This window comes from Mizuhopecten yessoensis, unplaced genomic scaffold, assembly GCF_002113885.1.
Source record: "Mizuhopecten yessoensis strain PY_sf001 unplaced genomic scaffold, ASM211388v2 scaffold11017, whole genome shotgun sequence".
NCBI classification, from domain to species: Eukaryota; Metazoa; Mollusca; class Bivalvia; order Pectinida; family Pectinidae; genus Mizuhopecten; species Mizuhopecten yessoensis.
This window is the reverse complement of record NW_018408837.1, coordinates 251,206-393,141: the sequence shown is the minus strand read 5'-3', so window position 1 is coordinate 393,141 and position 141,936 is coordinate 251,206. Positions and strand designations below refer to the sequence as shown.

The 141,936-nt window shown below is 35.2% G+C and overlaps 5 protein-coding genes across 5 annotated transcripts; 1 reads left to right on the top strand and 4 right to left on the bottom strand.

The window, feature by feature from the left end:
• Window positions 1-9,266: 9,266 nt before the first annotated feature.
• Window positions 9,267-41,860, bottom strand: LOC110464653 (uncharacterized protein DDB_G0271670-like). Its single transcript, XM_021519990.1, has 2 exons — window positions 41,620-41,860; window positions 9,267-13,898 (listed from the first exon to the last, which is right to left on the bottom strand). The coding sequence occupies exon 2, from the start codon at window positions 13,814-13,816 to the stop codon at window positions 12,488-12,490; it is 1,329 nt and encodes a 442-aa protein (XP_021375665.1). The 5' UTR covers window positions 13,817-13,898; window positions 41,620-41,860; the 3' UTR covers window positions 9,267-12,487.
• Window positions 41,861-79,430: 37,570 nt separating this feature from the next.
• Window positions 79,431-93,137, top strand: LOC110464660 (transient receptor potential cation channel subfamily M member 5-like). Its single transcript, XM_021519997.1, has 16 exons — window positions 79,431-79,489; window positions 80,605-80,696; window positions 80,943-81,095; window positions 81,628-81,696; window positions 82,224-82,406; window positions 83,500-83,600; window positions 84,157-84,382; window positions 85,039-85,137; window positions 85,782-85,810; window positions 86,097-86,163; window positions 87,243-87,371; window positions 87,913-88,149; window positions 88,467-88,641; window positions 88,901-89,060; window positions 90,242-90,447; window positions 91,449-93,137. The coding sequence occupies exons 1-16, from the start codon at window positions 79,444-79,446 to the stop codon at window positions 91,550-91,552; spliced, it is 2,076 nt and encodes a 691-aa protein (XP_021375672.1). The 5' UTR covers window positions 79,431-79,443; the 3' UTR covers window positions 91,553-93,137.
• A 13,407-nt stretch (window positions 93,138-106,544) lies between these two features.
• Window positions 106,545-109,613, bottom strand: LOC110464659 (transient receptor potential cation channel subfamily M member 5-like). The gene is made up of 5 exons (XM_021519996.1): window positions 109,464-109,613; window positions 108,382-108,556; window positions 107,970-108,129; window positions 107,353-107,558; window positions 106,545-106,784 (listed from the first exon to the last, which is right to left on the bottom strand). Exons 1-5 carry the CDS (start codon window positions 109,563-109,565, stop codon window positions 106,693-106,695), a joined length of 735 nt encoding a protein of 244 aa, XP_021375671.1. The 5' UTR covers window positions 109,566-109,613; the 3' UTR covers window positions 106,545-106,692.
• A 3,952-nt stretch (window positions 109,614-113,565) lies between these two features.
• LOC110464633 (transient receptor potential cation channel subfamily M member 3-like) lies at window positions 113,566-115,741 on the bottom strand. Its single transcript, XM_021519962.1, has 3 exons — window positions 115,641-115,741; window positions 114,481-114,581; window positions 113,566-113,895 (listed from the first exon to the last, which is right to left on the bottom strand). The coding sequence occupies exons 1-3, from the start codon at window positions 115,668-115,670 to the stop codon at window positions 113,589-113,591; spliced, it is 438 nt and encodes a 145-aa protein (XP_021375637.1). The 5' UTR covers window positions 115,671-115,741; the 3' UTR covers window positions 113,566-113,588.
• A 740-nt stretch (window positions 115,742-116,481) lies between these two features.
• On the bottom strand, window positions 116,482-120,973 carry LOC110464628 (transient receptor potential cation channel subfamily M member 3-like). The gene is made up of 5 exons (XM_021519957.1): window positions 120,963-120,973; window positions 120,352-120,515; window positions 118,961-119,049; window positions 118,112-118,264; window positions 116,482-116,586 (listed from the first exon to the last, which is right to left on the bottom strand). Exons 1-5 carry the CDS (start codon window positions 120,971-120,973, stop codon window positions 116,482-116,484), a joined length of 522 nt encoding a protein of 173 aa, XP_021375632.1.
• Window positions 120,974-141,936: the final 20,963 nt, after the last annotated feature.

The window sequence follows — 141,936 nt, the reverse complement described above, 5'->3', positions numbered from 1 at the left end:
CCCCTCCCCCATCTTTATAATTTTTCAAAAAAAATCCGAAAGTTATTTATTGAAGCAATAGCTGTAAAGGCGAGAAAATTTCGCATTTAAAATACAGTTTTTAGCAGTGGTACGGCGATTCTTAATGATTTTTGATATACAAGTCGCCAATGGTAGAATTAAAAACAAAATGGCGGATTTCGTTTTGACATCTTCTACCGTATATCATATGAACAATGGAGACAGCTTTACCAGCAAACATGCTTTTGATTGATTGATTTATTTTTTAAACGCATATGATATATATGATATATATATATCATTCTACCACGTCTGTGATGTAACGACGGTTTTCATTGGTTAAAAAAGAGTGCATTATTGAACGATATACCATCCGTGTGCCAATAACCAATGCACGTGAAATATTGCACACGCATGCTGTTCCACCAACCTCCCCGTATTTTATCATGAATTAACAAAAATAGCATAACTGTCAGGCGGGATCAAAATATTTGACAGGCCTGCCATTCAAAAGATTATACGGATCTATAGACCTAAAGTATGTGGGTCCGTGCAGTGAAAATGGTTTATTAATTATTGACATTTAAAATGTACAGATCTGAAGACAAAATGGTAAATTGTAAATTACTTCTGTTTTTACTTCACTGGGTAGTGCCGTACATTTCACGATGTGTGCAGTGTGTGTATGTACTGTCAAGCGTTGATTTCATGTTTTGACGAACGATGTCGATAGCGTGCCAATGTTTGATTGATTGAAATAAACATCGTATCTGACGTCACACGTGTTCAGTTGTTTCTGGTCTGCAAAACGTCGTCTGCTTTCAAAAAATTCAAAGTGATGTCGAGCATTCGCCTACAGTGTACATACCGTGTGTGAAGAATAATGTTGCAAAAAGTAGCATCGGTCTGAACAGTGGTTGCAAAACACAGCTGTCCGGTGAAGTCGGTGAAGGTGAAGGTCGCGTCATGATCAGCCGGTCAGCGACTTTCCATCACGTCATGGCAACAAACTAAATATGCCAACTCAGGTCTATCGTACGATGTTGTATCACTGGCACTTCCAAGAAAATCCGCTTGATATCGGTACGATGATGATAGTTTTAAAAGTAAACGCAATCCGGGAATCCCAACCCTACGCACTGAGAAATGTTGGCGCGACATTGATCAAGTTAAACCAGGCAACACGATCACGTGATAAATCTTGCACGCGCAAAAGAACAGCGTCAAATTTGCATATCGAATGATCTAGGTCATGTCGCCTTATAAGACAGCAAACCTTTACAATTAGTTACATTTGACGTGGTAAAATAAAAATAATCAACTTATGTGCGTGCATTACGGTGGAATATATAACGAGGGTGAGAAAATGTTGGTAAAAATAATTAACGAAGGCGGCTTCGGATTAAGAAATAATAAACATATGTGCGTACATATGTTGATTATTTCTTAAATAACCAATTATATATAAGCTGAGCTGATATAATGTAAAGTTACTTTATTCTAAAACAACATGCACGAATCCATTAAATTTGCAAAGAGACACAATCGCAAAAATAATCTTAAGCTAATATATAATCTTAAGGATAATTGCTCCAAGTATGAAAACAGTATCTTCTCGTCAACAAGTTCATGAATTCGCGAATGAAATCCACATACAACAAATTATACACAAAAACAAGTGACTTCCAGTACATTTCATATACGGTATGGTAATACATTAAGCTCATTTTATGATTTATAAAACCATATTATATTTGGTCACAAGTTTTACGGGAACTTCTTTTCCTGATCAATGTTTGTAACAATATATCTTTGAAATCAAATTACCCTCTCGATTTACATATCTGCCCTGCAACCCTTGTATTTATCATGACAGAACTAAAAGCCTATTGTTAGCTATTTGACTGGCTAAAGACACAAACAAAAACAATTGCAAAGCTGGGCCTGTATTCAGGAAACCGTTCTCATGCTCAAGCATGGATTATGATGTGCTTGTAACTCACTAAAAGCATGTCAAACGATCAAAATGTCAAATGTTAACATTGAAAACAGTATTCGGCTTTCAGTCTCTTCAATTTTCCCCAAAAATAATTGATAAAATATGATATTATTATTGATTGATAACCGGATCTAGATATAAGGCTTGAGCACAAAAACTATGCTTGAGCTTGAGAACGGTGTCATGAATACGGGCCCTGATAGCTGTACTTTGATGATTATCAAAATGCTAGTCTTAAACAAAACGTGTCAATTTTACCGTTCGGCTGCAGCGCAATTCAAATTTATCAAATAATTACTCTGAGATCTAAGATATGCAAAACTGGTTTACAGTCCCTAGACTAGCCAGCTCGTATTACCCACAAGAAAACGTGTACATGGGCAATGATTCTGTCATGAAAGAATCCAGATGTACGAAGAAAATATTTGATAACGGGAGCGGGACCCCGATGAATTCGAGAATGACCTTAGTACATGCAAGTAATAAAAACTTTCATTTTGGAATGAATGTTTTATAGAGCTCATGAAAAGCGAAAGCTGATGCAAACCTATAATATAAAGTCAGCGGTAAAAAGAATGAATACAGTGTCATCCAAACGGTCGGTGAAAGTATTTTCATTGTTTCCATTCGGGTTTGTTGAAGAGAGTGAGCAATGATAAATCCGTCTATTGCCCAGCAACCGAAGTTGGTAATTGTCATGAAAAGACAAAGACTCGCAATTCCCGCGCATTTAGCGTAAGACACTTTCCTCTGACACTTCACGACGTGCAGTAGAAACACTGTTTGGAGATAGTCTTGTGCAAAACTCAAACAATTGCAGACCAATATAGCATCAGCCGATCTGTTTTCTGACATGTATCCTGCCAGCATCTCGAAGCAGTGAGAAACGAACATGCAGAAAACTGACACGAGGAATATCCAGTCTTTGGTTTTGAACGGTTCCGTCCTCGATACTGTTGGAGGTGACATGACGTTTTCTGTAAAGTAGAAGCCCAATAATACCGCTAATATCATAAATAGTTTAATCGCAGCTTCATACCAACCCAGTAGCAGCGTAAGTGTTTCATTGTGTGTGAGCACTGTCGCTTGTAATAGATAGCCAACAAAATGCGGTAGGCACAAAAACACGCTTAATCCTATTATCAAGTAAAACGAAAAAGACGATCCCGATGTCACTCTATAAGATACAACTAACGAATCATCGATCACAATATTTGTGTTCGAATTAAGCCTATCTTCAATACCAACTGAAGAATACAGCTGACTCGTGTGTTGTTGATTTGGTGTAGAATCGTTCTGGTTTCTTGTCGGTAGCAATGGCGTTTCTTCCCCAATAACTTCCTCCTTTTCGTTTACTTTTCTGTGTTTATCTTCCTCTCCTTCTTTTTCTTTCTCGTCATTAATTTCCTGGTTTTTGAGTTCATTCTTGTCTTCATTTGTTCTTTGGTCATTTTTAGATTGGTCACGCTCGTGGTCGTAGTTGATGATGTTCGGGAAGTTTACTGAAATTATTTCTGCTAACAGGGTTACAGCCAACAAAGAAAACTCTACGAACGCTGGTGATAGAAACCTCCAGGACTTGCGGAATACTTTTCCAGACGTGGAATTTCGAACGCAGTTTATATAGGCGGGAATGATGTCGGAGCTATTCAAATAAGGTTTTGGATGGACCCCTGTATTTTCGCTAATAATAGCATTGAACCACATGGACAAATTAACGGCGATAAGAAACCGCATGGAGTATCGTATCAGAGGTAAAGGATGAATCCTATACGACGTTAAAACACTTATCAAAGCAGTTTCCCCAATCATGAAGACCACTAGGAGAGCATTTTCAGTTATTTTAACGGTGGACAATAAATCGTAGCAATCTATTTCAACAACTATGCTTAAACTGAAATGTATGGAGGCCAAACTCACAAAGAGCCATAGAAATAAAAGTTGAAGATTCTTTGATTTAATTCTTGGAGGCCGCCCTGTTGATGCTATTGACAGCAAACCATGTCTGCTGTGTAAGGTATAGCTAATCACCATGCAAGACACTATTCCAGCAATTACGATGATGATCAGGATCGCAATAATTGCCGTCAGACGCGAGATTAGGTCTTTCGAGATGGCCAGACTTCCGGTCAACACAACTATCACTGCCAAGAGTCCCGAGAGCATGACAACGGAAGAGGTGCTGCAATCGTAGAGTCGGAATGGACCGGAATGGCCCCCACGTGTTCCCGCAGTGAACGGAAGAACAATAACAGCTCGGAAGATCGCCAAAAGCACATTCTTCATTGTGAGATTTCGTTGAAAATCTAAAAAATAGATGTAAAAACGACTTGGTCTAATAAAAAATTGTTGTACATGAAAACAAGATACTTACAGTAAAACCATTTAAATCATGACTAAAATACATTTATTCCATCTGGTAAAATAAACAACTCACGAACTGACTTTGTTACTATCGAATCTGTTCAGTGTATGTACTACTCACCAAATACTGTAAAAGCGAAATGTTTAGAGAGTTTGAAATGTTCGCGATGTGGCTCTTTAAACTGATCATGGTTTGAAACGTCTCGCCATGGTAATGGTTTAAAAAAATAATATTCCTTATGTCTATAATTTATCGATAAATAGATATTTACATGTAGATACATTTCACTTATTTACTAAGCTCGAAAATTGGGAGCATTTTCTAATTTTAAGGTATGTGATGAAGAAAAGGGTCTGCTGAAGTTGCGACCTTTCCAACGAAGTGTCATGCTTAAAATGCCAACAAAGAAACCTGCATTTGTTTAACTTTTCCAATTCCTATTGCCCTGATTAGATGGATAAAGGAACCGAGGCGTGATCAAAGGATGTAACTGACAGGATAGCATACAACAAAGGCAAACAAGATACATATTGTATATATCATATCCAACCATTGATATGGTTCCTTATATCTTAATACGTCAACGATTGGGCTCTAGCATGATCACTCTTTGATCGAAAGTTGACTCGGAATTGATTTTGTTTTAAGTTTGTGTCTCGATATTCATACGTCCCGACTTTCCACTATGTCATATTAAGATTATTGTCTTGGAGCACAAGTGTGAACATAAAACCACAAAAGAAAATGCAAAAAATAAAAAATAAAAACGAAAATAAAAAAAACATAAATAAAAAAAATAAAATCAATAAAAAACATAAGGTATCCGGCAGCTAACGAGTTTTGATTTTTTACCAACTTCACATTTTTATCCTAAAACTACGTAAAAATGGTTTTGACTTGCGAACGCACCTACATGTAGCTATTAAAAAGCCTATATCTTATATAATTGTAGGAGGATGTTTGTACTATACAGCTCTACATGAAAATAAGCATAAATTTAAACTAAGCCAAAGAACGCTCTATAGCAATTTGTCTCTAAAAGCAATGCTTGTACATAGTGCTTTATACTAAAATCTTTAAATAAATATGATACAATTAATTATTTCGTAAACGAATATATACATGTATTACACGTATAAGAGGTACATTATATTTCATATTCATTTAGTAGTATATATGATAAAAGAACTTACCTTTGCTTATATAGTAGACTTTATATCATCAACTCAGCGTCGGACTGACCAGTGTATCAAAAACACGGGGAGTTATGTGTGTATTTGCCCTAACCGGACGAACTGTCAGGTCATCAACGCTATCATTTTAATAGTGACGCATGCGTCATTATCAAATATTTACATCTCCGTTGACATCTGATGTTAGATAATCTACCTATCAAAAATATCGTTATATTCCAATAACAAACAAGAACTATTGCACGTGAATCTTGTCCAATCAGAAGCCGTTCGGGTCATTCCGTCACACTGTTACAGTAACTGGGGTAAATCATGGCGTGACAAAAGAAAAATCAATTATGACGGAAGTTGCAGATCTGCGTTTTAAATTATTTGTGCGATTTATCTTATCACAATTTTAATTTCTTAGCAGCTTCAAACAGTATTAGAAATGCGACATTGCTTTGTTACCCAGAGATAATATGACAGGAACGTCTCTACAAACACAAGCTTTTCATCGGCGTTCCATAGAAACAGTGAAAGACACACTATGGTAACACTGGACCTGACAAATCAATCTCTATAAAACGTAAAATTATTGTGTCCGATTTCAATTTTCTAAAATACCCCTTAAAGTTTTTATATGCAATAAAATCTTTATTAATTATAAAACATCAAGTTAAGTATCAACTTTAGACACTACAATGTGACGTGTTTAGTGTTTGAACTATGGAAACACATATTTTATGTATTTATTATATCATTAAACTTTTTAAGCAAAAGTAACCAACTTTATTTTTGTGTCAATCGATCAAGTGCTTCGTTAACGGAAACGACCTCTTTTCGTAATGCACATGATCGATACGCATGCTCTTTGAAATATCTTGAATGACCGCCGAAATTCAAAAACAAAACAAAAACATGTAAAATGACGAGTATCTGATGTGCTCCAATTTATTTGAAATATTTTTGTAATACAGAAAGTAAAAAAATGTATAAACTGATGTTTTTTTTGTTAAAAGTGTTATTTTTTTGAACTACTAATCAAATGTATATGGAAACTTTAGTATCGTGCCGTATTTCGAAATCATTATTCGATATTTTCGCCATAGTTTGTTCTTTGCAACCAGGGCGAATTTATCATGACAACGAATTTAAGTACACAAAATCCAATATGTAGTAATTATATGCAAAGGGCGAAATTAACACTTGGCGAAAGTGGAATTTATCAGTGAAGACAGAATATTTGACAGGGCAAAGATTTCCCGGTAAACAGTATATATTAAGCTTTCGCTTCAGCACCGCAGCACTGTGTGTAACTCTCTTGCGTTTTATTGTATCCAAGTTTTCGGGAACAGTCGGCACATTCCGTAAACGAGAAAGTACGGAAAGTGCCGATGGTTACCGAGTGGTATTAAGTTCAATATACTTACGTAGGCTTAGCGACAACAGACTGTTCTTGTTTGAAAGGAGTTGTGACTACGCTTCATTTGACATTGTTGTTTATTTCTATTAACGGACTTTGTCAAATGCGTCATTAACTTGAACATCAAACTAACGGTCGCTTTATCATGCACAGGAAGTAACAAAATGACACCTTTGACATAATTACGGAAGTAATTTAGAAGACACGTGATGCAATGTGTCATCACCATTCACGATAGAGATAACCCGCTAAAATGCTATGTTTTGTTATGTTAATGATTTCGGGCTGTATTATTTATCGCTCAAGCGTTTACGCTGAAGTTTAATTTTATCAACCCGCGTTTTGATATTTTTGTTTCTACCCAGAGTTGTCTTTCCTGACACTCGTTATTTTCAACAGCTGAAGAAAAGACTATTTGCAAAGATAAATTTCAGTCACTTTTATCTCATCATGTAAGTATTGCAGCCTGGTTAAACGAACTTGGCTTTTGTATTTTTGTAGCAAAACAAAATCTCCAGAAATTTACATTTGAAAATAAATTTTACAATGGAAAATACTAGTGACATTGTTCTAATCGGCGCAATAATCCTTCCGCCAAATTATTTAATTTAAGGAAAATAAAAATTGTCAAAATGACGAAATTATTACTGAATTTTCGTTTTCCAAATAACAGTTGTGAAGTAAACAATTTTATGTTCTCTGTATTTCTTGCTTGTAGTTATAAAAATAAGTAAAGAGATCCCAGAGGTATATTACGACCAATCCCTCAATTCTCTAGGATCCTCAGTTCCCCTGGAATATGTCATAGAAAAATTGAAGGCACGTGACTACCTATTTGGGGTCAGGTAATAAAACCTGACCAATCGCTAAGGCTGACCCTTGTCCTTAAAAGATAATAGAGGAGCGACACCCCGATTTCAAAGCCAGTCAATTTTACCGTTACGCGACTGACAGATTCTTTTGATGTACATGAAATGATCTAACTAGTCTTTTCGTCTCATCTAGAAGGTGGTGCACATTGAGTCTTCGTTTTGCTATGACATATTCCAGGCTAGCAGAGAGCGTAACCCCTGTAGTATCGAGGACGCTTTGCGCCCACAATCGTCATACTCGACATCCAGGGGTTACGCTCACTATCGCTCTCTAAACCCCTTGAATACGTCATAGCAAAATTGAAAGCACGAAGATAGCTGTTTGATTTATCGCAGGTAAAAAAATCTGACCAATCGCTCAGGCTGATACCTGTCCTTTGAAGAATACAAAGGAGAGACGCCCGACTTAAAAACCTGTCAATTTTTACCGTTACATGACCGCGAGATTCTTTTGATGTACATCAAAGGATCGAACTAGCTTACTTGTCTCATCGACAAGGTGGCGCGCACGGAGCCTTCAATTTTGCCTTGACATACTCCAGAGCATGGTACAGAGCGAAAGCTAGCGTAACCCCTGGATATCGAGGATGACAATCGTAAGCTATTCATTGTATGTACGTTTGATCTCTCCTCTACGTCTTTTCCTCTATGTGCTCAATTGAGTCATGTAAACAGGCATTGCATCTTGTTGTGCCATTTGAATAAAAACTTCATGTGCTGCTATGTGTAACATTGTCTTTTCAAAGTTCAACATGCAAAACTAAAGATCAAGATGAACCTTCACATGAATATTAGAGAAGGCGTATTTTGTTTCAAAATTTGAATGCCTTAGGTATAGATTTAAATGTAGGGATTCTTTTGTTTGGCAATCCGGTTCGATCGGTAGACCTTTTACTCTTACGTTTCTAGACATGTGCATCACTTCATCAAATCCAGCAAAAGATTTTGAAAGGTGTTTTTTTTAAAGTTGTGTATTTGTACCTGGGGGGAAGGCCCAATAGGGACATTCGTATGAATTTTGAGAAATATCCGTTTAGTACTTCTTGAGAAATAGCGTTAGCAATTGACGGACGACACTACGACGGACGGACGGACCACCGAAGAAGGGAACACAAAACAGCCCAGCATGTGAGGATGGTGGGCCCAAAATAACGAAAAACGTGATACATTTTAAAAAATTTGTTTATTCAATAATTTATTACATGTGTAGCGACACCCATGAATGGGTGACGCTATGTATTGTCAATATATTTTTGTATTTTTAATACATTTTTTATTCTATCGAAAAAAACATCCATGTCACGTTAGGTCTTTAATAACATCGTACTATAAATATTAAATAAAATAAACACATTTTTTTTTTTTATCACAATTCACTTTCCTTGCGGAATTGCATATTTTAATATTCTCCTCCGGAAAGTGTATCTGACTAAAAAACAAAATCAAACAGCAACAAGATGTAAATGCGACCATTACACATTTAAACACACTTATCTCTGCGCATGCGTGAATACATTTGCACGTTCTATCTACAATGAGGTCATAAAACGGGGATTATCACTTGATCTGGCAGTCTTGATTTTATACACGCTTGAATTGGGGTAACAAAATGTTCAAAAATCGACTAAAATTGATTGAAATATATTCAACATAAAATGACAACTAAACTTTGCTGTAAGTACATCAGAATAACAGATGTAATATAGATTGCTATCTGCATTGTCATGATTTTTTTTTTGTTCAATCTGATATTTAAGTGATCTGTCATAATTATTTGCAAATTAAAATCCAGATGGGATATGTTACGTTATCTACAGTAGTTCAATATAATTTTCCATTTCAGATCCCGCACATAATTTAACATCGATTTATGGCGGAAATTAACGAGCAGTTCCGATGATTAACGAAAATTGCCGAAGACAGAATCTGTATAGATGCCAATCTATTTACAATATCCCCGGAAATGACCTCGAACCATTTTTACTTCAAAAACTAAATCAGTGAAATATTTTGCTAACATGCATAAACTTACATACAATACATCATCTACAAATAGACCAGGTCAACTTTCATTTTTCAATTAGAAATATATGGATTACAAACAAACAATTTAAGAAAATTCTTTTTTTTTTTTAGATGTAACTTACATAATGTAACATTCTTTTTCAAATACCGGTATAAAAAAAAAATTGTCTAGCATCTAATGCAAAATATGACCTTTTACTTACGTAACGACAATCTTACCTTTGGCATTTCAACTTATCATGTGACACATACTTTTCTTTCAGTGCACTTATCGACATTTAACAAAGACACCGTACATTCATTATGGAAAGACAGCGAAATTAATTTATCATTATCTACTCCCATGTTTACATTTAACTCATTAAAAAACAATCGTCACATTAGAAATAAGTTACGAGTATATATATCTTTATATAGATAATTTTTATATAATATATATGTTAAAATATATTAATGAAATGAAAATCCTTCTAAACAGGGATCACAAATATACGAACGATCATATTCGTCTATCTAACACACAGAGTTACCTCCCTTCCTTTTAGTTTAACACTTGAAACTTAGCAATTGTGAACATGCATGTACAAAATCTTATTATGCTATTATATATTTTTGAGTCAATTTAGAATGATTCTACTTAATCCTTAAAACTTTTCCAAAAATCCAAGGTGCAATATTTTATATTCAACAATTATTTTCTGAAGCTCTCTGCACCATGTACACCTAAAATCACAAATAAACCACTATATCTCATATCAGATAAGTATGAATATTCATCATGCTTTGATATTTTTGCATATTTATCTGTTTAACCGAACCTCGATTATGCGGAGACTTTTTTTCCACCACCCATCCGAAAGGCTGATATCTTTATTAACGAGATTACGCCTATGTTTCAAATAAAATAAAAATAGTGTTTTCCATTTTTTTCTTTTTCTTGAACGAGATTAAAGATGTTCGATGAAATTACAATAATACCTGAAATGGCATCTAAATTAGATTCCGCTTAATATCATAATTCATTTCATGTAATTAATTAATTGAAATATATCGAAAGATACTTTTTCATCACATTATTCTAATTTTATTTTTTGCTTATTGAAATATTTTATATCACCATCACAGAAGTTTAAACATAACAAAACAACTTATATACGAAAGACAGATTTTTGGGAAAAAAATAATTAAAAAAGGGGTAGGGGGATACTTCTGTTCGTACGATAATGGATTCAGATGTTACTAATAACACAGTAAAGCCATACAAATACCAACTATTGTCTCTCTCAAACTACTAATAACAATACAAATACAACAATATACCAAAAATCAACCACGCAGTTAAACAAATCAATACCCTAGTGTATATAAGGAACTTTCTATCGGGACTCTCATTGTCCATTAGAGTCTTTTAGCGGACATCCAAGAATTACCAATCTCCAGCCAGAGTTGTCTTTCCTTATATAAGGGTTCCTAGCTCCGTTTCAGAAAAACGAAATTGGGAACCGTATACGACCAATTCCATTATAATGCATGATGAACAGGAACTACGAGAAGAGGTAGCGACGTATCATATTGATTTGATCAAGTCCGATAACTCTGTATAATATATGGCTAGAGTTGTCACGTTTTATGTTAGCACTTATACCTAATGGTACTGTAATCGACATCCAAAGAACGAGCATGCGCACTGCAACACAAACTGAATAATCATCGTTTTCCATCGTCATACTGTCGAATGGCTTTTGAAAGTCATACTTAACAACTGATCAGTGCACTTTGGTAAGATTGAACAATCTACAAAATGTAGGTAACACATTTTCGATGTCGTCTGCAATTGTCTCTTCAGCACACTGTGTGATCAATACGAAAATAACACTGATTCATAACTTTTCTTTTCAAATTTGTACTCCAGTGCCTATTCAACGCACTTGGACGAATGCAGAACAGTTCCTGATTGTCTTATCGATACAGGTTACTTTTCATTGTCTGATTAGCGCGATTTTATGATTCTACATTCATAACTTTTTAACGGCATTCGCAAATATCTATTCAGCACACTTTGGAAACACTCTAGACTGATCGTACTCCATCGTTCTTCTGTCCAACTCGGAACACCTTGCCCCGATTCCAGTTCCTTTCATCAAAGATGACCGAATCGGCCGAGGTGTTCCGAATGTCTGCTGCCCGACAGATGTCCACTGTTGTACAGGTCAGTAAAGAGCGAGATTTTATCCTGAGGGTCGTGGATAGCTACCTTGATTAAATGAGACTTTTTTTCACTGTTAAAATATGTTTTGATAATGGTAAAGTAAAACCTGTCAAAACCGATCCCTTGAACATTTCGACCACCCGTCTTATTCATTTTTATTGAATTGACCATATAATACCTTCGTTTTTCCGAGTTGCTGTCCAATATGACCATAGGGTGTCGGGTAACACAGGTTCCACTGTATACAACATTCAACCATAGACACTTATTCATTAATATGCGGGTCACATTTATCTATAAGATCTATTTTTTTTAATCTATTTATCAGTCTCTACCTCAAACACACACACACAATGTAACGTATAGTATATATTGCGTAAGTCAATCTCTATCTACCCTCGATACAAGGGAGGTCACTCTCATGCTAATCCTATTTCCACTTGGAGCTCGACTATGTCCATTAAACACAATTTACCGGGTTTCTCTCCGCGTATGATTTGGTGTATATGGTGATTCCTCGCCTTATAAGGCCTGTCCTCCCGTTGTAACAGGGTTTTAGATATAAGATAATCTAGCGCTGTCATGCGCACTCCACCGGGATTTTCTGCAACTTCGTCTCGTAAATTCGTTTCACTGTGTTGCACTTTGGACTCGCTTGGTCTACTCTTTCCGTATCCTATATAAGTTGTCTTTTGCCGGCTAGGGCATCTTTCACGCTTTTCTGCTTCGTCAATTTCGCGTATCATGTCTGCTTTTAAAGAAGAAACATCGTAACTCGGTTTGACCTTCGGACGTGTTTCCTTGTCAACGGGCGAAACAGAGGGAGACGGAACGTCCATATTTTGTCCAGCATTTGACTGATTCCTGTCGTTTCCGGTTATGACGTCACATCCTGGACTACTGCTAGGCGAGTTCCTTGTGTCGGGGCTGACGGCTGCTGTGGTCTGTGATTGGTTGATATTAAATGAGCTGCTATTTGACGTATCCTGAGACAAAAGGCGACCCGCAACACGTTTCTTAGGTAAACGTTCCATATAACTTATTGTTTTGCTCCGTTCACGTTGGGCAACATTATTGTCATTTACTGCGGAGCTTTCCTCCGTCATACTGACATCATAGGGTTCGATTATGGCAGATGGTGAGACACGTTTTGGTGTTCTAAAACTGTCCTCGTCAGGTTGGACCTTTTTCTCAAAGCTGATGTTCGAAGGAGAATGCGATGACGACAATGATGATGTCGACGATGAAAGAGATGACGTAGGAGAAACTGACAACGACGACGATGAAGATGTCTCACCATTTTCCATTGGAAATCCTGGACGAAAGAAACGTGTCTTAGGCGACACAGATGATTTTGAGCTAGATGATTCATCACAAGGTGCTGATTTTGTCACAGTATGTCTACATTCCTCAACTTTTCTCCTTTTTGGATGAACCACCCCAGAATTTTGACTAGCATCATGAATCGGATTCCGTTTATTCAAATACAGTGAGCTTGGTTCCATACGCATTGCGTCAGTATAAAATCCAGGGAGGTATCCGAAAGGCGCACGCGCAATCGGCGCCATAACATTTCCAAGATGTCCGAAATGTCCGAAGTGCTGGGAAAGACGGATATCTATTGGTGGCACGTGCCTTAACGGGCACGCGCAGTTAACGTAGGGACATATGACGTCATCCGTTTCCATTTTATTAGCCGCAGGGCTGTCTGAATGTTCTCGTTGACTTAGATCTAATGGCTGCTCCATATTGAGATCTATATACCACCGTGTTTCGGAGTTGGATTAAAATGAATGGCTGTTGATGTTCCGAGTCTTTCAAATGAGCCGCCTAAAACATATAAAAATAACAAAATCATTTACAGAAACAACATCTTGCATCTTTTCCTAACGTTAGATTGTTCCCCTGAGTTAGGCTTACGTCCTCCCATTACGTAATTTGTAATTGATTACATTTTGTAATTTAACGTAAGATGTCCGTATCTCGAGAGATGTGCCGTGAATTTTTTTCGCCATGTCTTAAAGCCCATTGTGACGTCAGAATTCAGATAAAAGACATGACGTCATGATATTGTGACGCATTCTTGAAAACAATTTGCATGTCGTCATCATGATGTGATAAAAAGGATCTTGTATTTGTTTCTATTTCATGAGATTTATAAAATTCGTCCCCTCTCCTTGAAACATCGCTTAAATGAATAAATGAATAACATATATAAAAATAGCAATAACTCGTTTTGTGAATTAAATATGAAATTGAAACTCATTAAAGATTCTATATTAATCATATCATATGTTCATTATCAGTGTGGTAACACCAGCATGTATATAGATTTTCGATACGTTTGACGTCATCAATTATGACGTCACAAGACACAATTACGAATCATGAAGTCACAAAGTTACGGCAAATGCAAACTGATGGCGTTTTAATAGATTCGGTCAAAACTCAAATTTCCCTAGGGATGCGAAGATACATTTTGCGACGATATATCGCGATATTTTGAATACGGTACGATACACAATATTTTTGGGAGATTACGATACACCTACGATATTTTTCCGGATTTTGACGTTTCTGAATTTAGTCTACTCAAAATATTTTCAACATGGCGAGTGACAGCTCCCAATCGGTATGCACGTCGAAAGACGTGAATTATGTGAAACGTTTAAGTCACGCCCATTTTGCACCTAGTCTATTTCCAGTTGTGATAATGCAAATAAAACTATGCAACATAATTTTCTCTCTTTGCTTCTTCTGTTACTATATATATATATCGTGGTATGTATCGTATCGTCATGTTATTGTACAAGTCTAGCAGCGATAATAAGTTCGACGTTATTATACAAAGAAGAGTTTGACTTCACACACAAGATTTTCACGTGCGACACCAAATTATCAAATTAATTAACCTATTAGCACTTACAGATGTACGTATTTGACATTATGTACTTTTCTCCAATAACATTTCACTAAAGCACGCGGCGTTTTTCTTGTCAATATCGTTATCATTAACCGTTAAACCACGGATTTGAATATCAAAAGCATTGGATAAGCTTCTAAGAATTATGAAATAGTTTATGACGTAATAAACACATTTTGTCTCTTTATAATGGAGCATGATTTGTGAAAGTTAACAATGTGCATGTCTCCCTCATACAACGGCAAGGCGTGTTATTATTTGTCCAGTGGAAAACATGGTTCACAAAGGGGATAACCATCTGCGTCGCCTTCTACATGTGCAGTGCGTGTTCTTATATTATAAGAAGCGCATGGTTTATCGAGGGAAACAAATATGCATGTCTCCTTCAAACAGGTATGATAAAAACAAAGGGTTATCGAGGATGACAAATATCCATGTCTCCCTCCTACACGGTCAATCTGTGTTCAGCTGCCTAAACGCACGTGAATATCAAATTGTCTAACAGAAAAACAAACACAACACTGCTTGTTATACCACCAGTGCCCTACCTCTAGACCCACTCCACTCCTTAATGAATCCCAATCCAAAAAAGGGCTAGCTACCCCATGGTGTTACATATGTAATATTTGTATTGACGAATGATGGGTTTATCGACGGTGTCAAAAATTCAAGTCTTCCTTAACTAAGGGTATTACATGTTCCGTTATACATTGTACAAAATAAAAGAAGGATAACATAAGTAAAAGAATAGTTTATTTATGCCGAAATAAATGAATAAATAAATAAATAAAACATCAGGTATGATGACTTTTTTGGGCACGCATATATATTTCTGTCCCTTGCTCACAGGTTTCGCTCCGGAAAGTGAGCAAATACGTAACCTCCGAAGTATTGAAGTTGTTTGGCTCCTTACTTTACAAAACAAATGTAGCTCTAAGTAACAGGATTTTCAATATTTTAAAAAGGATCCAACAAAAAATTACTGTAACTAACTTTATTGTGGCATTTATGGAAATAATTGAATATCCTCAGGTCAAAAGTCGCGCGTTTTAAAAGCTGAATATTAAGAACTGTTGTATATTTCTGTCTGTCAGTCTGTCTGTTTAATCGGTAATGTACATGTATGCATGTCTGTTTCTCAGTTATACATTATCACAGATGCCAACATCCTTTTCAGAAAACATACAAAAGATTGCCCAGGAGAGCTATCACATGAATTTATCGGATTACTACACAAATAAAAATACATGTATCTCGATACCCGAGAGTTCCATCTCCTGATGTCAAATGAGGGGGGCCAACGGCATGATTTTCCGATCGATACAGAAAATTAAAAATAGGGGGATTTGTGGCGAACAGTTGGTGATGTTATTGAGTACGTGCTATACATGTGATAATGGCATCTGGTTCAACTGCACTTCGATACACAAAATTCTGTCATAAAGAGACATGTTTGTCGACTTTGTAATTCCTGTTTCCTGTGCGTGTTTTTCAAAAACAGCGGCAATTTTTCAAACGTACCTTCATTCTTTAACCCATATCGGAAGCTACATTTGATACGGACGTTTAGTTTAACATTTACATGTACTTTCACGAAGAATAGCCAGAAATAAATGATATTTTTATAAGGGGTCCAATGTAGCCGTCGACGATGGGATTCGAACTCGTGCCCACCATCACACCGGTGTGTGCCCGACATTTTATACCTCGCTGTCAACCAGTGCGAACAAAGACAAACGGTAAACACGTCATTCAACAAAAGACACAAATATTATAAGGCCAAAAATATGTATTTGTTTCAGGTAGCATGCCTTATAAATAGAGTAGGTCGGCAGGAAAATTATTTTAATTTAATGGGTTTTTTTTATTTTCGTGATTTGATATTACGCTTTATTTCAAATTTTACAATACATTTCCCCACATTACAATGGCTGTCAATTTGTCGAGAATAAGGTCAGACCCCCGGAATAGGAAGAAAGTACATTTTAATGAGCTGCGATGAACTTTTGCTGGCAAATGAATTAATCTTAGATACAAGTAGGTGATACAATATTTAGGGTCGGCAGTAAAATCTAGGGTAGGTCGGGATACTTGAAACACAAAATATTTTGTTGGACCTATTTTTTTTGGTGAAGCAGGGGAATGTATCAGAATATCGAGATCGCCTATTCAGATGAGCAATGCGTTAGTCCCCCCAAATTATCCCTTCACACTGCCTAATACCCTCCCTTACCTTATCAAAACCCCACGCCTTCCAGGAAATGAAATTTTTAAAAACTAACGTTCTCAGAGTACAATATTGTAATGATACAACATTTTGTAGTAAAAGTGCATAATCTGTTTGAAGAAAATGTTCAAAAACACAGTTACTCATGCATGATACATCTGTCTTATTTGCAAAACATGTTTCTAAAGTACACGCAATCTCTGCACCGGAAGCCAAGGTTACATCCACTATATGTCAAAGGAAGAAAAATAAGTATATACGCTAATGAAACGGCAAAAATAAACAAAATAAATTCCTGTTGACATATTGTAATTGAGCTTGTATGTTGTAACGTTACGAGCTAAAATATCTAATACACTTCGTTTCGTTTTTATTTCGTGTGCCGTATTTTTATTTATTTTTTAACGGCCAATGACAACCCGCGTTACATCTTCCATGATTTACCTGTTATTTATCAGAACATGATTTTAGCACACCGAGTATATCTCAATTAAGAGCAACGATAGACCAAAAAACAACCATTGGAAATTATTTTAGTCACAAAAGGTGTTCGGTTATCGTTTTGGTCCCTAGCAACACCGATTAGCCCTAGAAGGACGAAACAGCTATATGGTGCAGTGCGATTCAATTTTGAATCATTGTATCTACTGTAAAATCATAAATTTTCGTGGGACATTTAATTTCGTTAAATTCGTGGATAACAAAAATCCACGAAATGAAATCCCCAGGAAAACATTAATTTGGTATGATATAGATAGGGGAAAATCAGAAATCATCGAAATATAGTGTCATTGAAACAGGCAAATTCAAACAATAAGTTTTCCACGGCATGCGTCACACGTTGCCATGGTGAAGCGTGTAGCATGGATTTTCACGCAGAGAGCGAAGGTGAGCGTTACCCCTGGATATCGAGAGTGAGCAACCAATAGATCTTTGATATAATGGAGATTTAAAACGAGATACATGTATGTAAATTGTTACTTTCCTGTCTTGATAAAGGCGCGGATCGCCCTGAAAATTTGACATTTTTTGTGTCTGCGCTGTCATTATTACTTCTTTGCCCATAAATCTATTTAAGTAATACACATCCAACCAACATTTGTTTGTTCGGATCCAGTGCCGATATTGGACCATACTGTCGTTATTACTTATGAGAACTATACCTATATTACAGAGAGTCTGTCTTCGGCTAACGTTAGCCCCCTCTGCTATTGTTTTCAAAATATTTTAGCACTATCCTTTTATATTTCTAATATTGTTTTTATGTAATGAAAAAGTATAGCGGATTGCTCCGAAAATTTGACAACATATTGGTTGTCTAGGCTGTACGTGTGCAAGGACCCAGTGTTATTCGGGAAGCAACCGTTAATATTGCTTCTTTAATATAAACTTTATTTCATTTTTTTGTGTATTTTTACGGTATGATGTAAAGAAATAAACAAATGTTGACATCGGACTCGGAAACAAGTTTTACAACTTGTATAGACCCATCTCCAGTGGAAGAAATACATATGAGATTTGAGGACCACATAGTTTATGACTATAATATTTGAGAACGAAATATGCAGCAATGCGTTGAGTATGAGTATAAAACGGAAACATTACTTCTTTGACTCTAGCCTGAGTTTCCTCTGGCCTTAACACCAGACGTTTTGACAGATAGATTTATCGTTATATGTGAGGTACACGTTGTGTCAAAGTAGATTTTTGTTGTCAGCACCTCATAACTCTCCGATACCAAACGGTGTCGGAGAATTCCACGTTTTCATATAGCAGTGCGCTCTCGCCCCACACCAGACATCTATAAATGTTAAAACATTTAAGTCTGGTGTCGGGGCCAGTGGAAATTCGGGCTACTTTGACCCCAATATTACAAAGATACATATGGTAAGAGATAAATATGGTAAAAGTGTACAGCGCATATATTAATGGCAAATCATGCATATAAAATATATACATACATATATGGTAAGCCATATTTATGGGTCTCATAAGTAATAACGACAGTATGACCAATACTGGCACTGGATCCGAATTTCTTAAATAGATATATGGGCAAAGAAGTGAAAACGACAGTGCAGACCAAGGCATTTGTCAAATTTTCTGGGCGATCTGCCTCTTTATCAAGACAGGAACATGAAAATGTACAACAGAGAAAAACAGTCACCATGAAACAATAATACAACTCAAAATACATTGGCAAACAAAAGTTATTTATATGAAATATGCTGTTGTAATTGCATATATCCTTTCGGTTAGCTTCTATTTATATATATATACACTGTATAGCATAGATCATAAACAGTATATATATATCGATATATAATAAAAATGGATTAAATGTCCATGTGAAGGTAGTAAATATAGAAAAACTAAGATTAACGACCGACTAAAAAAATAGCTGCTTTCACCCTTCACACGGCTCTTCAGGTTTTCCTGAGAAATATCGATAAACCTGAAGAGCCATGTGAAGGGTGAAAGCAGCTAGTTTTTTAGTCGGTCGTTAATCGTATTTTTTCTATATTGATATATATATATATATATATGGGTCAAAGAAGTAACATAGACGGTAAAATCCCATATATATATATCGGCTAAGCATGTAACACACACATATCAGTAATTGACCTTTGATCAACCACGGACTTAGATAGCAATCGAATCTTATTCCGTGGATCAACTTACAGATGATTCGAATGTTTGAAAATAAAGAAACTTACTGACACGTTCAAATCACTGGAATAGCTTGCGTTCACACATATATATCCCGGTGTTGGTTGCCGTATGCAATAACCACTGTCGCCGAGCAATCTCGGTATAAGTTCACAAAGAATAGCCAGTGAATACGTCTGGCGGGTTCAATAAGTCTATTTTAGTACAAAACAATGTCGATCACACCTTTTTTAAGTGCTGGAATCTGCGCAGAGTATTGAATTATATCCTTTCCAGTCAGTGGTGAAGAAATGTCCAAACTAACAGTCCATTTTCAAATGACAAATGACAAATGGTCAATATGGCCAACATACGCTGCGCTATCCAGGAATAATTTTCAGATTTTTGATATCCCCGGAACTCCACCAGTGGTCAGTTTTAGGTCAGTGGTTTGACCAGTACGGAGGTAGACAAGGGTTATCGGAGTCTAACATTGATTACCTGCTATCGGAGTTATTTACAGCGTAATAAGGTGGTCACCTAGCTAAGAGCTCGCTACTACAGGTTATTGGGTCAAGCGGGCTAAACCAATCGGTCAGCTGTAAGTACCGGGTTTTATTTTCACACACTTCTGACCGGGGCTGACCTCCACTGACCAGGCCGCGACCGGAATTCAGAATTTCTACGTAGATCAACTAAGGTGTTGACCTCGGCTCTTTGTGTATATACCGACAGAACGGTCAGTACGCGTTATGTATATATACATATCATATATGCGTGTTTCATTGTATTTTTACTTTAATGCAATCTTTACCGACTTAAACTTTTTTAAACGTGAACATTAGCCCTTCATTTAAACGGGACTAATCCGAATTATTGCTATAAACAGGGCCAACGCCTTCAAGGCGAATGCTATTTTTACAGAAAATATTACCGTACTGAGAAATCTATAGATTTACATGCCGGATCCCGAGTACTTATGGCCTAAATTACACAAGGTTCCTTAATCGGTATATATGTACATAAATCATTGAACTGGCGCAGTGGCATTCTCAGGACGGCAGTGGAAAATGGCTAATTCAATTTTTGTTTTATACATGATGTAAAAAGATTTTGTATATGATATAACCATATGTTGAATTTCCGGAATTAACCGTTTCGTATATTAGTAGTTTTGTAAATCCGTCTCCGTCACTGAAGGATTTGAGTGAATAAAATGAATGTGTCAAGTTTAATTTTCTTTTGTATTCACGTCTTTGAATATTTATCCTATCGATAAATAAATATAGAAAACATGACTGTGTGTTTAAAGATGTGCTAGTTTCTGGAAAGTCGCGCGTGACCTTAACTGACCAGGGATTGACCCGTAAATTAACGAACCGAAACACGTCTTTTTAATAGAATGAATTGACATTATGACATGTATATAATATGGCTGTGTGTAGAATTCTGTTAAGGCTAATTACTCACGTTACGAGCAGTTACCGGAGTTCATCAAAAGCACCCGGTCACGTAGCAGTCATTAAGGTGTGCCGATTTTTTAACCAGTCATCTGTGTATAGAGTTAATTTGATTTTGGAAATTATTTCATCGCCACTTGTTTTAAATATTTTCCTTATATGACGGTGACGTCACAATTGTTGACGGCGCGACTATGGATACACGCTTAAAAAAAGGACATTGCTTGTCCGTATCAGGAAAACTGTGACGTCACAAATAATTTACGGCATATAATGAAATGTACATGTTTACTTATACAGTGACATTATGAGGATGAAAGAGTACTAATGAAACCTCTTTTTTCCCGATCGGGAAACCATTGCCTTGTCGTACCGTAAACAATTTGTGACGTCACCTTTAATTAATACCTATATTAATTAAAGGTGACGTCACAAATTGTTTACGGCAATATTAATTAAAGGTGACGTCACAAATTGTTTACGGTACGACAAGGCAATGGTTTCCCGATCGGGAAAAGTCTAAACTCTCTGTTAACGGGAACAGCCCTAACACACTGCGCTGTGGTTTTTCCTATATACAGTAACTTCCTCTTTACTTCCGTTTTGATATATAGTTTTCAACTAGCAATAACCCCGTCTCGGGAAATCCTCATCGCCTATGGTACATGTACCGCCACTGCGCAAAGATACATGTATGATTAGTATACGTCTACTTTATTTACTCTATATTAAAGTAATTGGTTAAATCGACTGTATCCCCACTTTTGCCTGACTGTGTTAGTCCTGTGTTAGAAGCAATGGTTTAACAAACTGAAGTACACGGTTCGAATCCTGGTCTAGCCGCGGTCTAACTTTATTATTGAAGGTTTCAGTACGAATTAGTATATGTTTTTGCGAGTTTTTGATGTGACACGTACGAAAATATTTATGCAGATTGATATAATAAAAGGAACTTTTTTATGTTTCTGTTCAAGGTGGCTGCTTTCGGTCATCGTATTTCACAAATGCACTTTATCATATAAAAATGTGATAATTAATCGGTATTTTACGTTGTGTAAACAACCAAGTTCTAGTAAAGTATGACGTAAGTACCATATTAGCAACATATAATGATGACACGTGCACTCAACCAGAGACCTTGACCTTAAAAAATTAATGTAGAATAGTTTGGCAAGTGAAATTCGGATAGTCAGGTATTTTTGTTTTAAACGTATTTTATTATAATTTATATACAATGGGAGTTGGGCCCAAGTTTAACAACTTATATTGGAGAGAGAGAAAGTAATCCTGAGAATAACAGTCTAGTCAAAAGTATGATAATATAACAAATTTAAAGCTGACTTCCGTAATGTATTGAAGCTTACCAGGTAGCTCAGTCGGTCAGAGCAATAATATAACACTCTGGGGTCTAGGGTTCGAGTCCTGGTCATGTCACATTGGTTTTGTTTATACTCAGAGACTGGTGTTCATTATATTTTGTTTAATTTATCTCTATAGCTTTTCATAAAAAATCCCTCACGGTATCTATTTCTTTTCAGAAATGATTTATAAAAGCTATAGGCATACCAGAAAAGTCATTTCAACTGCATAGTTACAGGTTATGGCAGTAGTGCGGGCGTCCTTAAAAGGTCAGCATATTCTGTACACTATTTCATTGATGGGCGAAATCAAGGCCAGCGTGTAGATATCTGTGTTCGAAATCTACACCGTAATGTATGTTTCACTGTACTTAAGTACACACAGCACGCGAGTGTCGACCACTTGTTGTCAAAAGCAGACGGGTCGATTAATTGTTACTTAGCGTAGATCTCTATTCGTAAAGGGTCAATCGTTCAAAGAAATCTATATTTGACCTTAGCACGCTAACATTACACCACTTATCTATGAATTCACATCCAAACCGAGGTTATGATGGCGGACGAGAATTTCAAAATCTATATTAAGACATAAGTAATATTTCTCTTACATTTATACAGATTTTAATTTGCTTTTCTGTACAAGTCGATCAAATTGATGCTAGCATTCTCTTTCTCTCCCTATATGTAGTGGTATAGAGGTTCCCCAACGAGTGGTGGTTGGTTATCATTTTTTTTTAAATATACAAAGGAACGAGTTTTACCGTCTAGGGACGTTTTTTCCATCACAACGTTTATATATATATATTACATGTATAACAATGATATATGTTTCTCTTGAGAACAATTGCAATGAACTACGACGTCATAATGGAGGATGACGTCATCAGAATGAAGGATTTGATTATTATTTTTTGATATGTGACAGAAAACATCTTAAATGTGTAGAGTTTTAAATTTACATATCCACCATAACTTAATTACGTTCACATTTATCTCTATTTGGTTTTCCTTTTTTGAAAATTCATTTTGTCGTTTATTGATCTATTTATTTTCTTGTTTATTGATTATTTTTTTTTTGTCGTTTCTATGTAAACAAATCGATACATATCGTGTGTGTACATATTGTTAGTGCCCGCAGGTCAGCCGTCACGTGATCCAGTGAGGCCTTATCGGATTCCGGTCAGCTGTTTTTATTCGTGCTCTACTATTACATTTGAACACACATAGAATCTGGAAAGCTTACAAACATGACTCAATTCTTTGTTTTCCGGGCGGTAAATACTTAGCTTGCTTCAAATTTACGTCGTTACATGCTGGGAGGTAGTTGAAGGATCAATTCCCATCAATTGGATATTAATTAGTTTTCGTATAATATGACGAGGAAAGGAAAACAATATATGACCATCACAACGTTCAATCAATCAATCAATCAATCAATCAATCAATCAATTAATCAATCAATCAATAAATCAATGAAATTTTTGTTTCCTGCAAACAATCAATCAATCTAAAAGTATCATACATACTACTATCATTGATTGTTTTCTTTCCTAGACACAAACACAATTATTCAATCAATCAATCAATCAATCAACCAACCAATCAATCAATCAATATGTTTTATCAATCAATCCATCAATATGTTTTATCGATCAATCAATCAATATGTTTTATCAATCAATCAATCAATGATTGAGACGCAATGTTCTTGTATTTTCACAAGACTACAAGACCAGTACACGAAACAGAATTTGTCAAATCAACTTTAATATTTTCATGACCAAAATCTAACACAAATAAACTGCCGAACTAGCTATACTCTATGTTAAAATGCGTTCGAAAGGGTATTCCGTTTCGACACGTTCTATAGCTAGCTATACATACAACTCTGACGTATCAAAAGTACATTATATGAACACAACACAAGATCGTTCATGCGATCAGGGTCGTGTTAATGGCCGGCGTCTCGCATTACAGTAGGGTCAAGGCTAGGCCGGACACAATCTGTGGACCGAGTGATCGAATTAGAATCGTTCTCGGGTAACATACGGTACACACACACGTACACGTAACACATATGCTTGGGATTTAGGATTTAAAAAGTCCCATGTACTTCTAAAACGCGGTCGGTCTGTTTGTTTACAGGGTAATTCGTCCACTACCGCCTACAGTCGGCGGGGCGCACGAAAACGTTGTGACCCCGGAAACACGAGCTAGACACAGTACTTACCGTATTAAAATTGTCACTGTGCCACTAATGTAATCCTAAATGCGACGTAAAGAATCAAACGCCAAAAAGATTCCTCCCTATATATCAGTGATATCGGAATCAGTATATCAAGTGTATGTTTCAATAGAAAAATGACTAGGTGCGGTCATCGGGTCACGAGCAGGTGAAAGTTCAAACAGTTCTTATATATGGACAATAATATACATCAATATTATTCATTCACTTATATAAAATAATGCATTTCTTATAAAACTCTTTGCAAACTTTTGTCGCGCTATGCTGTCTTTATTTACATTAAATCATATTTGGTGGACAATTTTTTCAATCTTAATTCATTATTTTTTGCCTGTTTAATTTTAATTCCAAAGCATTTTCACGTTTTTTCAATTTTGATTCATTATCATTTGAACCTTTCATAATCGTTTAACCTTTCATAATCGTTTAACCTTTCATAATCGTTTAACCTTTCATATCTTTTAAACTGTGAAACCTCAGGGAATCTCGGAAATGCCACAAGATTGGTACATATATCTAGTGATCAGCCGTAGTACTACTAGACTTGCAGCTTGCCGCAGCTGTTCTGTACCGACATTCAAAATCAATAATCAACCTTGGAACTGTCGACAACAGATACACACGTATAGCTGTGCACTTTTTCTGCAAAACCATTTAATATTTCACAGTTAACAAAACTCTATGAAATTAAAGTAATGGCCGAGTGCTGCAATTCAAAGCGCATCGTGACATCCGCTTACTTACAGAGAAAAAGAGGTAATGTGTACAAATAGGTATCTTTACATTCATATGGGCCCTACGACAGATTGTATGTCGACATTTTGACAGATTGTGGTGGCAGTGGTGAGATAACGCGGATTGGAATGAAACCTTAACACTGTTTGCTGTGTCGCAATATTAAACTGTCAAAGAATGTTTTAAATTATCTCCCAAATAGAATATTTTCCGTTCTCGATAAGGAAACCGTCCGCAGAGAAATATGTATACGGATATCGAGAATTGTTTTTTTTTCAAAATGAAATTGAAAAAGTCCTATTAGAGTATTAAAACATCAACCATGTAATCAATGATTCTTGGAAAGAACACATAAGTAAGACAATTAATGTATATGTGTATATTTTCTCCCTATTTGCATTTAATTATTGAATCAATTTTCAGAAACAATTAAAATTGACCCGTCTAACTGAAGGACTAGTTAAACAAAAATGCTTGTTGCTATTTCTTGCTATTACAATAACGGTTCTAGTATTGGTCCGATCCATCCTGCCAGATTACGCATGGAATGTAATTATTATCTCTTCCACGAAAAATCTTTTCGATAGTCATATCTGTTCTTTTCCTAAAATACTGTTGCATGTAAGCATCTACCAGACGAAAATGCCTCCTAGACAGCCTTTCTTACCAACCCTTTACATGTACCAATGTATTGTTATATGGAGACCCTAACCTCTCACCAGCTCAAAATTTTGAAATATTCGAGAGAGTTCAAAGCTTCATTGTCTAAACGGGTTCTTAAAGTAATTCAAGCATTAATATGTTTATTAAATGAAACTGTGAAACCACTCAAATGTCTTTTGTACCGATATGATTACTTAATATTTCATGGAATAGCAATGTATCTTTCGTTACACATTCCTTACTACATGTTTTCATTCTTCGTTTGTTTACTTATTCCTGTAGGAATATCAATTGTTAATCATTCATAAGGCCACTAGTTTGTCAAAAAGATGAGAAGGGTTTATATAACTACAAAGTATCACGATACGGATTGCTTATATGATTTGTGACTATTCCTACCAAGTAGTTCTTAACTTGAACAAATGCAGTTTATACATGTACTAATGACCAATATAGATATATTTCAAAAAACAAATTCGTTGGTTTGTAGGATGGAGATATTTTCTATTTTCAACTAGAGAAATACAGTACTAGTTTGTAGGATGGGGATAATTTCTATCTTTAACTGGAGAAATACAGCACTCATTCATATAAAATTATTATTATCTTGGTTCATATGAGAGATACTCGTGTATCACATAGCTTGCTGTCTACGCCCACATGTGAACTCTGAATCATAGAAAAAGTATAAACAAGTATTATGAATCACATCGATATGTCCTAAAACAGGCACTGACCAGCGGCTGAACTCATTTAATTAGCTCACTATGTAAACAGACAGGGGTGGATGTGATATCAGGAATTATTATTATTGGGGTAAACCATAGTTCAGTTTCCCATGCTGTCCTTTCCTTTACCTTGTCTCCAATAACCCACTTTTCTATCCCATAATATCCGTTTACCTGATTTACAAAAAAACTTTCGTCACATCACGTTGTTCTTCATTTAATACCAATCTTCATCATCATTGCATTCCTTGTCACACAAAGCTGTATACCACATTCCCAACAACCCCTTCGATTCTCACCAACCATGTTACATCCTCCTCGCCATCATTTACCACATTCCCAACAACCGTCATCGCCCTCGTCATCTTGTAGATATGAACGTGAAAAAACATGAGATTAACCGGAACGAAGCACTATTTTGAAATCGATATTCACCGTAAAAGCCGGACTGCATGCGTATTTCTGAGAACGTGTCACGTTTACAGAATTCGGCCAACTGAATTGCGAGTTGGATCAAGTAGATGTAATTTACCACAGACCCAACAATCCCCTTCATCATTATACAGTGTCAAATACCTCATTCTCAACAACCCTCATCATCATCATCATCATCATCATCATAAAATATCATTTACCACACCTTCAGCAGCATTCTTCATCATTTACCACATTCTTGACAACCTAGTTCATCACCGCTAAATTCAATTTACCATATTCCCAACAATACCTCAAAGCGATCCCTTCATAATAAAGGAGGAAATAATTTCTCTCCAAGCAGCACCTTCATAAAAGAAAGAAGAAAAAGGAGAAGAAGGAAGGAAGAAGGAGGGAAGGAGGGAAGGAGAGAAGGAACGAAGGAACGAAAGAAGGAACGGAGGGACGGATAAAGAAATCAAGGATAAAGAAAAAATTAGGACAAGACACAAGGCTGAAAGTTTTTTTAAAATATGCAGAAACAATAATATTTTTAAAAGAAAATACTTATTTTTTTATTCGGGGACAACAATTTAAAGAAAATTTAAGCTTAGATTTAACGACGGAATAGGTCAGACAATTTTTTTCATAGTGCATGAAAATATCAAAATAAATAACCGAGACGCGAAGATGTGAAGGTGAGGCAAAATATTTGGAAAAAAAAATCTTTAAACACGAACTCTTGTTTTAAAATCAAGCCCTGAATAACATTGTGTCCAGACAAACTATACCTTTGAATTCGACGGAGCGGTAGCATGACAAACAGATCTAAAAATGTGCAATGGAACAAAAATACCTTTCCTCCGTGTACATTAGTCAATAGCACTTTTGAATCGTCACAGTACGATATTGTCGATCTATAATTTATGCAGATTTTATGACTTATATCTGCGTACGTTTGTTCCAACCCTTGATCGGATATGTCCCGAGAAAACAATAGTCATTAATCTGATGCGCGTATCAGCCTATGTCACAGCTGACCACTTACTGACCCCCTGTATTCAACAGTAAATTATTCAAAACAAAACGATTGAGTAGCCCCGGTAAATGTAAGGTTGAATGATATTATGGGACAAGATTATAATCTTTGATAGCTTGCACATCAATAATAATCAGAATTGACTTTACTGAATATTTTCAAAATATTTGAATTTCAAAACAAAATTTAGAAAAGACAGCTTCCGAATGATGAATCCTAAAAGTCTGGTCCTACCCCAACCACTCCTAAAAGCTATTTTTTTTCATTACAATATTCCGTCAAGCTGACAAAGTTTTTCTCAACAGTAATCCTTCATGCTTCATCACTACGATCTCCACAAAGCTTTGTTAACTTACATCGATTTTATCCTGATTCGTAAAACAGTCTATATATCATGTATGCTGGAAAAATATACCAATTCAACATATATTTCTACTGTCAATTTGATGTGGATCAGAGAAATAACTGACAATTCATTTCAGAAAGTAATTAAAATTGTTTCTAACCCTAGTTGTGATTCATTAACTAGTTGACCTAACTAGATACACTGTATATGTGAATAGAAAACACGTATACCCTTTAAAAGAGCGAATATTTACAAAGGAAAATGAGCGAGGAATCTTTAAAAGTCGAATTAAATTGTTCAAACTATCGTTGGCTTCAGTTAACGTACATGTAATTGAATTTATTTCTAATTCTACATGAAAAACTACACAAAACAAAACAAAAAGTAATAAGAATGGTGTTATTTATTAATTTCTCCATTTCTGACACATTAAATGAAAATCGATAGCTGGATTCAAACTGACCAATACAGATATAACACACTACCTAGCTTTGTGACAAACAACGTTATTTTAATAACCATATCGATTTTCGCGAGCCCGACTTTATCATCTAAGAAAACATGCAAAACTACGCTCTGCTGCTATAGTACCGAGCATAGGGAGTTTGAGGCTAGGCCTACAGTAATATAATGACTGGGGCTTAGCCGTGTCCTCGGGTTGACCCCGGTCCTACAAACACTTGAAACGCGAGTTCATATACCAAAGCGTATAATTGATCATGACGCACCGACATCAACTGTTTTATCAGCAGGCAAGCACGTCTAATATGAGGCAAACCGCACTCCCCCGTCTGCTCACGATTAATTATGGATCTGCTGATCAAAATCGTTGGGAGTGTTGTGGATTTGGAAGTTGAGGTCATAAAGGGGGGGCGTTGAACTTGAACCCGCGTTCTTGGCAGACACGTTTTCATTCGAAAACATTAAAACATATTTTATTACTCCATGCAAATTATTTACGTAGAATAAGTACAGGTAAATCTAAAACTCATTAAGAAACCTGTTTCAATTTTTTTTTTATAGTGTCCAAGCCTATTTAGTGAGTTAGAATATTTCAGTGATACCCCACAGGGACCTGAGAATTCGTTACAGTTTGTTTGTTTGTTTGTTTGATTTTGTTTAACGTCCTATTAACAGCTAAGATCATTTAAGGACGGCCTCCCCTGTGTGCAAGATGCATGCGTGTAGTGTATGTGTGTGTATTTTGGGAGGCTGCGATATGTTCGTGTTTGTCTTCTTGTAATAGCGCGGAACTGATGCCGACTTTATAGCTATATATGGACCTAAAGCGAGGTAATCAGAGTAATTTTACACGTTGTAGATATCATCACTGGGGGTTTATATTTTTACCGAAAATTGATCGGTTTAATATAAGCTCTAAGCTTGTTTTCATATCCTGTTTCTGTCACACTTGTGATTTTGCTCAAATTGTGTGTGAAATGAAAGAAACGAAATAAATTTACACAAATCCCCTAAAACGTGTAAAATTACTCTGAAACCTTAGCTTAGGTCCAAATATGGCTGCAAAAACCTATCAGGTCCCTGTGGATAAAACCATAACTGCCTAACAATATAAAAGACATTCTACGATGTTTTTGTAGAAAAAATGAAAGTGTAGGCCATATACGCGTATTTCTTTCGCAGAACTCTTAGCTGTAAAAAAAATGTGCATATTCCGAAAAAATTAGACCTCTTTTTCGTTGGAGACACAGTACAGAGCATCGGTTTAGTTTAGTTTGGGTTTAATGGGTTCTGCGTCCTATTAACATCTAAGGTCATTAAAGGATATGCCTCCATGTGTGTAATGTATGCGTATATGTGTATAATGTGTGTCGGTCTAGTGTAAACAGTTAGAATAACGCAACAAGGGTTCGTTTGTACTCTATCTAGCCCCTTACTCATAATCGAGTGCTTTACGGATCACGGCGAAGTCAAGTAGTTAAGAAATATTTACATGCACGTGCTGTGCGTAATGCACGTACAGTGGGGGCGACGTACTAGTAGCTACTCATGTAAAGATGAAGGGTCATATTGTTAATTACTCACACCCTGTGAACTGCGCAAGTCAGTGTCAGTGGTTTAGTTACGTTCTCTTAGTCCATTTGATTCCAGTTCATCCAGCGTACCATCCATCCATTCATCCATTCATCCATTCATCCATCCATTCATCCATTCATTCATTCATTCATTCATTCTTCCATCAATCCATCCATTCATCCACCCATCCATCCATCCATCCATCCATCCATCCATTCATCCATTCATTCATTCATTCTTCCACATTTATTCAACCATTCGTATTAATTCATCCATACCGATTCAGTCAGTCACACATGTACTAATTCACGTATTCAATCATTTATAAATATTCATACATTTATTCAAATTCATTCATATAAAGGGTTGAACGACATTTTCCTATTTCACATGCATATTCCATGCCCGCTAGTAAATATGTATGTAACTGATTTGCGTTACAAATTGGTTATTAATTTTTCAATGTTTTGATTTTCTTTTGCCGCCGACAGCAATTTGTTACTTAAGCATTGAACATAANTGCGCACGCCATTTTTGGTGCGTTGTGCGGTCCCACAACTGTACTTAAGCATTGAACATAACGCGCATTATGTTGTTTGCTTATATTTACGTTTTCTCTATCTCTTATGTTCTTTTTTAATTTATAATTTATATTTAAAATTAAAAATGCCCGCCTTATCGACAGTCCCCTCAATTTCGTTCAATAATTTTAACAGCGTATTGTCGCGTGCTGATTGGCAAACAAAGTAGTACTTTGAAATTTTAACAAACACTTCAATTTTATTCCACAATTCAGTATCAATACAATTGCGTATGATATGTCTATAGGGTGATTTAAGTTTATCAATAGAACTCTGAGCTGAAAGTTAGATTTGAAATTGTTTCGATTTTTCCCCGGAACAAATTTCGCGCATGGACAAATACAGTGAACACCGTAAATCCGACCTTGCCCTCCACGAGGGAGTTATTTTTGGAAGTTAATTCGAACTTTTCTCTTTGCTCATTTTGTGAAGAATCCAGGCGTGAATGTATTTGTTGATTGTATGGGAACCTGACAACAGTCGGTAGATTCTATAACAGCCTCGTTATTTGACATGTCGTCAGAAACTGAGGAACCGTGGATGCGAGACGCCTGAAACTGATAGCGTTTGAAGTGAGTGATCTTGCGACGGAGCACAGGTTCCTTACAAATGTCTGAAATGTTTGTGTGCTGTGACTCATATCAGTAGGTCTGTAACATATGTGTCAGTAGGTCTATAGAATATGTGTATTTCAGACATTTGTAACGAACCCCTGTTGATCAGTGCAGTGTAACAGACGATATTTCTGATAAATTGCATGAGCTTTAAAATTGTTTCCATTGCCGGCATTGATGATTTCAACCGATGTGCATTTTGTACGATATTGCAGACCTTGGTCTTGTTTTCGTTGTAATAAAAGTGCTTTTTATTTTATTTTTTACTTTACACATACATTTACAATCTCACAATGCCCAGCGATATTTCAGCAGCCGTCATGTTTATTTATATTGGTCCGGATATTGTAGTTCCGGTCAGTGTTGCATTGACACGCTAAGAATTGTGTCTCGTGATGCATGGTAATTAAAGTCCCATCAACGACACAGCTTTCAAAGAGGCTATAAAGTGACAATGCCATGCAAATGTAAATATATTAAATTATACACATACAGGTGGACAGTAAGTAAAATTTCGATTAATTTATGTTTGTAATTTAATATATAGATCTACGATACATCCTGTTTACTCACTATACGTTTATGCAGTAAACGAGTCTGTTGTCGTGTTATGTAAACAAGCGATCAAGGTCAAACATAAACACCACGACTACTTCTTATAATCTTAACCGAGATTCGTGAAAAGGAATTTTCATTTTAGCGAGCTGCTTCCAGGCCCGGATCCAAAATTTCGACCCCCCCCCCCCCCTCTTTTTCATTACACATAATTTGTGTGTATCACAATATATTATTTATGCATACCATGGATAAATAAATGAATGAATACCACAGTATTTAGTGATAAATACATGTAAAACTTTCATAAACTCGGAGCACGAAAGATCGACGTTCTACTATAATGATTTCTGAGACTTTCAAAACAGCACAATGCTACTTTGTAAACGGTGTGACGTCATATTGTCTTTCGGAAAAATGGGAGAGAAACAAAATAACGATATATGAAGGAAAAAATGTGAACTCTTGTGGTTAAGTTCTAAAGTATGAATATACCGAGTTTCAGCGATGTCATGACCCCAAGTATTGAGGTCTTTAAGAAGAAGTCGTTTGCAGATTTCTATACGCTTGACCTCACTGATTTTGAAATGTCAAGCAAGCACAAACAATAATGTCTGGTAGCTGGTAAAGAGTCGGTTATTTTGTTTCTCCCAGACACAAATTTAAATGTAAATATCGGTGTGACGTCACGTTGCTTGGAGTCAAGTCACAAACGTCATCATCCAACGCCAAAAACAAGAAAAGAACTGACCAGAAACGTACGCTGATGAAAATATTGACATCTAACAACTGAAAAATGGTGAAAATAAATATTATAATATTAAATGTGTGTATCGCAAGGGTTGTGACGATACGATGCGTATCACGATACATGGGTCACGATACGATACGTATTGCGATACTTGTCGCAACTTTCTGTACAAACCTGTTACATGTACCATACTTTTTGTATTCCATGCTAAATTGATTTAAGTGAACTATCTTATAAACTGTGTGTAATAATATAAACCACAACCCTTAGGAAACTAAATATATTCAACATATTCTTAACCCTGATTTTATGCAAATTATATGCAAATGAATTATATCATTATATGCCAATGAATTATATGTTTATGACTGTCACGTTTTCAAGTTCATCTTACGTATGCTACACCTGTCTAAATAAAGAACAAAAGAAAGAATATATATCACTCTTGCTTGACCTCCCCGTAACCTTTTCTTATCAGAAGAATGACAAGCGCTTCAAATGGAAATCGTGCCACAATAAATTTAGTTCCTTATGCTAAAACACCTCGGCTCAATGAATAGCGACATAATTTCTTTTACATTAACTATATATAATTTTGATCATGAAATTTTGTCTGAAATTCGTGAAAATCTAATTATTATCCTCACTGGATTCTTTACGGCTCAACAACACAAAAGAGCACATTGTGTTCAATAAAAGTATATAGAACATAATTATGACAGGAAATGCCATAAAAGGAACGAAAAAGTAAAAGACAAACGCTAACATGAAAAATATAATTGGCTATGATTAGTTATTTCTTTTTTAAACAGACCGACAGTTTTGAAGTAGTTTGAATTGTATAGATATATACTGTTTCTAAAAATGATGTGAGATCTGCTTTAATATAAAACTAGAAAATGCCTGTACTCTTTTAATACCCCCGCTCATGGATGGGACCGGATGCGACGGGACGGACATGGGGAACACTTTATGCCCCCCCCCCCCCATTTTATGGCGGGGGCATACACATTCTCGTATTGGCTGAATGTCAATGCAATCTAATAACAAGTGTTTTACTGTTTTACTGTAAATGATTCGTGTTATGCTATGCATTGAGGCTGGTCTTCGCTTTCAATAAATAAGAATGGGACAATATTTGTATGATAACTATGTATTTGGTACGGCAATGGGATAATACATCTAAGCAGGACGTTTTTATCACAGGCTCAAAATATTGAAAATATCTTTTTAAGTAAAACAAGAATTTTATCAATANGGGGGGGGGGGCGTGAGATGAATCAGTCTACACATTGTTAATTAACATAGCACAAAACATTCCTCCGTCGCGACGCACGAGGTAACGCATCATTGACCGTTCCGGTAGGTTACCTTCTATTTTGATGTCGATGCTACTTCGTTATGTGTATTACGTCTTCATACTGATAGGCTTAAGGGTTCATGTCCCACTGTACTGTAGACAAAACACTAAAGAGTTCCACTGAAGATTTTCGTACGTACAGTAAGTTCCCCTTATTTTCATTTTGGATATAACTATAGCGGGAAAAGGCTAGTAATCTATCGTTGACTAAGAAGCACTACCCAAAATGGTTAGAGCGACACGGGATAACGATCGGAGGTTTGAACCCCGGTCTCATGATTTCGTGACAATTTTACACTCGAAACTCTTTTGTTATTTTTCTGCGCTTCATCTTTAATATTTCCCGATAAATATTTCGCAAGGTATAGCAGTCATTCCAGGAAAACGTTTCTTATGTATCGCTACAATTGTGGGCAGTGGTGCGGTGATGCTTAAAACTCGGGGTAAATGAAAGCATCAATATTGAATGTAACAAACATCCGTTTAGATCCCGAACCTAGAATTTCACTTCCGCCGTCACGGATTGTCCTTCAACAGGGAGAGGGTATTTCTCACCTCCCCATCCTCATATCCATATTTGAATGAAAACCAGGAGGTCGGTCTGTATACAGACAGGAATTGTATCGTTTAAGTTACAGATGGGCAACAACTTCATGTTTGTGATTCAAATATGTGAAGTAGATAAAGAAAAACTGCGAAAGTCATCCACTCCTTCGTGAAGGCCAAAGACCCGGATGTACAATATACACACCGTTAGTATTGTTTACTGTCCCTGTATGAGCGGTTCTAGCAGACATAGCGTGTTCAACGGTAGCACATAAAATATAAAAACTATTAGGGTATTGAAGGAAAATAATTGTTAGGTTTTTTATTTTATTTATAAATGCATTTAAGCTTGTAGAACGCAAATCGATAACATCTATGTTACATGAAGCCAGGGATGTTTAGTGGACTACACCTCCCTGAATATGGATGCGGTTTATTGGCGCTCACACTATTCCTGGAACGACTTAGATCGTCACCTAAATGTTTGCTTCTTATGATGGCCACAATCTATTTCATGCGGAAGGAAAAGCGTCAAAAAGACACCGTTTCAATTGTATCTATAGCACAGAACAAGCTAATTTATTTTATATACATTTGTATCTGTCGAGTTTTAGGGACTTTCAGCAGAAAGTGACATACAATTTTATGGTTTCAAAACTGTCAAACTACAAAATCAATGTTTTCTCATTCAACATATATACATGTATAAGCTTAGCAATATAAATAAGCAGAGGGAATTTTTTCTTGCTAAGCAAAGTCTCTGGATGAGATAAGCAATGCATTTACAGACTAAATATTAATAGAGAGAACTCGACCTTAATATATACGATTTTAACCGTTTTGAATAAATTTCGCAAAATTTTCGTTGTGTGATCACAATCTTAAAATTGTTTAAGATGGGCAACATATATTCCAAGCCTTGAAGACAAGAAAAACTCGTAATTCACTCGAAGATAATTTCCGTTTTTTTTTGTTATTATGGAGCGAGTGTTGAGGTTTCAAACATTTTCGTTACAAAGAAAAGAGCCCGGATGTTGTAATGGATGGGTTACTCGGACGTTTTCCTAGAAAGGGAAGGCTATTCTGATTCCTAAATACCTATCTAGAGAGTTGGAAAATCTAAATTATAATAATATATGTCTGCATTAATTAGATGAAAATCATAATTTTGCCTTTATTTTTAAACTCTACATAAATGTTTTGTGTTCAGATTAAATAAATAAATTTGAGAACAATATGAACATCCTTGCTGTGGAAAGGTGTTTGAAAAGTAGGGCGAATAAATCTGTGTTAAGCGTAAGGATTGAAAGAAGAAAGGCGATAGGGAATTATTCTGAACCAATAGGATGTACAACTAGAACAGTCCATCCATTGGCAACCCACGGCTGACGTGTCTTAGAAATAAAATATATATAAATCTTAAAAAAACACCAAGATGCTTAAAGTATATGTGCTCACCTTGGGCTCCATCTATCTAATTCAAAACGAATAAAATGCGTACAACACTCCCTTGCCAACAGAACACGTAACGATTTTATTGTTATCGTAACGACAGGGACATGGATTGTTTTTTTACAGTAGCAAGTTTGGACCTATCCTAATATGAAGAGAGTACTCATTAACGTGTTAATAGTTCGGAGAATTTGTTACAGTACATGTACAAATGTAGGTATATTTAGGCCTATCCCATTCCGTCTTTTCGTATTGCGGGGTTATCTGATCTTGTGAGCAGGTATTGATTGTTACGTCATTAGTTTGTGTGAGAAAATTACGTTGTTTTCTCAAAAAATATGACGTTATGGTATATAAATAAATAAATGAATAAATAAATATCAACTTTTTTAATTTATAATAATTATGAAACAATGTATTTCATACTCGTATTAATCAATCTTGTGTGCCCGGATGTTAGCGCGCAGGTCTTGGTCACAGGGACCTGAGAATTGTAAAATTGCTCTGAACAACTTAGTTTAGGTCAATCTAATTAAAATTATATCTTCACATCGCTCCCGTTTACTGATATGTCGCGTTGAAGATCTAACAACATTCCATAGAGGGTCACGTCAGAGGTCAACATGAATGCATTATCGTATTTATAACAAGCCAATCAAAACGCGACATAACTCTTTCTTTCAACCAATCAGAAAGCAGGACCTGTAGCATTTAATGCAGACACCTCGTAGCCCAAAATCCCCTTTTTCGTCTGGTCCAGTGATAGTTTGAATATTGCGAAGCCTGTCATTGGTTAATTTTAGTTTCAGGTTGTTAAACTTTTTAACGACAACATCACCAGAAGAGGAAGTCTCTCTTATTTCAAAGCAAAATCCACAAATTGTACAAACGTTGTCTTGTAGATAGACACGGCGTGGTGTCATGGGCGCCGCCATTTTCGATGCTCATTTGACACCTCTCGGTCTTTTATCATAACAAGTGTGTTCCGAAATCATTACATCATCACTTACAGAAATGCGTAAGCTCTCATCTGATTGGTTAACGCAAAGGTCGCCTGAACATGACCCTCTACGGGATGTTGTTAGATCTTCAACGCGACATATCAGTAAACGGGAGCGATGTGAAGATATAATTTTAATTAGATTGAGTTTAGGTCCAAATATATATCTGTAACAAATTATCGGGTCCCTGTGGTCTTGGTGTTAGAGTATATATATATCTGAAGTACCCAGAAGAAAGCCAATGGCCACCATCGTGGGGGGTGGGGACTACCAAGTGCTAATCAAACAGTATTTCATTGCTTATAAGGATGGGTCCAAATACATCCACTGACAAAAATTCTCATGTACATGTGGTCGTAACCTACCATGGTTTGGTCATATATAATTCATAAATACAGACGAAAAATATTTCAAGGATGAAACATAAAACGGTTTCTAGATCTGCACTTGAATAACGTTACAGTTGCTTAGTTATTTTTCAGGCCGACTAAAACAAACATCTGTTTTCTGATATGTTTCACTGAAGTTGGACTCGTTCTGCTAATTTTAGACCAGTTCTAAGATTAAGGTCAAGATGTATTGCTCCATTGATACAATGCAAAATTCAAAATAAAAACGTGTAAAAAGTCAATATGGCATTTCCGTGTACTAGGTTTCGTTTTTCTGGCAGTCATCCTAAACAGATGTATTTTTGACCTATACAAAGCGTTTAAATGAACAATTATATCCTCGGAAATATATCTTCCGTGCCTGTTACACCTGGAAAAACACGCGTACCGAATATTTATGATCGTGAATTTGTTGACCTAAATATTGCGTTTTAAATTCGGAAACAACTGTCCGTCCTGGATTCTTATAGCATCATTTTTATCACATTTTGAAGATATTTTTTAGGATATGGATTGTATCTAATCTTCATTATTCTTGTATTCCGGTTTGATTAATCAATTCACATATTTTTGCATGCTTGCAGTTTTTTCCAATCCTTGCTTAACCTAACTATTTCACATCTGATATTTCGAAACACACCTGACTTTTCCCATTCGATACATATATGTATCTATATTACCGTAGCAACCGCACGCCGTCGGTACACATCTGGATTTTCCCATTCGATCTTACTGGGAACATGAGCAAATCATTAAAATATGTGACCCTTGGAACTAGGAACCATATTTCACGCGGAACTGAGGATATTTGCATTCGGTTATCGGGTCGATGACACACCCTTCCGGCAGATTATTTTATTAGATACACAATCCCAAAACTCGAACGTATATTTTACAACTCTATCAAATAAATGAAATCTCCAAGACTGCCAATGCAATTCAATCAATCAATAATCAATCAATCAATCAATAAAAATATATCAATCAATCTATCAAAATATATCAATCAATCAATCAAAATATATCAATCAATCTATCAAAATCAATCTATCAAAATCAATCTATCAAAATCAATCAGAATGAATGAATGAACCAATTAATCAAAATCAATCAATCTATCAAAATTTAATGAATCCAAATCAATCATTCAAGCAATCAATCAATAAGTCAAAATCAATCAATTAACATTTAATTAATCAAACTCCATCAATCAATTAAACTAAATCAAAATAAATGAAACTAAATCAATAATTCGAACACACTCAATCTACCTCGGTTAATCACACTGAATTTATCAAACTAAATCTAATCAACCAATTGGTGTAATTGATCTGGACCACAAAAAGTGCCTTTATACACTGTTTGCTATTGCTACAGTAACAAAAATACGTATATGTTTTATCCGACAAATCGCAGATACATTTTTAATTTATATAAATCACATCATCATGAACCCAGTTAAAATTCACCTCAATTCATAACAGAATTTGAACCGCAGTTCCCCATTTGAGTCAAAGGCCTTGCGCACTTGAATGTGTCCCTATTTCGATTGTACACTGTCGATACCCCTCCCTAACCGTATGACGCATCCCTCCCCAGAGGTACCGGGATCGTTGCCCGGATTCTCCACCATGTTGGGTCAACGTTCGGAGTTTGGGGAACTCGCCTGCAGTGATAATGAGGCGTTGATCCGTACGTTTATAATACAAAGAGTACGCTGACAAGAACATGTGTTTCCCTCCACTTTATTCACCGGAAACAACAACCTCGCAACTCATAAAATTGACAAAAGAAGCCGGTCTCCGGACAGGAGATCCGGAATTAAAAACAAAGCCGGATTCCGTACCAGTATTCCGGAATTACAGTGATAAATTAGAGCTACCTGACCAGTATACCTGTGTGTACACAACACCCGCCCCGCCCCCGTGCCAAACCCACCTCTGAATTCCGCTCATCTACTGATCCCAACATACCCACTAAACAAAACACCACACCTTTTCAAATACAAACACAAACAATGTGCATTTGTCACAGGCTTATGAATAAAATATTCCCATTTAGCATCCTCCTGCTCCCAATCCGAACATCTAAACTATATCCCGCGTATTACCGGCTAAATGATAAAAGTAAACAGAAAAAAACCCAAGACAAGAGTACAGACGGACATCATAAAACAAAAGTCTGTTCGCCCTACACACGCAACTCCGTACGGGTTGAAATGCACTTCACATGGACGTTTGATTTCATACAGAGACAAGTATTTACAAGACTTACTGGCACCATATACGTGTGTAAAGCTCATCGTATGAGAAAATATACCGCATAGGGGCCCGACAATATAAAATGTAAAATAGATGCGGCATGTGCAAGTCTACGAGTAGCAGTTTGACCCCCTAGACTTGCATAAGTTCCGACAACACTTCCGCGTATGACCATTTGACCTCAAATGACTTTTTCTCTACCTGACCACACCGATGAATGACCAGGTCAGTTGATCTGCTAATACGTGGTATTCAATTAATAAATCGATTACCATATTTTTTTAATCATTAAAACGATAAATCAAGCAATTTAACGCCACCAAAGAAAATAAATCAACAAATCTCCAAATTTTCTAAAATTACACCAATATTTGTCATAAATTAATGGACGATTTTTTTAAAAATCAAGATCGAGCATATCATTAAAAGGAGTGTGATACTTTTCTCATCGATCCTGACCAATATGATTTAATTATTTTTGGTATAACCCGAACACATAGAATCGTCCATAAAATCGACCAATATTTCCTATAAAATCGGGAGATTAACTTTCACACACATCATTGATAAATATTTATTAATCCTTATTTGGCTTAATTGACCAAGTTTATAGTTTTCCAATTATGAATATTTGTTCTCGAATGCAAAAACCTCTCCTTGATCACTGTTGACTAGACTCTACTAGAGTATATCTGATGTAATCCGTTTGCACTGTTTTCCGTTTTAATATCATTGTGATTAATAAATATCCAATATCCATCTTCTATTATTTCTCGACAATGAAATTGACGGTTGACATTCAATATAATGGAGTTATAATTCCCCATACATAATAGAGTGATGATTTAATAATTACAATAATATAATTATTTATATTTTGTTATTGTTTATAACACTGCATATACCTGATGTACATATATCGATACATATATATATACATACATTTGTATAAGTTAAGCAACTCAGCTTAGTGTTTCATTTAATCTTTCGACGTCTATTTATACAAATATGTTGGAATTATATATTGTCTGTATCATGTTTTTTAATATTTTCTTACAACTTGTTTATATAATTTTTCGTATATTTCACTAGGCTTTACTAAATATATACCTTCAAAATCTGTCAGTATATATATATACGCTAAACAATCACACATTATTTACCTTTTACGTATCATCCAGGAGAGTATTCAGAAAAAGTAAATGGCGACTTACCGTTTTTGTAATGCTGTCGTCTGCTTCGAGGTGTTCTGGACTGGCTGCTCAACCACCATTACCTAGAACAGTTAAATTGTCCGTGACCCCGAAGAAAATACAGAAACTGGTCTACGCATGTGCGGGAACAACGTTGGTTTCGTCTCCTCGGGTTCAACTCCCGGTCACGAACTCTAGTTGTCGAGTAAAAATGATTGTAATGGAGTTCCGCACAGACTGTATCCTCTTTAGTACAAGCTACGACCTTGGCCTTGTTCTGACAGCACGGTCTGTGTGTATACACATTCAGACAAGAGCTGTCATGCATTGTAACGTATTCCCACCGAGATAATAGATCGACTCAAAATGCATGTAGCTCAACTTGGTCACACATATGCCTTTATATGTGTGATATGTCTGTGTATATGTGGGTGTGTATGTGAAACTACTGGAGAATATTACATATATGTAATCTTTATATATATATATATATATATATTATATATATATAAAGAGAGAGAGACCAGTCTTGGGTGTTTCTCTCCCTTTCAACGTTAAAAGGATAAAATGCTAGTTTTTAAAAGCTTTCCTTCAGATCTTCGAATGGTCTGAAGGTTTCCTCGCCTTGACTGATGTTCTCCACAGCTTTGAATCTATCGCATCACGTAGACTTGTAGACAACAGAAGAAATTAGGGCAGATAAAGAGCGCTAGCCTAGACTATATTACATAATATACTGTCTGTCAGAATTCGAATAAACGTACAAACGCACACACACACATACATACAGCATCAGATATGTATTAAACACACCCTGTTTACCCAGTTGTGGCGCTGACTTGTACACAAAATCAATACACAAGAATTAGGCCGGCAGTGGAAAAGAGCCACGGTGTGCCCTATTTTACTTGACACGTCCAGAGACATGTAATATACGTCTCTGACACGTCTTAAGCAATTTTGACACAAATGCACTAAATAATTAAGGAAATGTTTGACATATGTGGGGGCAATATGGTTTAATGTTGTAACGGGGGTTATAATACGATGTCGCAAAATTGATTTACGAGTTCACTTTTGGCATTGATAAATTGTATTTCCAAAATTTTCTTATTCCTAGTAAAATGTTGTTCTACCATATCAAATATCTACAGATTTATATGTTGATTATTTCTGTTCGTCCTAGTAAATTGTAAGGAAACTACGTTTCTACATATTTCTACTTCAGTGTCCATTCGCCTATGTTATGCAATTACTTATCATAGTGCATTAGCCTATCTTACATAATGTATACAAATCTGCTCTTTCCCTGTATACCTCGTTCTACTCACTTTCTGTATTCCTTTCCCTTCCTAATGACTTTCTTCTTTCCCCCTTTTCTATATCTGATCAGTCGCTGCCTACTTGTGATTTTTTTAAAGTAGACATATATTTACATAAGTTTCAATTTATTTTCTGAATCATTGTTGTATAAAATGTATGTTATGAAATGCTATTGTGAAATAAAATAAAGTTTTAATCTATGTCACTTAAAAGCTGCACGAACATTATCTATTAATCCTGACGGTATTTTAACTGCTTATCCTTGATGTACTGTAAAAGTGGCCACTTTCGCGGTGTTAAAATACTCACGGTTTTCGTGTAACTGTTGTGCAAATAAGCGCGGAAGTATCCACACGCGAATATATATTTTTAGATTTTATAGATTATAGATACATAGAAAATTTAGGTTTCAGAAAATGACATTGGCTATCAGACTTTAAGTCCGTGTTTTATTCATTTTATTATTGCGATTGCCCGGCCGATCAAAGATTAACATATTGAGAGAAAAAGAACTACATCGATACTTGTCTGTACAAAAAGAAAAAAATTAGAAAAAAAGTAATTTTCTCACGTGATTTACTTTTTTTCTTTGTTTTATTCCTTATCATTTGAAATTATTGCGTAATTAAAAAAAACTCTATTTATTATTAAAATGAAATGAATTGGATTAAGTATACATTATCCTCTTAAAGAAAACATTGAAATATTTCTTATAAGGATTAGATATAATATAATCATAACTCTACTGACTGAGATGTATGTGTGTTTCCCACCACAGGTTTTGGATTGACCGCTCAGTGAAAAGGTCAGTCCTTCGATCTGACCAGTGGGAGGGGGTAAAGTGCGGATAGGTCAGACGGATCATAACGGTTCTATAGCTAGCGGTATCTCAAGTACGCGCGTACGCGTGCACCGTTTTCCGTGCGTGACCGACATCTGTCTGAACGGCAGGGGGGGGGATACGTGAAGTGGTAGAGGGAGCGACGTCTCACTGTCAGAGGAATTCAAATGAATAGAGATCAATTGCACTCCCTCCCAACTCCCCTTCCCCTTCCCCCTCCCCAATCCCCTCCCTACAAAAAGATATGATCTGATATCTGGTAACGTACCTCGTGCAAGGGAATTTTAACATTTAACATTTATGTAATATTCTGCCTATCTGGAATTCCTCTGAGCCACCTGCTGAAAATTTGGCTTTATCAAAGCAAAATGAGCTAACGATTATTAGAAATTATATTAACAATGGCAAAATTGCAGCCAACTGAGAACGGAATATTTGTTCAACAGTATAAAAAACAGTTCCGGAATAAAAGACAAAAAGTTACCAGCAAAGAAAGGCACACTGTGATAAAGAATATCCGTAAAAATGTCGCAGATTTTTTTGTGTCTCTCAATTTTAGGCGTTTCATCGGAAATTCACTTTTTCTTTCTTTTTACTCAAGTTAAGAAATATTTAAAATTTTGAATGAAAATTTGTTGTTTTTATACTTGCTTTTTCAACAAATGTTTCAATAGACGCACCATACAACAAATAAAAAAAAATAACATCTATACATTCATAAAACCTTTCAAATCCTAAGCATGTATATTTGTAGGGTGACGTACAGCCTAAAAAACTACGAGAGATCATGATCTGCATATATCATCTCGAGCGACCTTGCCCCAAAACGACCTTTGTAATTGCCGGCGGCTCTATCGTCTGGCCTAGTGGCTTGTATTTCATCCCATCGCCGCACATTCGTCCAATGCCCAGTCACGATCGGTCAAGCAGATGTGTATATATGTGTTTCTAAACGGACCTAGTCATGTAGTATTACTTGTATTGATTATTGAACATATGCCATCATTTTCAAGATAAAGTGCATTCATGTGTCGTATGCGGTTTCAGATATTGCTTTTAAGCTCCGGTCATCTTTTCGGCTACACAAAGATAGAATTAACACATCTGGCCAAGATCAATTTTGACCTCTTCACCCCTAAACGTTGTAATCGTATGCTCCGTATCAACTAACAAACGATACCAAAAATCTTAAAGGCCGGGATTCGGTATCCAGGCAAACTAGGGATGATAGTGATAACATTAAGGGTCAAGCTATCAATCCCTACAAACAAAAATAGAATAATCGATATGAATAAAACGGGCGATCTAATTATCACATCCTAGGGGTTAAAGGTTCATTCATAAAAGGCGAAGCACCAACAAATAAAATTCATGACACCACTTATTTCCGACAATGAAAACGATTTATAAAAAAAGATAAGATTGAAAATCGCTGCACACGTTCCCCTCAGGGAGTGACGGTCGATTACAGCTAGACACTGGACATTAATATTAAGTGGCGTTAGGCCGTGGACGTGGTGGACGCTGACCGAGTAGTATAGGTGATTATGTTGGGGTGGACAGCGGTCAGTGCCTACAGGTGTGAATATTACAGGTATCAGGTCAGAGCAGCACCCAGTGTCCAGTAATGTATAGTTAGCTTGACCATTCGTAACTTAAACACCTCGATGCGGTGTTGAATTTTTATTAAAGCATATCTTTTTTACAACTCTATGGCATTGTCACTATATGACCAAACCATATTCAAAAGGCGTTCATATCACCTATGAATGCCATTGCTCAGGTGTAGACGTCGTCATTATTCTGACGTCATATTTGTACCGTTTGATATCACTGACCCTACCTCGAAAAAACTTATTTGAATATTTTAGCAACAAAAAATAAAAAACGAAAATATTGAAAAAAAGTAGTAAATATAAGTACTGAACACTTTTGGTGCCAACTGAAAGCAGTTCAATTCTTAAGGACACCTGTCCCACTACACGGTGTTATTTTTTCTATGTGCAGTAATCTCCCCTTAATTTCCGTTTAGATATAACTATAGCACAGTGGGACTATAGGGCACTTCTATTTACCAGGTATCTCAGACGGTTAGACGGATAGTATGACAATCTGAATTCCAGGGTTCGAATCCCAGTTTAGCTTAGCTGGGGTTCATTTTACACCCAGAAGACAATGGTTACTAATATTTTGTTTATTTCATCCTTATTATTGCTCATAAAAGTCCCGGAAGGTATCGTTTTCTTTTTAGAAATGATATTTCAAAGCTGTTGTCATGACGCAAGAAGAAAACAAAATCCATTTTAATTCGGAGCTACATATAAATGAAAATAAAATAAACAACAAACAAATTCCACAAGGAAAAAAATATAAACTGTAAACACTTGTCACTTTCAGTCCCAATTTTTCAGTCTCCTGACCTTCCTCAAGGGCGAAGGTTAACGATGAATCTGAAGTACGTCCAGGTTTCTTCTACGGAAGATGAGGGGGCTCAATTCCATCTTACTTCTACGGAAGAGGAGGAATAATACATAATTACTCTCCCCCAACGTCTTCCTAAGAAGCAAGATGGACGTTTCGTTAATTCATTGTTAACTTTCGCCCATGAAAGAGGTCAGGAGGCCGAAATATTGTATAACAATATAGGTATTACTAGGAACTGCATAACTATGGAATGTTTTAGCCATCAGTTAGAAAGGGGCAACAGATTGTTAGATAGTTAGACTGATAACGGTAAACTGTATACGTGTGAATGTTTGATACATAGCTATTTGCTTTAAATATGATACGCAAGGTTACGCTAAATGAGAACGGCGGAGAACGACGGAGAACGGCGGAGAACGGCGGAGAACGACGGAGATCGGGGAGAATGGATCAGGACAGCTCTTAGGACGACTTACAGAGAACGACATCCTCGATATCAAGGAGTTACGCTCACTTTGGCTCTCTACACCCCTGGAATATGTCATAGCAAAATTGAAGGCACGAAGATAGCTGTTTGATTGGTGTCAGGTAAGAAAACTGACCAATCGCTAGGCTGAGTCCTGTCCTTTGAAGATTACAAAGGAGAGACGCTCGACTTCAAAGCCTGTCAACTTTTACCGTTACGTGACCGCGAGATTCTTCTGATGTATATCAAAGGATCGAACTATTCTTCTAGTCTCATCAACAAGGTGGCGCACACCGAGCCTTCAATTTTGCTATGACAAATTCCAGGGATGTAGAGAGCGAAAGTGAGCGTAACCCCTGGATATCGAGGGTGAACGAACGACAGCCACAGCAGCAAACACCTTGACACCAAGAAAATAAACTTCAACTTGACCTACACACATTGCTGACTCTTTTATTATATAACGATTTGCACTGAAAATGACAATTGATTTGTTGTTAAAAAAAGAAATCTTGACATACAACACTGTGTGACCAAGCTTTAAACTCGTAACGGTGGCCGCTTCACCGATTCTTATTGTCACCTTGGGGTGTTTCGCAGGAGCAGCTGCAAAAAGCACGAGCCTCTCCTAAAGTCACTGCCCTACAGCCACTGAGATGCCAAAGATTTAAAGGACACATCAAATACTATATAATTTTACATTTCTACTTGACATGGACTCAATATACCGACCAAAGAATATAAAGGTTATTTCTCGATAAACTTTCCAGATGCACAAGTCCAATATTATATACATTTTCAAGATAGTTTTCAAACTCGCAATGATATCAGTGTTTTAGCAAATGTTGATATGGTCCTATCACACACACCTTGTTTTTGACGACAAACTTGATAAAGCCCAGTATCTCCTATACCAACATTCTCGATGCTATAGTGGTAATGCTAACTCTCGCTCAGTGCAGAGAGGAGAAGTGAGCAGAACCCCTGGTTTTACTGAACATTATTTTAGAACTTACAAACAACTGTAGCGGTTTGTGTCTAGGTATTTGTTTCTTACCTACAGGCCATTATGATAGAGCATGCGCCGTTAAATTTATTTTGTAACAGATACAATATGCGAAAAAACAACAACACTTCATCATACAACCGTTTCGTCCATCTATGACTCATCGTTGAGGTTAGAGGCAAAACGTTGGAATTCCTGAATTAATACGTTAATGTAGGTTCTAGAAAATATATCATCATATGTTTAATTACATAATTCTATTGTCTGACATGAACACAGTAATAGCATACATTAGTTGCGACTTTTGTGAGAATCATCGAAGCCCCGAAAAAACCATCTCCGATACTCCGGAGATGACGCTCACTGACATTCTCTCTGCACCCATTGAATATGTCATTTAACACGATCACAAGCTTAGTGTTCTCAGTGTTCGATCTTTATATATTAACTTTATTTATTTTACAACAATTAGGAAACAAGTTATTCAATTAATATAAATCACTCTTGTTGGCCCGGATGTTAGCGCGCGGGGGGTCTTTGTGTGGGAGGAAACCGGAGTACCCGGAGAAAACCCACGTAGTCGGGCAGGTGACCCCATACCTTCTCGCGTCCGATCTGGGAATCGACTGCTATCCACTGCTCCACCCGAACACACGATCCTTCGATCATTTGATGTACGTTAACAGATTGATTGGCTTTGAAGTTGGGAGTCGCACCTCTGTAATCTTCAAAGGACTGTAGCTATTGGTCAGGTTGGTTTTTATCCAAGATCAATCAAAAAGCTAGCCGTGTACTTTTGATATTGCTATGAGAATATTCCAGGGGTGCAGAGAGCGTAAGTGAACGTAAATCCTGAAGTATCGAGTATGCGAAAAAAATAACAATAACCATCCTCGATTTTCCAGGGGTAACACTCACTTTCGCTCTCAGCAACACTGGAGTGTGGCATAGCAAAATTGAAGGCACGTGCACGTGGCTAGCTATTTGGTTGGTTCGGAGTAAAAACCAAACTGGACAATCGCTAATAGGCTGATACCAGTCCTATGCAGATTACAGATTTTCTTTGACGTTTCTTTCGATGTTCATCAAAGGACCAAACTAGTGTTCTCGTCTCATCCACCAGGTGATGCACACTGAGCCTTCTTTTTTGCTATGCCGTATTCCAGGGTCAAGAGAGCGAAAGTGAGCGTAATGCCTGGATCATCGAGGGTGACCAGTAACATAATTGGAGAGAATAGGTTTAAGGTACACACGAGTTATCGCCCTTTACTTGTTAGCCGTTGGTCAGTCGCTTTATCATTCGACTATTAAGGACATTTGAGAAACCAATAATGGTCTGTAACAGCGTAGCACACTAGTTGTAATGTTGAATAATTATCTTCCTCTTTCCCCGATGTTTGTTTTGACTTTTTTTTTTTAAAGTGGTATTTTTACTCGACGGCGCCATTGACACATTAAATATCATTAGAGGTTTAATTACAGAGGGTGAAAATATCCAACCAATGTGAGTTGTCCATGTCAGTACTTAAATAATAAATATAATAATAATCTTTATTTAACGGCGTGTACAATTGATAACAACAAACATAAGCTCTGTAGAGCTTTTATTACGACGCCGCTAAGGGAACAAATGGTGTTTTCGTGGTGGAGGAAAACCCACGGGGGGAAAACCACTGTGCCATCGGAGGGATAACAACTAACCCTATCAGACATCACTCTCTTTTTTCCACCACCGCTGGGGATCGAACCGAAATTCTTGGGAGAGCGAGTGGTCTGAAGCTCACAAAAAATGTTATGTTTGAGCCTTGGATTTAATATTTCACTAAGATGGTCAAAAGTTATATTCTAAAACGTAAAATAAAACCTGACTGACTAGAGTTCGTAATGAGATTCATTAGTTTGGCACGAATAATAAATTCTAAGTCTGTTTTGAATACAGACAGTTACTTAAAATATTCATTAAGGTTAGGAGATAAGGGGAATCGATAAACAGAGACGAGGGGGCCACCAATTGAGTCATCTTTTACACCTAATCTTATCATCCGCTAAGGGCAGAAATGGGCAAACCTATTACACTTCGCTCTCACTGACTGCAGTATTAGAGTATTATTTGGCGAACAACGCCGATGTTTTCCGACGGTTGACTTTACCGATGTTTTCCGACGGTTGACTTTACCGATGTTTTCAGAGCTTTAGAGTCGGGACACCGATTATTTGTATTCTTAGCACGATAAAAGAAACAGACGTTTCCGAAAGCTCGAAAAATACGATTTCGCTGTTTGTGTTAAAAAAACCTTAGCATTGCGACTGACTAGATTTATCTTTGCATTATCAGGAAAAGAGTTATAACCACTTCCAAATGTAATGAGTGAATGGTGTCAAATTTCACGTTGAGAAAGGAAATGGATTTTCATATATCCGTCAGGAAATTGGTGACATGTTTTATGACTTGTTCAAATGTAACGCGATATGTGTTCCAATGAACTAAAACCTGACAAATGCTCGAGTACAATGCCTTCAAGCGTACCAAATGTGCTGAAACAAAAATATCGCCATCTTGGTTATATCGAGAGGAGTTAAATAATGTTGAACTTTAGATGCATTTGTAAAGAATGGACTGTTGTGGTCTTTTTGTACTGTACTTCCTCATCATTTGTAGATAAAGAGGTTCGGCAACGTGTGATGGTTGGGTATCATGTTTATCGTCACTTTTATCTAACTCAAGTTAATAATGTTCAAACTGTATAAAGAAACAGTGTCTTCTACAATTTGAAAATTTAATAATAACGAGTGTTAGATAAACATGTTAATCAACCATCTCGAGATTTGGGGACCTTTTTTCTCCCACAATGTTCTGATCTTATATTTAGAAAACCATCATCATCATCATCCTTGCATTAAGGATGATGATGATGATGATGATGATGATCATCATCATCATCATCTATCATCATCATCATCATCATCATCATCATCATCATCTTACATCATCGGACATTGTCATCATCATCATCATCTTTCATCATCATCATCATCATCATCATCATCATCATCATCATCATCATCATCATCATCAGCTGTCATCATCATAATAATCATCATCATCCTCGTATTATTCTTAACATCATCATCATCATCATCATCATCATCATCATCATCATCATCATCATCATCATCATCATCTTACATCATCGGACATTGTCATCATAGAATATCATCATCATCATCATCATCATCATCATCATCATCATCATCATAATCATCATAATCATCATAACCATCATCATCATCTTACATCATCGGACATTGTCATCATATAACATCATCATCATCATCATCATCATCATCATCATCATCATCATCATCATCATCATCATCATCATCATCATCAGCTGTCATCATCATGATAATCATCATCATCCTCGCATTATTCTTAACATCATCATCATCATCATATGATGTTATTCTTAACATTATCATTTGACATCATCATCTTCATTATTGTCTTACATCATCCTCATCATCATCAGCCATCATCATCCTGTGTCATTATTTTCATCTGATATCATAAGCATGCACTCAATAAATTACCAATGCCATGTACATACCTAAAGACATATACACCGAAACACTGATGCAAAAACAATACATATAAACCTATGACATCAAACACACAAGAGCAAAACCAAATAAACTGTTACAAAGAAAACAACAGGAATCAAAGATCAAAGATTTGCTGTCGGTACCTTTCAATGTTGCCCATATCTTTGGGGATGCGAGGGACGTCTACTTGCCAAACGAGATACGTTTTAGTGAGGCTATTGAACCCTATCCTATAAAAAGGAAATGTCAAAGAAACTGAAGGTGTAATGCATGAATTGTGATCTCAAAGGAGCCATTCATTTCCAAATATTTCCCCTCAGACATCGGTAATAAAAATGTGAAGATCGCGTCGGAAAATATGAATACAAAAATGGAAATAAAATTGAAGAGACTAGCTGTAAACTTATGTTTCAAGCGGTAGTAAGTCAATGTTATTGCCTAGACTGTATATTTTTTGTTTTCGAAGAAGCGCGTGTATCGGATGTGAAAAAAACACACGTTACAAGAAAAACAATAAGAACTTTAAGAAAATCAGAAGATATCTGTAAAACAGTCAATGATTCGTAAATGTTGCAAAACTACAGTACCAATTTAGTATTTAAAGACGTGTCTGGTCACCGAATTCTGTTGTTTCTATTTAAGAAAATGTTGTTCTTTTATAAGGAATGTTTATTTTTATAACAATCAGTGAAGAGCATGCCAGTCAATACTTAAACCGTGTTAGTATCAAATATTCCCGAACCACTGCCAAAAACTGTAGGACGAATAACTATTCCGTCTTTGCGTATTGCAGAGTTATCTTCTCTTTGGAGCAGGTATTGATTGTTACGTCACTTGTTTGTGAGAGTAACGTCATCAATTTTTGGGAAAACGACGTAATTTTTTCACACAGACCAATGACGAAACAATCAATACCTGCTCCCAAGAGAAGATAACTCTGCAATACGCAAAGACGGATAATCATTTCTGAATATGAATTTCATTGCGGGAATTCTATGAAAAACGATAAGATAAAATAAACTAAAAATTAAACCAACAAAACTGTTTTGCATGTTGAAAAAATCAACGGGGCTAGACTGGAATTCGGGCACAGAACTTCAGACTGCTAATCTATCGCCTTATTATTAACCGATATCCAAACGGAAGTTAAGGGGAGGTCACTGCATGTATGTTGGGAAATGGGGCCTACGCACACCAGAAAAAATAGCTAGTTTGTATGCTACGGGAGGTTTCTAAGGTATCTAAGATGGTCATAATAAGCGAACAATTTGATGGCTTTTATTTTCCGTCCTTTCTCCAAGCTTTCAGCAGCCAGGGAGAAAGTTGTCAGGTTACCCTGATTGCAATGGCAGAGGGCGTTAGACAACGAAAGTGTTGCTAGCATAACAACGGACTGTGTTCTAACTGATTTTCTGTTGAATAAGCTAAAGGCATTTGGTCTGGAGAACGATGCAGCCCATGAAGCATTACTTCACTGATAGAAAAGAGTGCGTGAATTAGTTCTTAAATTGTGGTCAGAGGTGTTCGCCAAGTGTTTGTATTAGGGTCGATGCAATGTTATTGACAACATATTAACCGATGATATTTTTCTCACAAAAATGAATAAATAAAATGAAATAAAAACGTTTCAAATATATGGATGGTAACACCTTGTCCGTTGTACATGCACGAATGAATGTTATCAAGAAAATTTGATCGTATATCCTTGATTGATTGGTTCTCAAATAATTCAACTCGTATAAATTCAAAGTCATATATATATTGCAAAAGACGTTGAGGAAGGAAAATACTACATTGTTTTTTATATATATATCGGTTACATTGTTATCAAATGTGCAGGTGGAATAAAAATTGTTAGTAGTCGTGTTATATTCAATTTTAATTTGGATAGTCATGTGATAGTCATGTGATAGTCATGTGATAGCCATGTGAAAAGTGTTTGTGTTACAGATGCAAGGCAGGTAAATGTCTTCTAGCACACAGGAAAACACATGACTCTTGAAATGTGCATGTTAATATATACAATGCCTTTTTGAAGTGCAGTTTCGTTTCTTTTTTTTTGCTTAAAAGACAACACCCAAAAGTTATAGAGGATATCAGATCCCTGGTATGTGTCTTTTACATGTAGGATGAAAGTACTCTTTGTGAGGAACGTAGATGTAGTGCTAGCTATCCACATACTATCAGACACGTATCATCGGTCATCGAAACTTTTGTGATTGATGTGGAAATGGTCCGTGCTAGTTGAAGGATTTTCATTATGAGAAACCTTTGCTTCTTCTTTCAGACACAATAAAATTTCAGATGTATGGAGTAATAAAACAGTCAGATACGACACTGATTATCTTTTTTTTCCAGTCGCCAGTGTTTGAATTTTCTTGCCTGATCATAATGCATTGTACTTCTTTGGCCAATTCAAAGAAACTACACATCTATCATGTAGATCGTTGAGTGTAGTTTCAAGGATATGATCTGGCAGTGAAGTAGCGCTGCTTGCTTTTTGTGTGTGTGTTTTTGTGTGATATCTCAGGGTTTTTTTTGTTGTGTTTTTTTTTTTTTTAATTATTAGAAGTCTAAGTTGTTTTACCTGTATATTTAATTGCATGCCTAACTGATTATATTCCTCATCAAAATCGCATTTACGTTGTCTGGGTATTTAAAAAAAAAAAAAAACCCCTAAAAAACATGCTTGTAGTGTCGTTAAAAAAGCACAAACGGCATCAGCATTTAAAAACAGTATTTTTTTCAATTTTCGAAAAAGCAAGATAACATTATATTGAAGATACCGGGTATATATCATTTCACCCATTATCCCAATCTGGAACCGACAGCACTATCCGTAAACGAGAAAATACCTCGGGAGTAACTAGGTTGCCGCCATATTTGTTATCTCATTACCATATCCGGACCTAAATTGCGATAGTCTCGTTCAACCAGACACTTGATCACTTGTGATTCAAGAGTCTGGTCAAACACAGGACTTTAATATGTCAACGCATTAAACATTTCAATGAATAATGAAATAATGAAAAAAACTTACCTATGCATGCATTCCTGAAGTACCCGTGTATGCACTATTATCGAGAACAATGAAAGAAAATGTGTCAAATCTCCAGAATAGTGCCATATATTTCCACTGAATAAATTATAACTAAGCAAAAAGCCAACAAGGCTGACTGAAGTTGGAAAAAACCCATGCAAAGCAAGTGAGATTTTACACCATTCAAAACACCTTCAAGTTCTCACTCAGGTAATCTGGCTTGACTTGTATCAATAGCCTTGTTAGCTTCATGACTTATTGTGAAATATCCAATGAAAATACATGAAATCATTCTTTTTGAAGCATTTTTTTTTTTTACATTTTTCTTGTAAATACTGAAAACATGGATACTTCAGGAATGCATATACAGGTAATATTTTCATGAATTAAAATATTCAATGTAATTTTGGGCCACTCAAATTCTGACTTCAAAAGTTGAAAAGGGTGTGTCAACCTTTGACCAATGAAATCATTTACCAGAATCCTGGTAAGCCTCGTTATGATGTCACAATACGAAAGCAATGGGTTTGACCAGACTCTCTGTTCGGTGTAGCTTGCGCAGGCAACAAGAGTCTGGTTGAACGAGACTAACATTGCGAGGGCCCACTTTTGTAACCAAAGATGGCTGCCTCCGTGAACTAACATGTGGATATCCCGATTCGGTGTGAAAGGGATGGATTTTGAGTAAATCATTAGCGTTTATGAGTTTAAGATGTGCGTGTGTTTATTCAAATGGTATACTGTATTTATCTGATATACTGTATTCATTAGGGGATAGTACGATGATTTGAGTGGCTATACTGGCGATTAGAACATGCAATTTGGTTTGAACTCGATACCGATAGGTCGAGAGTTTTAGCAAAATTGCATGTTCTTATCGCCAGTATAGACACGAAAAACAACTTACTAACCCCATTCTAACACACCTGAACAAATATACTACGCTAATATGTTTAGAAACACTGTAGTTCCTTGTACCTTGCACATTGTACGTAGTAAAGTACTCTGTGACCTGAACTGGCGACGTGTCATTCTGCAGCGGACTGACCAATCAGTAAGAAGCTTTCAAAAGTCGGTCATTTGGCCCAGCCGATACTGGTGAGCGCCCGATCTGTATGTTGACGAGGCGGAATATTTAGATTGTTCGTGAACGACCTGTTACCAAAGTTTATACGACACATTTGGATTAATATTGACCAAATTCTTACATTTCCATGTCCGTATGCATGCCAATCTGTGCTTATCGACAAAATCGGTGATTATTTGTATAGATTTGTGAAGAGTTTTGTGTAAATATTCATACGACACATGTGAAATGTTTCATTTGATTTCGGATCTGACTAGATGCCTTCACACGGTTGGAATGAACGTTTCAGTAATAAATGGAGGTAAGAACAAGGAATGTTTACTTTTTACTTGATTCATTCAACAAATACATTTCATTGGTCGTTTCTGTTTTGTTGCCTACTAGCCTTATCAGCGGGATTTCGCTAAGAGGCGAGCTTGACGCCAAATTGTTTTGGTTAGAAACAAGGCGTGGCTTAAGTGCGATGGGAGGAGCTTTAACACGATTGATCATGATTCTATCGCAGATAAGAACATGGTCCGTATTCAATCAAAACACGCGTTGCAAACGAATCGTGTTAGAATGTTATTTAGACGGCATTATATGTAATTAGCTGATGGAGTTATGTTGGTAATCGCACAGCTGTTTGAAATTCTAAATGTATATAAACGATAGTGATATTTGATAGCTATAACCACGGACTTAGATCCTTGCTATAACAGAGGTAGTACTGCATCTATTTTTATTGTTCTAATTCTGTGTTTTATATAAATGTAGTGTTGTTAAACTTCTCTCTTTATTGTCAGAGCTCCAAATATCTGAAACTCATAAGTCTGGCCAAATAAAAGTATGTTTCCTATCCCATTATATTTTGACTGCTGGTAGGTTATCAAAAGATTATTTTTAAATTTATGGGAAAATTTAAGTTTTAACTTTTTTAAAATTATCAGTATTTTCTACGAATGCACAGATTCTGAATTAGTGTAATCTACTAATTGAATTTAGATAAATCCAATTTCTTATTTTGGCTACAAAATATTTTAGGCAAGGAGCTCGATGATTTTACTAGGTAGGTAGCTGAAAGGAAACACATATTTAGTTTAGCCTCATCACGGAATTAGACTATCTAAGTCTGTGGCCTCATCATGGATTATAGATATTGTTTGTTTTACAACATGTTGAAAATAAACATAGTATTTTACCAGGGTTACAGAAACAAATAAATGCAATTGATTTTCAAACTTTTAAATTACATTTGACCTTAATTTGTTCAAATGTATGGTTCTGTTTTAACTTTTGCAAAATGCTACAATACTAAGGGCGTAGTTTAGGTAATGTCCAGACTAAACAAGGTCCACATCTCTGTATTGTTGTTTTGGGGTAATCTTCAGACAAACTCACTATAGAATAGAGATATTATAAGTGTCAGAAAGAATGATACAAGATAAGCTGAATGGGGACAACGTTGACAATTAAGTCCGAACCAACGACATCGGATGACAAACATCATTTGTTTGCCACTGACCCAGTAGATCGTATTGACGTCGCAGGAGCATCATGTTGTCTGGATGACTGCTGAGCCTAAAGTGGATTGTAGGCAACGTTCTACCATCATCTGATGAACATGTGTGTTTCTAGAACAGCCTCACGTATACGTCGCAGGCAGAATGTAAATTCCGGAGGGTTTCAAATTTGTTTCTCCTTTTAATCATGTTGAAATTGTGATTTACACACACTCCGACATGACAGTTGTAGTACAACGGCGACTAACTTGTTGATCCTTACACCGGAAAGCCTTTTTGGACAAAATTTGTCTGTATTACTACGCCTTCTACACCCAATATACAAGTAAATTACGTTAGAATAACCTCACTTTATATAGATCATCTCACCCATTATATAGGTAAGTTACGTTAGAATTACCTCCCTTTATATATATATCATCTCACCCATTATATAGGTTAATTACGTTAGAATTACCTCCCTTTAGATACATCATCTCACCCACAAGTAAATTACGTTAGAATTACCTCTTTTTGTATATATCATTTTACCCATAATGAAAGAAAATTAAGTTAAATTTACCTACCTTTGTTACATTTAAAATTTGTAATTTAATATCAAGAAATGTTCATCAATATTTCATTTCGTTAAAAAAAAATCTTTTAGAAATGAGAAATATGCCACAGTACTGGAGCATTAATCCTGAATTAAATCCTGCTATACGTATTTGGTTTTTGCTGACGACCTTTTGTCTCGTCCACTGAAGGAACGAAATGAGAGCAACCGAGGCGGTCAATTCTAGATGCACCTGAAGTCTTTCAAACACAGTAAATGCCAGACGCAGTAATCGACGTTTAGTTATTACCGGACTTAATGCTTCTAGCGCTAATGGTATTTCATTAAAACGGTGTTTGAGGTCTGTAACGATAAAGTTCATCCAACCCTGATATTACAGTGGCTGTTAACGAGAGGAAACAATTTTTTCGCCGTTTTAAGGTTGTAATTCAAACACTCTATTTAACCAAGATATTCCATTTTTAAAAGCGGAGGGGTAATCATCCGGGAGTGATTTGGTTGGCGTCTGATAGAATTTATAAACAAAGCGTGATCTTAAAGCTTTTCACAGTGGTATACTCTGTAGTACGACTTTGTCATGACCCTGTTACTTCGTAGTGACGTCACGTGTTGATATTACCCACTGGAACACAATTCGCTGTTCATGTCTAAGCGTTGTATAGTGGCGGCCATCTTATATCCACACACCTTCTCAGTTATAGTAAGACAATGCATATGAGTCGTTAGGATAAACGTGTAACTGTTCTATAGAAAAGGGTTCATCTTTCCCCTAACATTCTTAACTTGCGGTTTCGACATTCAAATGTCTATATTGTTACTTTACTATATATATTCGATCGCTGTCATGTTAATTTCGCGAATTTATTGTAAAATTGGAAATTTTTGTTCAATTCTTTACACTGATCGCGGTGTGAAAATTTTTCGCTTTAGAAATGATGCTGAAACTCTTATATATTTTCATTTGTTGTTTCAATACCCTTCTATATTATTTTTTGTGATGCGTTTCATTAGGATGATTATTCTATTCATTTCAAATTTTAATCACTTTTCCTTATATTTTAAAACCCCAAATGAATCAGATATGATAGATTTTTTATCATTCGATTTGTTTGTGAAAATCAGCTGTTTATCTATTGCTGTTCTAGTTATTAACCTGCCCATGATAAAAATAACAACGGAAAAACGTTATTTTTGAAAGAGTAAACATTAAACATAATTCCATTTTTAAATACAAGAATGGAAATATTTGCGATTAACTGAATCATTCAGTTTGTCTGCATCCTTGATTCTCTAGGAGTTACGCTCAATTTCGCTCTCTTCATCCCTGGAATATGTCATAGCAAAATCGAACACTCAGTGTGCACCACCAAGTGAACTAAGTTGATCCTTTGATGTACATCAAAGGAATCTGTCAGTCGCGTAACGGTAAAATTGACTGGCTTTGAATTCGGGTGTTGCTTCTCTGCAATCTTCAAAAGGACAGGTATCAACCTAGCGATTGGTCAGGTATTGGCACCTGAGACCAATCAATGAGCTAGTTGTGTGCCTTTAATTTATTCAACGCGTTAAAAGCAGACATTTCCACACCGCACAGTATTTCACTTTTGCAATAACTAACTGCGAAAAATCGCAACATCTATCCTGCTGCAAACATTACCTTAATTTATTCTGACACAGTACTATGTTCTGACTTACAAGCACTGCTGTCAGTAATATTCTTGTTGGACGGGAAAGGATTATCTCGCCACCAGCAATCATCTGCAATTTTCATATTTGGGAACTTGACCTTTTTCTGCTTTCTTATTTAGTTTTTCCTTTGATTTTATGTAGTTGACTTGATACGTACCTGCTTTGTTATCTTATGTTTAAGATAATTAAACAAATGAGACTTGTGTGTGAAGAGATTCGTCATCGTGATGTACTAAGCTGTTAAATGAAAACATTCTTGTAGAACCAGACGGTAAAGAGATCAAAGGAAGATGTCATGAAAAAACCCATGATTAAGTCAAAGAGTACCGAGGTTAGAATACGGCATTTTAGTTTAAACAGTTTTGGCAAGGAATGGCACACTAATTAGGCTCTTTTCCTTGTTAACCCATATTGGTATTAATATATAAGAGAACAAAATCTTTATATTGTAGCTTAAATATAAACGAGTTGTCCTTATCTAGTGGTGCCTCATTTCTCCTCAAAAGTAACCAACGAATTATTGGACGGTTTCTCCTTTTATACATATTATGTAAGTACTTCTAATCATTTCAAAATAAAATGAACGTAAGAACCACACACACGTGATTGCAACAATATTATTTGGTTATTACATACGGTACGCTGGAAATGAATTGAATTGCACCACTCAGCTGTTTCGTCATTGAAGGACAGGGGCCGCAGTGGCCAAGTGGTTTAGGCGTTTGACTTTCTGCTACCACTAGCCATCCACCTACGTTGAACAGTCGCCAGGTACTAACCGTAGGTCGGTGGCTTTGTTCCCGTGAACTTCGACTTTCCTCCATCACCAAAACCTGACACGTCCTTACATGACCATAGCGGTTAATATGACGTTCAACACAAACAAACCCCAACTCATTGAAGGACTCACCGTTTCTGATGCTAGGGAACAAATGAGTGGAAATCCAAATTAGTCCAAACTGCTATAAGCACAGACAAAATTTGCATTTTCGGAAGGGTGTGTCCAGAATCACCTGCAAGACAGTTAAACAGCAGTATAAAATAACTAACTCAATTTATGTTATGTATTTCATGGTGACAATGCTTCTTCCAGAGCTGTCCCTGATGATCATACTGGGGTAGTCAACGAGAGTAAAGGATACAAACAAGTAAGACTCCATTATTACCAATGTCACTATCGAAATATTTGTTGAATTCATTTTCAAAAGAACTATTCTGCAGTTTTCGGAAATCGAATGTTTGCAATAGAAATAAAAACCAAAAAAAAAACAAAAACAAAATTGCAGGTGGTCAAGCACGACACGTTACCAATCCTGCCATACAGCAGCTATGGAACCACAAATTTGCGATGTGTGTCCAATTTATGACACGCAAATCATATGGAAACTTTGACAGGGGAAGTTACTCTTAGCCAGAAAAACGTTAACCTTATTCTAAATATAAGGGAGTAAACTTCAAGTCAAATACACTCCGAGTGGAACTCTTCTTAGAGTGGAACTCTTCTTTGAGGGGAACTATTTTTTGAGTGGAACTCTTCTTTGAGTGGAACTCTTCTTAGAGTGGAACTTTTCTTTGAGTGGAACTCTTTTTTGAGTGGAACTCTTCTTAGAGTAGAACTCATCTTAGAGAGGAACTCTTCTTAGAGTGACACTCTTCTTTGAGTGGGACTCTTCTAAGAGGGGAACTATTTTTTGAGTGGAACTCTTCTTTGAGTGGAACTCTTTTTAGAGTGGAACTTTTCTTTGAGTGGAACTCTTTTTTGAGTGGAACTCTTCTTAGAGTGGAACTCATCTTAGAGTGGAACTCTTCTTAGAGTGAAACTCTTCTTATAGTGAAACTCTTCTTTAAGTAGGACTCTTCTTAGAGTGGAACTCTTTTTCACAATTATAACTGATGCAGTGGTACTTTTAACCTTAACTATGGAACAATGGAATGTGGTGGTTGTTGTCGTCTAATTTAAACAGATAACGTTATTTAGTGAGATTGTTTTTAATTTATAATCCCTCTTTTGTCACTCACGGTGCCATGGACCGGAGGTACATAAAAGGACCGACAACATCGGAATTCACATAGATTCTATACGTTCCTTGTGTTTTCTGGCAATGCTCTGCCAGGGGACAACACAATCACGGAGTAATGTGTTTTAAGCATAATCCAAATTGAGATACAAGGTATTGAACATTTCTGTACCATTGCTGTCAATGGTAGTATACTTAGTATCATTAGGCCAACGAGAACAATTTACACGTCAATTGACATTACTATGCAATGGGGACGAAGTCTGTTTGAAGATATCGCTTCCTTTATTGTCAATAACATTAAACAACAGTACACTGCAGCGTCGCCACTTCATGTTAAACACATATCATTTCCGTGTCTTGGAAAGTCTCTGGTGTGTTATATACAGTAACAATGAGTGATCAAAACTCCTCGTAATGTTATTCCGCAGTAAGGGTATGCGCACGTACTGATTTGAGCTGTTACTATAATGTTGTAAACAGGTTATATATAGTGTATACTGGGGTATATATACTGTATATGAGCAAACATACGCCGGGTTATTTAATTAAGCAATTAATGTTTTAGCAAGTGTTGTTATGGTTCTATAACACACATTGCTATCGATGATAAAATCCGGAAAGGCTTTATGTATGTTTGTCAGCAATAGAAATGTGTGTTATATTTACATTTGAATAGAGTAGGTATGCTTTATTTAGTTATTGGGAGCAGTTTTCGAACAGTATATCAAGTGTAGACAACAATGAAATTAATGACGTCACAATAAAGATTGATGACGTTAAAATAGCAAATGTTGTTATAGTCTCATAACGGCGTTTGCCTTCGCAATGCATTACAATGGAAGGATGAAGAGGAAATGTAAATATAATATATAAATATAGGGTTGTGTTTACTGTATACAATGTAATATATATTGTAAACAGAGTAAAATATGCTGTATACAAGATTATGTTTACTGTAAACATGTTTATATATACTGTATACAGGATTAGATAAATTGTAAGGTTTATAAACGCTATATACAGGATTATATATACTGTATACAGGATTTAATAAATCATAAACAGGTTTATATATACTGTATACAGGATTATATATACTGTAGATTATCTACACTATAAGCATATTATATATACTGTATACAGTATTATGAACACTGTATACATGGTTGTATATACTGTATTCAGGTTAGTATATACTTTAAACTTGCTGATTTATACTGTATACAGTGTCAATATCGTATACGACATATGGTGCTATATAAGCTTTATGTAGGATACCACATGCTGCATGCATGTAAATGATCTTGTATAATGGAAAAAAAGATTATTTAAGCAAAGACTGTTTTAGTGAAACTTACATGAAGCCCTATTCATTATTTTCATGATACATTTTGATAGAGTAGTTATGCTTTATTTAGTTATTTCCAACAGTTCTTTGAACAACAAATTAAGTGTTGACAACAATGAAATTGATGACGTCATAAAATCCTTCCATTGCAATGCATTAAGACGGCACATGTTGTCATGTGACTACAAAAGCATTTGCTATTGTAACGTCATCAATCTGTGTTGTGGCGTCATCAATTTTAATGTTGTCAACACATCATTTGCTGTTCAATGAACTGTTCGAAATAATTATATTGTAAATAAAACACAGCTACTCTATCAAAATGTAAACACAGATAATGAATAATTTAGTAAATATTGTTGCAACAACATTTGCTGAAACATTCATTGCTTAAATGAAATGCACTTATTCACAACGCATTATCAAAAATTCGCATTCTATGTAAAAATGTATTATGAATGAATAATATCAAGATATATCAACTTATGTCACAAATAGACCTTTTTTGATATGTGTAGAGACCATATATTCTGTATACCGTAGCTACAGAAGCAGGATGTATGAAAGACGAAGAAGTCATCTCAAACGTCTTCCTGATTGACCAACCGTTCTCATTATAGTGTAATATGAGGAACGGAAGGAGTCTTTGATCGACTCCGAAAGTGCCACGCGACTCAGCCTGTAAGATAATTACTCCCAAACATTGAATACACTTCGATACCATACTACAACCAAATTTGATTCTATCTAAAACACAAACATACATGGCCAACTGAAAGACTCGAGCTATATCGGAACAAGTGATACCAACACCAATCAAACAACAAACACTGCATTGAAGGTTCTTCCCATAACATAAGGAAATCAGACGTCAAATTCACCTTTGTGATCATGACAGCAATAACGGCCCTACACTATGATACAATGCATGTGGAGAAACGGTGCAATTTGCCAAACGTAAATCAGATTTAGGTACAAAATACGTTTTCCAAAATAAGGTCATTTTCCCTGTACATTTGATGGACGAAACGTAAAAATGCTAAAACATTCAGTAACAGGTACATTTGAAATAAAGCACCATTCAAGTAATACAAAACGATAGCAACTTAACTTAATGCAATAAATGAACCATAAAAGCAGTTTTAATATAACATCTCAAAACTACATCTAAAGTGGACGAATTTGCCACGTGGTACATTAAAATGTCTACTTTGTTTGACTCTGTTCATCGATAACCTAGTTATTTAACGTGTGTTTCCTTGCTTTGGTTTATAATCGTTTTGTACACTGTAGAGTACAATACGATGTCATTTACACGGTAAACGAGAACTAGTGATGAGCTATTGTACTGAAAAAAATGTACATGTAATTGTTTTTTTTTGTGCAAAATTAGCTGTGTAGACTATTCATTTCTTATTTATCACGTGCTATCTGCAACAATTCACAACCGATATCAACATTAGTACATGACACCTTCGTTTTACCGAACAAATACGAGCGTTTAAAGACGTTAGCAGCATTCTTGGAAATATCAAAGCTTCACTCACCTCGCAAAACTATTCATGAATGTGATTAAGTGAAGCAAAATCAAATAACTACGTAAATTTGCCAAAGTTTTAAAAAAAACCATTTTCTCCTTTACTCTTCCTGGAAATTCCATGCAGGGCAATGAAACATCGTAGATATCCTAGAAAAACAGTATAAATCATGTCTTAAGTCTGTACTTTTCTTTCATGTCTTTTAGTTCCAGTCTGTTGGAGACCTTTCGGAATATTTAACAGTATTCGTGCCAGCAATTGAAAAATAAAATGCATCATTAAATACACATAGTTATTAATCTTTCATTGTTTTATACAATAATGCGTATCGTTACATCATAATGTGACGTTTTAATTGCGTATTACATGTGCTCTATAAGAAATCCGGCTCATGTTTGTTAAGAAATAATAAATCTTCAACTAGGGTTTTTTAAAAGAAAATATTATTAATTTGAATTTCCTCGTTAAAACAACATATACTTATTTAAGTTTACGATCGAGGGCAATTCCATTTTAACAACTCCTCTCAAATAAATGAACTGCGTTTGTTTTCTATCTTAAGAGACAATTAGAAGTGTTTAAATACTTTCCGTGTGGCTAGAGAGTTCTACTGCAAGGTTAACTTTGTTTTATATCTATTAAGCATTTAAACGAAAACAATTTGTTTCCTCCACAAAAGCATACACAACTAATGTAATTGGTCAATATTTCATATTTCATATATTTTTTTTTACCAAAACGTAATCATGCGTTTGAGGAGTGCAATATATTATGTGCGGTATATCAATAAAGTTTGTGTGTGCTTTATTTCGTGGAACTTTTCTGTAAGTTTTAATCGTGAGTATTTGAATTCGCGATTTTAGAGAGTGCTTTTTTCAAACTCTAATTACGTAATGCAGGTCAGCAGGACTCATCAAATATATAAATAAAGACCCAATACATATCCCGTCAAATTCTAGTATAGGTATTTTTCATGGAATATATAATTACAAAACATTTATTTTCGCGAAAGAATTTCCTCACTTAACCCTGCTATAATTAATCGCTAGCAAAATGAAGTTATGACCAGTAATGGTTGATAAATCATACCACCTACACAGGTATCCATTGCTGACGTGACTTGATTTATCAAGTAAAGTATCACACAGGAAAAAAAATGAGTGCTCTTCAATGCTTCAATATTTGGGCGGATTGGTCGAGTGGTAACACTTCAGCGAAGTCGTTGCAAGCATGGAATATTCAGAGAAAGTGGTTTTCTCCTGCTCACACATCTCCAACAACCCAGGTTATGTATAACATATCTGGGGTGGATGTTGCGGTATCTGTGCTGTAGCATTCAAGTGAGGTGGCACTATATATGATGCCGTTTGAAGCACGGTCCCACTACAAACAGAATACAATGCATCTCCAGCACACATGCAGGCATACACACATAGGGATATATTAGCCAGGTGGCTTAGGACTAGTAGTTAGCGCCCGATAAGGCAGCTCTTGCGAATTCCTCAAAAATTGTATTGATTAACGTATATGCTAATTGTATTAATTGTATATCTATGTTCTGTATAGCGCTTCAGAGTGGCTTATGTAAGCTAGATACGGTGCTATATCAAATGTTGTATATTGTATATATTATTATTTATATTAAGAAATGTATGTATAAACAAATTTTTCTTTAACGTAGAGACATTAAAACTGCATTCAGGCATGTACAAGTTACTTAACTGTTCAATATAATTTCATTTCTGTATAATTTTACAAAAACAGCAACATAAAATTATGTATAGATCACGGTCCGTTTTCGTGTGTTAGAACGCTTCGATTGAAAATATTGCCAGTGACATCGTAAGGAGGTATAATCAAAATAAAATAATGACCTTGAACGCAGCGGATAAGCTACGAATCCCAATTGCAAAACTCATACACTCATAAACTTTGATTAATACTAGATGCTGTCGAACAGTGTCTGCAATCTGGCATCAGAGCTCATACACTGTCAATGAATAATAAATCATTTTAGACATTTTTATCACATGGTTACAAATCTCTTTTTACGTAATGCGTTGTCAACAGGACTCATCAAGTATATAAATTATTTCCCGATACGTAAAATATATCCCGTCAATAACTCCTTTTCCAGACTCCATAACATTTCGAAACTTCGTTTATGACCACAGAAGATAGAAAAGCTAGCGATTGTAAAAATTGAAGTCGGTATATTTCTCGCGGATTTTGTTTTTTAGATTATCATCGTTAAATTCTATCATCGCTTTGTCCTGTTTTCAAATGATAGTTTGGAGAGTGCACGCAATAAAAATTCTGATCAATACTTTCACATTTTCGTAACAAAAAATTGCCAAAAGGAATGATATTCCCGAAATAGCGCTTACGATGTTTCACAAAAGCCGTTAAAGCTTAACAAATATAGAGTTAATAGTTCGACAGTGTCTATTCTATAGGATTTGCTGTTGGCGTATGTTAAGGTTGTTCTAGTAACACTATTTGAAACTATAGAAAGGCCGCCTGTAACGATAAAAATATCCATTATTGGGGCTCGCACCAGGAATAAAAGTCGGACAGTCTACGAAGAAAAACGGTGATGTACCGTTCATCTCTTTAGAATAACGATTTCTACAAAATAAAAAGGCAACTAAAGCTTTATATTCAGCTGATGGTTAAACGAATGTTTACCTCTCTTAAAGGACAGATATATTTCCGTTTGTTCGGGCAATGACTTATTGCTAAAACAGTTTCAATGTCATCTATGGTTTAGTTTTTATAGGAAAATGAAAATAAATTGTGTGATCTGAACACACTAGACGGTCACTGACATTCTTTGACATTTTCTGTTTAAGATCGCCCTCAAGGAACGGTTTGATATTATGACCGTGAAGTCGTGGGCGTTTTAAATGTGTGATTTATAAGACTGAAACAGCACATGATAACACAAGTTTAGCATTATTACCTGTTGTGAAAAATACAGATATATTTCATGACGTTTAATTACCAAAAAAACCCGGTACATTTTGTTCAAAATACATTCAAAGTAAACACAAACATTTAGGATTATTCTTTAGAAATGTTTCTAACACCTTTTTGGCAATAAAATAATATTTTCTTGTGTAATTAAAAACTTCTTTCCAAGATTTGACATAGAAAACAAAACTGAAATTAAATCTTTCAGGGAAATTATAAACAAAATTTGGCTTAGGGCTCAAAAATGTAACATCTTTATGGTTTCAGTACATAGGGATATCCGAATAAGTATTCTAATTCTTCGCAATAACTATGTAATTATATACATGTATCTACAAATTAATGTATCACAACATGAAAAAAAAAATCAATCCTATATTTACTTGATCTACGAACGATTAACAAAAATCCCCACCCAGTTACATAATTATTTAAAAAAACTCTTTCTGATGATGGGGTAACACACAAGGTTGGTTACTCGACGATTGAAAGGATGAAGATAGCTTTGTCATAGATAAAGAAGAGATCATCATTTGTGCGGAATCTGAAACCTTTATTAGCTGTTTAGAAGAAGTCCTAAGCCAATCGGTTTGTAATGATGCCTCCGTTTACGATATTACAGTGTAAGTCTCTTCCAACGTTTTCGTAGTACAGGTGTAGTAATGATTATACAATTGTTTGTTTCTTTGGGTGCATTTGCCTGCATAAGCCCTCTTCATTTTTTATTTTTAGGTTAACCCGAGGGCGTTTCATGAAGAAGTCTGCATGGAATGTCATGGAGAGAGCGGCGATTGTTTCAAGCCATATAATTCTACATGTTCTACGTCCTCATGACGCAGAATCACGTTAAGGCAGCTGGGACTATACCCATCCTTTGACATTTCTCATTTCTTATATATTTATATGAAATTTGGAAGCATTTTCATTCTCTCACAAATTTTTCCACTTTAAACAGGCAAAATAGGTCAACTGCTTACAGCACTACATGTAGCAATGATGTAAAGGATTTTATGTGGAATTGAAAAATAGGCATCACGTTACAAATGCTTGCACTCATTTTAATGCTTGGATCGTAGAGTTCACCTTGCAAGATATAGTCATATAGGCTCTGAAGTAGATATTGGTAAATATTTTCATTTCATTTCAACAAGGTAGAATAGATGAAATAAACATATCTGCGTGTATTACGTTGTAATAAATAACTCGCGGTTCAAAAATGTTCGAAATATACATGTAATTGAACATCAATAATCAAACCATATATATTAATCATGCTTCACACACTTCTCATCCACACATAATTCTTATTTTTTAAATAGAACAAGGAAAGTTAACTAACCAATAGCGTTCCAGGAAGCTATCCCGTTAATATATCGACGTTACGTTTTATTAGAAGCAGCCGCAGGTGTTCGTATGCAATTAAAAGTGTACAAATTGTAGGTATAAAAGTAGATAGTTTCTTCAGATTCAAGTATGGCGCCACAAAGATAATTATATTTCAATATTTTTAATTTCATTATAGAATTTCAAGACAATATTAGATTTCGAATCGATTAACTATAAGTAAAGACAATGTACTGACTGTTTTCGGCAAAACTTATTGAGTAGAATAGGTGTTCTATTTTGATATGTAGAACGAAATAATGAGACCCGGGCAGACGATATATATACATGTAAAACTTACTTTATTGAGTCATCTAACCTAAAACAAGTGCGTTGTTTGTATCATTTACTCTTTCATCAATATGCTTTAATTATAAAATTCATGAAACGAAATATTATAAGAAATAAAGTTTACATTACGTTAAACACTGGAATGGCGTTTTAGTGTAAATCGATATGAAAGACAATAAAAGTGCCACAGACAAATTTTATCCCGGTACCAATAAGATACTTGTTTAGTTGGATTGGAAAAGTTTAAACATGTAAAAATATTTCCAGACTTAAGCTAAAGGATAAAGTTTCTAAAAAATTAAATAATCTCAGATAAATATTTAATCCTGGACCTCATTCCCCTCAGTTTATAAAGGTACAAACTGATAAAGGACAACAAATCGATAGAGATGACCAGAGTGACCACTGTTTATTATTGAATAATGACGATATTTGAAACGAGATTTAGAACGAAAATGGCAGAGTCCGTGACGGAATATGAAATGTTTTCCGATAAGATAGATGCTTCGATCACTAGATAGCAGAACGTCCTGATTAGATGGATAGAAATTTTACTGAAATTTAAAATATACATGCATGTTTCTTTACCATACCACTACATTAGCCGGTTTGGCTAGAGATTTCCCTGTTGCTGTAAACGTACAGATCTTTGCGATACGTTAGTTTTTTCGCTTTTGCACTTTAAATGCTGCGCTAAATTGTTATTTTGGTAATGGAAGTTTCTGTTTTATATTATGAGTGTACGAAGTAATCAATGCGATAATTTAGCAAAATATTGAATAACAGATACTTTCACATTGATGGGAAAAGAAGGGTGGACTATAGCGGAATTAGAATGAGTTGTCCGCCGGCGCCCTATTGGAGTCCGTCTGCAGTTCTAACGGTCATGGGTTTAACCCCAGTCTGACCGTGCAGTTTTCTTGTCTCCTGTTTTTCTTTATGTTACACCATCTTAACAATCGTCAAATTCCTTACTTATTTGTACAATTTTCACATTTATTGGCTTATTTTACCCCGTTGAAGCAATTCATGTCGCTTAACTATTTACAAGGTTTTGACAACTATCATATTGTTTACTCATCTACACCATTTTGGTATTAATTAAATGTAATACCCTTTGGTCACTTACACCATTTTATTTATTGTTGCATCGCTCACTGATATCATTCTAACGTTTATATAATAATAATATATCTTGCTGAATTTCACTATAGCAATATTAATGATATCGCTCACACTACTTTTAACTATTGATATAAGTATCATATATATCATTTCAACCGGTTGACGGTAGGAATTGGGATGTAATTATTTTCTCTTTGGTATGAGAAACGCCAATAGGTGGGTCTATAGGTGGTATTTGCACGTGCAAATGGCCTGGGTTGTTACCTATACGTGTCATTCAGGCGACACATGTAGCAAGAAGACACGTGTATTTTTTCTTTTTAATGGGGTTATTATATTGAGATTAATGGGTTAGGAGTTATATGATTGTGTGTGAGATGTACATTTTTGTGTAATTATGTTTATTAATCATGATGATTTTAATAAACATCGGCCAGTGCCTATGTCGTTGGGAAATACAGTTTGTGTATTCGTGTCGTTTATCCTATTGGATAATATAGAAGAGAAATAGTTTTACTTATATATTTATAATGGAGATAGAACAAAACACCAATTTGGATTGATGACACAAAGGAATTATATGACTATTCCAGTGATGTTTAAATTATAATAATTTAATCTAGACAAAGTTTTGTATACGTCGACAAGAGTTGTTTCCCCTTCAAAGCAAATTGTATGCCGAGAAGGACAAATACAGTTAGTTATAAGTTTGTTTGTTTCATGTCGTCATTGTATAAGTAAAGTCATATGAGTGTTCAAATACACGTATGCATGTTTAGAACACTGGTGTAAACTCCTTTAATGGTTTCATATACCGTTTAAAATCGATTGTTGTTGTGAAATGTAAACCAGATGTTCGTTGCATTACACATATACTGATCCCGTCCCTGGGTCGATGAAAGATATTGTAGACCCTGCTGATGGAAGGGAGATACTGCAATATGTTGCAATACGGTGTTAAGCTATCAAAAGCAAATGGAGGGTCATCACACCAACGCCACAATCTCTGACTATGTATAAGTAACAGTTTTTTCCAGCATGACTTTAAAAAATTAAAATTAAAATTACGGAGGCACGGGAGTCTAGTGGTAGGATTCTGGGCTCGTGACCGAAGAGTTGCGGGTTCGGGTCACGGCGCTGCACTGTGTTGTATCTGTGAGCAAGATACTTTACTCAGCTTTTTCCAGTCTGCTCAGTTGTAAATGAGTTATTGGTCGGGCAGTGCTAGAATTGTTGAATGCTAGCTGTTAGCGCCGAAATGGGAGCTCCGGCTGTATGCTCCCCATGAGAAAGGTATTGGCTGGTTGTAAAGGCCCTATAACCACGGATATTAAGTTGTGAACCTCTTTGAGACGACTTACGAACTAAGTTGTGATAAAGCGGTATTTAAGAACTTCGAATTATTATTATTATCATAAATTATTTCTGTATAGAAAAACCCAATCCCGCAGGACTTAATTAAACGAATAATATAGAAAAAAATAACAACAGTATTTCAGCAGACTTAGACTAGAACTCGAACCCTGAACTTCAAGTTGTTATATATTCTATTGTTTTGTCCAAACTGTTCTACAACTACACCCACGACTAATAAGAAAGTCTTCAGTAACAGTATTCTGAGTGTAAAAAATCAGCAGAATTAGACTGGGTCTCAAACCCTGGACTGTTAAGCTAATGCCTTAAATAACGAAGCTATTCGGTAATTTTTCTTTAGAAATTAAGGGGACATTACTATTTATACAAAATCACACAGTACAGTTGAAAAGGATCCTTAACCATATATATGTTTGGGTGAAATATATCTTAGGGATTGTTTACATCAACTTAAGAACTAAATGTAATGGTCATCAAATCACAAGTTATGATTTTTCCAATATAATACTATCATAAAGTTAAGGTAAGTAGGATATAAAAACCAAAGCTAGTCCGTTGATTAACGGTGTAATAGAAAAATGACCGTGTTTACACTAGCAATCAGTGTAAGTCATCAAAACAGCATAAAACAGATATACTACTGGTGCAACACAATGTTTCATTACTATTACAAACACAGTTTTGAGTGTCACCTCAATAATTTAAAATTGTCTTTTGCATTTCACCTTTTATTTTCATTTTGGATATCAGGAAAAACAACAGATTTCGTTCAAAGACAGACTAGTACAAGCAATTTCAAAATAAATATGGGCATTTCAGATAACTTCCTTATTTGAGGAGTCGTTAAAAGCACATTTGAATTGCTTTAATGTCAACAAAACCCTAATTCGAACTCAAATCGATAAAACGAGGACAAGATATAAACAAAATAAAATTTACACGTGAGACTATTGAAAATTTACAATGATAACAAGACAACGTGTTCCGAGAGATTAAAAACACGATATATCATATAATCATTTTTGCCAATGTAGAGTTTTTGTTGGAAAAAATAAGCGATCAAAACTCCTATGCGTTATCAGACGATAAATTAGACCAGTGGTGTCTTTTTATGAGATGTTAATTAAAAGCAACAACGTTAGGATAAGTATATCAAACGGTGGAAAAGTGACGGACGTTTTCATATGACAAAAGGTAGCAGTCGGACGTTTCATAAAAAATATAATGTTCTTTAGTTTAACTACGGTACTTATGTCTTCATATTTATGAATATATATATAATCTGATGACAAATTCGAATATCAAAGGAAAAATTAAGGAGTACTCAAGAAACGTTTTAAAACTGTACGTATTAAGCTAACTAAGCCCTGAGTCAGACAAACGTGTCCTACGTCAACTCTGCTTGAATAAACGACAGTTTGCTTGGGGCACAAAAATAATTGCTTCTCGTACCTCGTACCTTTCAAGAAAAAAGTAGTTGCTTCTTCCTGTCCTGTCAAAATATGCGTGCAGGTTATTGTCATGTGCTGATTGTAAATAAATGCATTTCGTGTTTTTTTGAAGGAATATTTACCTTAAACATGAATAATCTTACTTAATTTACGTTGGACATTTCATGTTTTCATATATATATATATATATATTAATTATGTATATGAACGTCTGACTCATATAATCTATATGTATTCCTGTGTGAGGCACCTCGAAGGGGCAATCTTTAATTTCTAGGTTAAAATCAGTTACTACCTTACATAGCAGGACAGACACACATGTGTGTTATACATGTACTAGGACTGTGAATGATACAAATACACAGGGATAGCAGGATGTACTGAAGATATGACCATGTACATTTAGATTAAAGTCGTTTGTAGTATTCATTTTGTAAGTACTGTTTATTCTTTATTATATTAATTGTCAATGGACACGCATTTTGATGGCCTTTAACATAACACCAGAGATAATGGTAGCGTTGATGGTCTGTTTTAACTTGTGGTTTTGTTATTTCTAATACAAGTGTGTTTCCATATGGATTGCTGTGAATTCTTTGGGTAAGTTCTGTTGCTGGGTCAGAACCACGTGAATATATTTGTTATGAGGCCTCAATTATTTTTGAACGATCAAGAATGATCAATAAGACAAAACGTAGTTGAAATTGGTAATTAATATCTGACTTGACGAGCTACTAACATCATGAAAATGACTTGATAATCTTAGTCCATATAAGTAGAGTTTACTTATTCAGATTTACATTTTATCGTAAAGAAGATAACTGTGTTTTTAAATGATATACTTACCCATCATACACTATGTGAACATAAGAACTCACAAGTTTGCACGTGCTCCCTTTTAGTTCATTGACATACTTTTCATTATAGTGTTTATTTGTTTTTTTGTTATAGATACTATACATTTATCATATTAATTAAATACATCTTGATTTAAACTAATTAATTGCTAAATAAGCAATCTAAATGACCAGAAAAGGAATTAACAAATTTAAGAAAACATTGTTATTGTTGGTAAGTTTCCTATCGGAGTTTCAACCTGTTTGTATTCGTGTTCTGATAATTGAAGATGCTTGGTATCTTATGTTTGTTTTTAATCTATAGCAAGGTATGTATAACGTTGATACTTTGATAAATTTAATATTGGGTAATAGTAAAAAAATCAATCAATGGCTTTTTTTATAACAAGGCGTCATGATGACAAGCATAAACACAACATGTCTGACAAAATTTGTAAACAGAAAAAATACACAAAACACTCAACTGTCTAAAATATAACGTTGGACGAAGTAAAATATTTACAGTCGTTCATCATTATCCATTCCTGACCGCTCCTTACAACAATTTTGAATAGGTAACAGATACGTATTTAAACACATATGTTCGATTGTTCACAGTTAGCTGCTTATTGAACCAGGAACATACATTTGAAACCCGATAAATATGTTTGAGTTTACAATTTCAATATTTATAATAAATGTTTAAAATGTAAGTTTTATTCGAAGCCAATGCAGGAATGAAAACTGGTGGAACTCCGTATCTGAAGTTGATATATAAAAATGCAACCAAGACCTCTTTATATTGTGTTGCTATCTCGTCATTTGTCTAAGCCATGTTGTTTACATTTCCTGTCATCGTGAGTCTAGGCTTGAACTATGGTGTACGTGACCGACGTTGTTGAATAAGCGGGTTTGTGACCTTCCAGCTACGTCAAATATGTGTTCTATTTTTTCATACCAGTACTTTTAATGTCTAGCCTGTAATGATAGAAATACACGTGTACATTTTCTCATAAGTGTTTATTTACACAGGCACTTGAGTTTAGCCATAAGGAAATAAAAAAGATTAAGTAAAGCAAAAGATAGTAGATCAGACGGCATCTCATATCATCTCTTCATATGGGTAATACATGAGTATTAGTGAAATTCATCATTCAAAATAGTTTTGAAGTTTTTAGAAAGGAGAAATTATAAATTAATATTACCGTTTCTAATACATGTATTACAAGCATGTTTACTTCAACTTAATAATCAAAAATATTTAAATAAAAATGAATTAAACATACATTGTATATGCATCAAATGTTAAAATTATTCAAGATTGACAAATGCTCTATTTTAAAATTTGAAATTTCCACAATCAAACATAAATTTGGCATTTTTTTTTTTATTATTTCAGAGCATTATGGGAGGAGCAAACTCGACAGAAAGATGGAGTTGGAACGGAAAAACGGGCAAAATAGTATTTACAGATTGCGATGAGTTAAGACGGGTATATAATATTCTGTTCATCAGATAACATTATTAATTTTTAAACATAATTGTGTTTTATCAGCTGACTCAAAACCAATGTATGTTAAAGTGCGATGATGAAAATGATAATGACAAAATAAAAATGTCAGTTTCATTTAGAATAACAATAAATACATCATGTTCTATAATATATAACAGTCGTACCTGTAGTGGCGTAGGAATATGTTCCCACGGTTTTGACCAATCGCAGCACCTTTAGGTTTTATTACACGTGTGTATACAATGTGTATGACATGGCCGTATAATGTAGACAGTTATGTGATAATATACTATCTCAATAAGCCCCTATAAACAAGAAATACACATTAAATGATTCATGTAGTTGAAACAATGCTTAGGATAAGTAATTACTATTATTTCTGAATTTATTTCTAGTATAGTTAAATAGTTAAATATAACTCAATAACGCTAGTAATCTATCACTGACTAGATTATAAAGAATATAAAGTAGAACTTCGATGAAATGCCCTTGTTCCTTTGCCATCTCGTTTACCGAAAATATATTTCAAAGACCCTTTTTCGCGTTTTCTTTAGAATATCTTTATAAATTTCTCTTAATCTATTGCCAAACCCCTTTTTAATGCCAATATTTATCAGAACAAATGGTGGCTTTATAACAAGGCTTTTGTGTATTTTGTTTTATAGATTTCAGGGAATGGGTTACAGTTCTTAATGATGTTCGCTCATCATTTTTAAAATGTTCTTTTTTTTCGGATGATTTAATTTAATTCATTTAGACATTTTTTGTCAAACTATCTAAGAACAATAGTAGGCGTTTGAACGGTAACAATGATGATTTTGTTTGCAAAGATACATTTGGCAATATCAAACAATATTCAAATACGACAATTTCATTAAAAATAAACCAATCATGTGCTTGATGAAAACCCCAAAGACGTGTCGAATATTCAATACCAGATTGCTTTTATCTTACTATTTTTTTACGAAACGAAAACGCTCAACAGATATGACTTAATTGTCGGACTCACATTTTGCTCACACTTTGTTTCACAGGCAAGCATATTACACTAATAATAATGATACCCTACACAATACCGCTTAATTATTTTATTACACGAACAAAATAAAATATATCATGCTTGAGCGCAGACAGACACGAATCGGAACTCAGAAATAGGGGGTGATGTAAAAAACAAATAATGACAATTAAAAAAACATTTGTAACTTGTGAATATTGGCTTTATTGTAATATTTCATCTCTATGTTATTTGCATTACTCGAAGTGAAGTAACAATTATTATAGATTGAGCGCCTTCGAAAAAGTTTGATAATAATACGACACTTGATTTCTCGTCGCATCAAGCTAGCATAAACCAATACGTAACTATAATGCGTAGATAAACACTTACTGCAATGATAACGATTTCGGGATTTCTGACGTCATTCCGGGATCACATGTTTGATAAAAAAATGTTTGAAGCTGTTTATTAACGAAAAGAAATATGGCATACAAAAGTAACTTCCACTTAATCAGGCCATTTTTTTCCTTTATATAATGACTAAATGTGATACTATTAATAAACATGTTAATTTTTTTCAATTGTCTAATGTAAATCTTAGTTTGTACATTATTATATTTTTTCGCTTCTTTTATCAAACTGGAATTAACAATAAATCATCAACAATTTGCCGTTCGAGGCAAGTATAAATCACTTTTTTTAACGATTTGGACGTTATGACACGTAATACATTTAGTTAACGTAAATGCATCTTTATCTCTTGATCAATATTGTGTATATTATATTTATCATTGGCATCGTTATCGTTATCATTATCGATATTCTTTTTCTATTATTATATTTACTCTGGGATGATAATATCATTGGGGTATAAATAACGTTTAAATACCTAAAACGACGTCCTTTCATTATAGTTTGCAATCATCAAAAAGACATCACAAGAGAATGGTGATGACAAAGGTGCAGACGAAATATTAAAATGTTTGATGAAGAAATGGGGCCTCAAAACACCGAACGTCTTAATCTCGGTGACAGGAGGGGCTAGATCCTTTGATTTGGTTACTCACAAAAGGACAATATTTAAGAGGGAGCTAATCAAGTTAGCCAGGACAATCGGTATGTATTTCTGGGTGGCCATTTCTCATTTACAGCTTGTTATATGTTTCGACAAGTTACAGGTCCTACCATGATTCATCAATACGTTCAATATGACACTAGCGTGTTTATCTTTACACTCTAACGTATCGTTGTTATCCATTTCACTAATCCTCGTGCATTAACCATTTTAAGATGATGGAAGATCCGGTCTGGTCTGCTCTTTTGCTTTATTTATTTATTTATCTATTTATTCATTTATTTATTTGATTGTTTATGATTCTTTTCCCACAGAACATTTCATTTATTATTAGATATATTCATCACTATATGTTTAGAAATCTTGAAGGTATGGTTTTCTTTCAGAAATGCTTTTTCAAACATATAATCAAGCCGCAAAAATAGGTTTTGAATGCATAGCAATAGTCGTTTGGCTATGGTACGAAAATCCTTTAGTTGACACTGACGACCAGACTGGTTAGGTTTTCAGTATAGTGTGACACGCTTTTATTACATTACAACTAACCCTATCACACACATTGATTTGAATAGATATGTGGGTTGTAAGTGGCGGAAGTGATTGTGGAATAATGAAAGAGGTTGGTGAGGCGATCCGTGACGCCAATTTCCTGACAGCAAACTCCGTGGTTGCCTTAGGAATTGCGACATTTGGCGTGGTTGCATATCGTGAAGACTTAAGAGAAGCAATTGGCAATGATAAAGTGTATCGTACACCTAAAGAGACAAATTCAAATGGAAATGAAACGTGTTTGGACCCAAATCATACTCATTTTCTTCTGGTGGATGATGGAACACCTCAGCAATTCGGGAAGGAGATATTATTTAGAGCCGGAATCGAAAAAGCAGTTTCAAATTTGAGAACTTCAGGAAAAGGTAAATTATAATAATATACTTTTTTGAGAATTCTTGCTATTGATACAAGTACGTATCATAACTAGCTCATTGATGTCTTTACATGGCGTATGATAGTGCAGAAAAGCAAATAAAGGAAGAACTTATTAAAGCAAAACAGTCTGTTGATAAAAATAAGTCAAACCAAATAAACACATTTCTGTCAGTTATGGTCATATCGTCCATTGTAAGATCAGCATTTTGACAAATGTTTTGCAAGGAAAATAAATTGCAATATATTTATTTTAAGGATCTGTTTACCTGTAAAGGAATAATACATTTTGATTTTATTATCAAACATCGTTTTGAGTTTCAATTTGCATTCAAATAAAATCAATTAAGGTCAATTTGTTTCCTATAGAGGCTATGGTTCCTGTCGTTCTATTGGTTGTTGAGGGAGGACCCAACACAATTAAAACTGTGAAGGAGGCCGTTGACAACGACATACCAACAGTGCTTATTAAGGTAATACAAAAATGATTAAGAAAATGAAAACAAAAAATAAAAAGAATCAACGCTTGCGTGAGATCTTGATTGTTCGATGGTTTATAAAATCTAATGGAGGGGTATTCAAGTATTCGACACCCTTCTTCAGGGTTTTTTTTTGTCAGTTTTCTAAACATGGTCGTTAATAATTTAGGCACACAGTGAACTATGAATATATCATTTTGGAAAACACCATTATTAAGATTAATACATTATTTGTATTTTCAACATGTTATAATATCTTTTTCGAAAAAGGTGAAAAAGGAAGGATTTGGATAATAATATTGCTATTATTGTAGGGTTCTGGAAAAGCTGCTGACGTATTGGTTTTAGCTTGTGAATGTGCAGGGAAAGAGAAAGCAGAGAAGTAATATTACTTCACTCATTACAGCATTTATATCAAAATGACGATGCGACAAGTTAAATGTTTTTTAAGATGTTGTTGGGTTTGTTTGTATCTGTTTTTGTATCCGGAAACATATCATATCACTTGTTAGACATAATGAACATAAGCAATGATATCTAATACCAGTGACGACATTATGTCGGATTTTGTCTTGCAGATAAATTACAAAAACAACTTATAGACAATGACTGGATATTTCACAATACCTAATATATCAGGAACGTTGAATATGTCATGTCGTATACAATCTTCATAATAAATAAATGTTATTTGCTGAACTTTTCACTTTTTCCAGACAGTATATCTATAGTTCGACAAAGTCATATGCGAACATTTATTTTGAAATTGGATAGATTTATCAAAAGGAGATGTCATAATCGTACCTTATATCTATGATAACGCATGTGTTTATCAATATTTTTAATCTTTAAGATTAAGATGGGAAATGGAGTTCAGAAAATTAACTGGCGTAACCGAAGAGCATAGAGCTGCTGTGCACGCATGCATCGAGAAGAGACATTTGATCAAAATATTTGATATGACGGACACCTCAAATATGCCAAATGATATGAGTGATGTTATCTTAATGGCTCTGCAGGACGGTAGGTCAATAAAATTCAAACATGATTCGTAGTACATTTAATATTATATTGAGTATTTATCACTCTCCAGAATCCAAACTATTCTAACTACATGTATACTGAAATTAAGAAATCTTTTTAAGGCTAACTTTGCGAAAAATGTCTATGTATTCCTTATGCCACTTTATGGATAAAATGCATATAGAAGTAATGAATATTGCATGGCATGTTATCAGTTTCACAGGTTTACGATTCTTACCTGTATGACAGTATTGAAATGGGAAGTTATGTAAAGTGCTTTTTAAAATATACAATAAACAAAATATATGGTTTTGATCCACCATAAATAGACCACGTATTCTAATTAATCGAAGTCCGAAATGAAGTTTTTTTTTAAAATTGTGATTGCCAATATCAATTTTCTTATTCAAATGAACTTTGATCTCACAAATTTACCTAATAAAAGTTACCGACAAGTCGAACTTAACTACTCCTATATATCTGTTTTGTTATACACACTGATTGTAAATATATGTGGTAAACGCCATTATATGAATTTGGTATATTTTAGGTTGTTTAGCTTCATTCATTTTATAACAAATATGAATCAAGTTTTTGAGAATTTACAAGGATATTCATCACTCTTATTAGTTCGGTTGTAAGCGCACAAGTGATTTAAATGTGGGAGAAAACCGCTACCCTGTAAAAACACACCTTGTCCGGCATAAATATATATCTTAATAATTTAAAAGTTACATATACACCTTCCACCTTTTATCTGTCATTTAAGAATATTGTGATACTGTGAAATCGCTAATTTTCATGGGTTTTCGTTAGTTCCCTTCATCCACGAATTTGTAGGTCCAGGAAGGAAGTAATTTTAGGTTTGACATAAAGCTATTCTACGTATGACCGGATACTCTTAAACCACACATTCTTGTACCCATGATACAGGATGTTGTTGAGACGCCTAGATATTGGGCCTCGCGGAAATATCTGATTTCACAGTATTTTGTCATTCCTGCCTTTAGATTTTAAACAAGAAGAATTGAACCTGCATCTTGCTATTTATATGTATTATTTTTCATGTTAATATTAATATGTAGACTTTTATTATCAATTATGTTTTTCAACAGTGAAGCGGGAAAACAAGGACCTTAGTCAGCTGAAGCTTGCATTATACTGGAACAGAATCGACACTGCCAGTGATATCATGCAAAACATAAGCGTAAGTCTAAACATTATGTTTATATACTGTCTGTCTGTCTGTCTGTCTGTCTGATTTCACAGACAGATATTATTGAATGATTTGGAAAGACTTTCTGCTGCATTTTATTCTCAAAGAAATAATCTTAAAACAGTTTCCGATGACTACCCTGCCTAATATTACAGTTACAGAAAATTCAAGGAACAATTTCAAAGACAGATATTACTGTATGTTTTGTAAAAACTGTCTGCTGTAACATATTTGTAGAGAGAGAATCTCAAAACCGTTTTCGATGACAACGAGATGATAACATCTGCTCTGGTGTTGGATAGATGTGACTTCATGGATATCTTTCTCGTAAAAGGCAAGGACATGACAAGCTATTTGACGAAGGAAATGCTCCAAAAACTGTATCTTGAGGTTGGTAATTTAGAATGTTCAATGAATATTTAAATGTTATTTTTGGTCACATACATTTTGTATTATGTTTATGTATCTGAATATGTCTTTAAGTCGTAAATCACCGAATTTTGTACTGATCTTTATTTGAAGATCTATGCATATAGGATTTAGCTATTAAAGTAATCGTCGATGGAATTAATAATCCCGCGAAAATACAATGATTTACATTATTAATATAGTAATGATCACATTTCCTATAAAAATATAATATTTCCATAAAACTTCGATATAATGCCCATTATTTTATTTGTCACCTTGTTTGCTGCCAACATATTTCAATGTCTCTTTTTCTCGTTTTCTGAAGAATTCCTTTATACAGTTACCTCAATTATAGCCAAACCCCTTTCTAACGCCAAAACGTTTCATGTCAAATGATGGCAGTATAACGTGTTTTACTGAATTTAAAATAACACTTGCAAACTCTTTTATGTATTTTTATATATGAGTAGTAAATATCACTTAAAGTAAATCAAATATACTTTATCCACAGATTCCAAGTGACGGTGTTCTGAGAACCATTTTGTCGAAAGCTCGGATAATAACCGATTTAGGAAAAGATGTGAGTATGAGAAAGTGTAAACGCCTACAATTATGGATCACGAACAGTATGTTTTCCAAACTTTATATAAAATATTTGGCCTTGGAATAACTCTAATCATAAATAAACACATTTATATATCTATACGAAAAAGTAAATCTTAAGCAATTATAATATTCAAAACGGGTTTTCCATTTAATTGCAAGCATTCTTTCATATCATCCGTTGATTAGTGAACTAAACTTCGTTACACTGCCACAGTTTGTACCGCTTTATAGATATTGACATTATTTAAGACGTCGATGTGGCGGTACACGTCTGATAGTTTGGCTTGGTAAACTGTGAACCATGTTAAAAGCAAATGAAACGTGGGTAATTGTGTATTATGTGATATTTGAACGTTATGAAAAAATATTTCTATATATCGTGGGGAATTTAACTTGTATAGGTAAAGGAACGTTGAAACACGCTTGAGGTAAGCGCAAACACAATTGAAAGGAAGCTTTTACATTGATATTTCACTGTATATTTTTTTGTTCTACTCACAGGAAACATGTTTGGAGAATATTGGAAAATTAATCACACATCTTCTCGGACAATTTTATGACGTCCACCCTACATATACAAAATCAGCAGACGTGGCATCAGACAACCCATTTCTACACTTGTTTCTATGGTGTGTCTTGTCAAACAGACAGGAGATGGCAAAGCGTTTTTGGAAATATGGAAAGGTAACTGTTTAGACTGTTTTCGATCATCCAACAACTTTTTCCAATACATTAATGTAACTCATATAAATCCGTTGTACAATTGACGTAAGACATGTATAAAAGCTTGTGTTGTTACGTTACAACTCTTCTTTAATTCCATACACAATTCCTCAAATGCTCCAATCCTTTTGTACTGTTTTCCTTTTATACTGCTTTAAATATTTACGCGTGATTCCATAGTGATTTTGCGGAACTCCGTACACTAATATGTAGTACAACGCACCAAAATTAGCGTGCGCACATCGTGCACACACCGTATGCACATCGTCCACACGTGGTGCGCACAACTGTGCGATTTAACAATCGTTCGCCCCGTTGTGCTCGGCAAAAGTTTGCGATTTGGTAGAATTGGTTGATCAATTTTACGGAATACAAAAAAATCGGAATCCTCGAATGGAATGAGGAACACTGTATATATAAATTCCCATTAAATTAATTAGGATTATGTTAAATTTTACCATGCGTATAATACAGCTTTACAGTAACCGTTTGCCTGTCAGGAACGGGTTTAGCTCCCTGGAAACAGAACGGGAAATAACTTTTGAATGATTCACCGCAGTTTTACCCAACCTGTGCCCGACAAAGAGAGCTGATATGTGATACCGTATGACCGTTATGAAAACACAACTGGACGTTAAGTATTTGTTATTTTCATTGGTTTTTTACTATTGCTCCGCTTCACCTGGATTTTCTCGACATGGCGATTTACGTTAGTGCCCCGAGTGTGGAAAACTATGGTCCTGGTACAGACCGTGTCAATATGTGTTATTTTACATGTGTCGATTTGGGTCGTTTAAAAAACACCGAAAACACCATTTCTAAATTTTAGATAATATAAATAGAAAGATCAGCTTATAGATGTAGCTAGAATATAGCAATGTTTTTAAAAACAAGTTGATATGTTTAAACACGAAGCCTTTTACATTGTTAAGCTATTTCTCAATTTACACCAACCACGATTGTCATCGCACAACGTTCGGCCATCGTCTGCAAAAATCTGCGCAAGCAATAACTTCCAGATTTTTATGATATCATTCCGCTTTATGTTATTTAGGACCAAGTCGCCTCCGCTTTAGTCGCTTACGGTTTGTTGAAGAAAATGGCGTTTGTGATTGACAACAAAGACTTGGAAGCGTCATTGAACGACAATGCAGAGTAAGTCTGAAGTAATTTATACTGATTTATACTTTTTTACGACTTATCAAGAATTTGAAAGAGATATTGTGATATAATGAAATAAATGACCGTTTCAAGTTGCAGATGAAATCGATGCTATATTTTGCGTGTACACTACACGATATCGCTCAACAGAGTTTGATTTGTAATAAATCAATGAGCACCAGTTTTAGAGGTTGTATAGAGCTCGTTCACAATATTTGTTCATGGCGTGCGTGTGAACGGAGATTAATTGGTTACTTATTGTTAATGTGAGAATATTCACGTATTGAAATGTTCGTATTGTAACCCTTAAAATTGATCGCGTTGCAGAAATATTAGCGTTGGCGATCTATATCAATTATAAATAAATGGTCTTCTGTGGATATTTTCGCGCTTATTCACCCAATGCGAAAGACGCAAATGTTTCCACACTTTAATAATTTCTATTTGTGCAGTATTATTAAGGTCTTAAATGTTGAAGCAGTGCTTTATTTATTTTTGATTTGCCTCAAAACAAATATAATAATTATCTATAAGACCATTTTTTTGACAGTGAATTTTGCCAGCTTGCACAAACAATGTTGACCAAGTGTAAAGAATCAAATGAACAGAAGACTATGGACATGCTGGCGACACGAATGGAGGATTGGGGTAATGCGACATGCAGAAAGATCGCATGGATAACCGAAAACAAGAGTTTTGTCACCCATCCTTTCTTCCAATCAGTGTTGAGTAAAGAGTGGATGGGCGAGTTGTCTCTAATCAATCGATGGACAGGGGTGAGGATGCTACTTATTTATAACATTTTTGCCAGTGAAATATCGGATTCTATCAATTTGATAAAACTTATGTCTTTCACACTGTGACAAATATCACCAATTATCGTCAATGATAATACTTCAACAGTGTCGTTTAGTACTTTGTATAACGTTTATAACACTCATAGATCTACTATGTTATTTTGACTGTCAGTAAGCCTAGTGATTAATTCGGACAAACACAAATTAAAACTGAAAGACTACTAAGTGTCTGTGAATGGCACTTTTGTTATCTTTCGTCAAGTTTATAATGCAAAAATTAAGAGTGAAACCAAATCTTATAACATTAATCTAAATTTCAGCACAAATGTCAGAGGAGTTGATTAATGGTAGGCTGGTATGAAAATTCATGATTCACAAGAAGATGTTTCTAATTTGAATGTAGATTATCCAAATATCCCAATTCATTTGGACTTTTTTCTTAAACACAAAAAAGGAACTTAAGATTTTACCATGTTCTATGCCATGTTATGAGCTACATAACAATTGCTGTGGAGATGACAATACACTGACCAGAGATTAATTTGTTATAGGGCAATGAAAGAGGTTTGCATAGTATAGCATCCAATATATATTATTATAAAACTAATGGGTCCTTACATTTATATATGATACAGCTAACAATACCTCTGTGCGTTGTGCCACCAATGCAACTATTAATACCGTGCCTCATCAGATTCAAGATAGATGATGAGAACGAGCAAAGACAAAACAAGGTCAGTAAAGTGAAATAATCTATCTTGCTTACGACCAAGTTGTGTATTTAATTATGCAAATGATAAACAAAGACATACTGGATACTGGGAAATTTTCGCTGGATGTTGTAAGCTTATCAAATTCCAGGCAATGCGATATTGATCATCTCGGAATGTTTTTTTTATAAAATCCAACAACTTCAAATCACAAGGTGGTGTTTAGCAACTGTACGAGAAAATATGATGCTATTGTAACGCAATATGGTTCACGTATTACCCATTTTATTAAAAATTGGCTCAATCTGTAAAAGAAGTTATATGGTTAATATGGTAAACTGTCCATTTCGGTTTTGTCAGTGCATGATAAACATGATCCAAAAATTGTCAATTCTTTGCAGATTTGAAAATACATGCAAACATATATACTGTATACTGGGAAAATTTTGCCCATTGAAATTTTCGCTTGTCGCCTATGAAAGCAATTTTCGCTATTTTTATTAGTCTGATTACTTTTATTCGCTATGATGATAAATTCGCCTTCATTACTGGGTCGAGGAAATAAATAAAACTGCAGCGATAAAACTGAAGCTAGAATTGTATAAACTCGTTGTATATTCTCTTATTTAGTGTTTGGGTCTTATCTATTTCATAATTGCAACGGAAAGGCATCCACCAGTCCATGCTGTTCTGGAAGGTAAATATATTAAGCTTATTTTGCAATGGACCAGCTTTTGATACGATAAACTATTACGCGTTAAAGCGTTAAGCTAATTTCATACGGCTCACAAAACGTTATCATGGTATTAAAATTTTGGCAAACAACTAGTTCGATTATTGAGGATTAATATACTGTATGATAATATGATGAAATAATAAAATAACGGAAACCCGCTAGACATGTTCATTGGCACTATGGATTGTCAGTAAAAAGTTTGATATGCATAGATTTATTTATTTTTGTGTGATTATATTTGTTTTAGATCAACCTACTGTGGCAAGATTATAAGTTTCTACAAGGCACCCGTAGTGAAGTTCGTGGGGAACTCTGTAAGTATTCTTCATGTAGTTTTGTTATATTGCAATGTACATTTGATAAAATATTACTTAATGCAAACAATGTTTGAGCTGTATGATACGATTTAGATATTTGTTTTCTTTCTTGAATAGGCAACTCTTTCTTTCACCCTACAGAGGCGTTTCACCCGTTTTAGTCGGAAATGATGAGCTTGTTACTCCGTAGGGTTATATAGCCTTAAGTAAAATAGCATTGTCCAAATTGTGAAAAAATTGAACGGCAATTGTGACGTGTTGAAAGGTGAATGGCGATATTTACACGCTAAAAGTGCCTTTAGTTATACTTAAGCTAGACTACTGAAATCATAGAAAAAATAAACAATTCCTTTTTTGAGAGTTAAACAGAAATCACCAATTTGGAAGTGATTATTTGTTTGTTAGACATTCAAACAAATCACCCCTCCGATTGGAGATTATTTCTGTCACACCCTAAACGTAAGAGAAGATTCTTTTGATCTCTTTGATACTTAAATGTCTTCTTATGAATATTAGTTATGATTTCTTTAATTTGCTTCATATATCAAAATACACATTGAGGACTTTTACCATTAAAGATATGAAGCAAACTAAGTGCATATTCATATGTGGATATTAACGACTTTTATATGTGTGACACGAAGGTCAATTTGTTTTTCATTGTTTTCATACGTGTGCCTTGCTGTTTCGTTGCCATTAGATTGGTTCTCGCTAAAAGGTCGTAACATTACTTAGATTGGACTTAGATTTACATGGCTGGTGTCATCGATAAAGAAGCTAACATACTGTGATTCTGTGTGAGTTACACTTACAATAGACCTACTGCATCACTGTCCAGGAGCGTAAGAGACAACCTATGTTGAACAGCTACATAACCATGTGTTTCCTACCATATATTCTGTCAAGGGGAACCCAAACTATATCTTAGCTGGTGTGAGGACGTAATACCATGAACGAAACAAACTGTTCCTTTTTTTCATGTTTTTTTCTTCAACTATCCAATTGCTAAATGGCAAAATATAAAATGACGGCATGTTCTTAAATGAAATGAAAAACATGTGTGATTGACATTTCAGATGATCTATGTAGCATTTCTTATGCTATTTGCCTATACCCTTCTGTCCCGATTCGGCACAACTTTAACTGCCTTTGAAGTCGCATTGGTAGTATGTGTGTCCATTTTGTTTTTTGACGAAATACTCCAGGTGAGTCATTTCATCATATTCGGGCTTGTTCGTGCATGGTGAGCACTTGACCTTAATATCATGATGTAGGTGAGAACATTTTTATAAATTCAAAGTTACAAGCATTTCTAAGGATAATGTATCATAACAAATCAGTGTAACTTAAAAGTGTATACCATTTTTATGTTGTAATAATTCGTCATTTATAAATGGATGATAATTTACAATACGCAATGCTGTGTTCCGGGAAACTTTTCTCGGTCAATCATTCGCCCTTGACTGGTAAAATTCATCTCCACCTTGTATTCATTTCGTCCTTCACATGTAATTACTTTATTTGATAAACTGTGTACTAGTATTTGGTGTCATGATGAACTCACCCTCATGAAGGACGAAAAAAGCGGAAACTTAACTGCAGCGAAATCTTTCCGGTATGCAGATGTTCATTTATTACTATTTTGAGATAATTCCGCTTATTACCATGTATTTACCGCGTATTTTTGTTACATCTTGATACCAAGATACACGATATATTTGCATTTGTATGCATATGTCTTTGCAGTTGAAGTCAACGGGTCCTGAAATATATTTTCAAGATAAATGGACTTATTTCGACATTTCTAGAGTCATCCTCTTCGTTTGTGGGTTTTGCTTGTTCCTGCTAGAACCGAGGGTTGTTTCACCGGGACTTGGACGCATGACATGTTCCTTCTCATTTATAAGTCTGTGTCTAAGTCTGATTGGACTGTTTTCATTTCATGAGAAAATTGGACCACAGCTGCAGATGATAACGAAAATGGTGAGAATAGTTATATACACACATCACCCTCCTGCTCCTACTTCTTCGTCTTCTTNCCCCCCCCCGCCCATGCAGTTATTGCCCTTTTATACCACAAGAACGAATTATCTCTGATTCTGTTGGAGCAATGACAATGATACTTAATGTGTATTGATAATAGCTGATAATATCTTTGACATACTTTCTATTCGAGTTTTTTCAATGTGGCGTTGTTATGGAGAAAAGGGGGACTTGAGTAAGCAATTGGCTTAAGGCTACAGATTGTTTTTAGTTTTACCTCTTCAATTTTCAAAGTTATCGCCTTTGTTTGGTTTTAGTTCTTTGACCTGCTTTCCTTTTTGGCGATTCTGTCGGTTTGCGTGATAACGTATGCCATAGCAGCTTATGCCAACCTATACCCTGCCTCAAGGATTGATGGGGATCTTGTCTTCAATCTACTCCGCATCCCGTATTGGAATCTGTATGGGGAACTGAATCTGGAAGTCCTTGAACGTAAGAAAAGCATTCTAACTAATATGACAAATTTGTTTATATAGTTATATTATTCCTTGTTAGTGTAATTTCTTGTTATGAATTACAGTATTTTTCAATTTATTTTTCACTTAACTTTGCAATTAAATTTACATTTAGATTTATTTCTATAACGCCCTCTTTGACATATTAGTACATATGTTTTTTCTTAATTAAAATATCAAAAATTTGCTCACGAAGTTGAATCAATGTTCTCAAAATTAATAACAACCTTTTGAAGTCAAAGAGCCGGACTGCACCTTCGACCGATTCCTCTACGAGAATGGTACCCTTCCTCGTTGTCCCACGACGATCGGAACTTACTTGGTACCTTTACTTATGGGAATATATATGATGTTTGCAAGCATCTTACTACTAAATCTGCTCATCGCAATGTTTAGGTAGGTATTTGTTTTCTTATCATCTATATACTACTTTATACCACCTAACGGTAGCATGATAATTTCATTATCACGGGTTGTCAGTATGAGATTACTTAAGAAGAAGTTGATAACGAGTTGAAAACAAAAGGGAACAACTTGAGAACGGATTTCCCCATTTCCCGGTATTTGACAACGTATGTTCTCAAAAAAAGGACGTCTACTCTCGCCAAGTGAGGGCCTTAGTCGGAAAATAGCATCCATACAAAAGTAAACCGAGTAAGAAAATATTCCCTCATAAACAAATCAATATAAAGTAACGAAACAATCTTGAGAGAACAACACCATTTTAACTTAAGTATACATATGGAAATGCTAATGACGATAAGATTGTTTCAAAAATAATTGTTCTACATCCTTTTAAGGTTCATGGTATTCCTCCGCGCAATTTTTTTTTATTTGTTTACGTTTGTCACCAACCGAAGGTTTTCAGATCGATGACCATTTCGCATATAAGTCATTTGGAAAATACGGTGTTTAGTTAACTTTTTATGAACGTAGAAATATATAAGGTAGTATTGCAGTGTATTTAGATGATAAAGACAGTATCACATACTATTTAAGGGTATGTCGTTAGCATACTTTTCTCATCGCTCGCACGTGGATAAACTCTCGAGTCCACCAGCGGTGGCCTGTCGATTTTATCCACGTACTCGCAATGCGAATTAGTACACTGTGTTTTTAGGGTTTGTCTCAACACTCGCACGTGGCTCGCCCTGAAAACACAGTGTAATAATCGTTAATTAGCAATACTGAAGAAAGTATTTTTGCATGTTGGTTTGGCCGACTAATCGGAGGACGGACATTTTTGTTTTTTTACAAAAAAATCTCATTGTGTCTTACTAAATTCGGGTGTAATATTTTCACATGGAAAGTATTAATAATAAATATATTAAATGAAAAATAGCGAATATTTGTACTTTGGCAGTATTCAACATAGTTGTTTTTGATTCGATAAGATTCTCTTTAAAAAAATATTGTAAAAACCGATTTGTTGCTAAAAATTGCGTTATAAAGGTTGCATGTTACATTTGCATCTTTACAAACGTGCAATAAAAACGCCTAACATATTTATTAAACAAATTACCAAGTCGTTATGCTACCCCTATTATGTTTTGTATGTTTTCCTCCTTTCTTTTCAGTAACTCGTATGCGAAAGTACAAGCTGAAACACATCTGCACTGGTGCTATCAGCGATTCACACTCATTCACGAATGCTCTAGCCGTCCGCGGATGCCTCTGCCGTTCATACTTATATCAAAACTGTTTACAATGGTTTGCTGCTGCTGGCCCTGCAAGAAATGTAGAAGAAGTAGGAAGGATGATTACGAAGCAGCTCCCCGCACTGGTGAGTTGTATTTATATTATTTATTTATTTATTAATTATCTGTGTTGTACAATCTCTAAAAAAAATAAAAAAATAAAAAAAAAATAAAAAAACGAACATAAAGTTAACGCTCATATTTTATGCGTACATTGCTGTGCGCAAAATCATACATTAATAGCTTATTCGATAGTGCGCTAATATTCGAATGCGCTAAAATAAGAACGTTTACAGTAATATGTGATTGATATTCACGCTTGACCGCATTCCCCTTCTATAACATTATATTTCGCTTCCGTATCCTTTTCTTCTTTTTAATTTATTTCTGGGCCCAGTTGTTCAAAAAGTGATAAGCTTAATCATTGTTTAACGACATTTTTCAATCTCTCATTATTTGGTCAATATACAAAGTAAAGCCTATGTGTTTTGCATGTACTTTACTCTGATGTGATATAATGGAAAAGTTTAACTCAGTGAATGGTTGCGTTTTAAAGATACACCAAAAATCAAATTTGCGCTGATTAAGCTAATCACCATTTGAACAACTGGACACTGGTTGTCGTTCTTATGTGCTTACGGGGATTCTCTCTTCTGCTTACGGGGGAACTCTAAATGATGATAATCAGTTCAAAACTTTAGAAGATAGTGATGGGGGAATAGTGTAAAAATTACTTTTTTTTTCTAAGCCGTAATATTTGGACCTTACTGATAGGCACTTATTTTTCTATAAGAATTATATTCGTGTCAACCTTTTAACAAAGTATTTGCGTTGATTTGAACACGCAAAAGATACAATAACACATTTCTTATATTAGTGTGTAGGTGGAACAAATCGCCCCCATGTACATTATTTTTTTTCTTCGATAACTACTTTATGTCGTATCCAAGAGCGTTTTAAATCTCCATATAGCTCATTATGTTCGTTCCTCGTGTATTAAAAATCTGAATGATTTTTTAACGTTTTTGTGTTCGCTTTAATGTAACAAAGTAATATATCTTTATTTATATCTTATGTATATACACAGATCCAGTGAATGACAAGAAATGCAACTCTCTGGTTTTGTGGGAGAAGGCGGTGGCAAATGAATTCATGCATGGAATCTACAAAGGGAGAACAGCACAGTTGTAATATACAAACAGACAAACTTAGCTATAACGTGTGACAACCATAATATAATCTACTTGGTCATTACGATTGCATTCATGTCTTACGATCAAATATTAATTTTTAGTAAAATCTATTTTATCATTTCTTTTAACACTGAGGCTTTTATTTAAAAAAAGTCAACTTTTTGCAATCTATTATTTATACTTTTGTAGGTTTTATGTAAAGATTCGTCTAGTTGCTGTTTATCAAAATGGACTTCGAAAGCAACAAATTTCCTCATCTAACTCATATGCATGTTATATAAGATTCATCAAGTTATTTCTTTTTTAACAAAGTGGTCTCTATCTCGAAAAAGCAATGTTTTTTAAACTTCTTATTTATGCATGTACATATGTTGATTTTCTGTAAAGACTCATCAAATTAAATGTTCTTAACACAGTGGCTTTTACCTCGAAGACAAGTCAATTTCTTCAAACCTAGGATTAAAACATATATTACTTTTATATAAAGACTCGTCAAATATATCTTTTTCAACAAAAGTAAGCTTGTACCAGGATGTAGAGAACCTTCCTACGAAGAGCGTCTGAAAGAACTACAGCTACCGCAGAATGAGAGGGGATTTAATAACAGTTTTTAAAATAATTATCAATCTATTTCATGAAAGAGTCATTTTCACTTTTTTTACCTCGATATAAATAGCAGAACACGAGGTCATAAGCACAAAATGTACACAAATTGATGCAACACGGAGTTAAGGAGAAACTGATACACATTTAGAGTAGTAAATGAAAAGACTTTTTATTAAACGTAATTTCATTTATTTCGATAAAAATAAGTTTCTTGATACTTCCTCATTCATTTATATACGTAACCAGTTTAAAATATCTATATCGGGGCATGCTATTTGCATCCTAAAATAGTTGCTCAAATGATAAGTTTATAATATGATACACACTGAACTGTTCTAGGCTGTTAGGCATATGCTAAATGGTTGTAACATATTGTCAATGCGTAAACGTTTTTTAAGGAGTAATTTTACGAACCGGAAATTCGAATATATTTGAAACCGGAAGTAGGTTGTTAACCTCTTGTATAGTTCGAGTGATGAGGACCATGCAGTTTGGGTCATTAAAACTTATATATACTTCCTTTCTCACGGTTCGCGTCACGGACTCTTCTCAACCGGCTCAGACTCTTCGTGGAGACAGTCACGCCACGACAGGGATGTGGAAGGGCCTGGACACTTCATTCACATTTAATGTAATAAATGTGTGGAATAAAATACCTGTACATATTGTTAAAGTTCAAACAATTAGGGAGTTTGGAGGTTTAGTGTAAAAACAATTAACAGAAACAATATATGATATGTGAAACAGAGAATCATCGTGCTTATATATTTATAATCTTGTTATTGACACTCCGACAGACTATTTTGTTAAATATTTGTTGAACCTATAGGCTTTAAGTCTTCGTCAATTATTATTCAATTAAATACAATTACATTTATACGTATGTAGGTTTTATGTAAAGCCTCATCAAATTTGTCTTCTTTTTAACGAAATGTTTTTTTATTTCAATAAAACAGGAAGTTTTCTGATACTTCTGCATATACGTGTGTTGCTTATGTGTTCAGACTCGTCAAATTTGTCTTTTTTTGAACGAAATTCTGCTTATGTCGAAAAAAATAAGTTTCCTCAAATTTCTTCATATAGTTGTACATATGTTGGTTTTATATAAGAACTGATCGACTTTCTTTTTAACAAAGTGATCAGTATTTCAAGCTTTGTATGTAGATATTAATGACCGTAAATATTTTAAAATATCTTTATCAGAGCATGTTATTTGACACATTTATAATAAACAAAAAGGAAGCAAAACAAAATGTACTACGATTGGATTGCCTGCCAATGGGAGGACCTTTGGATGGTCGGAATTGGAAAGTGAACCGCTACGGACGCTTGTATAGTCACACCTATAGTAATATACTTATGGAATAGGTGTATAGTATATTTTTTTTAAATAATCAATATATTTTATTGACGAATAGTGCCATCATACTTTTGTTCATGTTTTTTTGTCTAGTCGAAATTCTTTGCGTCGTCAAAGTGAAGAAATGTTCAAAATTTAATCAAAATGGAACGAAAAACGAAGTCAGAATAATTTAATGAAGGAAATGTGAACACATATAACTCAGTGGGAAAATAATGGAACGTTACGTAAAAACCTTATTGCGCGTCACTGAAGATCTGACGTCATCTTACTGTTACTTCCTTCCTGACACATCCTTTGGGGTTTCAAAGAGATACTACTACCGTGGTTGATGGAGATGTCTTCATATTCTCTCCAGTACTAGTACAACCTGTGTATGTAGGACCCTTAATGGCCCGATGTCTACCCTACATGGAGATCAATCACTCCAATACTTGTACAACCTGTGAATGTTGGCCCCTTACTGACCCGATGTCTACGCTACATGGACATTAAATCATTTCAATACTAGGACAACCTGTGTATGTAGGACCCTTGATGGCCCGATGTCTACCCTACATGGAGATCAATCACTCCAATACTTGTTCAACCTGTGAATGTTGGCCCCTTAATGCCCCGATGTCTACACTACATGGCCATTAAATCATTTCAATACTAGTACACCCTGTGTATGTAGGCCCCATAATGACCCGATGTCTACACTACATGGACATAAAATCACTCCAGTACTGGTACAACCTGTGAATGTTGGCCCCATAATGGCCCGATGTCTACACTACATGGAGATCAATCACTCCAATACTAGTACAACCTGTGTATGTAGGCCCCATAATGACCCGATGTCTACACTACATGGACATTAAATCATTTCAATACTAGTACAACCTGTGTATGTAGGCCCCACAATGACCCGATGTCTACACTACATGGAAATTCAATCACTCCAGTACTAGTGCAACCTGTGTATGTAGGCCCCATAATGACCCGATGTCTACACTACATGGAAATTCAATCACTCCAGTACTGATAATGCTTGCCTTATAATGACCCGCTGTCTACACTACATAGATATTAAATCACTCCAATACTGGTACAACCTGTGAATGTTGGCCCCTTAATGACCCGATGTCTACACTACATGGAAATTCTTCTAGGTATTAAGACAACATATGTCTACCTATTGACATGTACATATTCATTCATATCGAGCCCATATCCATACCTCGCGTTCTCCAATGCATATAGCACTGAAATCAAATACTTTTCAAATAAACGTTTGATTTTAAGTATCTCCCCTTCGAATCGCAGGCAAAGCATAGACAGTTCCACTGTACACATTTCCGTTCACACAGTAATCTCCCATTAACTTCCGTGTAAATATTACTATGGCACAGTCGGTTAAAACATAGATAAATGGTTTATCAAGTCTAGGGTTCGAATCTCTCTGTCTAATGCCGCTGAATATATTTTACTTTTAGCACGCTGATGTTTATTATACTTTTTGTTATTTTGCATCTTTATTATTTCTCATAAAAATACCGGAAGGTATGGGTTTCTTTTCAGAAATGATTTATCAAAGATATAGTCATGCTGGAAAAACAGCTTTTATTACTTAATTACATATGTTGGCAATGGAACGAAGATCCTTAAGTGCGACCGAGCAATGGCATTTCCGTCATATAGACATTTAATTATATGGCCAACATACACAAGTTGTACCAGTACTGGGGGAATAGGAATTCCACGTTGGACAGACATTACGCCATTACAGGGCCAACATACACAGGTTGTACCAGTGCTCGAGGAAATATGATTTTTACGTTGGGCAGACATTTACACCATTATAGGGCCAACACACACAGGTTGTACCAGTACTAGTACTCGAGGGAATATGATTTCAACGTTGGACAGACATTACGCCATAAACAGGGCCAACATACACAGGTTGTACCAGTACTGGGGGGAATATGATTTCAACGTTGGACAGACATTACGCCATGAACAGGGCCAACATACACAGGTTGTACCAGGACTGGAGGAAATATGATTTTTACGTTGGGCAGACATTTACGCTATTATAGGGCCAACATACACAGGTTGTACCAGAACTTGGGGAAATATGATTTCCATGTCGGGTAGACAATACCCCATTATAGGGCCAACATACACAGGTTGTACCAGTACTGGAGGAATACGATTTTTACGTTGGACAGACATTTACGCCATTATAGGGCCAACATACACAGGTTGTACTAGGACTGGAGGAAATATGATTTTTACGTTGGGCAGACATTTACGCTATTATAGGGCCAACATACACAGGTTGTACCAGTACTGGAGGAAATATATCTTTTAGGTTGGACAGACATTTACGCCATTACATGGCCAAGATACATAGGTTGTACCAGGACTGGAGGAAATATGACTTTTACGTTGGACAGACATTTACGCCTTTATAGGGCCAACATACACACAGGTTGTACCAGGACTGGAGGAAATATGGTTTTTACGTTGTACTGACATTTATGCCATTACAGGGCCAACATACACAGGTTGTACCAGGACTGGAGGAAATATGATTTTTACGTTGGACAGACATTTACGCCATTATAGGGCCAACATACACAGGTTGTACCAGTACTGGAGGAAATATGATTTTTACGTTGGACAGACATTTACGCCATTACAGGGCCAACATACACAGGTTGTACCAGGACTGGAGGAAATATGATTTTTACGTTGGACAGACATTTACGCCATTATAGGGCCAACATACACAGGTTGTACCAGTACTGGAGGAAATATGATTTTTACGTTGGACAGACATTTACGCCATTACAGGGCCAACATACACAGGTTGTACCAGGACAGGAGGAAATATGATTTTTACGTTGGACAGACATTTACGCCATTATAGGGCCAACATACACAGGTTGTACCAGTACTGGAGGAAATATGATTTTTACGTTGGACAGACATTTACGCCATTACAGGGCCAACATACACAGGTTGTACCAGGACAGGAGGAAATATGATTTTTACGTTGGACAGACATTTACGCCATTACAGGGCCAACATACACAGGTTGTACCAGGACTGGAGGAAATATGATTTTTACGTTGGACAGACATTTACGCCATTATAGGGCCAACATACACAGGTTGTACCAGTACTGGAGGAAATATGATTTTTACGTTGGACAGACATTTACGCCATTACAGGGCCAACATACACAGGTTGTACCAGGACAGGAGGAAATATGATTTTTACGTTGGACAGACATTTACGCCATTACAGGGCCAACATACACAGGTTGTACCAGTACTGGAGGAAATATGATTTTTACGTTGGACAGACATTTACGCCATTACAGGGCCAACATACACAGGTTGTACCAGGACTGGAGGAAATATGATTTTTACGTTGGACAGACATTTACGCCATTATAGGGCCAACATACACAGGTTGTACCAGTACTGGAGGAAATATGATTTTTACGTTGGACAGACATTTACGCCATTACAGGGCCAACATACACAGGTTGTACCAGGACAGGAGGAAATATGATTTTTACGTTGGACAGACATTTACGCCATTATAGGGCCAACATACACAGGTTGTACCAGTACTGGAGGAAATATGATTTTTACGTTGGACAGACATTTACGCCATTACAGGGCCAACATACACAGGTTGTACCAGGACTGGAGGAAATATGATTTTTACGTTGGACAGACATTTACGCCATTATAGGGCCAACATACACAGGTTGTACCAGTACTGGAGGAAATATGATTTTTACGTTGGACAGACATTTACGCCATTACAGGGCCAACATACACAGGTTGTACCAGGACAGGAGGAAATATGATTTTTACGTTGGACAGACATTTACGCCATTACAGGGCCAACATACACAGGTTGTACCAGTACTGGAGGAAATATGATTTTTACGTTGGACAGACATTTACGCCATTACAGGGCCAACATACACAGGTTGTACCAGGACAGGAGGAAATATGATTTTTACGTTGGACAGACATTTACGCCATTACAGGGCCAACATACACAGGTTGTACCAGTACTGGAGGAAATATGATTTTTACGTTGGACAGACATTTACGCCATTACAGGGCCAACATACACAGGTTGTACCAGGACAGGAGGAAATATGATTTTTACGTTGGACAGACATTTACGCCATTACAGGGCCAACATACACAGGTTGTACCAGGACTGGAGGAAATATGATTTTTACGTTGGACAGACATTTACGCCATTATAGGGCCAACATACACAGGTTGTACCAGTACTGGAGGAAATATGATTTTTACGTTGGACAGACATTTACGCCATTACAGGGCCAACATACACAGGTTGTACCAGGACAGGAGGAAATATGATTTTTACGTTGGACAGACATTTACGCCATTACAGGGCCAACATACACAGGTTGTACCAGTACTGGAGGAAATATGATTTTTACGTTGGACAGACATTTACGCCATTACAGGGCCAACATACACAGGTTGTACCAGGACTGGAGGAAATATGATTTTTACGTTGGACAGACATTTACGCCATTATAGGGCCAACATACACAGGTTGTACCAGTACTGGAGGAAATATGATTTTTACGTTGGACAGACATTTACGCCATTACAGGGCCAACATACACAGGTTGTACCAGGACAGGAGGAAATATGATTTTTACGTTGGACAGACATTTACGCCATTATAGGGCCAACATACACAGGTTGTACCAGTACTGGAGGAAATATGATTTTTACGTTGGACAGACATTTACGCCATTACAGGGCCAACATACACAGGTTGTACCAGGACAGGAGGAAATATGATTTTTACGTTGGACAGACATTTACGCCATTACAGGGCCAACATACACAGGTTGTACCAGTACTGGAGGAAATATGATTTTTACGTTGGACAGACATTTACGCCATTACAGGGCCAACATACACAGGTTGTACCAGGACAGGAGGAAATATGATTTTTACGTTGGACAGACATTTACGCCATTACAGGGCCAACATACACAGGTTGTACCAGTACTGGAGGAAATATGATTTTTACGTTGGACAGACATTTACGCCATTACAGGGCCAACATACACAGGTTGTACCAGGACAGGAGGAAATATGATTTTTACGTTGGACAGACATTTACGCCATTACAGGGCCAACATACACAGGTTGTACCAGTACTGGAGGAAATATGATTTTTACGTTGGACAGACATTTACGCCATTACAGGGCCAACATACACAGGTTGTACCAGGACAGGAGGAAATATGATTTTTACGTTGGACAGACATTTACGCCATTACAGGGCCAACATACACAGGTTGTACCAGTACTGGAGGAAATATGATTTTTACGTTGGACAGACATTTACGCCATTACAGGGCCAACATACACAGGTTGTACCAGGACAGGAGGAAATATGATTTTTACGTTGGACAGACATTTACGCCATTACAGGGCCAACATACACAGGTTGTACCAGTACTGGAGGAAATATGATTTTTACGTTGGACAGACATTTACGCCATTACAGGGCCAACATACACAGGTTGTACCAGGACAGGAGGAAATATGATTTTTACGTTGGACAGACATTTACGCCATTACAGGGCCAACATACACAGGTTGTACCAGTACTGGAGGAAATATGATTTTTACGTTGGACAGACATTTACGCCATTACAGGGCCAACATACACAGGTTGTACCAGGACAGGAGGAAATATGATTTTTACGTTGGACAGACATTTACGCCATTACAGGGCCAACATACACAGGTTGTACCAGTACTGGAGGAAATATGATTTTTACGTTGGACAGACATTTACGCCATTACAGGGCCAACATACACAGGTTGTACCAGGACAGGAGGAAATATGATTTTTACGTTGGACAGACATTTACGCCATTACAGGGCCAACATACACAGGTTGTACCAGGACTGGAGGAAATATGATTTTTACGTTGGACAGACATTTACGCCATTATAGGGCCAACATACACAGGTTGTACCAGTACTGGAGGAAATATGATTTTTACGTTGGACAGACATTTACGCCATTACAGGGCCAACATACACAGGTTGTACCAGGACAGGAGGAAATATGATTTTTACGTTGGACAGACATTTACGCCATTACAGGGCCAACATACACAGGTTGTACCAGTACTGGAGGAAATATGATTTTTACGTTGGACAGACATTTACGCCATTACAGGGCCAACATACACAGGTTGTACCAGGACAGGAGGAAATATGATTTTTACGTTGGACAGACATTTACGCCATTACAGGGCCAACATACACAGGTTGTACCAGTACTGGAGGAAATATGATTTTTACGTTGGACAGACATTTACGCCATTACAGGGCCAACATACACAGGTTGTACCAGGACAGGAGGAAATATGATTTTTACGTTGGACAGACATTTACGCCATTACAGGGCCAACATACACAGGTTGTACCAGTACTGGAGGAAATATGATTTTTACGTTGGACAGACATTTACGCCATTACAGGGCCAACATACACAGGTTGTACCAGGACAGGAGGAAATATGATTTTTACGTTGGACAGACATTTACGCCATTACAGGGCCAACATACACAGGTTGTACCAGTACTGGAGGAAATATGATTTTTACGTTGGACAGACATTTACGCCATTACAGGGCCAACATACACAGGTTGTACCAGGACAGGAGGAAATATGATTTTTACGTTGGACAGACATTTACGCCATTACAGGGCCAACATACACAGGTTGTACCAGTACTGGAGGAAATATGATTTTTACGTTGGACAGACATTTACGCCATTACAGGGCCAACATACACAGGTTGTACCAGGACAGGAGGAAATATGATTTTTACGTTGGACAGACATTTACGCCATTACAGGGCCAACATACACAGGTTGTACCAGTACTGGAGGAAATATGATTTTTACGTTGGACAGACATTTACGCCATTACAGGGCCAACATACACAGGTTGTACCAGGACAGGAGGAAATATGATTTTTACGTTGGACAGACATTTACGCCATTACAGGGCCAACATACACAGGTTGTACCAGGACTGGAGGAAATATGATTTTTACGTTGGACAGACATTTACGCCATTATAGGGCCAACATACACAGGTTGTACCAGTACTGGAGGAATACGATTTTTACGTTGGACAGACATTTACGCCATTATAGGGCCAACATACACAGGTTGTACTAGGACTGGAGGAAATATGATTTTTACGTTGGGCAGACATTTACGCTATTATAGGGCCAACATACACAGGTTGTACCAGTACTGGAGGAAATATATCTTTTAGGTTGGACAGACATTTACGCCATTACATGGCCAAGATACATAGGTTGTACCAGGACTGGAGGAAATATGATTTTTACGTTGGACAGACATTTACGCCTTTATAGGGCCAACATACACACAGGTTGTACCAGTACTGGAGGAAATATGGTTTTTACGTTGTACTGACATTTACGCCATTACAGGGCAAAGATACACAGGTTGTACCAGGACTGGGGGAAATATGATTCTTACGTTGGGAAGATATTGACGCCATTATAGGGCCAACATACACAAGTTGTACCATTGGTAGTACTGGAGGGAATATGATTTTTACGTTGGGCAGACATTTACCCCATTATAGGGCCAACATACACAGGTGTACCAGTACTAGTACTGGAGGGAATATGATTTCCACGTTGGACAGACATTTACGCCATTATATGGCCAACATACACAGGTTGTACCAGTACTAGTACTGGAGGGAATATGATTTTCACGTTGGGCAGACATTTACCCCATTATATGGCCAACATACACAGGTTGTACCAGTACTGGGGGGAATATGATTTCCACGTTGGGCAGACATTACGCCATTACAGGGCCAACATACACAAGTTGTACCAGTACTGGAGGAAATATGATTTTTACGTTGGGCAGACATTTACGCCATTATAGGGCCAAGATACACAGGTTGTACCAGGACTGGAGGAAATATGATTTTTACGTTGGGGGGACATTTACGCTATTATAGGGCCAACATACACAGGTTGTACCAGAACTGGGGAAATATGATTTCCACGTCGGCTAGACATTACGCCATTACAGGGCCAACATACACAGGTTGTACCAGTACTAGTACTGGAGGGAATATGCTTTCCACGTCCGGTAGACATTTACGCTATTATAGGGCCAACATACACAGGTTGTACCAGTACTGGAGGAAATACGATTTTTACGTTGGACAGACATTTACGCCATTACATGGCCAAGATACATAGGTTGTACCATGACTAGAGGAAATATCATTTTTACGTTGGACAGACATTTACGCCATTATAGGGCCGACATACGTAGGTTGTACCAGTACCGGAGGAAATATGATTTTTACGTTGGACAGACATTTACGCCATTACAGGGCCAAGATACACAGGTTGTACCAGGACTGGAGGAAATATGATATTTACGTTGGGCAGACATTTACGCCATTTGGGGCCAACATACACAGGTTGTACCAGGACTGGAGGAAATATGATTTTTACGTTGGGCAGACATTTACGCCATTTGGGGCCAACATACACAGGTTGTACCAGGACTGGAGGAAATATGATTTTTACGTTGGGCAGACATTTACGCCATTATAGGGTCAAGATACACAGGTTGTACCAGGAATGGGAAATACTGATAGCTACATCGACATTCATTCAGTTATGCTTTCTTTTGTTCCCTGCACCATTTGAATATGTCATGAAAACAAGTGAATACACGTGGCTAGCTACATGTATCTGATTGGTTTCAAGTAAAAACATCTTACTTATCGCTACAGGAAGATACATGTCCTTTGAATATTACGGTTGAGCAATTCCGTCTTTGCGTATTGCAGAGTTATCCTCTCTTGGGAGCAGGTATTGATTGTTATGTCATTGGTTTGTGTGAGAAAATTACGTCGTTTTCTCAAAATTTGATGACGTTACTCTCACAAACAAGTGACGTAACAATCAATCCCTGCTCCAAAGAGAAGATAACTCTGCAATACGCAAAGACGGAATACCCGACATCAAAGCCGGTCAATTTTAACGTTATGCTACCGCACGATTCTTACGATGTACATTAAAGGATCAAACTAGTCATTTTGGATCGTCCACAAGGTAGCGCACATCCAACAATTGGCTTTGACATCACATACTCCAAGGGTGCAGAGCACTTTTGTGACTGTTACCCCCGGCATTTAGAGAATTGTCCGATATATGTGTGCAGGCAAAGCAAATTGATAAAATGAAACAAAACTGCAGAGAGTATGTGATTTTTTATTTTTCAATGATAGCATTAAATGTAAAGATATGACAAAATCAAATTATAAAAAGTAATATCCAGACACTATCACGAGTGCTTCAGTGTTTGTAGTATCGGTCCTATCAACCATCCAAACATTTAGGCTTGGTTTAAACTTTGTTTGACAATACATCGAAGTACATGTTTTATAGAACAGAAAAGGAAACAAAAACAAGTGTCGTGACACTTATGTAAATTTGTTACCTGCTTAATAATCAACTTTTCAACAGGAATGAAGTAATATGTACAACAGAACAAATACGGGAATAGGGGAGGGGGTAATGGATTGATATGCAGTGGAAACCACATCGTAGTGATTATCTGCAGTATTTTATATAATCTTAACAGTTAATGCTGTAAATGGACACTCGATAAAGGTTAAAATGTATATACAAGTTACATAGTATAAATTACCACTAAATCAACTATTGATAAAATTAGTATGTCCCAAAGCACCGCCATGATTATTAAAAACGTTGCAGTTCACATACTAGCCATCACACTTATCAAATATAAGTCCATAAAACACTTTCCCACCTCGTCCCTGGCACGACCTGCCCTTTCAAGGTAACACATCACTTTATCCATCTATCATAATCATGGCCAGTTAGTGACATAATATTGTTTAAAGAAATGCAATAGCAAAATCACTGAATAAGCATATAAGTCCAAATACATTTTAAAATATAGTAGTAAAACGAATGCAACACAACATACATATACATATGTCAAAATTAAATTGTAAAAGGACTATTATTTCAGTTTTGAGTATATGATTTTGGACGGCTAGAAAAATTGTAGTGTTTTCTTGTTGGGTTAGAGAGTCATCACCAAAGAGTAAAAGATTAGTAGATAGTTGATACGGCAAACTCAGAATTCGAAGATGTCTAAGTGCTGTCTATTCATAACATTTTAGCAAATAATGTGTTGAGTTCTCAATGGCAGCGCAGGAACAATTCAGGATGATATGATGTTTTTCGTAAACAAGTGTTCTTTTAGGGAGCCACATGACATACGCAGTTTTGCTTGGTAGATTTGACTCAGACGTGAACCCTGAAAGTAGTATGAAGGTGGACATGCTTTACTATTAGATTTCAGAAAGGCCTTAACCGAAACAGTAAAAGATCATTTTATGAAGTTTTGGTATATACTGAAGAAAAAAGAAATGGGAACAAGTACGAATTGATATTGAGAAACTGTTCTTTGACCAACCTGTCCAAGTTTTGCAGTCAGTGTCATTCAAGAGACAAAAATTGAGAGTGAAGGCTGATTGATTCTTTGCTAATATGTACGACACTTCAAAAAGGTCATCAACTATTTAAGATGGCCTACTTCAAAAATAAGAATTCAAAGACTCTCTTCCATATACGATAACCTGTGTACAAGGATTCAGGTCATTGCCAATAAGATGAAATGAGCATACACCTGTTGACGCAGAACACCACACTTTGTGTGTGAAAATGAATTGATGCCTGGCACGTTTTTGAAGGAGTGTGGATTTGCTTCCCTTCGAATTAAAATTCTTAAAACAAAGACAACATTTTTTTTATGTGAACAAGACCCGTAAAACAGGTTCTTGATTGTTAAGACAGGAAAACGTTTAATAGTTTCATCTGAAAAACGTTCTATTTGAGTTTCTCTTTTGCACAGATACCTTATGCATCACTTCCGACAAATACTAACTTCTTCATTTGAGCAACCTATACCACTTTAAGTCAGTATATCCCATAGCCTTTTTATTATGGATTTTATTTTATATTTCCTGTATCTTTACATTTACGAGATTTCGCGAAGATACGAAGGCGACCTTCCCTCAGACATTAACAAATGAGTTAAGAAATATTCCCTTAAAGCAATTTAATAACAAAAGTCTGATAATAAAATGAATAAGATATGAAAACAAATGTATTAGAACAAATTCTAAAAAGTGACAAGGATATCACATTTCATCTCTAAATGTCAAGTGACGAATTATTATGTATTTGTTTTCTGGATCTTTTCTTTGGTAGCAGTGCTTTCGCTAAATTTGTGGAGAAATCACAGAGGCGTTGATTAATAACAAGTTTATATAATCAAAAACATAATTAGTACATCATAAACATAACAATACAGGACGTGTGTGTGTGGCGCAAATTACAACCTCGCCTACAAATGTCACAACGATCCACGGGGGTCCAACGCGTCGCGTATTGTATACGTAAAACACATACAGTCAATAACGGGTATACGTATCACACATAACGCACAGTTCCTTGGACGTGTTACACGTAATGGCTATACTTAGCCCACTCCATGTTCACCGTCTTCTTCGCCATCTTCCCGCTATCTCCCGACCCAAGCTGAATCCCTTTCCTATCTCCTACTGAATGTTCTGTAAAGGGAGGTAACTCCTGACTCCCTTTCCGAAGGTAGCACACCACTAATGCGGTACGGCCGCTACATATACTGTATATAACATACACATACAAAAGTTCTGGATGCGCACACAAATATTAAATAAAGGGTTTTGAACGCGTACACACACCTTATTCATATTACCAATACAGACATATTTATCTTGACAATTAACAATAACTTTATCAATCACGCCAAGTGTTGGAGCAAAGTGGACTTTGGATTCTTTTGCTACCTAAAATGTACTGAAAGGTTTATTGTAGGCTTGTTAAGAATTTCATTACCAATTACCTGTAATCAGGTGAATTGCTTTTTGTTGGACACAAGGGAGGTGTCTTAGGCCCTCAACGTTTTAGGTACAAAGGGTACTATGTTGTGCAAAATGAATACTTTCCACCATTTTTTTTTGGACTGAATTTTCGCACATTATTTGAAACAATACCACTTCCTCATACTATGGACCTTTTTTTGTATACAACATTTAATAAGAATAAAAAGGCCTATATTTTTACGCTGAAATTTCTACAATATGATCGATTAAACTCATATTTTAAATTATTTTTATTATTAAAGCACTACATGAAAGAAAATGTTCTTTCCCAAGTAAAACGATGCAAAAAATACGAATTTTTGGAAACTACATTAGGACAACATTTACAAATGCTCTGATAAATATATTTGAAAGTGTTTCCGCATATATTATATATACATAACATTTAACAAAGACCACTTTATTGAAAAAATATATCAATTTGATGGTTGTTTTTATTAAAACTACCATATATATGAAGAATTTTGAAGATACTTATTTTTTTGTAGAAATAAAGGCTCGTTTTGTTTGAAAAGCCGAATATGATAAGTCTTTACATAACACCTAGATATGTATGAAGAATGTTGAAGGAACCCACTATTTTCGAAATATAGGTAAATTTGCTTAAAAAAGAGAAATTTTAAGAGCCTTACATCAAACCAACCCAAGTGTGAAGAGGTTTGAAGAAACTAATTTGTTTTGAAATTAAGAACATTTTGATAAAAAACAGACATTTGATAGGTCTTTACATATACAATGTAAAAGCAGCATAAGTTTAAATTATAGGTTTTATATCGAAGTGAAGGCTCTTTTGATAAAAAATCAAATCAGATAAATCTTTATATAAAACCAACACAAGAATAGATAAGTTTCAAGAAGTTGATTTTTTTTTCTGGAAATAAAAATCACCTTCTTTTAAAAAAAATATGAGTTTTTACGTAAAACAAATAATTGATTGTAGGAAAAGAATGCTATCGCAATGACGAAATAATATGATTGTGATTGTCACACGTTATAGCTAAATAAGTCTGTTTGTATACAACTGGTGTATTGATGTCCCTTTGACAATTAAGACAAATTGTGGATTCCATGCATGTATTCATTTGCCACCGCCTTCTCCCACAAAACCAGATAGTTGTATTTCTTGTCATTCACTGGATCTGAAGATATATAATCGATATAAATATATATTAGATGTACTGTATATATTATAAAGCTAACAAAAGTTTAAAACTTTTTAAAACATGAAATATCGGGCGGATTTGATCCACATGTATACTAATCTAGGACTATGCTATCTTGTCTTGTGTGTGTTAAAATCAACGCAAATACCTTGTTGAAAGCGAAATAGAAATCCCCGTAATCACATAAGAAAGCCAACCAGAAATCAAAATCAAACAAATAAAACAGGATACGGAAGCAAAAGCTAATGTTCCGACAGGGTATCAATGAAACATTATTGTCAATGTTCTTATTTTAGAGCATTTAAAATTTTAGCGCATTCGAATATGAGCGCACTATCGAATTTAAACTGATATAAGCATTTATGATTTTGCTCAGAACAATATAGGCAATAGAATATTTTGCCAGTAACTTACATAATCATAATATTTATTTATTTAACATGTATACTCTTTTTTTCTGTTTTTCTACGACATAAATACAAATAAATAAAAAAAATAGATAAAAAAAAACAGGTAAATAAATTAATGGTGTAATACAACTTACAAGTGCGGGTGTTTTCCTTATACTCATCCTGCCTGTTTCTTCGACATTTCTTGCAGAGCCAGAAGCAGCAAATCTTTTTAAACAGTTTTGACGTCAGATTAAACGGCAAAGCAAATGGAGGACGTCTAGAGCATTCGTGGATGAGTGTGAATCGCTGATAGCACCAGTGCAGGTGTGTTTCAGCTTGTACTTTTGCATACGAGTTACTGAAAAGAAACGAAGAAAACGTATTAAATCATAGGGGTAACATAACGACTTGGTTATTTGTTTAACATATATGTGAGGCGTTTTTATTGAACATTTGTAACGATGCAAAAGTGACATGCAAATTTTATAGCGCAATTGACAACAACAAATCAGTCTTTCCATTCCTTTTTTTGAAAGAACCTTATCGAATTGAAAAAACAGCTATTTTGAATACTGCAAAAGTAAAATATTCGCTTTTTTATTTATAATATTTGTTATTTATACTTTATCCCTGAAAAATATTACACGCGAACATATTAAAACGCAATGAGATATTCTTTAAAAAAAAGCGAAAATGTCCGCCTTCCGATTAGTCGGCCAACTGGCAAAAATACGTCAACGTTTTACAGTATTGGTAAAAAGATACCTACCTAAACATTGCGATGAGCAGATTTAGCAGTAAGATGCTTGCAAACATCATATATATTCCCATTAGTAAAGGTACTAAGTAAGTTCCGATCGCCGTGGGACAACGCGGAAGGGTACCATTCTCGTAGAGGAATCGGTCGAATGTACAGTCTGGCTCTTTCACTTTAAAAGATTGTTATTACTTTAAAGAACATAATCTTCATGAGCAATTGTTTTGATATTATAATGAAGAAATACATTTGTACTTTAATGTCGCAGAATGTTTCAGAAATTAATTTAAATTTTAAATTTAATTGTAACATTAAATAAAAGAAAATTTGACAAAATACTCTGATACATTACAAGAAATTACACAAACTATGAATAACATAGATATACACAAAATTGTCATATTAGGTAGAATGCTTTTCTTACGTTCAAGGATATTCAGATTCAGTTCCCCATACAGATTCCAATACGGGATGCGGAGTAGATTGAAAACCAGATCATCATCAATCCTTGAGGCAGGGTATAGGTTGGCATAAGCTGCTATGGCATACGTTATCACGCAAACCGACAGAATCGCCAAAAATGAAAGCAGGTCAAAGAACTAAAAACCAACAAACAAAAGACGATAAATCAATAGGATGTAGAAGTAGAACTGAAAACAAATGCTCAGTAATATCCCCTGTTCCTCCGTAACAATTTCAAAATGAGAACTGCATTGTAATACACACTAGATGATGAACTATCGGCGTAAAAAAATAATAAAATCTGTCGAAGATGTTATCAGTTCTAATCAATTTACATATAGTTCTCAGCAAGTAATGTTACCAATGCCCCCCAAAGCTATAGCTAAAGCCCCACCATTAGTGAACGAAGCTATGACCGTGAACGAAGTTATGACCGTAAATGTCTTAACAAATCATATGACAAAGCGGCAATTTCAAATCCTGAAAATTTAAACTTGGCAATTATACCTCTATGTAACACGTCAATAGAGTATCAACAAAGTGTGTCTTCAAGAAATTGAGTTTAGACTGTTAAAGTCGCAGCCAAGCAGAGTTCGTTACGGCTGTCTTGAAATCCAAGAAATTTGCCCACTCAACGTAAAATATATTCACCTTGTATACATTCCAGAAAGTATCATGGTTAAGTTCGATAGAATCAGAGAATTACTGACGGTACAAAAGGGCAAAAACTGCTTGGGGGAGAGGGATCGCAACGTTATAAAGGATATAAGGTGAACTTCTTAACTATATAAGATTACAAATTACAATGAGAAGTTTTGTTGAAATCTGCAAATATATACAATATCTTTAAGAGGAGTTATCCGTGCAAACCTTAACACACTGGTATATTTCAGTAGTCTCCATCTGTCTTCGTTATTGAAGGGGTATAAAAAAGACGATAACGAGGGACGAGGGAAAAAGAGTATTTTGGAAGAGGAAGAAAATGGAATAAGAAGAAGTAAGAAGGAGAGGGAGGGTGAGGTATATATATATAACCGTTCTTACCATTTTCTTAATCATCTGCAACTGTGGTCCAATTTTCTCATCAAATGCAAACAATCCAATAAGACTTAGACACAGACTTATAAAAGATAAGGAACAGACCATGCGTCCAAATCCTAAAGGAACTAATCTCGGTTCCAGCACGAACAGGTAAAACCCAAAAAAGTACAGGATAATCCCGGAAATGTCAAAATAGTTCCATTTATTCCGAAAATATGTTTCAGGACCCGTTGACTTTAGCTGTAAAGATAGATGCAATGGATACACATATATATAGTTTACCTTGGTATTATTGTTAGCACGGTAAATTCATGGTTATACGCGAATTATCTAAAAACAGTAAACAATGAACCACTGTATAAAGCGAAATTTTAGTTGTTGTTTAATGTTTGTTTTTTGTACTTCGCAATAAGAGCGAATTTTTCATGAGAGCGAATATTAGTACACATTTTACCTTACAAAGTAATTGCATGTGAAGGACGAGATTATGGATGTTATCAGTTAAGAGCGAATATTTGACTGCGGGAAAGTATCAGTATGGTAAATCATTATGCATCTATAGCTAACAAACTATTGAAATTTATAAATAGTATATACTTTTAAGGTACACAGCACCATTTGATGGGATACGCTTTTCTTCCTATTGCTTGTAACATTATCATGTTTTAACCAAAACCATGATTTTACGGTTAAATGTTTATTAAGTTCGGACTAGCCCGAATATGATGAAATGACTCACCTGGATTATTTCGTCGAAGAAGTGAACGACCACACATACTGCCAATGTGCCTTCAAAGACAGTTACCTCTTTGTCAAATCGGGACAGAAGGGTAAAGGCGAATAGCATCAGAAATGCTACATAGATCATCTGAAAAGTCAATAACATGTTTTTATCCCATTTGATTCAAAAACATGCCGCCAGTTTGAATTTTGATATTTAGTAATTTGATAATTAGAGACAAAAATGAAGAAAAAGATGACGATATTCCTTGTTGTTTGTTTCGTTCACGGCATTGTGTCCTCAAAGCAGCTAAGATCTATTTTGGGTTCCCCTGGGCAAAATACATGGTAGGAAACAGCTAATGATTCTGCAGCTGTTCAACTTAGGTTGTCTCTCAGGCTGCTGCAGACCGATTTAATGGCAATGGCACAAGTATGAACATAGTCAAAAAAAAGGACCTTCATGTCACACACACAAAAGTCGATAATATACACATATATTTACATCCCTGATTTTTGTTCTGTATCTGAATCTACCAACTGAAAACTCGTGCAACCGGCCATCTGATTTCACACACAATGACAAAGTATATTACTACGCCTAGTACCGTTTCTGAGAAGAGTTATCTCCCCTCCTCCGAGATAACGTAGTTGCGAGAAATAATAATAAAAAATACAAAAATCATAAATCGTGCACCATTGTACTATTAGATTTTTATTTAATTTAATTTAATTTTAATCTGACTTCCGACTCGCAATCGATTATTCGAGGTCAACTCCCAAACGTCCGGATGGGTAATCCCCGTGACATCAACTTTCACATTAAACCCAGTGGACTTTGTAATGGCACAGGACACTTCATTCATCAATTTATCATCATTTACATCTGAAGGTTTTTTTTTAGCAAACAGCATTTTCACCGACTGTACATTTTACTTAAAATGAGCTCTTCGCCTACTGCAGACGGGTGGCTTGGATGGTTACTATGGTGACTGGTAAACCCACCAAATACAAAATGTAAGATAAACCTTCAAAAATGAAAGGTATATCAAGTATTTGATATTATTAGATTCTAGATATATCTTTTTCGTTTCAACAAAATCAGCTGATCGGATGACCGGAAGTTAAACAATTAAAGTCTGTGTGTAGGCTGGAGTTCTGGCTGTTCCTTTTTTATGGTTTTCTGTCCAATACCAATATCAAAAATAATAAATTCACAAAAAGTGTTGTAACTATTTTTTGTAGTACACCTAACGTAAATGTTTGAATTGAATGCATTTCTTTTCATGTACATTGCGGCAATGAATATCAGTAGCTGATCTACATATCTATAAGGAAGGGATTGATTATTTTTCTACCAACTATTTTAGGCACATCTTGCGTATGGATATCGCTATTCAAATTTTGTTAAGTAACATTTTAGCCAGTGCTGTTCTGCAAGACTTTATATACCCCTTCGGGTTAACAAGCTCATAATTTTCGATTAAAACGGGACACACACTTCTCAATGTTAGGCGAAAGTGATGTTTATTCAAGATGGAAAAAAAGAACAAAATCGTATCACATAGCTCAAACATTGGTTGCTTAAAGTTAGTATATATCACAGGTACATTGACATATAGCATGCTCTTCTGTTACACTAGGAATGTTTTGCACGATATTCGAATATGCACGTACCATCATTAAATGATACATTTTACATTTTATACACGTGAGGAACAACTAAAGGAAGTCTACTTACAGAGTTCCCTATGAACTTCGTTGCCGGTGCCTTGTAGAAGCTTGTAATCTTTTTACAGTTGCACATTCCAGAAGGGTTGTAGTTTGATCTAAAACAATAATATTTATAAACTTAAACCGAAATATTCTTTCAAGAAACCTATTTACATCAAACTTCTTGTACTGACAATCCAATTTGTGAATTAAAAATGACTAACGGGATTCTGGAACTCCATTATTGCATTATATTATTACTGGTTGTTCTCTAAAATATTTACACCAGGATAACGTTTTGTGAGCCGTATAACAGTAATTTAATACTATAACGCGTATTAGTGATATAGTACAAAGATCTGGTCCATTGCAACATAAGCTTTATATATTTACCTTCCTAAGCAGCTAGTACTGGTGGATGTCTTGCCGTTGAAGGAAGATTATGAAAAAGATCATATGAGAATATACAATAATTTCATACAATTGTAGCTACAGCTGCAGTTTAATTTTCGCCATTTCGCCCCCGTAATGAAGGCGCCATTGAATATAAGTAAAAACTATATTAATCATAGTAATTTGACTTTCAGTGCGAAATGAACACTATGCGGAAATCGATTTCATTAGCGAAGGTCAAATGATAAGTATACGTATTGTCTGTTGCTTAATAATAATCTGTTGCCAACATATTTTACGTATTAAAAGTGGTTGTGAGACAAAATAATCTAATAGTCAGTTAGTCCAATAGTCAAAACCTTACACAATATACTATTTAAATCCTGTCTAAAGGGGTTGTTTCGCACAGTCAAACTTTCGCCATTCGCCCATGAAATGATTTTGCGCCCTTCACATTTAACTTATATATATTATGTTGTTTACTTATATATATATATATTATGTATAGAGTATGTCTTTGTTTATAATTTACATAATTAAATACACTATTTGGTCGTAAGGCAGATAAATAATTTTACTATACTGACCTCGTTTTGCGTTTCACCCTCCTCTGTGAATCTGATGATGTACGGTATTAATAAATGCATTGGTGGGACAACGCACAGAGCTATTTTTAGCTGTATCAAATATAAAAATAAGGGGCAGATTAGTTTTATATAAAATGCACAATACACCTACAAATAGTTTCGGGAATGTTTCGGATCATTGTTTATAAGGCTAACAATACTCCACAACAATCGTTATGATACTTATAAACGTTATACAAAGACCTTTGAAGATAAATCTTATACTTTTCCAGCATGAGCACTTGTACATTCAATTGCATGTCTATATTGATTCAATTATCGTGCTGATATTGCAGACTTACAGGAACTCAAGAGTTCTTACCATTTCAAGCATTTATTAGTTCAAGAATGTGTTTTTGCACAATAGAATACCTATAAAATCTAAATCAATACATCAGGATAATTTATTTTAAGTTTTCAATGTTCTACCTAATCTAAACATAGCGCTAAATGAAATATGAATGTGACAGGAAACACACAGACCCAATTTAAACAAATGCAAGGATACTAAGTCCAGTGCGTATTCAACGACACCTACAATGCAAATATAAGTCTGATCAAAGTAATTGACCGTCCTCAAAAAGAGAACAATGTCAAGAAAATACTACAAGGAACATTTTAAAACAAAATCAAACAAAATCAAAAGCGTCGATATTATCATCGCACGAAAAAGAGTTTATTTTGCAATGAGATCATGATCTTGAGAAAGCTGAATACCCTGTAGATTATAACAAATATATAAGTATGGCATCCTCACCCATGTCCATCGATTTTGAAGGAACAACTTGCCCATCCACTCTTCACTCAGGACTGATTGGAAGAAAGGATGTGCGACAAAACTCATGTTTTCGGTCACCAGTGCGATCTGCCGACATGTCGCATTACCCAAGTCCTCCACTTTAATCTCCAGCATGTCCATAGTCTTCTGTTTATTTGATTCTTTGCACTTGCTCAACATTGTTTCTGCAAGCTGACAAAATTCACTGTCAAAAAATTAAAATAAAATTGGCCTTGAAGATATTAATTTTTCCTTATTTGTTTTAGCAAATACAAAAAGGCACAGCGTCTACACATTACCATCTAAGACCTTGAGAATACCGCACAAATAGAAATGTTCGCAGTGTGGAAACATTTGCGTCGCGTCTTTTGTATAGAGTCAATTAGCGCAAAAAAAACATCTACACACGAACATTCATTTATATATAATATAAAGATATACATATGAATAGAAAAGAATTAGAACTACAGCTGTATCGTCAACGCAAGTATTTTGGTTTGTTTTGTCTTTCACGGTTTCTATGGTTAGCGACATATTTAACCATTTCTGAACGCAACATTTAAGACTCTAACAAGACTTGTGTACGAGCTCCTCTGGTGCTCAGATGAATTTTTAAAGATCCAACTATGTTGGTGTATATCGCGCAGTGTAAGTGTAAAATGAAATATCGATTTCATTTGCAACTTGAAACGGCTATGTATGTGTTATATACCAATATTTCTTCCAAATACTCAAAGAATCGTAAAATAATGCCTATTGAAGGCATTACTATACACTATTTCTGACTTACTCTGCATTTGTGTTCAATGACGCTTCCAAGTCCTTGTTGTCAATAATAAGCGCCATTTTCTTCAACAGACCGTAAGCGACTAGAGCAGCGGCGATCTGGTTCTGAATAACGTAAACGTCATAAGTGTTTTTATTGTTTTCACAACATAACCTATGCTTATTTCAAGTGTGTTTACAATTACGAACAATCATAACTATGTCATACTTCAAATTTTGTCGAACTCTGATTTGTTTATCATAAGGATACAATTTCTATCATACCACGACCTTTTCACGTGCCAAGGGGAAACACGTTTACATCTTTTTGTCGGCTGGCGCTGAATGATTAACACTGACGTGGCTACCAAAACATACACCAACCTGGTGCAATGATTTAAGGAGCCAGATATTTGAGTCCTTGAGTCATACTTTTGCGATGGGACTTTCCGAGGACCCACTATGCATGGAAACAAAAGCAACATAAACCACTGTGGGTGGCTTCTGACATATTCCGGAACACAGTACTAAAAGTACAGTTAACTGTTGAATGTAAGGTTCTTCTACTTTAAACAAGAACACCAATTTGCTACATACTACACCATAACGTTAGGATACATGAAATGGAACGGTACCCAAAATTGAACACTTTTCATATAAACAAATGTATGATGCAGCATTTTTTATTTTGCAGTACAAATGTACAATAATAATAATAAAAAATAAATAAAAATCCCGGTAAAAGGGTGCTGTGCGACAACATCAAAATCCTACCACAAACACCGAATTGTTTTGTTCAAATGAATATTTTAATCAGTAAATTACTAAAATTGATAAGAAAATGCCAGAATTTTGCTTGAAATGAAACAATATATTTTATTTGGTGTCAATATTTTCATTAACTGAATTATATGATGAGGCGATTTTGGGTACCAGACAAGTTAAACTTTTCAAGTGAGCTTGTCTCAACTAAATGAGCCTTTCTATATAGACACACGCACTGCTGATGTCATAAATATACATAAAATGAAAAAGAAATATTGAGGATTGTGTACTAACTTCTATACATTTCCTACGTTCATAGTACATTGTATTGTTGTATTGACATGAGTTTCATTAACCTTTTGGAATAAAAAATATTTCTTGAAATTAACGGATGATGGAAAAAGTATTGTATAAAATTACCTTTCCATATTTCCAAAAAAGCTTTGCCATCTCCTGGCTGTTTGACAAGATACACCACAGAAACAAGTGTAGAAATGGATTTTCTAATTTCAAGGTTTCTGTTTTTGTGTATGGAAGGTCGACGTCATCAATTTTCCCGACAAGATGTGTGATCACTTTTCCGATCTGGTCAAACAGTTTTGCCTGTCAGTAGAATGAAAAAGTAATATCGTTAACTATCAATGTGAAGGCTTCCTTTCATTTGCTATTGTGCTAACCCCAAGCGTGTTTCAACATCCCGTTACCGATGCAAGTCAAATTTCCCGCGACCTATAGCCATAATCTTTTATAAGGTTAAAATATCAGACGTTTACCGCCACATCGACGTTTTTAATAACGTCAATATATTCAAGTACAAACTTTGGCAGTATAGGAAGGTTTTAGTACACCTATCAGCGGATTATGTAAAATGCTTGCAATCAAATGTAAAAAAAAACAAAAAACGTTTTGATTAATAAAATTTCTCATCATTCGCTATTTCAGCATGATAGCCCTCGTTTCATTTGCTTCTTACATGCTTCATTTTCTAAGTAAATCCTTCAGATGTTTACCGCCACATCGACGTCTTTAATAACGTCAATGCATTCAAGTACAAACTTTGGCAGTATAATGAGGTTTTAGTACACCTATCAGCAGATTATGTAAAATGCTTGCAATCAAATGTTATAAAACAAAATGTTTTGAATAATAAAATTTCTCATCATTCACTTTTTTGTAGATAAATATATTTGCGTTCATTTAAGATAAGACTTATCGGGGCCAAATGATTTACATAAAGTTTGGAAGAAATAATTAACATGATTCATAATTGCAGGCGTTCCCACTTTCTCATACTCACACTTTCTCCTAAATTGTTTTTTTTGCAAGTTTTCCAAAAAATGGTTCCCAGGACACCGTCACTTGGAATCTGTGGATAAAGTATATTCGATTAACTTAAAGTGATATTGAGAACACATATATACAATTACATAAAAGTATGCAATTACATAAATAAGTATGTAAGGGGTCGTGGTGGCCAATTGGTTAAAGCCTCTGACATTCTGCTACCATAAGCCCTCTACCACTGGATAGCGGGTTCGAGGTCTACGTAGGGCAGTCGCCAGGTACTGGCCGTAGGTCGGTGGTTTTTCTCTAGGAACTCCGGCTTTCCACCACCACCAAAACCTGACACGTCCTTAAATGACCTTAGCCGTGAATAGGACGTAAAACACAAACAAACCTAATTAAAATTTATAGACTTACATCCAAACCTCTTTAAGTTGAATACGATCGATTCATCACTTACGTTTCATGACATTTGCAATTGATAGTATCTGTTAAAATTTAAAAGAATAACAATCTATAAGGCCAATTTCCATCTAATATTCATTAATACTTCGTATTACTTCCACCATTTGTCCAGAGACATGTTGGCGTTAGAAAGGGGTTTGACGATAAATTGAGGGAAATGTCTTCAGGAATTCTTCAGGAAACAAGAAGAAGAGAAAGTGAAATATGTTCGCGGTAAACGATGATGCAAATGAAACGAGAGACATCATATCGAGGTTTTACTGCATATATAATATTGGTATATTCTTTTAACAGAAATGTGTCTGTGACGATACTTTTACTGTTAATTATTGTATTTGTTTTTAAGTGAGACTCTTTTGATTTTCGACCCCGGAAATAGTGAAAAATAACACAAATAAGAACGGGGGAAAACGAAGCACATAGACCCTCAATTTCTGTGGTTAATTTGGAAAGAAAAATCCGTTACACTTAATAATCAATTCCATATTAAAAAAATAATTTCAGAACGATTTATATTAAGCGTGCAAAAATAATACTGAAAAAGATGTGCATTTAGTCAGTAAAATATACGATGTAGTCTTAATCGCTTTTCTTAGTTAAAATAATATATTGAAGAAATTTTGGTTTTATGGTTTAAAAGGAAAATATTATTTCTATGAATTCTGCAATCAATCATACATTTCTGATACCCGCTTAGACGATACTCTATGAATTCGTGCTGCAAGCAGTTAACAAAATAACCAAAAAAACACTTATTATGTTAAATTGGTATCTTTGACCGATCATAGCGCAAAAAAGATCACACTGACATATATTTTTTTTTTGCATTTTCTACTATGCAATTAACTTTTTTTTTTCTTTTTCTCTAAAACTGAAAAACGTTTCATCAAATATCGATGTTTAGCTGATCAGAGGAGTTCATTCCTAATTCGCGTGATGTCTCTATCGCGTTATAAAATGTTCCGGAAATATTAATTCCATCGATGATTACTTTGAATATGTAAATTCTATAAGCATCGTTCGTCAAATAAAGTTCACAGCAAAATTAAGTGATTTTCCACTTTATGAACTTATGATACAAATTAAGATAAATGGCCAAAATTCAAATTTAAAATATTCATTCAATATTTCTAATAACCAACCTGAAGATACAACTGTTTGAGCCTTTCTTCCGTCAAGTAGCTTGTCATGTCCTTGCCTTTGAGGAGGAAGATGTCCATGAAGGCAAATCTATCCAACATCAGAGCAGATGTTATAATCCCTTCGTCATCGAAAACGGTTTTGAGATTCTCTCTCTGCGAAGAAATTCAAGCAGACAGTTTTTACAAATCATACAGAGATATCTTTCATTTAAATTGCCCAATCAATTTCATACAAATGAATTATCAGGCAGGATTATCATCGGAAACTGTGTTTTGAGATTTTCTCTCCCAACGAGTAAAAATATAAGAGAACTTTTTACCAATCATAAAGTAATACATGTATCTGTCTTTGAAATTACTCCGTTCTTTTTCTGCAATGGTAATTAAAGACATGGTTATAATCGAAAACAGTTTTGAGATTCTCTCTACAAGTAAAATTATACCAGAAAGTTAATAAACAAAAATACAGTAATACCTGTATTAAACCAACATTTAACTAAGTCACTCAACTAAATACTATTCATGGGTAGCTTTCGGCGACCTCCTGGTTGCCTTCTTAAGCCCTTACTGAGGTCAGAAGGGGGCTTCATACTAATCTGGTGATTCAGTCATGTGACATCGGGGATTATTCCCAAGTCATGTGACTGAATCAGGCTAATACCTAATACATGTCTTTGCAATTTCTCCGTAAATTCCTGCAACTATGATTTGAGGCAGAAAGGTCGTTGAAAACTGATTCGAGAGTATCCCTTTACCGCAGAAAGTTTTTACAAATCATACAAAATTATTTGTCTTTGAAATCAGACAACAGACACAAAGATAGTTTTTAAACCTAATGTTTTAACTTACGCTTATGTTTCGCATGATATCTCTGGCAGTGTCGATTTTGTTCCAGTATAATGCAAGCTTCAGCTGACTCAGCTTGCTTTCTTTCTTCACTATTGAAAATAACGATTGAAAACGAAAATCCTAAATGTTGATGTTAACATGTAATACAATATATAAATAACAAGGTGCAGGTTCAGCTCTTATTGTTTGATATCTAAAGGCAGGACTGGCTAAATACTGTAAAATCAGATCTTTTCGTTTTTCGTGGAGACCAATTTCCTGGTATCCAAACAAAACATCGTTTCGTGGTTGCATGAATTCTTGGATAAAGAGGACAAATGTACCCAGTCGTACTGAGAATGGCTTTATATTAAACCTTTAATTACTTCCTGGACCTGTTTTCGTGGATAAATGGGACCTACGAAATCGACGAAGTTACAACCCCTCGTAAGCTAGTGATTTCACAGTTTCTCAATATTATAAAATGACAGAAATAAGTGTTATTAATGGAAGTTGTGAAGGTAACTTTTATATTATATAACAACATAACAAACGAATAATACTGGCCATCATTTTGAAAATATCAATTTTCTCCTTAGTTTTATTGGCGAAAACAAATCTGTCTGCCAGCATTAGCATACCACATATTTAACGAATTTTGTGCAGAAAAAATAATCACATCATTCCAATTTATACGGTAAATATATCGGAAAAGGTTTTGATTTCATCATGTCGCCATTTCCGCATTGCGGCATAGGAGATTTCCAAATTCGTGACGTCATGTCATTGTCGAGCCATTATGACGTCACGTTACGTGAAATAGGATGTAAGATAGAATTGTTTTACATCCCGTTCTTAACCTAGACAGCTTTATATTACACACAACGAAATAAGAGAAATATATATACCCAACAACGTGGGTTTTCACAGGATACTCTAGTTGCCTGCCACATATGAGCCGATAGGAGCGGTTGGGTTCGATTTGTCATTAAATTGTATAATGTTACTTTGTGAGGTCAAAGTAAATAAGAAATTAATATCACGTAAAATAACATCACATCTACATAATGATATAATTGCAATTATTTTACTTACGGGAATACGTGGGCTATTTATTATGGATCGAGGCCATTAATTTTTTTTTTATTGTATATTTCATAAAGCACTTTATAGATCTACCTTCCTAGAAAAATATGTCAACTGCCATACATGAAAGATCCCTAAACCTTTTAACTGATAATAGGTCATGCGCTGTTCATTAAGTCTTTATGTATTTTAACTAATGAACAGATATGTGATTGAAATGTTCGCCTTAAGAGGTTTCTTAACTTCAGTTCGAATTCTGAGAAGTGATAAACACGCAATAAAACGTTAAATGTATGACGAATCATGTTTGTAAGGTATTTGCCTACCATCCTTCAGAGCCATCAGTATCACTTCACTCATATCATTTGGCATATTTGAAGTGTCTGTCATATCAAAAATTTTGATCAAACGTCTCTTTTTTATGCACGTCAGGACATCAGCTTTGAGCTCTTCGATATCATCAGTTTTGATCTCCCCTACCGATCTGAATCTGAAAGATAAAAAAAACATTGTTTAGTGCATGTATTATCATTAATCCGGTTATTGCCAAAACGTTATTCTATATAATTTATCTGCCAAACAAAACGCATCAACATATACAAACAAACCCAACAACATCTGACCCACTTTGCTTTTGAATAATATTAGGTCACGTGTTCAGTCGGAGAGTTGGACGTAGTCTGAATCGCTCGTCAAATATGTTCCATTTTAATATTCGTGTGGAATTTTGAACTACAGAATTGTCACACTTCATCAACATGGTGATATGAATCCATATGTAAAGAAACAATGAACCGAGACCCACCTGAATGTGAGTAAAATAAACTTTTTGTGACATTTTTTTTCTGCTACAGAACAGTACTCAATGTGTCTATTTATAACCTACATGTATACTTATTCGGATCGCTCACCTTGTATCAATACATCGTTACATTACGATATCAACATCTCCGGCATAAGAAAAAAATATATCTACGTCAAGTTTGGATATTAGTTTCCAAGACATTGATGCCGCTAAGAAATGTGGTAGGAAGATAGTGAAAAAAACCCAGTGAGGACAAGTCAGCCTACTCTCATAGCATTTAAAATGGACAATATACAACTAAAGAAATGTGGTTAAAGAATGATGAAAGCAATAGCCAGTCTCGAATCTAAAGTTTGTTGTGTTGATCAGAAGCTATCTGGGATGGTGACCTTAGAAAGTTTAAACGAGAAGTTTAGCAAAATGGCTACGAAGTTAGATCTTGATAAGGCTACTTCGGAAATGGTGAGTAAACTCGATGAGAAAGTTGACATTATGGAGAGTAGAGTTTTGGTTTGGAGACCACCAACGATGATCTGAAAAGGTGGTAGTCTCACTAGAAAAGAAGATCAACCAAATGAAGGAATCTATAGCTGAAGTCGGCTACGCTGCGGAGAAGGCCGAGTACGGAGTGAACGAGCTGGAAAAGTACACCAGAAAAGCCAGCGTACGTGTATTCGGACTTGAGAATGATCTGGACGAAAAAGTGGAAAATACGTGTGAAAAAGCTACTACAGACAAAATTACAGATGAATATCCAAACCGGGATTTTGACATTACGCACCGATTAGCCCGCTTCGATAGTCAAAAGAGCATACCAGTAATAGCTAAATTCTTGTGCAGGAGAAAAAAAATCGAATGCGTTGCAAACCGGTATTAACTCAAAGGATCACGTATTGTTATAAAAAGACGACTTGACTCAGGAATTATGTCATTACAGGATGATGACAGGATCCATCAGTCATAGACTGATAACGGTAAACTGAGTATGTCGAGTTGGTGAAAGACAATTCTACTCATAGGATACACCCAGGGACGTCCATTGACAAACTTTTTTGCACGAGCACCAAACTTACAAAACTTTTGTGACAAAGTTGACAATCGGACCACAAAATTGACTTTAGAACATTCATAATTTTGGTGGTGATTAGTGATCTAGTCAGCTGAATTGCAATTTGATTGTGTATTTAGTAAAAATCTTGAAACCCAGTTTCAAAACTTTCCATGTTAACATGTATCATATTTATGCGTTTACCGTGAAACGTCTATTTATAAAAAAAAATTGTCTGTTGTCAATGCTTGATAACAAAAAAGTCACGATCATTTTGACTATAAAATAATACTAAAAAATGTGTATACTAGATCACCTCTACGGAATTATTTATCCATTCATAAAATTATATACACTTTCGCTAATATGTTTATCCAAGTGTTCAGTTTATATTCAATGCTGAACTTATTATGCATCAAAGGCGAAATGTTTACATGTACATACATATGTGCACATGACCATGTCTCATTACAGCATGAAAAAATGTCTTGATAAGAATTTATTACATTTTCTTTTTTCTTGTGAAACAACAGAAAATGTTGACAATATCGTACATGTGTAGTAACGTCCATTATTACATTATTACATGTAATTTAACATCGATAAATAGTATGTGTTAGTAATCAACGATAACACGTTATAAAATAATCATTATATAGCTTGCCCGTTAAGTAAATTATTTTAAGTTTGTTTGTATACATATGTAAGGGTGCTATTCTTTAAAGTATTAACAAATGCACTTTGAATATTACTTAATGAATCAAGATATGATCGGAATATTTTCTAATGAATTAAACCACTGGTAAGTATAGCTACCTCCCCTTTTCATAGAGGGCTGGCTATCCGGATCGAGTAGGCGAATGTCGATAATTGGATTTTATGCATAGCTATTTGTCTATTTTCTTTTTGCGTTCAAGTACATATATTCTATATAATTGACATTTCTTAAGTTAATGTGTGATATATAACCATTGAAAAGTTTTAAGTTAACAATATCGTTCATTTCTCCAACCAACGAAAAACAACATTGCAACATATTCGCTTTGTGTTGTTTTCTCACTGCGTATCCTCATGTCATCCGCGATTTCGTACTCATATCGGTAGAACACTGTTGAAATTACGTATGACTGTCATAGACATGTACACAACCTACTAAGGGAAAAAAACTAACAAAATAAAACCGTACTTAAAAATAAAACAGAACAAACTTTTTTTTAGCAAATTTCTCCCGTCGGAAGTAGCCGACATGTGTTTCCGTGTGTCTATTTTGATTTAGTGTTTAACGAAATTCAGCTTGAACGAAATCATGTAATTTTAACATTTTTTTAATTTATTTAGTTATAATGATATAAAATCTGTTATCATTTTTTGTGCAGTCTTATATCGGTTTTGGTTGATGGTAAGTTTTGTCTCATTATATTCTCTTTAAAATTGGTGAAAATTCATGAATGAAGTAAATCACTGTTTTTCATTTTGAGGATGCTTATATGTGAATTAAGCAAAACTGCATATTTATGCGTGTTTTTTTAATCAGTGATTAATTCTTGTTTTCTCTCCGAACTTCCGGTAATTTTTGTGTCAGTTACGATGGTCAAACGTCTAGAATATCATTGTGTAGTGTGCAGCAGGTCACGTAGTAACGTGATATAGCTTGATAAAATGGCTGCGCGGAAATATATAACGCGCGGAATCATATGACTAGACGATATTACATTGAAGTTGTTATGAAAATGAAAATAAAACCGTTGAAAATATCAACGTAACATATTCATGTATATTTAGTTGATCATAATCATGATGTGGGTAATTTGTTCAAAACGTATTGGAATCGATTAGTTCACATGTATGATTGAATATGTTAATAATGTTTTCAAAGTGTATTATATTCTACTCAGAATTGTCGTTCCTTAATCTCCAAAGTGCTAGGAATGACATCTCTGGTTACCAAGAGTCAGTCTCTGCCCGGACGGATCGTTCCTGGCACACTCTCAGGGGAGGTAAATAGGGGTAGATATTGAGGAATCACAAAATCAACCTGTTCCACATGGTCATTCTCTGTCTTTGTCTTTTAATCACACATTTTTTACATTAATATTCCTCCTTAACGATACACTTATTTTACAATCTAAGCGATACTAACCATAAGCTATAACAATACAGTTATTTAAATGTTAAACTTTTTACACGAATGCACCGAAAAAACCCAGAATCATAAAGACGCTTAGAAACTCAACCATGTTGGATGGAAGGTTTCTCGAGTCATCTGCTGACCTGATATAGCATGCCATTGTTTGTATGTTTGTTAAATGTAAGTGTGTTTCCTTTTGTGTTCATATGTGTTATAAACCTAGGTCAGTCACTACGCCATGCGCTTCGTCTGTCGTTGAAAGTTTAAAGATTCTATCTGCCAACTGCCAGGGTCTTGGAGATTTTTCTAAACAAAAAGGGTTGACCCTGATGAGTGTCCAGGGAGGAATGAGTGTCCAGGGAGTGACTAGGGAGGTTTTCGCGCGTTCAGGGATTCGTTATTTTTTTTTTTTAACTTTTTTCCTTCTGATTCATACATTGTATCCATTTCCCTAGCTGTATGCAAAATTTAATGTCGATCATAACAGAAGAAAGTACCGAAATACGTCGATAAAGATGCCTATTTTGGAGGAATGGGTGTCCAGGGAGATTTCCGCATGCCCAGGAATTTGTAAATCGATTTGTTAACTTTATTTCTTCTGATTCATAGAAAGTAGGCACTCACCTAGGTTTCAGATCGATCGTAGCAGTAGAAAACGAATACGTCGATACATATTATGTTTACGAGGGAGGAATGAGTGTCCGGGGAGGAATGAGTGTCCAGGAAGGAATGAGTGTCCAGGAAGGAATGAGTGTCCGGGGGGGAGGGGGGGGGAATGAGTGTCCAGGAAGGAATGAGTGGCCGGGAGGAATGAGTGTCCAGGAAGGAATGAGTGTCCAGGAAGGAATGAGTGTCCGGGGAGGAATGAGTGTCCGGGGAGGAATGAGTGTCCAGGGAGGAATGAGTGTCCGGGGAGGAATGAGTGTCCAGGACGGAATGAGTGTCCGGGAAGGAATGAGTGTCCGGGGAGGAATGAGTGTCCAGGAAGGAATGAGTGTCCGGGGAGGTTTTCGCGCTCATAGGAATTCGTTATTTGATTAATTTCACTTTTTTTCTCCTGATTGATTATCAATATTTACATATCTAGCTGTATGTGAAATTTCAGTTTGATCGAAATACGTCGATAGATAATTTATGTTATGCTTATGAGGGAGGTATGAGTGTCCAGGGAGTGTCCAGGTAGGTGATCGCGCGCCCAGGAATTCGTTAATAGTTATGTGCAAAATTTGAGTTCGATCGTAATAGAACAAAGTACCGAAATACGTCGATAAAAATGTGCACACTCTTGCACTATATGCATTGAAAGGGAAGTAACTCGTACGGACTTACCTGTAGAACTAATCCCTATCAGGGTCTATGGCGAGGACGCAGTTCTACATAAGAGCCCATTTTATTTATTCATTTATATATACTACAATGTTTAATAAATAATTATCACAATTTTTTTTAAATTATTTATTTACATTACATGTTATGAATGCTCCGAATCGAAAGTGTTTTTTTTAATTTTTATATTTATTATTTCTGTCTCTAATCAATACATTTGTGTAGTTATATACATATTGTGAGTTTTATTTAACAAGTTTTCGTCATTAAATTGTGACAAATGTTATAGGTTAATATTTACATGCATTTAGTTAAATTTAAAAGAAAAAGTGCTTTATATTTATTGTTTATTGTATCTGCATATAGTACTTAACTGTGATAAGTGTGATAATTCATTTATTAAGCTTTAAGTACATTTCATAAAACATAATTAATAATGAATTGTTTTCTTGTCACCACGTCCAGTATATGTTACATCAGAGGACTGTGTGAGTAGTTTATACAGGTAAGTGTACCTGTTATGTACAGGTAATTATCGGCAGTAGTTATCCAATAATCATTGCGAACGTGGTTTTCTTTTCCCCATGCCGGTCACACCTGTTTCCCTCCAATACTAGTATTTATTAATTACCAAGCGTGAGCATGTATTGTCGCAATACAGAAAAATGGTGCTAAATTACAGACGTTTCATACTTGTTGTACTATGTCTGGTTGAACCCACCGAATCGGACATATGACCGATAAGGAATTTGGTTCAACTACACGATTATTTAAAAAAAGAAAAGTATAACCAAAGATAAGGTATATATGCTCCGTTTCAAGTTTGCAGATAACAAATTTATTATCTGACATTCATATATTTCTAGAGGTAAAATGTATCAGCATATTATTTGATAATTGCTTTTTCACGATTCTACTTGTGTAAGCTTATAGATGAGCAGTACAAAAACAAATAGCTAGATTTAGGTTAGGCTAACGATAACGAAGATGAAGTTCATTTTATTCTCAATTTTTTTTTCAACATTTGAAGTATATTTAGCCATATTATTATAGACGACCAAGTGTGTTCAAATGATACAATTATTAAGTGTACAAAATGTAACCGAATTGAATAAATTAGGGTAATTTCCTTATTTAGCGACAAAACAACGAAATGACGATACATATGGTTGTATATGTTACGGTCTGTACCAAACATAATAGACGTATGAAACTACTTCCATAATTTTCAATATATCACTGAATTTTCTATTATTACTTGAGTAAATGACATATGTCTTAATTATATTTCATTGCTAGATTATACTCATTGTTTAAATACTAATGCTATGGAAGGGAAGGAACTCGTACGGAATTACCTCTAAAGCTCTTAGTCGTTATCGCTTGCAATCTTTTATCGACTTTTTTCTTACTCTGTTACGATCGACCTGAAATTTTGCACACACCTAGGTAATTGCATACTTTATATAAATCAGTAGAAAACAAGTAAAAAACGCGATTAACGAATTCCTTGGCGCGCGGAAATCTCCCTGGACACTCATTCCTCCGAAATAGGCATCTTTATCGACGTATTTGGTACTTTCTACTGTTATGAATGACATTTAATTTCGCATGCAGCTAGGTACAATTATAAGTGTATAACATATATGAATCTTTTTTTATCATTTTTTTTTTTCTACCAAGGGGACTATGGCAACTTCCATCTGCTAATCTGATTTTAAACAAAAAAATAAATAACGAATTCCAGGGCGCGCGACGCGAAAACCTACCTGGATACTCCCTCCTCCCTGGACACTCAAAAACGAAAAACTATAACATATGTTGCCTGCAAGATACGCATTTTACAGCTGATAAGGGAAAGATCATTCGCTCAAACTGAAGTGTGGACGGTATTTTTAGTTCATTTCATTCAATATCTAGGGGAACTGCTATACTTTTTAATAATAATTTTGAATATCAAGTCTCACAAAAAAGAAGAGACGTAAATGGTAATATATTAGCCTTAGATATGCGAATTCAGGGGGAGAAAATAACTTTGATAACATTATATGGATCCAATACTGACCAACCGCCTTATTATGATGAACATTTAAATAAAATAGAAGACATGGGAAATAATAAATATGTATTCTGTGGAAACGTTAATATGATTTTCGATCCTAAAGTAGATTGTGATAACTATATAACTATAAATAACCCAAATGCAAGAAAAAAAGTTTTGGAATTGAAAGACGAATTTAGTTTGATAGACACTTTTAGAGAAATGAACCTCAAGACCAAAAGATGCACATAGCGTAGGACAAACCCACACAAACAAGCAAGATTAGATTATATATAAATATTAGGCAGTGTACTACCAAGTCTCACATCTTCAATACTTGAACCAGGTTACCGCTCTGATCATTCTATCTCTACCATACACTTGTCTTTTATTAACTTCATACGGGGAAAGGGTTAATGGAAATTCAATAACTCTCTTTTATTTGATTCTGAATTTTTAAATCTTATTAAATCAACAATAGATAATGTCAAGCTACAGTACTCGATACCCATATATAACATAAATACTATCAATAATATACCTTTAAATGAAGTAGCATTTACCATTAACGATCATTTTTTCTTAGAAATTCTTATGATGGAAATTAAGTAAGACAATTTCATATTCAGGCCACATTAAAAAAAATCTAACAAGAGAGTGAAAACTTTAATCAATGAAATATGGAATTTAGCAACACATTTTTAAATGATTTAGATGGTAAACAAAAGGAATTAGAGGAAATAAGAAAGCACAAAATTACAGGAAATATGATACGTTCAAGGGCAAAATAGGATAGGGGGAGGTGAGAAACCATTGTTATACCAGTAAAATTATTCCAAATATAACCAAAATGATGGGACAATAATATCTGACCAGATTGAAATTTCAAAAGAAACTGAAAATTACTACAAAACATTGTACAAAGAAAACATTTCACTTAAAAATGTTAATCTTGAATTACTTCTAGTATCATACACTGTACCCAAACTATCTGCCCATGAATCATTAAATATAGAAGGCCCACTTACTATAAATGAATTAACAAACACACTTTTTAAAATGAAAAACAATAAAAGCCCAGATTCCGATGGTTTAACAGTTGAATTTTTAAAAATATTTTGGAAGCAATTAGGACCTTTTATTTTGAGACTACTAAATTACAGCTATAGTATATCAAAACTTTCAGTAACACAAAACGGAATCATAACTTGTATTACAAAAGGTTAATGAAGTAATCGGAGCCCTATAACACTTCTTAAGAATATCTATAAATTAGCATCTGGTGCAATAGCTGAGAGATTCAAAATTGTTATACATAAACTAATCAGTAATATCTAACTGGCTATATTCCTGGTAGGACATAGGTGAAAACACAAGCTTAATTAATTTATGATGTAATGCAGTATAAGAAGATGATAACATATCTGGACTTTTACTTCAAAGTGATTTTGAAAATAACGTTTGACTCTGTATCATGAAATTTTATCAGTAAAACTTTGAAGTATTTTAATTTTTGCCCGAACATTATCAAAAGGATTAAACTTTTTCAGAATAATACACACTAAGCAGTAAACATAGGGGGGGATCTATCAAACTGTTTTAATACAAAACGGGGCTGTCGTCAGGGGGATCCGGTATCTTCATACATTGCCATTTATGTGCTGAAATTCTATCAATAATTCTAAAAGCTAATGAAAATATCAAAGGAACACTTATCAGGGAAAAAACCCACCTGTTATCAAAATTTGTTGTTGACACGTCTGTTATTCTAGATGGTTCAAAAAAATCTTTAGATGAAACACTAAAAGCTCTAAACTACTTTGCTAGTATTTCCGACCTAAAAATGAACTTCTCCAAAACCCAGGTAGTATGGAGTGGCAGCAAAAAATACAGTGAAAACACTTTTACTAAACAAATTGACGTATAATGGGAAAGTGCACGCTTTACCCTATTAGATATAGAATATGATGTAGACCTTCACAGAATAATCAAACTGAATTTTGACAAAAAGCTTGCAAAACTTAAGTCTTTAATATCGGTCTGGAACAAAAGAATACTTACACCAATAGGTAAAATAGTTGTTATCAAAACTCGACTTATACTTCAGTTTAATCATTTGTTTATATCGCTTCCCAATCCTGATGACTTTTATATTAAACAAATTAACAATACATTGTACAATGTTCTATGGAATATTTTCAAAATGTATTTTGGAAAGATGTTTTGGATGCCTGGTTTAAAACTATCAATGCAAGCAAATAAAAATAGATCCCAAAGTTATCTTCAATATTACATGGGAAAAAAAATGGGTACGTTTTATCTACAACATTCTCAAAACAGATAGATATTTATACAGCTTTGAAGAATTTTATGAAAAATTTAACATTCGTACTAGTTTTTATAATTATCAGTGTCTGAAAAATGTTATATGTCAGCTCATAAGATAGAACCTTCAAGCTTTCGATTAAGAAAAAACCCAAATTTTACCACCTAGTATACCCATAAACTCAAGTATATTCTAAGATGTAAAATGGAGCCAAGGAAATATATACCATAATAATCAAAAATGAAGTTAAACTCACCACCTAAAATATATGGAATTAATATTTTAATATTGGGGAAGATACATTGAGAAAAATATATAAATATCCTTTCAATACCTGTACCAGTTCGAAACTACAATGGTTACAATTCAGAATAAATCATAGAATTCTAACCACAAACATTTTTTTATTTCAAATTGGTTAATTAGTTAATGATATGTGTACTTTTTGTAAAACTCATCCTGAAACAATAACACATATACACTGAGAAACACTTAAGGGCGAAAAAATCAATTCTACGACTTAATCTACCTTATTATACCAGTAAACTTCAATTAGCATTGAATTTTACAAAACACAATCTAAATCATAAATTCATGACCCAACTTAATGACGTACCAGCTAAATAATCTATGCATGGCTAACTTAATGATGTACAATCTAAATCATATTTGCATGGCCCAAATTACGGAAACACTCTCCAAATTAGCGGAGCACCATTTAAATTTAAAAACCATATCCAAGTTGTCGGGACATGGACCAGTTTTCAGGAACAACAACCAATTTTCAGGGACAACAACCAATTTTCAGGAACATAACAATTCAATAAGATTGTGCCTTTGTTCCCGAAAACTGGTCGTTGGCCCCCGAAAATTAAGTCGTTGTCCCGCTCACTCGCACAGCGGTATTCCCTTTGATGTAGCCGCGCTCCGGCGAAGCCCGTACAGGTGAGGCAGTCTATAGTCCCTGCCTTGCTGGCCGTGTTGTCGGTATAGCTATGCAAAGACGGTCGCTCTAATTCCGTAATCAAAACGATATAATAACACAGGTCGATAGTACACTTATATTTACTTCGAATGAAATAAATAAAGACCAAGGAAATAATGCTTATTTTGTACTACGGCCAGGGTTAGGATCGAAATGAACGACCATTTGAGAATAATGCATAACTTTTACCGTATTGCTGAACTGGTGCTTTGATACATCACTCCAGGGACACATGAAGCCAGTATATACGTCTCTGATCACTCATATAATAATCAAAGACACAATATGAACTCTCAATATTAACGATATTTAATGACGAACGATAAGTACGTCCCGATGTCGTATACAACTTATATTACGTAAACTATATCCCCCGGCTCCGTTCGGTCCGAGGTACTAGTTGTCCAGTATTTATTGATAAACTCGTGCAAATGATGAACCGATTGTGTAAATGTTCATAAACGAACCACTGTATATATATATATATGTTAAGACAGTTTACGTTCCTATTTTGCTTCATATACCTTTCAATCGTTTTTTATGTTGTTAATAGTTTTGTGATTTATATAATCCTCTTAGTAAGGAGATTCCCGATCACCTGTCCTCTCAGCTTTTAATTTCTATTGTATTTAACATAAATGTATTTTATTCATATTTTGGTGTTTTTTTAATCATTACTGATATAATTTCAATTAAATGGAACTTTATCTTTCCTGTACTGTCGTAAGAATATCCCTTCTGATTTAATGTTTCATGTTATAATATTTAAGGTTGAACTTTCTATTTAGTTTAGGTTATCGGGTGATAAAGAAAAAATAATTTACCCGGGTTCCATTGTAGTTATCACCCGATAACCTAAATTGAATAGAAAGTTAATCCTTATATTTATAGCCTTTTTCTTTACATAAAACGCGTCCATTTATGTCATCAAAGTAAACGTATGTAAATGAACACACAATCCAGCCGTCCTGTCAGTCAACAACGTGACGTCATCGGAATGTATGAATTTCAACAATGTATGTTTACATTTCAACAATGTATCTTTTGCATGAATACACTAATGAGTTACACATCTGGTATCCGAGGTACTCCTGTTAACTTCCTAAAACAGCAATGTAAGCTCCCGGGTTGTTGAAACTTCGAGTGATAATGACAATGATCTCCACAAAGGCTTTCATTAGAAAAAATACCATTTAAGTTACGTACACTTATGTGTTTAAAGTGAACGAAATTTTCGAAATATCTTGTTTCTTTATTCATTTAAAGCGAACTTAACCATTTCAGAAAGATAATGTGCATCCGTATGTCAGTTATCAAAACTGTATAAAGTAAAGAGAGAAAAAAAATAGAGCATTATTCTTAACCAGAGACGTTATATTACAATATATACGACTTTGGTGTATAGTCTAAACAGTTGCTCTCGTCTAACGAACCTGTGATTACTAAAATTTAGAACCTATGAAACTTCTTATATAAAAGGCTAAGCGTGATCCGGTTGTTAAATATATGAATTATCAGAATTAATATTGAATATTGTATTACCTGTCTTCAGACAGAGACATATAAAGCCGTAAGTAGTATATACGTTTCCGCTTCAGGTCAACCATGACAATCAGAATAATATATAAACTAAAGGTATTTTGTTTTGGTTTCCTTTCTATCATAACCAGATACCTTCTCTGTATTAACGTAATATATTAGGTATCAGTACATTTCACTCATAGTTCCAGTAGTATTAGTAATCATTATCAAATACATATATAGATAAAATATATTGCCGTGTGAATGATGTAATTGATATACAATATGTGTTAAGATAAGTTCTGTGCACTGATCTTACACGAAAATGGCACCGTTTCATTGGTTGATATACCTGTCAATCACGCGCGGTAGAGAGGTGGGCCCTCGCGATGATTGGTTGATGTTCTTGTCGATGCTCCGCTGTTGTTTGATTGACAAGAATATCACGGGCCGTAATTCTCGTCACATTCTGGTGCATGTACTCGCAGTGACATTTGGTATTTCTTTTTCTGTTTCCTGTTGTACAATATATTTAAACTTGAAAGTGACATTCGTTCTGAATTCTTTTTTAATTGGTGCAAGCATCCCATGCATACAATTTTATTATGAGAAAGTAGGTTTACTTTGTTTGTAATGTATAATCGTGCACAGAAACCTTACATGTGGATGTACATTGTATTGGACATGTATGTTGAAATTGTAGGTGTATAAATATAGCTGTTGGTCTGTATGAACTTTCTAACTAAGCATTGAAGGATAATTAAATGTAATCACTACTTGTAAGCGTCAAGGAAAAATCATTAAACTAAGGAACTGTGACAATGTATTATGAGAATTATCGGTGTTCATGTTAAAATATAATAGACAAAAGCAAATATTTATTTATAGGACTGTTTTGCTATTGCTAATACTGAAATACTTTTTTCCTGCTAACACAATGTTCAAATACTAAAGTGACATTTGTACTGAATTCGTTTTACTTAGCGCAGGCAGCCTGGTCCTCGCATAAAATGTTAGTGAAAAAGTGGGTTGACTTGGTATGTAATGTATAAAAAGCTGTATTTGACAAGAGGGTATAATTGTACAAGTATGTGCAAAATGTTGTTGAATGTATAGGTAAGTGGTTGTTATGAAAAAAACATGTTGATATGATTGATTGTACATACGTGTGCATGTTTATATGTTTGCAGGTAGGTTGGCCCAGTTAATTATTTCTTTAACAAAGGAAAAATCTTGTTATTTCATTATCTGATTAAGTAACCAGCAACCGACCGTGGAGAAGTTGATTTGTACTTTAATTTTTAAATCATAGTATACTGTAAAAGCATATATTTACGTTGGTGGTTAAATTTCGTTGTTTTGGATTTGGGACAAGTTCGTGGGGAAAATATTTCGTGAAATCAATATTTTCAAACCCAGTTATTTTATGTTTGACACCTGGACAATAAGACTTACCGTACATCGCCCGAGGTGATCACCCATCCACTCCAGGTGAAATTTTCACACCTCGCTTCACCCCAGTCAGTGGAAAACAATAGATCGACCATCGCCCGATGGTCACCGTACTGCTTGCGAGGTTCAGGTAAGACCCGGCGAGATAAACTCACACTATGGGTATCGGTCAAATCCGTCATGCTCTATAATTTACATACAAAGAGCGATGTAACAAACGCTTGATTGACGCGCTATAGTTATAAGTGTTTAACTCTGTGTCTGTGACGATAAGTACACCGTTTATCATGACCTGTGTCTAAATGTAAATACAGCATGGTTTGTAATTAAAGTAATAGTTTATTTCATATTTTCGCTAATTTCTATTTCGTGCGATTAAAATTTCGTTGGGATTATATTTCATGGTTTTCTTTAAACCACGAAATAAACGAAATTAAATCCCCAACGAAATATTATGCTTTTACAGTAATCTGTATTTAACGTTGAAATAGTGTCTCATAGGTCAACTTGGCCGGATAATTAATTCTATCAATTTTGTTTCAACTAGAAACTTTAAATTGTGAATGGATATGTGACTCTTTAATAAAATAAATTATTATTATAAGGGTTAATATATATCACAAGACATCCAATCGACATTAGCCTATAATTGGATGACAACACGTAATCACCTTTTGTCATGCTGTGTACACAAACGCCAATCATGTCGTCGTTGAACAGCACTACTACGTGACCAGTTTCTGTGCAGGATTATATATATTGCAAAGTTACTGTACCGTTACAGTCCAAATATACGGAAATGTATCAGTGAAAAATGTTAACAAATAACTTCAACGTTGGTGTCTTCTGTGTTTGAGTGTCAAAAAAACGTATAGCATATTTTCGGTATTACCGTTTAATGACAAATTGACTACACTGTGTCGTCCTTATGTTAGGTCGACAATTCAAATAAACAACAAAATACCGACAGTTACACATTGAATATCATTATACAATACAGTACTTATTGATGCGATGCTAAGTTATATCGAGGACTTAGATAATCTGAGTCCGTGATTATATTTATCTCGAAAATATAATTGAATTATGAAGGTTAAACTTTTTCTCTCCATATACATGTAATATACACAAGTTATAATTTAACATCTTGGTTCAATAATGTAAAGCAACTCGATCCACTCCTTTAGCCGGCTTAGTTTTAAAATTTGGGTACAGGTACATCACACTAAACACACCGTGTCCAGTGCTTGATTGATAGGTTTTGCGTCCGCTTCACTACCGAGTAGTTTGGATAATCACAGGTAAAATATACAGGTGTGAAACCACGTGATTATGTGGCTTTTCAAAGCAATAAACTGAATTGAATTGGATTACCAGGTACAGTTTTCTTACCTGTGGGTCTTACCTGGGAATCTCCAATTAACTCATTACAGCATAATTATGACAGTGGTAATACAGAACTTGTGTGGTGTTTGATCACACCTCTAACCCCCTTAGAGCACAGGTCTGTTATTTCAACCGGCAGGTGTGATATGCTTGAATCTACCTGAAACTATGCTTTACCTGTGACTACATGTGCCATTGTAATTATCCATGTATACAGCTAATAATGTTTAAATATCATATCAGCATGGTAATAATGTAATGTGATCGCACTGCCAAAGTATTATAAAACATTTCTAATTTACATTTATATCATGGCAGCACCCCTACCTCTACAAAATTATAGAAACAACCTATATACTGAAAATATTCCGTTATCATAATTCTAATCAAAGACGAATAAAACCAGTATATACGTACGTATCCGCTATAATTTTGTTTATGATACATTGTATCTTATTAAACATTATTAATTCAATTCAGGTTATTGCATTGGATATCCACATAATCACGTGGTTTTCACACCTGTACATCTTACCAGTGATTGACCGAACTACTCGGTAGTGAAGCGGACGCAAAACCTATCAATCAAGCACTGGACACAGGTGTGTTTAGTATTTTGTACCTGTCGCAAATTTCACACCTAAGCCGGCTCAAGGAGTGGATCGAGATGCTTTTCATTATTGAACAAAGATGTTTAATTATATCTAAGTCCGTGGCATTACACATCAATAAGTACTGTATTGAATAATATCAAATGTGTAACTGTCGGTATTTTGTTGTTTATTTGAATTTTCGACCTAACATAAGGACGACACAGTGTCGTCGATTTGTCATTAAACGGTAATACCGAAAATATGCTATACGTTTTATTGACATTCAAACACAGAAGACACCAACGTTGAAGTTATTTTGTAAATATTTTTACTGATACATTTCCGTATATTTGGACCGTAGCGGTACAGTAACTTTGCAATATATATAATCCGGCACAGAAACAGATCACGTAGTAGTGCTGTTCAACGACGACATGACTGGCGGTTGTGTACACAGCATGCACCAGAGTGTGACGAGAATTACGGCCCGTGATATTCTTGTCAATCAAACAACAGCGGAGCATCGACAAGAACATCAACCAATCATCGCGAGGGCCCACCTCTCTACCGCGCGTGATTGACAGGTATATCAACCAATGAAACGGTGCCATTTTCGTGTAAGATCAGTGCACAGAACTTATCTTAACACCTACTGTATATCAATTACATCATTCACACGGCAATATATTTTATCTATATATGTATATGATAATGATTACTAATACTACTGGAACTATGAGTAAAATGTACTGATACCTAACATATTACGTTAATACAGAGAAGGTCTCTGGTTATGATATAAAGGAAACCAAAACAAAATACCTTTAGTTTATATATTATTCTGATTGTCATGGTTGACCTGAAGCGGAAACGTATATACTACTTACGGCTTTATATGTCTCTGTCTGAAGACAGGTAATACAATATTCAATATTAATTCTGATAATTCATATATTTAACAACCGGATCACGCTTAGCCTTTTATATAAGAAGTTTCATAGGTTCTAAATTTTAGTAATCACAGGTTCGTTAGACGAGAGCAACTGTTTAGACTATACACCAAAGTCGTATATATTGTAATATAACGTCTCTGGTTAAGAATAATGCTCTATTTTTTTTCTCTCTTTACTTTATACAGTTTTGATAACTGACATACGGATGCACATTATCTTTCTGAAATGGTTAAGTTCGCTTTAAATGAATAAAGAAACAAGATATTTCGAAAATTTCGTTCACTTTAAACACATAAGTGTACGTAACTTAAATGGTATTTTTTCTAATGAAAGCCTTTGTGGAGATCATTGTCATTATCACTCGAAGTTTCAACAACCCGGGAGCTTACATTGCTGTTTTAGGAAGTTAACAGGAGTACCTCGGATACCAGATGTGTAACTCATTAGTGTATTCATGCAAAAGATACATTGTTGAAATGTAAATATACATTGTTGAAATTCATACATTCCGATGACGTCACGTTGTTGACTGACAGGACGGCTGGATTGTGTGTTCATTTACATACGTTTACTTTGATGACATAAATGGACGCGTTTTATGTAAAGAAAAAGGCTATAAATATAAGGATTAACTTTCTATTCAATTTAGGTTATCGGGTGATAACTACAATGGAACCCGGGTAAATTATTTTTTCTTTATCACCCGATAACCTAAACTAAATAGAAAGTTCAACCTTAAATATTATAACATGAAACATTAAATCAGAAGGGATATTCTTACGACAGTACAGGAAAGATAAAGTTCCATTTAATTGAAATTATATCAGTAATGATTAAAAAAACACCAAAATATGAATAAAATACATTTATGTTAAATACAATAGAAATTAAAAGCTGAGAGGACAGGTGATCGGGAATCTCCTTACTAAGAGGATTATATAAATCACAAAACTATTAACAACATAAAAAACGATTGAAAGGTATATGAAGCAAAATAGGAACGTAAACTGTCTTAACATATATATATATATACAGTGGTTCGTTTATGAACATTTACCTCGGACCGAACGGAGCCGGGGGATATAGTTTACGTAATATAAGTTGTATACGACATCGGGACGTACTTATCATTCGTCATTAAATATCGTTAATATTGAGAGTTCATATTGTGTCTTTGATTATTATATGAGTGATCAGAGACGTATATACTGGCTTCATGTGTCCCTGGAGTGATGTATCAAAGCACCAGTTCAGCAATACGGTAAAAGTTATGCATTATTCTCAAATGGTCGTTCATTTCGATCCTAACCCTGGCCGTAGTACAAAATAAGCATTATTTCCTTGGTCTTTATTTATTTCATTCGAAGTAAATATAAGTGTACTATCGACCTGTGTTATTATATCGTTTTGATTACGGAATTAGAGCAACCGTCGTTGCATAGCTATACCGACAACACGGCCAGCAAGGCAGGGACTATAGACTGCCTCACCTGTACGGGCTTCGCCGGAGCGCGGCTACATCAAAGGGAATACCGCTGTGCGAGTGAGCGGGACAACGACTTAATTTTCGGGGGCCAACGACCAGTTTTCGGGAACAAAGGCACAATCTTATTGAATTGTTATGTTCCTGAAAATTGGTTGTTGTCCCTGAAAATTGGTTGTTGTTCCTGAAAACTGGTCCATGTCCCGACAACTTGGATATGGTTTTTAAATTTAAATGGTGCTCCGCTAATTTGGAGAGTGTTTCCGTAATTTGGGCCATGCAAATATGATTTAGATTGTACATCATTAAGTTAGCCATGCATAGATTATTTAGCTGGTACGTCATTAAGTTGGGTCATGAATTTATGATTTAGATTGTGTTTTGTAAAATTCAATGCTAATTGAAGTTTACTGGTATAATAAGGTAGATTAAGTCGTAGAATTGATTTTTTCGCCCTTAAGTGTTTCTCAGTGATATTATGGGATTGTGAAAAGGTATCTAATTTGATCGAAAATATAAGAATTGCTATTATTGCTAAAATTCTTGATCTTCGATTTAATAAACAAGAATTTATCTTTGGCAAGACAATTCATAATTATGGAAAGTTTAACTTGAATAACTTGATAATACTCATGATAAAACGATACTTAAATAAATCAAAATGCCTAGTAATAGAACTCAATCTGAATGGTCTAAAAATCATATCAAATTCAAATTAAAACCTCACAAAATTCTAATATCTAAAAGTAACATTACAAATAAAATGCAGATTAACACACAAATACAGCACTGGCTGCAAATTTTAAAATTTAAAGTTACTATTTAACATCTTTCTGATCTAGGTTTCATTTGTCGGTGCTTTGTCTCTTGTGTCATTTGGTTTTTGTGTATATACCTAATGTCACGAATACCATTTATTTATTAATCATTTATTTATATATTAATATGTGTGGGTGTGTAACTGTTTATGTGTGTGTGTGTGTGTGAGTGTGTGTGTTTGTGTGTGTATTCGTTTTTTGTCTCTGTATATAGGTACATGCTTGATAAGTATTTATTCATAGTGAATTAATTTTTTTTTTATTATCAACAACTTTTAAGCTTTAGGAGCTTTAGCAACAATAATGTACCATATGTGTTGTATCATGTCATATAAAAAAAATGAAAATGAATATATTTGTTTTACCTCTTTGCTAACGATGTTTTTGAATTAACACAGACTGAAGCCAATACGTCAGCAGCTTTTCCGGAACCCTAAAATGATAACAATAAAATGTTGTCAATCTTTACGTCTGGACTTTTTCGGAAAAGATTTTATAACACGATGCAGATACCGATGATGTTTTAATATTAGATTGTGATTTCCAGAAGTACTTCATTAAATACCCTGTGTAGAGGAATGACAAAAAAAGGAAGGGTGTCGAATACTTGAACACCACTACATTAGATTTTTTATTAATTGTTTCCATTTTTTCTAAATAATTTTTGTATTACCTTTATAAGAACTACTGGTATTTCTTTTTCAACGGCTTCCTTCACAGTTTTAATTGTGTTGCGTCCTCCTTCAACAACCAAAAGGACGACTGGAACCATAGCCTCTATAGGAAAAAAATACCTTCATTAATTTTATTTGAAAATAAATTTAAACTCAAAACCATGTTTGACCATAAAATAAACACTGTACTTTTCATTGCAGATAAATAGATCGTTAACCTGACACGCATATAGGTATAAATATTGCAGAAATATTTCCTTGCAAAACATTTGTCAAAATTATGATTTTACAATATGGACGATATAACCATAGCGGGCAGAACTGTTTTTTGCTTTGTTGCTATCATAAGTTCTCTTTTGTTTTGCTTTTCTGTACTATCATACGCCATGTTAAGACATCATTGAGTTAATACGTACTTGTATCAATTGCAAAAATTAACAAAATCTATTATTGAGATTTACCTGTTTCTGCAGTTTTCAACATTGAAACTGCTTTTTCGATTCCGGCTCTGACTGATATCTCCTTTCCGAATTGCTGGGGTGTACCATCATCCACCAAAATGAAATGAGTATGATTTGGATCTAAACACGTTTCATTTTCATTTGAATTTGTCTCTTTAGGTATACAATACACTTCCCCTTCGTTTGCTTTTCTCAAGCCTTCCCGATATGCAACCACGCCAAATGTAGCAATTCCTAAGGCAACCACGGAGTTTGCTGTTAGGTAATTGGTGTCACGGACCGCCTCACCAACCTCTTTCATGATACCGCAATCACTTCCGCCACTCACAACCCACATATCTAATAAAATCAATGTGTGTCATAGAGTTAGATGTAATGTTATAAAACCGTGTCACTATACCTGAAGCCTAACCAGTCTGGCCGTCAGTATAAACTAATTTGATTTTTGTACCACTGCCAAACAACTATTACTATGCATTCAAACTCCTTTTTGTATATTGATATTCAATCTTAGATAAAACCATACCTTACGGATTGTTGAAAATATACTGATGAATCTATCAAAATAATTATGAAATTGTTCTATATTAAAGAATTGTAAATATATAAATAGATAGATAAAAAGATGAATAAAGCAAAAGAGCACACCAAACCGGATCTTCCATCATCTTCAAGAAGTGAATAAATGAGTATGAATGAAATTCATCATAATGTAAAGATTAGCACGCTAGTGTCATAATGAACGTATTGGTGAAACATTATATATGACAAGTGATAAATCAGTATTATTTGAGATATCGCCTCTGAGAAAAACATACCGATTGTCCTGGCCAGCTTGATAAGCTCCTTTCTAAATATTGTTCTTTTGTGAGTAATCAGATCAAATGATTTAGCCCCTCCTGTCACTGAGATTAAGACCTTCGGAGTTTTGAGGTCCCATTTCTTCATCAAAGATTTCAATATTTCGTCTCCCTTTTTATCATCATTCCCTGGTGAATTGTCTTTAATGATTGCATACTGTAATGATAGAATGTCGTTTTTAGGTATTTTACGGTGGTTGGGTGGTGCAGTGGAAAGTGCACTTGCCTTTCACCAAGACGGCCGGGGTTCGATTCCCCGATCGGTCGTGAATAGGTATGGTGCCACCTGCCTCGTGGGTTTTCGCCGGGTACTCCGGTTTCCTCCCACAATAAGACCCCCGCGCGTTAACATCTGGGCCAACTAGAGTGATTATTAGAAGTTGCAATAGCTTGTTTCATAATTGTTGTAAAATAAATAAAGCTTATATTTAGGTATTTAAACGTTATTTATATCCAAATGATATTTTCATCCCGGAGTAAATATGATAATAGAGAAAGTATATCGATACTAATAGTAATGACGATGCCAATAATAAAGAAAATATATGTAATGTCAATAAAGAAATCATGCTTCTAGAGAAAATCTAAATTTTACGCTAGACAAATACATTACGGTGGACGGAGCACATAAAATCCCAATCGTTAAAAAAACTTGATTTATACCTGCCTGTAACGGCCCATTGTTGATAGCAGAAGCGAAACAATTTGAGGTTTTTGAAGTAAAACCAATTTTCATGATGTAATACTTACCATAACTTTAGTATGCATACACAATACCTACACCCATCTTTCTAGCCCAAAAACAAAAGATTCAAATATCCCTACCTCCCTACCGTGACGTTATCTATATCTCGATGACAGAGCCACGGAGTGATCTCCCTTCCTCAAACCCCCTTTTATGGAGCCTAAAGGCAGCCAGGATGAGGAGGCAAGGGGAGGAATACAGGGTGGGACTCCATAAAGTTATGGTAAGTATTACATCATGAAAATTGGTTTTACTTCAAAAACCTCAATTTCATTTCAGTAATAATTACCATAACTTTAGTATGCG

Bases quoted from the DNA above. Each gene is read 5' to 3' on its own strand.
- LOC110464653 (XM_021519990.1), bottom strand. From the start codon at position 13,816: ATGGAGCAGCCATTAGATCTAAGTCAACGAGAACATTCAGACAGCCCT.
- LOC110464660 (XM_021519997.1), top strand. From the start codon at position 79,444: ATGCCAAATGATATGAGTGATGTTATCTTAATGGCTCTGCAGGACG. The intron at 81,096-81,627 runs GTTGGTAATTTA...CTTTATCCACAG, and splicing joins TCCAAAAACTGTATCTTGAG to ATTCCAAGTGACGGTGTTCT. The intron at 84,383-85,038 runs GTGAGGATGCTA...TATATGATACAG, and splicing joins TAATCAATCGATGGACAGGG to CTAACAATACCTCTGTGCGT.
- LOC110464659 (XM_021519996.1), bottom strand. From the start codon at position 109,565: ATGGTCTGTTCCTTATCTTTTATAAGTCTGTGTCTAAGTCTTATTGGA. The intron at 107,559-107,969 runs GTAGGTATCTTT...GTTTCTTTTCAG, and splicing joins CTGCTCATCGCAATGTTTAG to TAACTCGTATGCAAAAGTAC. The intron at 106,785-107,352 runs GTAAGTTGTATT...ATATATCTTCAG, and splicing joins TAAGGAAAACACCCGCACTT to ATCCAGTGAATGACAAGAAA.
- LOC110464633 (XM_021519962.1), bottom strand. From the start codon at position 115,670: ATGGCAAAGCTTTTTTGGAAATATGGAAAG. The intron at 114,582-115,640 runs GTAATTTTATAC...TACGTTATTCAG, and splicing joins TTTTTTGGAAATATGGAAAG to AACCAGATCGCCGCTGCTCT. The intron at 113,896-114,480 runs GTAAGTCAGAAA...ATTTTTTGACAG, and splicing joins TCATTGAACACAAATGCAGA to TGAATTTTGTCAGCTTGCAG.
- LOC110464628 (XM_021519957.1), bottom strand. The intron at 118,265-118,960 runs GTAAGTTAAAAC...ATTTCTTCGCAG, and splicing joins ATATCATGCGAAACATAAGC to AGAGAGAATCTCAAAACCGT. The intron at 116,587-118,111 runs GTTGGTTATTAG...CTTTATCCACAG, and splicing joins TCAAACAGTTGTATCTTCAG to ATTCCAAGTGACGGTGTCCT.